The 119,620-nt window shown below is 42.6% G+C and overlaps 3 protein-coding genes across 7 annotated transcripts in view; 2 read left to right on the top strand and 1 right to left on the bottom strand.

Annotated features, from left to right (window-relative positions):
- Positions 1–15,783, bottom strand: part of nav2a (neuron navigator 2a) — a 572,427-nt gene extending 556,644 nt beyond the window's left edge. The window contains 1 exon segment of the mRNA XM_055649181.1: positions 14,670–15,783. Coding sequence (XP_055505156.1) covers positions 14,670–14,741 — 72 coding nt within the window. The 5' untranslated portion in view covers positions 14,742–15,783.
- A 37,606-nt stretch (positions 15,784–53,389) lies between these two features.
- Positions 53,390–78,657, top strand: e2f8 (E2F transcription factor 8). 4 transcript variants are annotated; one of them, XM_055649185.1, is made up of 14 exons: positions 53,547–53,580; positions 57,246–57,353; positions 60,469–60,738; positions 60,828–60,975; positions 61,884–62,192; positions 64,140–64,301; positions 66,581–66,718; positions 66,852–67,064; positions 67,817–67,901; positions 68,081–68,642; positions 73,085–73,375; positions 73,556–73,691; positions 74,201–74,586; positions 77,380–78,657. In XM_055649185.1, exons 2-14 carry the CDS (start codon positions 57,255–57,257, stop codon positions 77,572–77,574), a joined length of 2,994 nt encoding a protein of 997 aa, XP_055505160.1. In that variant the 5' UTR covers positions 53,547–53,580; positions 57,246–57,254; the 3' UTR covers positions 77,575–78,657. The 4 variants fall into 4 exon arrangements, with proteins under 4 accessions (XP_055505159.1, XP_055505160.1, XP_055505157.1 ...); XM_055649182.1 differs by lacking the exon at positions 53,547–53,580 and adding an exon at positions 53,637–53,902; XM_055649183.1 differs by lacking the exon at positions 53,547–53,580 and adding an exon at positions 56,020–56,051.
- Positions 78,658–80,446: 1,789 nt separating this feature from the next.
- Positions 80,447–109,238, top strand: csrp3 (cysteine and glycine-rich protein 3 (cardiac LIM protein)). 2 transcript variants are annotated; one of them, XM_055649186.1, is made up of 6 exons: positions 80,447–80,902; positions 95,435–95,573; positions 98,419–98,581; positions 98,866–98,992; positions 107,176–107,269; positions 108,361–109,238. In XM_055649186.1, the coding sequence occupies exons 1-6, from the start codon at positions 80,714–80,716 to the stop codon at positions 108,435–108,437; spliced, it is 789 nt and encodes a 262-aa protein (XP_055505161.1). In that variant the 5' UTR covers positions 80,447–80,713; the 3' UTR covers positions 108,438–109,238. The 2 variants fall into 2 exon arrangements, with proteins under 2 accessions (XP_055505161.1, XP_055505162.1); XM_055649187.1 differs by lacking the exon at positions 80,447–80,902 and adding an exon at positions 93,563–93,650.
- The last annotated feature ends 10,382 nt before the right edge of the window (positions 109,239–119,620 follow it).

Raw genomic sequence — 119,620 nt, forward strand, 5'->3', positions numbered from 1 at the left:
CAGGCAACACTATCCTTAATGGAGATGAAAATTAGCCACGGGCAGTAAATTCATCAGGTCAAGAGTTCTTCTTGTAAATGTAGCAGAAGGGACAGGTTGCAAAAGACTAATAGGATTAGACAAAAGACAACGTGATCCTCTATTTGCCATGCAAACCTTTATTCTTACTAATGGGCTTGCATCCATATGGAGTTTCAACTTGGTCTGTGTATTTGAGGAAGATTATTTTCTCTCTGGGAAGTAATGAAGCCAACATCATCACCCAATAATAACCTGACTGAGCCCAAAGGGCAATTCACAACAGTTCCTTATTGTGGGGGGAAAACACAAGACTTGTAACAATTCCTGTCATAATTTGTGTAGAATATTAGATACATGGCAGTGATAGCAAAATGGTAATTTGATCGACTAGTTCAGATGATGTTACTGCAACGAGGACAGAAATCAAGCTGTATAAAACCATATTAATCTCACATTTGGATTACACTTTGAAGTCTCTCCCTGCTATCAGTTACCGGGCAAACAATGTTCACAGGGTTCGAATTCTAGACGGGAGTTTCATTCACATTGGTCATTAAAGCATGATTACCACAACCAAGGAAAGACATTGTTCCAACATTACCGTCGACATTAAATTGAGACATAATCTGTATTTAATTGCTGCCAAATTACACAAATTCTGTTGTATTCATTGTGACCAAATAGGATTTAAATGTTGGAGCCAAAAGATTTGGATTCATCCTGTGGTTAAAAAGGCCTTCGTGAAATTCAGTGGATCAGTTTGACGATAATGGCAAAGAACCCAAAAATGTATAAATGGCCCTTAGCTAGATCCCATGTCTTTCATAAAGTCCGTTTTATAATAAAAATTTGCATGAAAGAAAATCAGTAAATATATAAAAATAAGAACACCAAACTCATCTCCTGGCACTCAAAAGGCATTTTGACTACTCAGAGATCAAAGGCTTAAATTATTGAAATATATTCATTTTTTAGATGACTGCAACTCTAAGAAGCAATATCAAATGAAGCTTTGGACTTTAAAAAAATTGTGGAAAGCAAGATTAAGAGAAAATGTCTTTTCTTTTAAACGAACTGCTATATCAGTTTCTTTTAAATAACTTGACTGTCTCTATCCTCCCAAAGGGCTAAAAAAATATGATGTTCTCCAGCAGAATGTAATAACTCATTAATATTTTATCGTGATGGGGGAGACAAAGTGTCTTCAGTTTTATTGATTTTTTGAAATTTAATTTTGTGTATTATTTCTTCAAGCCACAGCCATTGCTGCTGTTCCTTCACAACCGACAACATATTAACGACAGAATCATGAAACGTTTCCACAGGTCATTGATTCTGTCGTTTCAAAAACATTGTTTTATTTCCGCTCCACGATGTCGAGTGGCAAAAGTGACAGGCGATCAGAGGTAAACCACCGTCTTCTAAGATTTCAGGTGTCGTTTACTTGCTGTACCATCACGAAACACCCACGGTACCAGATTTCAGAACTTTGCTCGTCTAATGGCAAGCTAACCTCAGACGAACTTCTCATTCATCGCATTAATGCTTCCCAAATCACCAGGCCAACTAAGACGCAAAACCATTAATTTTCAATTTAGCCCATCCGCCTCAAGTATCACTTTCCGACGTTGTCCTTGAGAACGTGACATTGCATTGTTCCCCCGTGCAACCCAAAACAGCTCTAATGGCTCATCGAGACCGAGAATCCATAGAGGGAACATGAAACCATTTCCTGTGCCTTGCTACTGCTATCACTGTACCTTCAATGTGGCATTCATCTTATCTAACGTCCAAATCAAAGGGTTTAACATGAACCAACCTTCATCTTGTGCATGACTAATCAATGAGAAAATATTTCAGTCACTTAATTTTCTTCGGGAGCCTCAGAGATTATTTAAGATGCAGGGAGACTGCAGTAAAGCATGTGATACTAGAGATCTTTCGCTCTTCACAGCAAAGCATAAACTCTAGCATGGGCGGCACAGTGGCGAAGCCGCCTGCTTTGTTTTAGACGTTCCCGTGTCTCCAGCTCCCCCCCTCCGTGACTCTCAGTCTGACGACGGGTCTCGACTTGAAATATCACCTATTCCTTTTTCTAGAGATGCTGCCTGACCTGCTGAGTTACACCAGCCTTTTGTGTTTATCTTTGGAATCCGAGTGGTACAGCACTAGAGTAGCTGCCTTACAGCACCAGAGAACCAGCTACGATCCTGACTGCGGATGCCATCCAAGTGGAGTTTGCATGTTCATATTTTCCGGGTGCTCCATTTCTTCCCACATTCCAAAGATGTGCAGGTTTGTAGGTTAATTGGCTTCTGCAAATTGTCCCCAGTGTGTAGAAGTAGTGTACAGGTGATTGTTGGTCAGTGCGGACTCGGTGGGCCAAAGGGACTGATTCCACTCTGTCTAAACTAAGCTATACAGAAGGGAAGATGTGACAGATAGCACATTTGCAGTGCACGGAATAGAAACAAATTGTGCAACACACAAAATGTAACAAAGAACTGTGTAAAGTGAGCTGATTAGTTACTGTCCCACACTGGAACACTAATGGGCCTGTCCCACTTACGCAATTTATTCGGCGACTTGCCGGCACCCGTCATAGTTGCAGCAGGTCTCCAAAAATGTTCAACACGTTGAAAATCCAGCGACGACCAGAACTAGGTACGACTCTTTGGGCGACTACTCATGACCATACAGGCTTCACCCCGCCACATGTTGCCTGTACGGTCGTGAGTAGTCTCAAAGTCACTCAAAGAGTCGTAGTATCTTTCTGGTCGCCGCTGAATTTTCAACATGTTGAAAATTTTTGGTGACCTATGACGGGTGCCGGCAGTTGCTGAAAAAGTCGCGTAAGTGGGACAGGGCCCTTTATGTTCCAACAAAAACTCATGCCATTTTTGACGACTTTAGTTTCCACAAAGAGCCACCACGTATGGATGCCGATAAATTTACAAAGGTGTTCATAATAGTCCTGATAGTCCCACAACGTTCTCTCTCTCTCCCCCCCCCCCCCCCCCCCCCCCCCCCCCCCCCCCCTCGTTCCTCTTTGTTCTATAAGCCCCCCCACCACCCCTGGCGGCAGGTCCCTCTTTGTTCCCTTGACGGTGCCCCATGCTGCATCTTGAACACTGCAACGACCAGGTTCAGGAATAGCTACTTCCCCACAGCCATCAGGCTATTAAACCTGGCTCGGACAAAACTCTGAACATCAATAGCCCATTATCTGTTATTTGCACTTTATCAGTTTATTTATTCATGTGTGTATTTACGTATATAATGGTATATGGACACACTGATCTGTTTTGTAGTCAATGCCAACTATGTTCTGTTGTGCTGAAGCAAAGCAAGAATTTCATTGTCCTATCAAGGACACATGACAACAAACTTGACTCTTGACATGCCAGTCTATGTTCCGATAGAATTGATGCTTTAAATGGAAGATGCATTTAAACAGCGTAAAAAGACCAATGTCTTCCACCTCCAGTTCAATGTTCAAAATAAATAATGAACCAGGCTGGTCACTTTCCCATAAAGCGTTTTTTTTTTGTTTTTTTAAAGTTATCTGTGTTTTAATTTGGATTTTATGTCCAGGTCTTAAAAACCTGTTGCGTGTGGGAAGATGTGACAGACAGCACATGGCCAATTCTCTCGTGCGTACGGATCTCCAGATGGCCACGGCAAGCAACAGGCCCAGACACAAAAGTTTACTAAAAGTGTGGTGTGGAAGGAAAATAAGCACAAGGGCCAATAAAGCAGGAAACGGGGGCCAACCACCTGTCACCAAACAACCACACAAGTCAACAGCCCCAGGAGCACGAGCAAGGATTCTGTTCTCTCGCGCTCTCTCTCGCCTTCGCTCTCTTGCTCCATCTCTGGCATTCTGCCACTGGGAAAGCTTGCAAACATAAACAAACATTTTTTGATGATTTATAACTGCAATTTCCTTATTTTCTTTACAAAAACAAGGAGCTGAAAACTCAAACTGAAGAAGTATCAGGTGGTTTTTATTCAGGTGCATGACAGGCACTAATGTATGAACAGAACATGTTCATCATTTCATTTACTTAATTTTCTTCAGGGGCCTCAGAGATTATTTAAGATTCAAGAAGACCACACACACAATAATAGATCTTTTGCTCTTTATAGCACAGCACAACCTCCGGCATGGACATCGCAGAGGTAGAGACACTGCCTTACAGTGCCAGTGACTCGGGTTCAATCCTGACTGCGGGTGCTGTCTGGTTGCTGTTTGAACTTTCTTCCCGTGACCTCGTGGGTTTCCTCCAGGTGCTCCCATTTCCTCCAAAGAAGTGCGGGTTTGTAGGTTAATTGGCCTCTGTAAATTGCCCCAAGCTTGTAGGTACTGGATAGGAAATCAGGATAACATAGAACTACACATTTCCATTTTACTCTGTGGCAGCTTCCCCATAGCCCACAATTTCCTGATCTTTCAAAACATGATCGATGTCCTTTATAGATTGTTTTGTTTGCGTTTGAAAGGAGTCTCAAAAAGGGAAAATAAAAGGATAACAATTCAAAATATTTAATCAATCAGAATTGGAATCTAATCGACAGGGAAGCCCATGTCGCTGATGGCAAACAAAACTTTGCACACATAATTTCTTGCACGTTTATCGACTACAAAAATAACTGGAAGATAAGGAGGCTCTAATCCAGTCACAATCATATCCATCACCAGAACAGTAAACAGAATTATGAATTAAGACCATTGCAATGAGCTTAAATAGATAAGCTCTTTATTAAATCAAGAGGTCCACAAAATTGCTTTACTTATCCACAATTGTATGTTTTTTGGTCTGCTCATTGTACACTTTTGCAATTTTAAATCGATATGGATATATATATATGTAAATATATACACATGTATAATATATATAATATATGTCTACATATACATACATACACACACACGTATATGCACATACATACACTTGTATATATACACACACACATATCCATACACATGTATATATACACACATACATATCCATACATATGTATATATATATACACACACATATATACACACACACACACATATACATACATATGTATACACATAGATACATGTATATACACGCATACATACATATATACACACACACATATTTAAATATACACATACATACACACACCTATGTAAATATACACATACATACACACACATGCATGCATATACATTATTAAATAACCACATCCTTCCTGCAAGGAATTTAAAGTACTTTCTTTTACATCTATAAACAACTACCTCAATATTTCATTCCAAAGTCGTGCTAATGTACAACAAATATGCAGTTTGAACTTTGTAAAAACATACTTCATAAAATGTTAGCTTTGAAACGGTTGTATATTTGAAATTAAACAATGATTCGTACTCTTCTCATCACAGGCCATTAAAATCCCTCTTTGAAAACCATAAAGACCAATAAATCCACACAGACACAAGAGGTTGCAGATGCTGGAATCTTGAGCAAAACAAAAAAAAAGTGTTGGAGGATTTTAATGTGTCAGGCAGGGTCTGTGGTGGGTGTGGGGGGGTGGACAGACAACATTTTGGGTCGGTACCCGTCTTCAGAGGAAATGTTGTCTATCTATTCCCTTCAAAGACGCTGCCTGACCCACTGAGTTCCTCCAACACTTTCTGTCTTCCCCGATGAATCCATATTGATTTTGATGATTTTGTTGTACTAGTTTGCAATAGTCAAAAATATTCAGTCTGAAGAGTTGTCCCGGCACACAAAGTCACCCATCCACGTTCTATGGAGATGCTACCTGACCTGCCGAGTTATTCCAGCACTTTGTGTCGCTTTTTTTCGTTAATGGAAAATTATTTTGGCCACTGGCTAACTGATATATTTATCCACTGACTATGTAGCAATGCTGGTCTTCATAGATTTAACATTTGAGAGAGCATTTATCAAAGCCCGAGAAAATCAAATGTTAAATTCACACATAAGGCAAGTCAAGCCATCTAACTATTTTAGACAAAAGGACACAAAATGCTGGAGTAACTAACTCACGGGTCAGGCAGCATCTCTGGAGAGTAGGGATGAGTGACATTTCGGGTCGGGACCCTTCTTCTTCTGAAGAGTCTCAACCCAAAATATCACCGATCCATGTTCTCCAGAGATGGCACTTGACTGCTGGGTTACTCCAGCACTTTGTGTCTTCTTGTGTATTAACCAACATCTGCAGTTCTTTATTTCTCCATGAACAACTTGTTAGTTGCTTGGTGTTTTTAGATAAGTATACAGCAACTTTTGTGCGTCGTGGAACAACCAAATGCCAGATACACACTCTTTATTTGATTTTGATGTGCCTGCCACAAAATTCCTTCAGCTCGGCTATTAATAATGAGTCAAGCCGCCTCAATTATGCCACGTGGTTATTTGCATGTCTAACCACAACAATTCCTCTCCCTGAACTGAAGCTTGCTGATTTATGGAAGAATTTTATCACCTGTTGATGTGTTATGCACGGCTCAGTGACAGCCCACCCGGCTCCACGTACATGTTATGGGTTCAAGACATGCTCCAAAATTCTTACGCACAGCTTCGAGGCTAACAGTCACGAGCAAGTGATGAATAGGGCGGCACGGTGTTGCAGCAGTAGAGTTGCTGCCTTATGCCCCTGTCCCACTTAGGAAACCTGAACGGAAACCTCTGGAGACTTTGCGCTCCACCCAAGGTTTCCGTGCGGTTCCCGGAGGTTGCAGGTGGTTGCAGGTAGTGGAAGCAGGTAGGGAGACTGACAAAAACCTCCAGGAACCGCACGGAAACCTTGGGTGGGGCGCAAAGTCTCCAGAGGTTTCCGTTCAGGTTTCCCAAGTGGGACAGGGGCATTACAGCGCTTACAGATTCCCGGGTTCGGTCCTGGCCACTGGTGCTTGTCTCTACGGAGTTTGTACGTTGTCCCCGTGACCTGCGTAGGGTTTTTCCAAAAATTTGGTTTCCTCCCAAACTCCAAGGATGTAAAGATTTGTGAGTTAATTGGCTTGGTGTAAATGCTAATATGCAGGATCGCTGGTTGGTGTGGACTCGGTGGGCCGAAGGGCCTGTTTCCGTGCTGTATCTCTAGACTAAACTAAACTGTCTGGGGCACATGACAATATAACACACTCTACTTTTGACAGTGTTGAACGTGCCATCTTCCACGAGTCAAAAAAATAACACAAAGGGCTGGAGTAACTCAACAGGGTCAGCATCCCGGGAGAACATGGATGGGTGATGTTTCGTGCCTGGACCCTTCATTAGGCTGATCCCGACCCGAAATGTCACTCATCCACGTTCTCCAGGGATGCTTTAGTTTTAGATTTAGTTTAGTTTCAGAAATACAGCGTGGAAATGCTTCATACAGCGATCGCCCCGTCAACTAGTTGCATGCCACACACTAGGGGCATTTTACAGAAGCCAATTCACCCACACATCAGAACATCTTTCGGATGTGGAAGGAAACGGGAGCACCCGTACAAAACCCACTGCGGTCACAGGGAGAACGTGCAAACTCCATACAGACAGCACCTGCAGTCCGGATCAAATCAGTCTCTGGCGCTGTATGGCAGCATTCTACAGCTGCGCCACCGTGCCTCCCTGATGCACAAGATACGACCTGATCTGCCGAGTTACTCCAGCACTTTGTGTCTTTTTTCCCCCCATAAAAGAACAACAGCAGTTCCTTTTTTCTGTGTTTTTACACACGTCAGTTAGCTTTCCATCTCAAGTAGATGTCAAAGATCCTAGTGTTTAAGAAGGAACTGCAGATGCTGGAAAATCGAAGGTAGAAAAAAGTGCTGGAGAAACTCAGCGGGTGCAGCAGCATCTATGAAGCGAAGGAAATAGGCAACGTTTCGTCCCGAAACGTTGTCTATTTCCTTCGCTCCATAGATGCTGCTGCACCCGCTGAGTTTCTCCAGCACTTTTGTCAAAGATCCCATTCGCATTCTTTCATAGAAGACCAAGTGCATTCACGTTAATCTTTCAATCGATATCTTTTGATATCTTTATCTGGTAGTTTATCACAGAGTAGTTTGTGGAATCTGCACTTATTCATGTTGGCAGCCACGCATACTACACCTTAAAACATTTGGCACATCCTTAGGTTTTGAAGAACCTTATATTAAATCTTCTCCGCAGAGTAAAAAAAATCCAACATCACTTTCCAGAAAACATACATAGTGCTTGCCATCAACATTATTTTTTTAATGTCAGTGCTTTAAAGAAAAATCTTTTGCAATCACTTCCAAACACTGCACCGTGTGCATATTTGTCCATAACAGAACATATGATGGATATAACTGGGTTAGAAATCTCAGAGCATGCTTAATTGGTTTTAACTATATTAACTCACACACACACACACACACAAAAACAGATGACATTGCATATATCAAATTAATCTACATTCCATCTAAGACACGCGTTTAATGTTAATGATTTAAGCAACACAATTTTTAAATGAGTTAAAGCACAGACCACAATACAGGAACAGGCCCATCGACCAACAATGTACATGCTGAACAGGATGGCAAGTTAAACCAATCTCCTCTGCCTGCATGCGATCCATATCCCCCCATTCCTTGCATATCCACGTGCCCATTCAAAAGACTCTTAAACTCCGCTATCATATCTGCCTCCACCACCAATCCTGGCAGCGCATTCCATGCACCCACCACTCTGGAAAAAAAACATGCCCCACACATCTCCTTTCAATTTAGCCCCTCTCAGCTTTAATCTGTGACTAAACTTAATTTGAAATTCTTAAGAGCTGAAAGCACCAATAGCATAAATGTTTACATTGACTTTGTGAAATAGACAGTATTTACATCTACATGAGCGTACAGCCACACAACTTGTAAAGCTGCTGCCTCACAGTGCCAGAATCCCGGGTTCGATCCTGACCTCGGGTGCCGTCTCTGTAGTTTGCACATTCTTCCTATGATCCTCCCGCTGAGTCGCCCCAACTTTTTGTGTCTATCCCAAAGATGTCCATGTTTGTAGGTCAATTAGCCTTCTGTAAATTGCCTCCTAGTGCGTATGGAGTGGGCAACAAAGAGTGCAGGAAGAAACCGGAGCAGTAGGCCGAAACCCACATGGTTTCAGGGAGAACATGCAAACTCCACACAGACAGCAGCGCAGGTCAGTATCGATCCTGGGTTGTTGGTGGTATGAGACAGCAGTTCTATTAGGTGCAGCTGCGCCACTAAGCTGCCTCTCTCACTGTTAACCAAAGCTGTTGGACGAAGATGCAAAACTTAATCATTTACAGATTTTAAATAATCTGGCGAAACCCAGAATAAAGAGTTGTAATTAATGCCAGAGTTTTAATTAATGACAACAGTTAGGAAACCATGGTAATGCCGTGCTGTCTATAATAGACCATCAGGCTGCAATAAAAGATATCATCACTGCAGTTCCAACACCAAAGAAACTAGAGTTTGGTGGTAGTCACACTGGAGTAACTCAGTGGGTCAGGCAGCATCTCTGGAGAACATGGACAGATGATGTTTCAAGTCAGGAACCTTTTTTCAGACCCTTAACTAGTCTGAAGAATCATTTCGGATTCAGAATACAAATACGCATCCTTGTATTATCCCTGACGTCAGCAAATCTTCCCCAGCCAACAATGGACCTTTATGGACTCCACCCTTCCTCTGCTCAGTTCACATTAACCTACATGATCTCCTGGTGGTTCAGCACTTCAACCCCCCCCCCACCCATTCTGAATCCGACCTTTCTATCCTGGGCCTCCTCCATGGCCAGAGCGAGTCCCACTGCAAATTGGAGGAGCAGCACCTCATATTTCGCTTGGGTAGTTTACACCCCAGCGATATAACCATTGACTTCTCCAATTTCAGGAAGTCCCTGCTTTCTCCCTCCTTCCCCTCCCCTTCTCAGCTCTCCCGCAGCCTACTGTTTCCGCTTCTTCCTTTCTTCTTCCCGCTCCTCCCCCCCCCCCCCACCACATTAGTCAGAAGAAGGGTCTCAACCTGAAACGTCACCTATTCCTTTGCTCCATAGATGCAGCCTCACCCGCTGAGTTTCTCCAGCATTTTTTGTCTACCACCCTTCTTAAGGTCATCTGTCGCCAGTCATGTTTTGTTCTGGCCTTCTCTATCTTTCAGTCTGAAAGTAGGTTTCCATCCCAAAACATCACCTACCTATCCATGTTTTTTTTCCAGAAATGCCACCTCACCTGCTGAGTTACTCCAGCATTGTATCTATCTTTGGTATAAACCAGCATCTGCAATTCCTTATTAGCACGAGGGTTTGGTGGTAATGGATTTTGTAGTGTGCTTAATCTTTAGATGTTGACAAAACATTTCTTCATCACTGTTCCTCCCATTCAATAGAAAAAAGCTTTCAATCTAATTGTCAATACTGTCCAGTCAATTAAGTTAATAAAAGGTTATTGGTCACACCAGATGCCACTTTGAAAAACACAATATTAGACCTGTCACGTAACACTCTATCCAGCAGGGCAGGTTATTAGAATAGGGATTTAAATTCACAGCCTTTGCTCAAGAAGGTATATCTGTCCATTATTCCAGCAGTCCTTTCACATTTGGCGCCAAAACGAAAAAAAATATTTTCTTTAATGGATTTTCACAGATTAACAAGGATGATTCCAGAACTCGAGGGCCTGAGTTATAGGGAGAGGTTGAGCAGGCCAAGACTCTATTCCTTGGAGTGCAGGAGGATGAGGGGTGATCCTATAGAGGTGTACAAAATCATGAGAGGAATAGATCGGGTAGATACACAGATTATTTTGCCCAGAGTAGGGGAATCGAGAACCAGAGGACATAGGTTTGAGGCAAGGGGGGAAAGTGAGGGGTAACTTTTTCACGCAAAGGGTGGTGGGTGTATGGAACGAGCTGCTGGTAGTTGTGGCTAGTATAATCGCAGCATTTAAGAATCATTTAGACGGGTACATGGATTGGACAGGTTTGGAGGGATACGAGACAAACGCAAGCAGGTGGGACTAGTGTAGATGGGACATGTTGGCCAGTGTGGGCAAGTTAGGTCAAAGGGCTTGTTTCCACGCTGAATCACTGAGACCCAAAGCACAATCCAAGGTTTGATGGTTTTCTCAGCTTTACACATTATCTGTTATTTGTTTCCAACTCTACCATTCTTAAGCAATTAGTGGGAATCAATAACCGTCCCTGAATTTATTATCCATCTTCTCAAGGGATACATGGTCACCATTACAAGCCACGCAGGTAACAAATACCTTAGAACCAACCCGAGATCTGCCACAGTGCCACAATGCCGTTCTCAAGTGTTGTATGAAGCAGGCCACCAATCTAACAGAGTAATAGGGTGATACAGCATGGATACAAGACCTTTGGCCCAACTCAGCCATGCCGACCAAGTTGCCTAATCTAAGCTGGTCCCATTTGCCCACGTTTAGCTCACATCCCTCTGAATTTCCTATCCAAGTACCCAGGTGTGTATCCATCCGATCATTCAATATCAAAGTTACTTTTAAACACTGTTATTATACCTGCCTCCACACCACTACTCCTTTTCTCCAGAGATGCTGACTGACCCGCTGTGTTACTCCAGCAGTTTGTGTCTATCTACGGTGTAAACCGAATCTGCAGTTCCTCCCTACACATTTTGTCTGCTCCACTGCGAAATCTCTGCAAGGTATGCCTGCCCTGAAGTTCTCCTCCTCCTTCAGACAGGAGGTCTGCAACACCCTCTCTCTCCCCCCCCCCCCCCCCCCCCCCCCCCCCCCCCCCCCCCCCCCCCCCCCCCCCCCCCCCCCCCCCCCCCCCCCCCCATTCCATGTTTTAACCCAGTCTCACTACCACAACCAGAGTATGAAGAAGAGCCCCAATCCAAAACATCACCTATTCCTGCCTGACTCTGAGTTACTCCAGCTTTCTGTGTCTACCCCCTCTGGCAGTTTGTTCCATATACCCACCACCCTCTGAGTGAAAGGGTTGCCCCTGGGGTTCCCATTAAATCTCACCCCTCTCTCCTTAAACCTATATTCTCAATCTCATGTTTGAGATTAATCAGATTAACCAGGTCATGGTGGCGCAGCGGTAGAGTTGCTGCCTTACAGCGAATGCAGCACCGGAGACCCGGGTTCGATCCCAACTATGGGCGCTGTCTGTACAGAGTTTGTACGTTCTCCCCATGACTGCAGTTTTCGCCGAGATCTTCGTTTTCTTCCCACATTCCAAAGACGTACAGGTTTATAGGTTAATTGGCTTGGGTATAAATGTAAAAATTGTCCCTAGTGGGTGTAGGATGGTGTTGATGTGCGGGGATCTCTAGTCCGAGCGGACCCGGTGGGCCGAAGGGCCTGTTTCCGTGCTGTGACTCTAAACTAAACTAAAGTATATACGTCTGAAGAAGGGTTTTGGCCCGAAACGTTGCCTATTTCCTTCACTCCATAGATGCTGCTGCACCCACTGAGTTTCTCCAGCTTTTTTGTGTACCTAAAGTATATACTCGATAGACACAAAATGCTGGAGTAACTCAGCGGGACGGGCAGCATCTCTGGAGAGAAGGAATGGGTGACATTTTGGGTCGCGACCCTTCTTCAGAGTGAGAGTCAGGGGAGAGGGAGTCTGGAGATATGGAAGGACAAAGTGTGAAAAGGACAGATCAAAGCAGATAAGGAAATGTAGAATGGTTCATTGTTAGCCAAGGGGAAGGTGAAAACGTGGCATACAACCAGTAATATTACATCAGGAGAACAATGCTTGATTTGTGCTCTCAATAACTTTATTTGATTATCTCACCAAGCATATACTTTACAATTCCCCAGGTCACTCTCACAATCCACCTTCACAACACTGAATATCAGAAATGTCAGTATTAAACTGCCTGCACCACAATCATTCAGTTGAGAGAAGAATTGAAGCTGCTTATGTAATCCTACTGCCTAGGGCACCCATCCTGTTACTTCCATTCAAATCAGTGGTACAGCCCTGCACATTTTGCCCTGTTTCAACCAGAGCCTGGGTGTTCACTCTTCTTTAGCCAGAGCTGCCGGAGGCAAGTACAATCGCAACGTTTAAGAAACAGTTAAACAGGTAGATGGATAGGACAGGTTTAGAGGGATACGGGCCAAAAGCAGGCAGGTGGGACTAGTGTGGATGGGGCATGTTGGTCGGCCTGGGCACACTGGGTATAGGGACCCGTTTCCACGCTGTATCACTCTATGACTCATCGTAGAAGGATGATAATAAACATTTAATGAAGTCTGACTTTAAAAACAAGCATCTGTATTATATTAAAAAATGACAGAAAGTGTTGGAGTAACTCAGCGGATCAGAGAACATGGATAGGTGATGTTTCAGACCGGGACATTTCTTCAGACTGACCTGATCCATAACATCACCAATCCATGTTCTCCAAAGATGCTGCCCAAATAAGGGTCCCAACCCAAAACATCATATTTTTTCTCCAGAGATGCTGCCTGACCCGCTGAGTTACTCCAACACTTTGTCTATCTTCAGTATAAACCAGTATCTGCAGTTCCTCCCTATTACATTAAGTTGTCTGACCCACTGTTACTCCAGCACTTTGTGCCTTTCTTTTGTAAACCAGAATTTGCAGTTCCTCGTTTCCACATCTTTATTATAACCTCATGTGTAATCTTTCCAATCTGGATTGAGCTAGGGTGTATCTATTTGCATTAAAACAAAAACCTAAGTGCCAGTTTGGGTAAGGGGTACATCGGTATGATGTCATTTGAACAACAATCTGCCCAGATTAAATTTGTGGTTTAAAAATGTACAATCTAATATATTATATAACATGACATTTACTCAAGACATAGGCATAAGGCACTGCCAGCAAATTACATGAGAACAGCGTCCACAAGATATTTAGCTTTTGCACAACATAACACTCGTAAAAAGTACAAGTCCAAAACCATGTAATCACACTGTACACCATTTTTGTTGGAACAGATTTAGAGTGAGTGAGAAGGAAAAAGCACACTGGCGACTCTCCATGAATAAGAGGAAAGAATAAACCCCGACTCCAAGCAGCCATCGAGTGTAATGCTCCATATAACATTATGAAATTAAATAATCGCCGTGACGATTGGGGTAAAGTTAAAATGAACATCGCTAAGCCGTGACCAATTGATGTTATCACAGCTGCCACTTCAGCCTGACTTGGGTTATATTACACGGAGTCACAGAATCCAAATGCACTGTGCGGTCAGTGCCAATAGCAGATGGCCAATGTACAACCCCATCAACACAGCACTGCGGCCCCTAATTACACATTAATTTTATGACCAATATGACATTTAATGGCTCCCAGAATCGCTAAATTGCGTTTAATCCGCTGGCCAATATGCACAGCCTTTGCACAAGCGCCTTAAAATTAAAACAAACGAGACTTCATTGCCACGAAGCTGGCAACACAATGTTGTCAACGTGCATAAGATACACAATAACATTCCACGACACGGAACGCGAGGCAATGATGTTTGTTTCCAAGTGATATTGATACACAATACTAGTTTGTTTCGCTTAACAGCAACAATGTATGCAACTTTCACTGTGAACCGCATTTGAAACATTGCACTGTAAATGCTACATTGTTTCGTAAATGCTACATTGTTTCGTAAATCTCCATCTGATCACTTACCCTTTTCTGGTCTTCAAGTCCGTGCGTTACAAGCTTTCTCTGGTGTCGGGCCGACTCTGAACCAGTTTCCATTTCCAATATCAGAACTCCCCGCTAATCAGCTCCGAGTCGACAGCTCGTACACCTCTCGAGAGAAACCAAAAACCCACCCAAAATAAGCCCCGGTGGGGCGAAATATATATAAATCCTCTCAATTCGGCAAAGCACCCTTGTATCTTGATCTGGTACCATCCATCACAGGCGACGTTGGACAAAAACTTTCCCCAGGCTTAAAGTCATTTTCTCCCTCCTCACCCCCCCACCCAATGTCCTGCACTCCTTACAAAAGAACTATTTCAGTTTCAATCTAGAATGTCTTGTGCATACATTGCCGTCACATTTCCATGTCGAATTCAGCGCGAATGCCCCCCGACACATTACTGCTTCTGCATCCTCTCCGTTTTATCCAGAAACGTGCAAATGTTCTGCCGATTGAAGCTGTAAATGTTGCCCGCCGCGTCGAGGTGCCCGGCATCACTTCCCAGGCCGATTATGATATGCGATGATCAATTCCATCCGTCTCTTCTTCTCCACTTTCCTACAGAATAAAAGCACTTGCAAAGATTTTCTTTATTTTTTTCTCGTTCGCCAGTAAGTGGAGCACTATAAGTTTACCAAGAGCAACAAAAAAAAAACACACAAACAAATCTGCGTTCTCCTTATGCATTTAGAAAGTATCCCAAAAGGAACAGCTGTTTTGGTTTTCAAAAAATAAATAAAAGAATCCCGTATTCCTCTCGGTAAAGAAAACGTCAAACCAGCAGTGGAGGATGAATGATGCCTTTGCAAACCTTGCAGAAATCAAGAGACTCTTTTTTTAAAAAGTCATTCTGTCACCAGGATTTATTGCACCTTCAGCAAACACAAGGCACAATATTTTTGCATCCAAAAAAAAGCCGGGTTTCCCCCCCTCGGCTGGCGATTGCATCTATATTTTAACGTGCATGTTTATTTATCAATGGTGGTTGTTTGTTATTGCTAGTTAATTTCAAAGGCGAGAGCATTCGAGTTACCTACCCCGCAAGAAGAGCGCTGTGCAAAGACATGTTCCTATCTCAGGCGGTGCAAGAGGAGGGGAGGGAGGGGAGGGGAGGGGTAGGCAGCGCGGACTGCTCAGGGCCAACGTGACGCCGCCGCTTCGCGCCTCTTCCTCGCCAGCACAACGTTCCAAAGTGATCCGTTTCCGTGGCAACCGCGGACGGCGTGCACGTGGCCCCTCGTTGCTGCTGCTGCTGCTGCTGCTGCTGTACGCGATCAAAGGGGAGGGGGGGGGGGGGTGTTGATGCACGATGGAAAACGAAAGTGAAGACATTGCAAAGCATTGCAGGTGCAAGGCAAAACACTGAATGAATGTTACTTTATTGTCACATTTTTTTTTTTTAATTTCAAAATATACTTTATTCAATTGATCAATGGCTATATTTAAGAGGGAGTTAGATGTGGCCCTTGTGGCTAAGGGGATCAAGGGGTATGGAGAGAAGGCAGGTACGGGATACTGAGTTGGATGATCAGCCATGATCATATTGAATGGCGGTGCAGGCTCGAAGGGCCGAATGGCCTACTCCTGCACCTAATTTCTATGTTTCTATGTTTCTAAATATATACAATTCCTGAACCATTCAAACAAACAAAATGCATCCGACATTTTCGGAGACTATACAAGTTTTTTCCAGTACAATTTTTTTACATTTGTCAAATTTCACCAAACAGTCCCCCACCCGTGCCACTCTGTGGCCCCTGTCCAAGTAATAAATATATACCATGTTTACACAGTGCGGAAATTCCATCTGACATTTTCATTTCCACAAATGTCCCCCACCCGTGCCAATACCTTCCCTTAATTTAATTGTCCGCATGTGACATGTCACGGCGGTATGCAAAGAGTCGCCCAAAGTTGCATGAGTATTTACTGCAAACCACTGTAAAGTGCCGACAAGGGTGCGAAATTATTTTAAAAGAAGCAACCTGCTCTTCGTTTCAGCACTCCCAAAAGGTTTATCCCGCATTTGCGACATCTGGAATGTGCCACTTGCTGCAATTTTACTTGCCTATTATTAATTGCTCTGAACAAAAAATGCTGGAAGAACTCAGTGGGTCAGGCAGCATCTGTGGAGGAATTTCTTTAGTCAGAGGGTGGCGAATCTGTGGAATTCATTGCCGCAAACAGCTGTGGAGGCCGCCATGGGGTATTTTTAAAGCTGAGATATTTTATCGATATATACCAGCATCTGCAGTTTTTTCCTACACATTGATAGGATTTTGATTAGTAATGCCCCAGTCCCACTTAGGAAACATGAACGGAAACCTCTGCAGACTTTGCGCCCCACCCAAGGTTTCCGTGCGGTTCCCGGAAGGTTGCCGGTGGTTGCCGGAGGTTGCAGGTAGTGGAAGCAGGTAGGGAGACTATCAAATACCTCCCGGAACCGCACGGAAACCTTGGGTGGGGCGCAAAGTCTCCAGAGGTTTCCGTTCAGGTTTCCCAAGTGAGACAGGGGTATAAGAGTGTCATATGTTACGGGGAGAAGGCAGGAGAACGGGGATGAGAGGGGAAAACAGATCAGTCATGATCGAATTACGGAGCAAACTCAACTGGCCAAATTGCCTAATTCTGCCCCTATGCCTTATACATCAATGTATCAATGACATTGCTGGTCGGGACATTTCTTCAAACAGGGCCCTCATTAATTGCCCTCATTTTTACTGCTGAGTTTTAACTTAGTTTAGAGAAACAGCAAGGAAACAGGCCTTTCTACCCATCGTGTCCACGCTGACCACTGATTGGCTGTTCACAATGGTTCTATGCTATCCCACTCTCTCCTCCGCTCCCTACACACTAGGCCTAGGGGCAATTTTACACAGACCAATTAACCTACAAACATGCACATCTTTGGAATGTGGGAGGAAACTGGAGCACCTGGAGAGAGAAGTTACAAACTCTGCACAGTCAGCACCCGAGGTCAGGATCGAACCCGCTGAGGGACAGCAGCTCTACCTGCTGCACCATTGTGCCACCCTCACTGCTCTCATCATCAACATGGAGGAAACTGTTCCTCTTCAACACATCCCGTTTGATCTGCACCACTCTGCAGATGCAAAAATCTTGAAATGCTCCGTGTATTAATTTTGTACATTCAAAGGTTTTAGAGATAAATTTGCATCTGCTTATGGACATAGTGCATTGTCACGAATGGTGATATTGTTAGTGCTGTAGCCATTCCAAATGATGGTTATTTGCTGTGTAGTATTGACAGATGTTAGTTAGCAAACTGTGAAGTTGTACATCAGACACATCAACACAAAAGCACCAATGTGAACGTTGCACAAATGGTTGTGTCTCCTGTCAGATGAGATGTTAAACTGAGGAGCCCAAAATCCTTGCCCTTTCGGTGTAACGGGTATAGCTAGGACCCAATAGCAGCACAGAGTAGTAACACAGGAATGGTTACACCGTACTCACAGAGGCTCAGGATTGAGCAAGGGTTCCGAAGAGGGGCAGGCAGGAGACGTAGTTGGGGTAGCGGAAGGTCCGGTAACCAGGAGATCCAACACACGATGCAAACAAACCAGCGAGGGACAGACGAAAGGAGAGTCAAAACCAGGCAGGAAGTCGAGGAGCCGTTGCAGGGATACACCAAACAGCCCAGGAGAGAGGCAGACAGAAACCAGGAGGTACGGGACGAAGGCCGTGGTCGGGGACAGAAGGCTGAGGTGCTATCCGGGAAGATGACAGGACGGAATGGTCAGGGGCAGGCAGGTTCAAATCCGTGTAGGTAGTCAGGAAATCGCTGGAGAGTCTTGCATGAATGCTGAGAACAATCTGGCACTGTGTGAACGGTGAGGAGAGTCTATATACCGGGTTAATAGGTGATCAGAGGCAACTGAGTGCAACAGGTGAGGAGAGTTGGGCTGATGAGAGGGGAGTGGCAGGCAGGTGAGGAGAAGGAGGGACCGGTGGAAAAGTACAGGGAGGTGAAGTGGATGAGAATGAGGAGAGGGCAGACTGTGACATTCGGGTACATATCCCAAAGTGACATAGTGGTGCAGCAGGTAGAGCTCCTGCCTCATAGCATCTGAGAGCTGGGTTCAATCCTGACCTCGGGTGCTGTCTGTGAGGAGTTTGCACTTTCTTCCTGTGACCACGTGGGTTTCTTCTGGGTGCTCCGGTTTCCTTCCACGTCCCAAGGACGTGCAGGCTTGCAGATTAATAGGTCTCTGTAAATTGCCCCTAGTGTGTAAGGAGTGGATGAGGAAGTGAGATGACATAGACCAAGTGAACGGGTGATCGATGGTCAGCATGGACTCGGTAAGCAGAAGAGTCTGTTTCCATGTTGTATCTTTTAATCAATCAAAAGGTCTTTAGCTCTGGCCGATATTATATCCCTCAATCAGTATCTGTTAGATAATTTAGTCATTGCTAGGTGGTTATTAACAAGGACTTACTGTGCATGAACGGAATGTTTTGCTTCCTACATTACAACAGTGAGTACACTTTAAAATGTATTTAATTGGCTGTAAAGTGCTATGGGACATCCTGAGGTCACGAAAGGTGCAATATAAAGTCTTTATTTTTAATAATTAATGTAAAACTTTATTACTCCAGTGTCAATTGTCAATTAGAACACACTAAAAGCATTCCAGCTAAATTTGCAAATAATGATTAATTGATTAATTAAGTGATAAAATTTTAGAAATGTTCATTTTTTTCAAAAAGGCAATGGGAGAAGATGAGCCAGATGAATCTTAACAAACGTTAGTAGTTCTTATGTTTGTGTGTTTTGCAAGCAAAATAGTTTCCAAAGAGTCAGGAAGTCATGTTGCAGCCTAATGCCCCTGTCCCACTTAGGAAACCTGAACCGAAACCTCAGGAGACTTTGCGCCCCACCCAAGGTTCCCGTGCGGTTCCCGGAGGTTGCAGGTGGTTGCCGGAGGTTGCAGGTAGTGGAAGCAGGTTGGGAGACTGACAAAAACCTCCGGGAACCGCACGGAAACCTTGGGTGGGGCGCAAAGTCTCCAGAGGTTTCCGTTCTGGTTTCCTAAGTGGGACAGGGGTATTGTAAGACTTTGGTTAGACCACATTTGGAGTATTGCGTGCAGTTCTGGTCATCCCATTATAGGAAGGGTCTGGAGACTGTGGAGAGGGTGCAGTTGAAGTTTACCAGAATTAGAGGGCATTAGTGATAAGGAGAGGATGAATAAACTTGTATTATTTTCGCTGCAGCATCAGAGGCTGAAGGGAGACTTGATAGAATCATATAATATGATGAGAGGCAAAACTAAGGAAGATAGTGAGAACCTTTTTCCCCATCGTTGAAATGTCATAAACGGGAGGGCATAGCTTTAAGAGATGAGAGGGGCAAAGTTTAAAGGAGATATGCATATACTGTAGGTTATACAGCGATGAAAATGGACCTTCGACCCAACCTATCCATGCAAGGCATGTTTTTCTACTCCAAAAGTTGTGGGTGTCTAGAATGCACTGCCAGGAGTGGTGGTCCAGGCATACACGATAGTGGGATTTAAGAGGCTTTTGGAAAGGCATGTGGATATGCAGGGAATGGTGGGATAACAATCTCATGCAGGAGGAGGAGATTACTTTATCTTGGCATCCTGTTTGGCCTGGACATTGTGGCCTGAAGGGCCTGTTCCTGTTCTGTACCAGTCTCTGTTCTGTGTTAAATAGTGACAATCACAATACTTGTCATCATTTTTATAGGGTTGAGACAAAATAAAATGTACGCAACTTCTGAAGATTCTGTCACCGCGTTACATCAATGCTCGTACTCTCCCAGAACTTCAATTTGTGTAACGACTTCCATGATCTAGTGGCAATGAAAATCAGTGAAGTATATTTCCATGTATTGGAATAATTTCCAATCAGCCAGCTCGCATGAACTGCAAGGAGTAAGTGATGACAAAATCCGTTCTGAAGAGAGTCGTTGAGGATGGAATAAAAACAGAGATATTGAAGGGCATTTATTTTCCATTTCCCTTTCAAGCATAGATTAAATTGGATCTTCTAAATTCACCTGGGAGTAATACCATACTCCATTTAATGGCAATGCAGCGCTCTCAGTTCCAAAGCGTCAATCAAGATGTGGAACTACGATTCCCTGACTGAAATGAGAGTGTTACCATTGTGATAAAGGCTAATTAGACCATGCAATCATACAGCCACATCACTCATGAAAGCAAATAATGACTCTTGAAATCCTTTGGTTTTTTTTATCAATGAAATCTGTTCAATTTTCAGTTGTCACACCACACAATGCTGCTCCAGCCAATTGGTTTGAAGTTCTTGTGCTAAAAGCAGCAGCATGGTTTTATTCTCGGGCCAATTTCCTTAGAAATCAAGAAGCAGCAAGCCAGATTCCACTATAGATAGACACAAAAGGTTGGAGTAATGCAACGGGACAGGCAGCATTTTTGGAGAAAATTAATAGTTGATTCCACCATGTTTCCCCCATAGCAGCTGAAACATTTAGAACCATTAATTAAGTAAATATGAAATAATAATCTAAAAAGAAGTGATTATAAAATTGCTGGATTGTTGTAAATATCCATCTGGTACATTAATATAATTTGAGCAAAGAAACTTGTCATTCTTACTTAACCCCAGACCCACATTCGTAATGATGATTCTTAAATTCTCTGCCTCAGAGGGCGGTGGAGGCCGGTTCACTGGATACTTACAAGAGAGAGCTAGATAGGGCTCTTAAAGATAGTGGAGACAGGGGATATGGGGAGAAGGCAGGAACGGGGTACTGATTGGGGATGATCAGCCATGATCACATTGAATGGCAGTGCTGGCTCGAAGGGCCGAATGACCTACTCCTACACCTATTGTCTATTGTTTATTTACTTCCCTCTGTGATGGTGGAGTAACCCACTGTTTAGTTTAGTCGTAGTTTAGTTTAGTTTCGTTTAGCTTAGTTTATTGTCACGTGCACCGAGGTACATTATAAATCTTTGTGTCGCACGCTATCCAAACAAATAAGATAACATCATACATAAATACTATCAAGTCAAACTCAAGTCCAATAGATAGAGCAATGGGGAGTTACAGAATGCAGAATATAGTTCTCAGCATTGCAGCATAAGTTCCAGAGACAAAGTCCAATGTCCACAATGGGGTAAAGATACATCAGACAGTATCCTAGATTATAGGGAGAAAATGGATAAAACATGGCTAAAGCGATCATTTTTTTCATTTGGTTTGAGGTGCAAGAACAGAAAATAATATATTTTGGGATTTTTATTTTGCAATTTAACCTGAAATCTTGCAGTATGAAACATAATTTATATCATGTGGGGGACTTTCAACTGTAAATCTGATTTGTTCTTAACAGTAAGCACAGTTCTGCAGCATAAAGAATAAATGCAAGGTAGACACAAAGTGCTGGAGTAACTCAGAGGGACAGGCAGCATCTTTGGAGAGAAGGAATGGGTGACGTTTTTGGTGGAGACCCTTCTTCAGACTAAATTCTAAAGAATAAATGCAAATAGTTTAACTAACGTATTTGGTTGAATATTATAACCAAATATATTTTTTTAATATATATTTTTTAAATCTGCAGCCTTTCAAGTCAAGTCAAGTCAAGTTTATTTGTCACATACACATACGAGATATGCAGTGAAATGAAAGTGTCAATGCTCGCGGACTTTTGTGCAAAAAGACAAACAACCAAACAACCAAACAAACTATAAACACAATCATAACACACATATACCTTTACATAATAAATAATGGAAGGAAAAACATTCAATAGAGTTAGTCCCTGGTTAGTCATGGCTTGTTCTTCCCATGAAATATGTGTTACTTCTAATTCAGTCAAGGTAACAAACGGATGTTGGAAAGCATGCCATTATTTCCCTAATGCTGAGTGATGTGAAACAGCTCATGGTAAAGGATTTCTTCTAAATACTGAAACCCCTCATTCGATTTAGACAGTATAAATGGGATATAAATGTATTCAATCTCCTTGCAATGTAAAAAAAAATATTTTGTGTGCTTTTTAAAGCTAAATAAAACCATGACACAATGTACTCTTGCAAAAAATATTACAAGTAATCCTTGATGTGTGACCTTTCACTAATTTTCACCATATCACAGCTGATTCTTCAGTGTATATGCCCACAATTTATTAAGCTTTTCCACCCCATAATAAACAATCTTTAACAACGAGGAGCAGGGAGAGATTATATAATAGTTGTTGGCTACAGTTAATAGGAACATTAATAATGATAAACAAGTACCAGCCAAAACCTATAAATATTCTTTCTTCATAGTCATAGAGTAATACAGCCTGGAAACGGGCCCTTGTGCCCCATTTGCCCAGACCCATCCACATGCCCCCATCGACACTAGTCCTACCTGCTTATGTTTGACCTATATCCCTCCACACCTATCCTATCCATGTACCTGTCTAAATGTTTCTAAAAAATCATGATAGTACCAGCCTCGACTGCCTCCTCCAGCAACTCGTTCCATACACCTACCGCCCTTTATGTAAAAAGAAGGAGCCCCTCAGGATCCTATTAAATCTTCCCCTCCATCTCACCTTAAGCATTGGTTCTCAATTCCCCTACCCTGGGTAAAATACTTTATCTATTTCTCTCATGAGGAATTCTTATATTGACATTGTAAGGGATTTCAGCCCACCTCCAGTAATATTATGTCATAAGCTGCAGATGAAATCAGAGGTGCATTTAGGTCAATTGCACTACTTACTTAAGATAAGAATGAGGAGTAAGAGTTGACCACACAGCCTCTTCAACCTATTTAAATATTCAACAAAATCAGGCCTGATCTTATTGCAAGCTCAGTTGTGCATTCTTACCAGCTTGCAGAGACCTTTCACCTCCTTGTTTATAGAGAAGCAACCTCAACAAAGATGTTGAGCTAGCAGTCTTTCAGGAAGAGAGATCCAAGGACCAATGATCCTCTGAGATAAAACACAGCATTTCCTCTCTACATTGAAGAGCTGAGCTCTTGACAGTGATCCCGACATACCTATTCCAACAAGAAGATGTGTCCACCTGTCAAGATCACCAGAATCCTCTATATTTCACTTAATCAGAACGCTGGAAAAAATTGTATTATTTAGTTTTAGTGTGGAAACAGGCCCTTCGGCCCACCGAGTCCTGACCAACCAGCGATCCCCACACATGAACATTACCCTACACACACTAGTTACAAATTGTAATTATGTCTGCTCTTATTATTCTAATGCAAGACACAATTGATAAAAAAAAAAAAAAATTCATTATTTCAGATACTCTTTCTGTTGGGCCATTCTTTGGACAGTGAACCAAAATGTCACATACGTTACCAAATTACATCACATAAAGTAATACATAAAAAAATTATTGAAAGAGATTAATCTTATTCATTGCTATTTTCCTACTTTAATGCATGCCTGCTGAAGATATGAACATTCTAGCTTTTTAAAAAATTACAAGTGTTTTTAAGATAAAATTGAGATGAAAAAAAAATTCTGTGTGAGGCCACACACGTGACAAGACATATTTGACCTCTGACCTTAAACAAACATTGTCAGCATAACATAAATATTTCACTTGATGAACTTCAAAAAAAAACCAATCATATAGACAGTACAAAACATTATACCTGTAATGCTTTCAGAATTAGAAGAGATGCATTCCACAAGTTTTCATACTTTTGGTCACACACGCAACTAATAATGGGACAATAGGTTCAGGAGTCGGCCATTTGGCCCTTCAAGCCAGCACCGCCATTCAATGTGATCATGGCTGATCATCCCCAATCAGTACCCCATTCCTGCCTTCTCCCCATATCCCCTGACTCCGCTATCTTTAAGAGCCCTATCTAGCTCTCTCTTGAAAGTATCCAGAGAACCGGCCTCCACCGCCCTCTGAGGCACAGAATTCCACAGACTCACCACTCGCTGTGTGAAAAAGTGTTTCCTCGTCTCCGTTCTAAATGGCTTACCCCTTATTCTTAAACTGTGGCCCCTGGTTCAGGACTCCCCCAACATCGGGCCTGATGTGTTTTAAATGCTTAGGATTTTTGACTGAGGTTCATGACCTCAAGAATGCAACCAGAAACTGCTGGGAAATATTTATCCATTTTTGCTGAATGCAATGTTTTTTTTCCAGAATATGACCCCTTCATAAAACAAGGAATACTTATAAATTAATGTTAGGTAGATTTAAGTAGACTTTTACAGTAAAATTATCCAAATCAGTTGATAATCTTAATCAAAAAGTAAAAATAAAACCCATGCTGAAAAACAGCTGCTGGAAATTTAAGAAAAGAACCAAAAAACACTGGGAATAACTAGCAGGACAAGCGGTACCAATGGAGGGGAAACAATTAGGCTGAAGGGCCTGTCCCACTTTCACGACCTAATTCACAACCTTTTTTACTTGTGGACATTTTTCATCAGGCTAGAAAAACGGCCCGACCTACTTGATGCCAGGAGTACCTACGACTAGTATCACGACCTACCTACGACCTCCTACGACCTCGTGACGACCATGCTGCGAGTATGAGTCAAGGGCAAACTCGGCAGAGGTCGTGAATTAGGTCGTGAAAGTGGGACAGGCCCTTAACATTGCGAGTCCATAATCTTTCATCAGGTGTACAGTAAAGAGCACACAGCCTGGTTTGGCAACTCAAAACCCCAGGAACATAGGAGGTGACAGAGACTGGTGGACACTGACCTTCCCACCATCAAATAGAAGGCTCTGCCTCAAAAAGGCAACCAATATCTTCAAAGACCCACATCAACCTAGCCACTCTCCCAGTTGTGCATTCCTACTTGCTGCACCATTTTGTCTCTTTGTTGGTCACAAATAGAGGTCCAGGAACTAACAAAAGGGAGGTACTTGAAAACCATTCGGGTCGAGAAGGACGTTTCAGTCCGGAGAAGGGTCTCGACCCAAAACGTCGCCTTTTTCCTTCGCTCCATAGATGCTGCCTCACCCGCTGAGTTTCTCCAGCATTTTTGTTCACCAAGTTCAATAATAGCTTCTTCCCAAAAACCATCAGGTACTTGAACACTAAGCTCCACAAATATGAACTTCTAGGGGCTGTCTTTGCTTGCACTAAGGACTTTGGGTTTGCAATAGTATCACAATTTAATTTACTGAATTAAAAAATTAAGCATTATATATGTGCATTCTATTTTTAAATATTCCTCTCTCCCTCTAGTTTTACCTAAGGCAAAAGACTGACTGTTCACTTTATCTGTTTATTTATTTCCCCTCATCATTTTACATATCTCCATAAGGTCATCTCCAATTATCCAGGGTAAAAAGATCCAGCCAACCCAGCCTCTCCTTATAACGTAGACTTTCCAGACTCAATAACAACCTCTTTGACACCCTTTCTAGTTTAATTCCATCCTTCCTTTGCAGGATGGCCAGAAGTGTACAGGACTCCAAATGTGGCTTTACCAATGTCTAATGCATTTCGTTGTCTCTGTACTGTACACTGACAATGACAATTAAAATAATCTGAATCTGCAAATGACATCCCAACTCCTGCATTCTATAACCTGACTGAAGGCAAGCATGTTAAATGCCTTCTTCATCACCTTGTTCACCTGTCTTTATACTTACTATGTACCTAAATCCTGAGATCTCTCCATTAGTCATGTAGTCATACAGCGTGGAAAAATGCCCCGAGGCCCAACATGTCCATACCGGACAAGATTCTTGGACTTGCACCTCTCAGTCTGTCTGTTCTGCACCTGCATCCCAAGTTTCTCTGTTTTTGAATTAGGAATAGGGATAGGAATACTTTATTGTCACATGTGACTAGGCACAGTGACATTCTTTGCTTGCATACACAATGTATACAAATAACAGCCACCTACGGCGCTGATTAGGATGTATAAAGGTGACAACAGAATATACTGTTACTGTACTGTTCGGGGTTTTAAAATATTTTATTTTATTAGAAGTAAGCACAGTCATATGGCACCAAAGTGCCTAATATATATTTTCATAATACATTTTATGTACAACTTCTTTTTTTTTTGTTACATTGAAAAAAGATGAGAATAAGAAAAAGAGGTTAGATAGTAAAGGATAGAAAAATGTGAAATATATAGTGTGTGAAGAAAGAAAACGAGTAAATGAAGAAAGTTGAGAGAGAAAATAGTGAAAAGAAAAGGAGATCATTATTTATAGTCTTGACCAACCCTCGTCCAGTCCTGAAACAGTTATTTTTTACAATTGTGTTGCACCATATGATTCCAAACAAACGACGAATGGAGACCAACTCGTTATGAATTGGTCTGATTTATCCATTAGGAGGAATCGCATTTCCTCAAGATGAGCGGTGTCCAACATACTTGCAATCCACATTTTAAGCGTTGGTATTGATGTACCCTTCCAAAATTTAAATATTAATTTTTTTGCTATTATTAAACCATAATTAAGGAATAGATTTTGAGATGTGTTCAATTTATTCCCATCTTCCATTACACCAAATATAATCATTTCAGTATTAGGTTCCATTCTGTCTTGAATAATTTTGTAAGTATTTCAAAAATATCATTCCAAAATCTATAAAGTTTTTATGCAGGAAACTAAGGAGTGTGTTTATAGTTGCCTTTTGGGCTAGACATTTATCACAAGTGGCGGATATATTTGGATAAAATTTGTTCAATCTTGTTTTTGAATAATATAATCTATGTACAATTTTAAATTGTATTAGATTATGTCTTACATTAATTGAACATTTGTGAATATATATCAGGTATTTTTCCCATTTAACCTTCGTAATTTTTATCATTAATTCCCATTCCCACTCTTCTCTAAGTACCTCTGTCGATGGTAGGTCTATATTTAGAATACTATTATATAAATAGGATATTAATTTTTGTGAGTCAGCTTCAATATTCATTGCTTCTTCCAATAAGTCAGGAGTTACTTTTTGATATCCTTGTATATATTTTTTCACAAAGTCGCAAATCTGAAGATATTTAAAATATTGGTTGTTTTTCAATTTAAATTTTAATTGTAGTTGTTGGAAAGATAGTAGGTTTCCTGTTTCGTACATATCCCTGATCCTTCTAATTCCGAGACTTTCCCATTGGTTATATGTCTTATCAATAAGAGATGGTTTAAATAAAGGGTTATTTGCAATTGGCATTAACAGTGATAGATTTCTTAATTTTAAAGATAATTTTATTTGTTTCCAAATTCTTATTGTACCATATATAATTGGGTTCTTCTTATATATTGTGTTATTCAGTTTTTTGGGGGAAAAGAGGATCGTTCCTATATTACAAGGATGACAATCCTCCTTCTCCATTTTTATCCATTCTGTCTGTTGTGTAGAACTATCCAACCAATAAATCATATTCTTAATATGCACTGCCCAGTAATAATACATAAAATTCGGAAGTGAAAGTCCCCCGACCTCTTTTGGTTTACATAAGTGTTTTTTTGTGATTCTATGTGATTTATAGTCCCAAATATAATTTGTAATGTTAGAGTCTAATTTTCTTTTTAAATATTTTGGTATATATACTGGTATAGACTGAAATAGGTATAGTAATTGTGGTAGGAAGATCATTTTTATTGCATTTATTCTACCTAATAATGATAAGGGAAGTGTTTTCCAAAATTTAATCCGTGTATTAAGTTTATTTAATAAAGGTATGAAATTAGCATTGAATAATGCTTTATATTTTCTAGTAATCTGAATACCCAAATATTTAAATTTTTCTGTTGCGATTTTAAAGGGGAACTTCAGTAAGTGTGTAGGTTCTTGAGGTTTTTAATGTCATGATTTCGCTTTTGTTCCAGTTTATTCTATATCCAGAAAAAGACCCAAATTCCTCTATTAAGTTTAATAAATTTGGTATGCTCGTTTGTGACTTTGTAATATATAAAAGTATATCGTCTGCATATAATGAGATTTTATTCTTTGAGTCCCTGGTATTATAGCCCTGAATATTCGGATGAATTCTTATACTTTCAGCCAGGGGTTCTATCATAAGGGCAAATAGCAGGGGTGATAGTGATAGTGCACATCCCTGCCTATTACCCCTTGATAGTTGAAATTTTTGAGATAACATGTTATTAGTTAAAATTCTTGCCATCGGTTTATCATATAATAATTTTACCCATGTTATAAAATTCTCTCCCATGTTAAATTTTTGTAGTACTTTATATAAGTATTGCCACTCTACCTGATCAAATGCTTTCTCTGCATCCAAAGAAATAATTGATATATCTTCTTCCTCTACTTTATGCGAGTACATTATATTAAACAGGCGTCTCAGATTATTAAATGAGTATCTTTTAGGTATAAACCCCGTTTGATCAGGGTTTATCAGTTTACTAATATATTTGCTTAATCTACTTGCTAAAATCTTTGCTAAAATTTTTCTGATCTGTATTTAAAAGTGATATAGCTCTGTACGAGCCCGGATCTTCTAAATCTTTATCTTTTTTTGGAATAAGCGTAATAGTTGATTCTGTTAGTGTTTCAGGTAGTTTGTTTTCTTTAAAAGCATGGGAGTATAAATTAAATAAATAAGGGGCCGTTATCTCCTGAAATTTTTTATAAAATTCATTATTAAAACCATCTGGTCCCGGTGTCTTACCATTTTTCAACGATTTTATTGTTTCACTTATTTCTTTGATTGTAATTTGAGCTCCTAGTTCCTCTTGTTCCAAAGGGTCCAGTATTGGAAGATTACAGTTATCTAGAAATGTTTTTATTTTACTATCTTCTATTTTAATTTTAGATGTTCGGGGTTTAATAAGAATCATTGCACTATCCACAATGCATCACCATAATGCTTCCTCAATAAAATAATAACTTATTATAGAATCTAAACGAAATAACCTAATATCAGGACATTGTTTTGCTCATCAAATTATCATAGTTAAGCCACATGGGGTTCGGTAGAGAAAGGGAAACTTGGGTACAGGGTTTTACAGAGTAGCAGAGATGGCTCACATAGCCTTAGAGCCTCGGAAGGAACTTCAGATGATGGTTTAAACCAAAGATAAACACACAAAAAACTGGAGTAACTCAGCGAGTCAGACAGTTTCTCTGGAGAAAAGGAATAGGTGACGTTTCAGGTTGAGACCCTTCTTCAGACCTTAGGCCCTAATTGTGCTTTTATTTCTTCAGTCCTGAGCTTCATGCACGATACAGAGAATATGTCACATTGAGGATTGTATTAACGTTGCCACACTATCTTTTCAAAAAGCCCAGACAACACTTCTGATATTCTTTTTTAGCAACCAATTCCACACTGTCTATCTCATTACTTTGCTCTCATTATAATCACAAAATCCAGACCACAATGTTTAGAATATGAGGTTTTGGAGAGAACACGTTACAAGCCTGCGATTTAATCCCAGTCTTATCAACGTTTCGCTTGCTTGTGGCTGTTTGCTCGCTTTCAAGTGTGCTACTGTTCCAGTTCATATTGTTATTTATTTTCACTTGCTTTGTCCTTCGAATTTCAACATTACATTTTCATCAAATGGATTTCTTTTCAATAAACAAGTTATCTGTTTTGGCATATAATTTCTCAGCCATACCTGCCAGATGATTATACTTCAGGATCAAAAATCAAATTGATTAAACCTGTTCTGCTGTATTAAAATGCCTGTACATTTTTTTGATTGGATTTTAATCAGAAAATCAAATTCTCAAATACCATTTTTATTACATTCTATTACCTATCTTCAACTCATTCATAGCATCTTTGTTAGCCTTAACAATGAGTACACATTTTAAAATATGTTTTTGCTTCTGAAATTCTACCAGCTCCTAAAACCTTTACACAGCCAATTTCCTAACCTGTATAAACCATTATATATGCTTTATATAAAATATCTGAAAGCAAAATGACAGTATTTCTGTCAGTCTCTGACTGCAAGACCTATTAAACTCATGAATTCACTTGGACCAGCATTAATGAACAGTAAACCAGGATATGTTGTTGCATGCTGTTGTGTGTGGCTGTTGACAGCTTAAGCAAGCCAATTTGTATCACAACCATCTGACATTTAATGATCCAATGAATAAATACATTATCCAGTATGACATTGAACCACATGGTAGATTTCTGTAGGAGCTGCTGAATCTCCGAATAGTGCAAGCTTTTGTTAAGAACGTGCAGGAAGGAACTACAGATGCTGGTTTATACCGAAGATAGACACAAAATGCTGGAGTAGCTGGTCAGGCAGCATCTCTGGAGAAAAGGGATAGGTGACGTTTTGGTGTTGGAACCCTTCTTCAGACTGAAAGATAGAGAAGGCCAGAACAAAACAAGAGGTGGCAACAGATGACCTCAGGAAGGGTGGGGGAGGCTGGGGAAGATGACAGGGATGACAGGGATAAGGATGCAAACAGTGGAACTAGTAGGACAACGAGTGGTGGGGAATGCAGGAATTGCAAGTTACGAGGAGATGCGAGTTTTTATTATACCAATATAGAGAGAATATGTGTATGTGTTTGTAAGAAGCCTATAGACCTCATAAGCCAAAGTAAAAACCTATTGTGATCCTCACTGCTTGACTCATATGAAGACTGGCAATTTCAGCACATAACTGGAGAGCTATGAAATTAACATAACTGATGTAGTGCCATCAGGAAGAGATGGATAGTTTTACTGACAAATATTCTATTATAAGGGACCGCTATACAATTCTGATTTTCTATTCATTACTTTGCTGGTTTGTAAAGACAATGTTTGGATTACAGCAGTGCATTTAAACAAAAGTTACAAATTTTCCTGTACATTAAAGAATATACATTTTTTTTTTAAGGCAGTAAGTAAAAAAAAGTTTTAAAATTCAGTATTCTATGAATTATTTAACAGCTGACGAAAATATACTTCAAATCATTTCCTTCAAATTATCTTGGGAATAATATTAAATTACATTGAAAAATCAATGAGAGATTGGCATGGTTTTATTAAGTGCAGAGCAACCTGGGGCAAATCGTATTTCCAACATGTTGGAAATACGATTTGCCCCAGGTTGCTGTTGCATTAGTGTAATTCACAGTCATTTTGGCCTATTTGTGATAAATTAATTTCTTAAATCATTTCTCATTAACTTATCCAGAAATGAATTATAAAAAAAGTAATTAAACATTGTACCAACCCTGTCAAGAATACTCTAAAGAGTTACCAAATGTAAAAACAATATTTTTAGGAGGGGTTCCAATGTCAATCCAAATGTATTTTTCTCTGACAATGGCTTTTTTAGTCAATTCCACACTTTAAAATGTAAGAGCCAACCTTAGTGCAATGGGTTAATTATCAATACAAGGAAACGTTGGAATTAGTGAGGGGTGAACAGATTCAAGATCGTGATTTAAGTTTGTAATTTGCTGGGAAGACAATAAGAGAAGGCACAAGCACCTCTTCACATCATAAATAATGAAGCTGTTACATTTGTAATAAAATATTTCTGAATTCAGCAGCTCAACTGCAGACTGAAGAAGGGTCCTGACCCGAAATGTCATCTGTCCATTCCCTCCACAGATACTGCCTGACCGACGGAGTTCCTCTGGCAATTTGTCTTTTGCTCAAGTTTCCAGCATCAGCAGTTTCTTGTGTCTCCATCTCAAAGTGCTCCTGTCTTAAATGAATGCACAATTTAGAGTGGGATTAATTGATTGATAGATTGAAAGGTAAAAGCATGGAAACAGGCCCTTCGGCATACCGAGTCCATGTTGACCATCACACACCCTTTCACACTAGTTCAATGTTCTCCAAATGTCCAGTCAATTGGCTTATATCACTGAAGATACCTCTTAATGATCTGTTGATTTTTCCCTTCTTTGTGGAAAAATACCTGATTTATCTTATAAAATGCTGAAAATTGGGGGAACAATATGTTTATCTGCTTCATACAATGATATTTAGGTATGGAATTAAATACCTTTAGATATCAGATAAGCATAAGATTGATCACAAATCCTCTGCCCCATCCCTCCATCATTAAATATATTTTGATAGTTATTGTGCAACACAAGAAGGATAACAATATTTAGCACTAGACACACCAGTGAGGAATTCATATTCTAGAAAGAGAAGGGAAAGGAAAACCATGTGTAGAAAAAGAGAAGAGAAAAAAAAATCAAACTCATCAACCCAATTTGTATATGACACTTTAAGGCAAATTATTTTTCATTTGCAAATCTAAGACAGCAGGAGATATGTTTTAACTCCATATCTTCATCGGGCTCAGTCCGTCTTGACCTACCTGATCTCCCGGTGGCTCAGCACTTCAACTCCCCCTCCCATTCCCAATCTGACCTTTCTGTCCTGGGCCTCCTCCATTGTCAGAGTGAGGCCCACCGCAAATCGGAGGAACAGCACCTCATATTGCGTTTGGGTAGCCCACACCCCAGCGGTATGAACATTGACTTCTCCAACTTCAGATAGCCCTTGCTTTCTCTCTCCATCCCCTTCCCCATCCCAGTTCTCCCACTAGTCTTATTGTCTCCGCCCACTTTCTATCTTTGTCCCGCCCACTCCCCTGACATCATTCTGAAGAAGGTTCTCGACCCGAAACGTCGCCCATCCCATCTCTCCAGAGATGCTGCTTCACCCACTGAGTTATTCCAGATTTTGTGTCTATCTTCATCAGTAATCCCAGTGTAATTATATATCAAGTAAAACCCTTAGCTGGATATGCAGCAACTCATTATACCAGAGACACAGGGAACTGAAATCTTGTGCAAAACGCACAGTTTTTGGAGGAACTCAGCCGGTCAGGCCGCATCTCTGGAGGGAATGGGCAGGTGTTGTTTTGGGTCTGGACCATTCTTTAGACTTATTACTGAAGAAGGGTCCCGATCCTATGTGTCGCTTGTCCATTCCCTCCAGAGATGCTGCCTGACCCTGTGAGTTCCTCCAGCACTTTGAGTTTAATTAATTATATGAAATTATTTGACGCAACCCTTTAAAAATCTGTTAATTTACGTGGAGTGTTTTTTTGAACAGCTGATTGATAATATATAGTTTGTTGGAGTTTGCTATGTGCAAATCAGTGCTGTGTTTTCTATATTACAACAGTGGGACCATAACATTTGCTTAATTGCGTGTAAAATACTTTGGAATATAGAAACATAGAAAATAGGTGCAGGAGTAGGCCATTCGGCCCTTCGAGCCTGCACCGTCATTCAATATGATCATGGCTGATCATCCAACTCGGTATCCTGTACCTGCCTTCTCTCCATACCCCCTGATACCTGTGATATTCTGTAGAAATTGAAAGAGTTGCTGTATAAATGAGATAGTCATAGTTATAGAGTGATACAGCGTGGAAACAGGCCCTTCGGTCCAACTTGCCCACACTGGCCAACATGTCCCACCTGCCTGCGCCTGGTCCATATCATGTACCTGTCCAACTGTTTCTTAAACAATGGGATAGTCCCAGCCTCAACTACCTCCTCTGGCAGCTTGTTCCATACACCCACCACCCTCTGTGTGAAAAAGTTACCCCTCGGATTCCTACTAAATCTTTTCCCCTCCACCTTGAACCTATGTCCTCTGGTCCTGGATTCCCCTATTCTGGGCAAGGGACTCTGTGCATCTCTGTGCAGAGAAAATTTCTTCCTTGAAATACTGATAATCAAGATCTGAGATAGCTCCTCCCTGTTCATTCAAAAGGCAATTGATCCTGGAGTTGAATTATTTTCCATATGTGCAGGTTTAAATCTGCAAGAACACTCCAGTATTTGTTCAATCAACCCCAGTGATGCCTCCACTTTTAAATACCCATAAATACTCATTTGCATAACAAATTTAAGACAATTTCGGTTATTCAAAACATCTGAGTTAAATTTTATACTGTATGTGAAATGTTGGTTACTCCAAACCATGCAGATTGACCCAAATTGCCCTTTGAAGTATAACCAAGGAACTGCAGATGCTGGATTATACATGCTGTCCAGAGATGCTTCCTGACCCACTGAGTTACTCCAGCACTTTGCGTCCTTTTGCCCTTTGACAGACATTTTGGTTATTTTCACCTTGGTCAAGACAACCAGCAATGGAGACTTCAAGGGATATGGGGAGAAGGCAGGAACGGGGTACTGATTGTGGATGATCAGCAATGATCACATTGAATGGCGGTGCTGGCTCGAAGGGCCGAATGGCCTAAACCTGCACCTATTGTCTATTATATTGTCAAATATTCACAGCACAAATTTTAATTGGTAATCTGCGTATAATGCATAGAACATTGAGAAATGATTTTGAAGGACAGATTACTAACTCTGAATAAGATATCTTTATTTGTTTAATAATCTAAATCAGTTCCTAAAGGCATACTTCAGCAGAACAAGGGTAAACTGAAACCATGTGAATTTGTGCCTTATCTCCACAGAAGGGGTGCATTCAGTGCACAGGATGACTGGCAAGTACCTATCTATACACACCCATTTACCATTCACTTGGCCCATACCCAAGGTTGGTATAGACAGGTACTCATCCTTCTACCCTCCCCAATCAAAAGCATTCCCATTTCCTAACCAATGTTTCACAGGGTGGGAACATACTGCAAGTATTAATAGAAGTATCACGTTTTCATAATTCCAGACATGACTTACCCCAATTCGCATAAGAATTCTAACATTTGGATTAAAAATCCTAAAACTGACTGGGAGCCTGAAATGGGAAAGAGGAAAAGCTCCCATTTCTGCAATAATACTCGCTTTTCTGAGATTGGGCAGAAAATTAATTTTAAGGCAGAGTGAACAAAATCAATCAGCGACCAACCTACTTTGATCTGGAAGTGCTGAATGCTGAGGTTCAAAATGGGTGGATTTCCCAAAATGATACTTTAAAGCGAAAAAGTATGGAACTATGAATCCCCTGACCAAAAAGCAGCAAATTAGAATTAAAATCAAAGATACCGTCCATGGGGAAAATGACAAGAAAAGCAGCAAAAAGAGGTATTTTGTTTTGTTGTGTTGAGGACTGCAGTGGGTCAGACACAAAAGCACTGTGTAGTTATCCAAAGGAAAATTGGGGTCAAAACCTTTGAAAGTGTGCTTATGTTATGCTCTAAAGGGAAAGCACAACCAACAACAATGACTTCAGTTTTGCCCATCAATCCCCTGATTGTTATGAAGTACGTGAGAGGCTGTCAGTGTCCATATATAATAGGTGGACAGATAAAACAATATTCCTTAACCTTACCAATATTTATAGATTTCTGCAGCTGATGTGGTTTTCTTGTATATATTGAATAATGGAGAGAATAAGCGAATTAAAGGGCAGTTACCCTTCTGTGAGGAGCTTAGGGCATGGAGAATTTGAACCTGAGCTGTTAATGAATGTCCAGGCCCAGAGGTTAAAATTACAGGCTTGTATTTAATTTGTTCACTTGTTAACATTCATCACAGATGCTGGTTAGAGCTATCTAAATATTGTTCCATTCATTGCAGCTGTTTGTTTCTTTAAAGCAATTTTCTCAATATCAGATGAAAAGCAAGGCAATGATTTTAAATTAAATGTGTTGTCAGTTTTAAAATGTGGGGCTGGGAACTCCCCTCTGGCCCTTTGATAAATACAACAGCTAATGGGATAGTGAACCATAATGATGATGCAGATCCCTGGTTCAATCCTTGGCCAGTGTCAATTCAGCTTATCTTGGCCATACAATTTGCGCCTTCAAATTGAACCTGTGTACCAAAGGATTAAATGGGAAGCAATAATGATGTTAGCTTTTGGCTCTCGTTATAAGGGTGCCTGGAAGGTTCTCATCGTATATATATATATATATATAACTGCCATTTATAAAATTGGATTGCACTTGGTGTTTGAAGAGTACAAGGAAAATGTATCAGACATAGATCCCGATGGCTAATAGTAAACTGGGAAGCAAGATCATTTAAAAGTAAGGTCAACTTGGCTGTGATGCGTCTATATTGTCAGTTAGTCTTTTGACACATGCTGTCTAAGTTCACACAAGGATAGTTCTTCTTGGGTGGATTGTTGGAACAATCCACCAGCATGAATCACTGTCTTAAAGGAAGCAGCAGTGAAAACCATATGGAAAAACTATGAGCATAAAAAACATTTCATCATTTGCTTGGTTTAATTTTCCCCCTCCATTCTTTAGGATACAATATCTCATCTCATTTGCAATGACGTTGATATTACCTTTAAAAATTGCAATGATTTAAATCTTGTAGGTGTGCATTGACTGACCGTGTGGAACATGTAGATAATCTCTAATTCCAACTAGGGTTTCCTGAAGAAGGTACTTCCATTAAGAGAGAAAACCCAGGCAGTTTGCCATGCTCTAATGCAACTTTTAACATGATGAAGTGGTCAGGGAAACATTAATTTTCTTTGCTCTATTACAAGTTACATCAAATAGATGATGTACAAGAAAATTCAGGTTAAAATTGTCAACAAAAGAAAACACCTGTTTGTTTATATTTAAGCATAAAGTGAACTCACCGCTCTAGACCCAGGTTCGATGCTGACTTTGGATGCTGTCTTTGTGGAGTTTGCATATTCCCACTGTGATCGCGTGGGTTTCCTCTGGGTACACCAGTTTCCTCCCACATTCCAAAGACGTGCAAGTTTGCAGATTAATTGGCTTCTGTAAATTTCCTCCAGTGCGTAAGGAGTGGATGAGAAAATGGTATTACATAGAACTAATGTGAATGGATGATTGATGGGTGCCGTGGACTCGGTGGACTGAAGGGCTCGCTTCCATGCTGTATTTCTAAATACTAAACTCTAACTGTTTTATTAATTCCTCATGAATTTATTGTTTTAAAATAGTTAAATATATTTTTTCTTGAATGTAAATCTGACAAATTATTTGGCACTTAAATATCGGGTTGGGTTTTTGAATTCTTGCTGAAATTAATACTTGAGATAGCTTCCATTCATTCCAGATTTTGGCTGGGTTACTATCATGGAACACAGTGAATTGTCCATCCCTGGAGCAGAACGATCCAGCTACACATTTCTAGCTTCTCCCACCAAACCTTCAATATGCCAACCACACAAACATTCTGTTTTTGCAGAGAACATGTTATCTGATTGGCAAGTGCAGTTAAAATGATTTTAAAAATAAAGTGCTCTAAATTGTATCTGTAATTATATACAACACAGTTGTATATGCTGTAAAAGCCACATAGTTAGATTTCCAATTCAAACAAATTATTCCTTTCCTCTCTACTTTATAGTTTATCTTGTACAGTCCATTTTCAAACTCAGAGGAAAACAGGTGGTCTTTTCTAAATGAGCAGTCAAACATCTCCCATATGAGTATTCCATTACTTGACTAAACTCTGATCATAAAATCTGATTGACATAGCTAGAGGGGAAAAGTTTAAAGATGTGTGAGGCGACTTTATTTACACCGAAGATTGACACAAAATGCTGGAGTAACTCAGCGGGTCAGGCAGCATCTCTGGAGAAAAGGAATAGGTGACGTTTCGGGTCGAGACCCTTCTTGATTGTTGATTTCCAATGTTATTTACCTTTCAACATACCTTAGACTTATCAAGTTAAATTTTACCCATGCAGTTACCATCTCCAACCCAGACCACCCACCTTCCATCAGTTCACAATTTATGCAATGTCGAACCATCAATATTTGAAATCGATCTGGTTTTGCACAACCTTATGCTCACAGATTATTTAGGTTTCAATTTCATCAATGGTGGAACTTTAAATCCTCATCCTTGTCATTAAGGATATATCACATCTTCACTTTTTTATATCCCTTGCTTCTCTGCTTCTCGTCTTTTTGCATTACCTTCTCCTTGCCTCGCCAATTTTGGCAGAAATATCAATTTCTCTGGCCAAATTGAAATATTCTCCATTCTACTGCTTCACTTCCCACTTCCCTTTGGAAAACTATCTTTAAGCCTACCTTTTCAATCAAACTTTAAGTACAATTGAAACTTTGAGCTCTTGCTCTGCCTTGAGGTTCATTTATAATAATAATAATAAAGTTTATTATGGACTCAAGGTCCAGACAAGGGGCAATATTACATAAAAAATGCATTGCATATTAAATATCATAAAATACATATAAATCTTAGTATATCACTTATAAAAGCATCATAAATTATATATTTTTTAAAACACAATACATGTTAAAATTCCAGATTAAAAGAATGATCAATGTCCTACAACGAGACAACGATACCAGTGTCTCCACAGCTGGGATTCGTAGCGTGTAGTGCTAACCCTTATGTTTGACAAGGCCACAATAATCACATTTTTAGAGTAATTTATCCTGCAAATGAATTCCTGCAGCCACAAACATATTACTGGCACTCCACCATCTAGGTTTCCTTAGCAGTGTTCTCATGGCATCGTTATATGCCACCTTTAGTCTCTGAATACTTGTCTTTCCATAGTTCGACCACAGGTGCGCAGTGTAGAGTGGTGTGCAGTATGCTCTAAATAGCGACATCTTCACCACATCTGCACACGCACCAAATTAACGCAAGAGAATATTCGCCTGTACATACAGCATGCGTCGTTGCCGATAAATATCCTCATCATCTGTCATTTGTTCTGTAATAAGATGCCCTAGATATTTTACCTTATTACAGACACTAACATTATTGTCAGACAATTTAAAATCAGGAAATTTTAGACATTTATCCTCTTTGGTTCTACAGATCATAACAGCACTCTTACTAGCATTATATTTAATGTCATGTTCCACACCATACACAGAACATATAGTAAGGAGCTGCTGGAGACCAGCGCTAGATGGACTAAAGACCACAAGATCATCTGCATACATAATATGGTTCACTAAAATATTACCAATCACGCACCCAGTATTACAGGCTTTCAATTGTTTAGACAGATCATCAATATACAGATTAAAAAGGACTGGGGACAAAATTCCCCCTTGTCTAACACCATTGCTGACCCCAAATGGGGCTGAGACCCTATTGCCCCATTTTATTTGCATAGTCTGGTGGGCATACCAGTAGGCCAGAATTCTAACAATGTATTTAGGCATCCCTCTTTGACTCATTTTACCAAACAGCTTTCTGTGATTAACACGGTCAAAGGCTTTGGAAGCATCAATAAAGCACATAAGGATTGAAGAGTTTTTGCCTCTATATTTGTTTACAATCTCCTTTAGGGCATATATGCATAAGTCAGTGCCATGTTTAGCTTTAAAGCCAAACTGGTTATCTGTGGAGTTAACAAACTCATTTATTCTATCCAGCAGAACTCTTTCTAAAACTTTTGACAATATGCTGGCTAAAGCTATGGGCCTGTAATTATTTAGGCTGCCTACTTTACCAGCTTTGTCCTTAATGACCGGCACTAACAGGACAGACAACATTGAGTCTGGTAACAAGCCATGAATCATAAAGCCAGTAAAACAAATAGCAAGGAGAGGAGCTATCCTCATACTCGCATACTTAAGATGTTCAGCAGAAATATGATCTAAGCCACTCGCTTTGTTGTTGGACAGCTTATTCATGGCATGATACACCTCATGTGACATAATCGCCATCGAGTCATTACTCTCAATATTGTCCACCCTATACAAGTCACCTTGGACACAGTTGAATAAAGTACTATAATGTTGTCGCCATAACTCTGCGATATTAGCTGTTCCGGAGATTCCATCTACAGTGCATGGTAGAGATGTTTTGCAACTGCTAAGAGCTCTCACTTCCTTCCAAAAATCTGTAGCATTGTTTATACCCGCTTTATCTATGTTCTTGTTTTTAATCCTTCCCTTGACGTACCATGAGACATGGTTTATTTCATGACTAAGACAACATATGAGCACAAACTTGAACTGTTGAACCAGGACCGCACAAGAACACACAACCAAAAAAAATAATTTTGCTCTAATATAATTGCATTTATCTTATTAAAAAATAACCTTTTAAAATGCTATTACAAAATAGTAGTAGTTATTATTTTCTAATAAAGATTCTCGTTTAAGTGGTGTTTATGTTAGTAAAGAATTTGTGGTTATATCACCGGTGTATATGATTCAATTCTGCCACCCTCAGGTAGTTTTCTGAAATGCAGAACAGTGGCGTTAAGTAGTCATTTGTAACAAGATGCCTTACAAAAAATATTGTTGACATAAACATGTAAAGATATTTCTGCATGATTGACATTTGCAATTGATTCGAAAAAAGGTTCAATTTTTTCTGTTTCAAACGAGTTGCAAAAAAAAGCAAAGAAACGATGGGAAAGTGGACTAACACAGAACTACTGTGAACGGGTGATTGATTGTTGGCATGGACTTGGTGGGCCGAAGGGCCTGTTTCCATGCTGTATCTGTAAACAAAACTAAACCAATCATAGAATATAGAACAGAACATCACTTGGACCAACAATGTACTTATCTAAAAGTCTGTTTAATGCCACCATCATATCTGCTTACACCATCATCCCTTACAGCGTGTTCTAGACACCCACCACTCTGTGTATAAAAAACAAGTCCCACAAATCTCCTTTAAACTTTCCCCTCACTTTAGTTATGCCTTCTCATTTTTAATATTTCTCCCTAGGAAAATGATTCTGATCATATTACCCTAACTATGCTTGTCATCATTTTATATACTTCTATCAGGATTACCCTCAACCTCTGAAGTTCCAAAGAAAACAATTCATGTTATTTGATGATTATCAGAAAGATGTTTTTGTTCATTTTGTAGCTAATAGCCTCTAATCTAGGCAGCATTCTGGTGAACCTCATCTGCGCCCACTCCAAAGCCTTCTTGTAATCTGGTGACCGGAACTGCACATAATACTACAAATGTGGCATAACCAAAGTTGTATATAAAGCAATTAACTTCCTGATTTTTATATCAATGCTTCGACTGATGAAGGAGAGTATACTATATCCCTTTGTTCCCACTCTTTCTACATCTTTTGCCAACTTCAGGAAGCCTTGGCATTTGGATCAAATGTGTTTGACTTACACGTCTATTTTTCACTACAATAAATATTACTTTCTACCAATAAAGCCCGTCCCACTTTCACGACCTAATTGGCGACCTCTGCCAAGTTTGCCCTTGACTCATACTCGCAGCATGGTCACCACGAGGTCCTCTGCTCGTGAGTGGTCTCCGCATACTCGTAGCCTCAAGTAGGTAGCGCCGTTTTGTCCAGCCTGATAAAAAATGTCCACGAGTAAAGAAAAGGTCGGCATGGAAAAAAGCGATTATTTTTACTCGTCGTAGTAGGTCGTGAAGGTAGTCGTAGATAGTCGTAGGTTGTTAACTGGCCCGACAAAAAAAATGCAAACATTACATCATTTTATCATGTGATCATTTTCCACTCATAGCGAGTCGTAGTTGGTCTTAGGTGTGGAAGACCAAGTTCGAGGAGGGTCATAGGAGATCGTAGACATAGTCGTTGAAGGTCGTAGACATAGTCGTAGGAGGTCTTTTACTTCGGCGAGTCAACACGACCTTGACATTTTTATCAACTCGTCTAGGGTCTTCTAAACTCATAGATTAGGTCGTCCAAGTGGGACAGGCCCTTAAGAATACATTGTACCAAAGTATCCATAATGTGTTTCACCTAGCCTATTCATCTTACAAAATTGCATTTCACAAAATATTTTTCAGGAACGCATGAATCTCTATTGTAAACTGAGGAATGACTGTAATTATACAAGCTATTTGTTCATCACCAGTGTTAGACAAGTATCTTCTGGTTGAGAGCATTAAGTGATAAAATAACTGCAATTCAAATCATCTATCCATGACAACTTAAGTTTATTCACCATATTTAGCAAGGCAAAACATCCCCAAATGCTTCACAAGGTGGTGATGAGGGGTGAATACAAAGCAGGAAGCGGGTGAACTGATGAAAAATGAGATTAAAGTGGTTGATTTTGATAGCTCACTGTGAATAAGCAAAGCAATTAAAAATAATAATGCGGATCAGTGGGGAATTAACAACTTTCCCACCTTAATCTGCTAACTGCAACTTCTAATACACAATGAAGTAATTGAAGCTGACTCCTAATTTTATATCAGGGGTTAAGTGTGTAGCTAAAACTGCCAGGATATATATCTTGAGACATACATTCTCAGGTCAGAGACCATTTTTTTGAGATTGTTTACAGATCAAGCAGCAGGAGTATGTGTTGTGTTAACACAAAAAAAACTTGAATTTCTGAGAGTGTTGAGGTGACAATAGGTAAAGATTATGATCAGTTGAGATGTGGCAAATGCCAACAATATTGAAAAGTGTTAGAAGGCAGTATTTATAATGGACTGGGTGTGTGTTTTGAAACTCATTAAGGGCCTGTCCCACTTTGCGATTTTATGGGCGACGACAGCCGTCAGTGACTGATGCCCGATGTCGCCTGAAAACTGTCAAGTAGTACGACACGGCTGCGTCAAGGTAGGTCACGCCGCGTCACCAATTTCCACGCGTCACCATGGGACAGGGCACGCGTCACCGTGCATCACCATAGGACAGCATACGGCAGCATAGGACAGTGCCTGTGACGTCACAGACGTCAAGCAGCGTCAATGTATGACCACCCGCGACACGATAGGGCAAGATACGACAGGTTGGGTCATCTGGGGCGCGTGACGTCATTTGATTGACAAGATTTCCTATAAAAGGGGACGCACCTTGACGTATCTTGACGCACGACGACGTAAGGGTGACGCGTGGTAATGCAAAATAAATTAGCATAGGCAATGACCGAGCATCACCATGCGTCACCCGTACGTCATCGTGCGAAAGGGCGCACGACATGATAAGACATGCAGATGAACATTCCAAAATCCTGGGGCGGCAGGGAGACACCGCGCGTTATCGCACGTCATTAAATGCATCACCACACGTCCGACCGCGTCACGACCCGACCACGACGCGACAACCTGTTCTCAGGCTGTCGCCTAAAATGCCGCCCAAGTGGGACAGGCCCTATACTGGTGCAGTCCTAATAGGGCATTGAGACTGCTGTTTGATAGATTTAAATTGGACAAGCAGGCAGCAAAGAAATTGAATCAGAAGTTAAATGGCATAATTTCTGGTCATACGCATAAAACATAGAACAATACACACAGGAACAGGTCCTTCAGTCACAATGTCTGTGCTGAACATGATGCCAAGTTAAAATAATCTCCTGTGCCAGTACATGATTCATAACCCTTCTTTCCCAGCATATCCATCTGCCGATCCAAAAGCCTCTTAAATGCCACTATCATATCTGGCTCCACTGGCCTCTTAAATGCCACTATCGTATTTGGCAGCACGTTCCAGGCACTCACCACCCTCTGTTTAAACTTTGCCCCTCACATCTTAAAGCTGTGCCCACTAGTCTTTGACATTTCCACCCTGGTGAAAAGGTTCTGACCATCTACTCTGTCTATTCCTCTCATCATTTCATATACTTCTCGCCGGTCTCCCCTCAAGCTTCCAACTCTCCAGAGAAAATAATCCGTTTGAAAGCCATCTTGAACTGTTTTGTTTTCAGACATTAGTCTAGTCACCACCATCCTCTGCTTTTGAATACTGTCCTGCTCTCATATGAGGAAAAGTAAAGCCACCTCTATTTGAGCCAAGAATCTATTTGAGGCCAAAAAGGAAATGCACGAAGCATGTTTGCGTTAATGCTTAGCTAAAATAGAGCACTTAGGATAAATAGATCTAAAAAGATAAATTGATATGGTTTATTATTGTTATATGGTATAATACCAAATATCATAGTATAATACCAAGAAACAATGAAATATGAAGTTTTGCAGACAATCCAGGCACATCACACATCAGTACAATGAAACCAAACAAGTTTCACAGGAAGTGTATTAAAAAAGATGCAGAATTTTGAACAAATTGCAGAGTATAGTATAACAGCTACAGAGAAAATGTTGATAAAAAAAAAGTGCAAGAGCCGTAATGTGGTAGATTGGGAGATCAGGAATTTGGGTTCTGTTGCAGAGTCCGGTACATGCAAGGATGAAACTGTTCTTGAATCAGGTGGTACGTGCTTTCAAGGTTTGTATCTTCTGTCCAACAGGGAATAGATGCTTTAGGATGCTTTCTATGATGCATCTGTAGAAAGGTTGTCTTGACAGCTTGTTATTTTGCTCTTTTATGTGTACATTTATTATTAGAGCAAAGGATCTTAAAAATGTCATTCATGGCAGCTGGGTCATGAAACACTTTGGTTTCAAGCCAACTGGTCATTTCAATATATACTTGTGTGATTCACGCTAACAATAAGAGAGGGAAGAGAGAAAGGAAAGAAAAGAGATAAAGGAATAGGGGAAAAAGAGAAACTAGGAATTAATGATAGGGTGGAACTTCTTGTGCATTACTGCATGAATTATATACTGTGGAACCTAAATCAGGAAATAGACCCAACAAATGCATAGCTGAAGACACAAAACACTGGAGTAATCCAGTGGGTCAGGCAGCATTGCTGGAGAACATGGACAGGTGTTCTGTTTTTGGTCGGGATCCTTTGAGTTCTGAGTTGATCCACCTCTGAGTTGCAGCCATTGCTCTTTTATCCAGAGATGTCTGAAAATAATGCTAGTTTGTATGGCAGTGCTACAGAAATCTTTGGTATATTTGACAATGTACACCACATCAAATTGAGATAACAATGCATTCAATTATGATACAAAGCGTGAACACATGCAATTCAATTTTTTTAAAGATTAAAAATTAATCAGTTCAATTTTCAGTTGATGATAAAAAAATAATGGGCACCAGCTTAAAGGCATAGATAAGCAGACAATAAATATTAATAGTGTTCCAGGATACCTTGGACGTGGTCCCATCTGGATTCACTCTAGCAACAATACGCTTCCTCCCACATACTACAGCAGGCCAGCATTGCTTCAACAATGAACACAGAATAATGCAACATTACTGACACCTCACAACCATTTAGCTGGTCAACATTTTGTCCTATTTATTAGTTTACACAGGCACTTGACATGTGCTGAAAACTGAAAGTGCATACAGGGATATATTTTCTCCATTTATATGGCACTACGATGCAGTGAAAGACCCTAAATCTGAAATCATCTCATAGAGTGGCAGTTAAAAGATGAAGGGTTCTCTTAGTAAGTGGCAGCAAGAAATGGAAAAGCTATCTTGAAGATAAAGTATTGCAGAACTCCTGGATTTATCTATATATCACCCATGTAGTGCAGTCTATTAACAGCCCATATTTTGCTCAGAAGACACTTTTTTTCAAAAATGCTATAATTTCTATGCCTGTCTTGACAGTGTGCATGCCAGTTTGTTTCACTCTCAGGCAGATACTAATGTGTTCAATCGCCATGCAGACTTTGAATCTATGATATTGAATAGAACTAGTGAAGAGAATAGTGTAATAGTTAAGTTGTTGGATCTATGATCTAGAGTATTTGAATCCCACCATAATATCTGGTGCATATTGGCCTCTAGACTCACTAATGTACTTGCCTCTTAACTGCCTATTCAGTTCAGCAACAATCGGGGATGGTCAGTGAAGTTTTAGAATCTAGAACAGTACAGCACAAGAATAGGCCGTTCGGCCCACAATACTTGTGCCGAACATGATGCCAGGACCAATTCTTATCTGCCTGCACATAATCCATATCCATGTCTATCCAAGTCTCTTAAATGCCACTATCATATCTACCTCAACTACCACCCCTGGCAGCACATTCTGTACACTTGCCACACTGTGTGTAAAATAACTTGCCCTTCAAACCTCTAGCATTTGATTCTTCCATCCAGGGAAAAGGGTTGTCTGTCTGTCTACCCTATCTATGCCTCTCATAATTGTATATACTTGATAGGTCTCCCTGCAACTTCCGGTGTTCCAGAGAAACCAATCCAATCTGCCCCTGTAGCTAATACCGCCTAATCCAAGCATCATTCTGTAAACCTCCTCTGCACCCTTTCCAAAACATGCACATCCTTCATGTAATGGGGCAGCCAGAGCTGCACACAATAATCCAAATACAGTTTTGGCAACACTCACATGCTGAAGAGTTTTTTGAAAATCACAAATCCAAAAAAGTTGGCTGACTTATCCCTTCTCTTCAGCTTAAATAATTTCTGTCCTCTCAATGAATAAGCAGGTTGAGCATTTCATTGAGTCCTAAATTATGTAAATCCTTCTCTTTACCATACCCTTTGACTTACACACCACCTTCTGTTAAATACTACCAGGAAAAGCTAATTACATTAATTAAGAAATGACAAATCACTTATTCAGATTTTTTCCAAATGTGGTAATTTTGCATGTGTTCTTATGGATAAATTAAATAACCAAACACAGTAAATGACCTTGCTAAAATGGTGATGCTTGTTGTTCAGAGATAAATATCATAATGTGTTTATACTTACTGTAAAAATATAATGCAGTTGGAAAATAAACATAAGGAGGCAGTATAATTCATGTTTGTTCTTTATGACTCATAATCAAGTTGAAATTATAGGTTCATCTTGCTGGTGAAGCTGTGTGCACAACCATTTTAGTCTTGGCATATTACAGAATCCTTTCTACCTTTGGAGAATTATGAAAAATAGAATACAATGAAAGGCCAATTCTTTTTTATAATAACAGACAAGATGATAAACCTTTTTATAGTTCTCAAAGTGTACACGGAAAAGCATGTTTATGAATATTATCCATTTTTAGTTGCCCAGCAGTGCTGAAGATTAGATAGAGACACAAAGTGTTGGCGTAACTCATCAGGACACATCTCTGGGGAACATGGACAGCACATGGTTTTGGGTCACCCTTCTTCGGGCTGAAGATCGGCTGCCTTCTTGAGCAGTTGACATTAAATTGTATTAGTTTTATTGAGTTCCCAAAGTTGAAGGGGGAGATGTAATGTAAATGGCAGCGCTCCTTGAGGCCAGGAGAACAAGCTGGCGAGTTGGCCATTGCCTCGTGACTGAGGTCAAGTGACCCTCTAGAAGTTTCTGCAGGGGCTGAGTTATTATGCAGGAAACAAGAGTAAAAACATTGCTTTGAAAGTCAAGTTGGATGAAGTACATGCCAGCAACAGAAATCGAAAGAGCGCCAATTTTTTTTTTTTGAAGGGGAATCCGTCTCCCAGATGGAGCAGGTCTCCAAGACGAGGCGGAGATTCAACCCAGGATAGAGCCCTGTGGCCCAGAATGGAGCCCTGTACTGCGGGATGGAGTCCTGTACTCCGGGATGGAGCACTGTAGCCCAAGATAGAGACCCGTAGCCCAGGATAGAGCCCTGTAGTCGTGGATAGACCCCTGTAGCCAGGAATAGGCTACCTGCAGCCGGGGATAGGCCACCTCTAGTCAGACGTGGCGAGAAACCTAGATGGAGGAGCCAGTCTTCCTGAAGCAAGAAATCATCTCCCAGACGGGGCCAGTCCCCCAGACGACGCGATGCGCTGAGACGCAGCGAGAGGCAGGAGCCAGTCTCCCAGACGCAGCAAGAGGCAACGAGACAAAACCCTGGAGTTTGTAGGTTTTGAGGAAAACAGCAACACTCTTAATTGATTCTAATGTAAAACTTTATGTGGATATTATAGTTCATAAGCAGAATTTAAATTGAATGCAAAAGAGTATTGAAGGAAAATATATGGGAAATGTACAAATGTTCTGCTGAATTAAATGAAGTCAGCACTAAGTAGCTTTAATGGTACTTTATTGTCATTTATATGCCCTGGACACACGTAAATTAAACCCCAAAGTTGAAGGGGGAAATGCAATGTAAATAAAGTTGAAGGGGGAGATGTAATGTAAATGCTAACACCCCTTGAGGCCAGGAGTACAAGCTGGTGAGTTGGCAGTGCCTCGTGACCAAAGTCAAGTGACCTTCTAGAAGTTTCTGTTAGATGTTGGAAATAAACTCTTCTTACAAGATGTCATAGATGTCGGACGTGTATTCATTGTGCTAGCCACAACAGGGTTATATATGGACATTACACCCAGCATCGACATCCAGGGAATTGCCATTGATCAGAAACTCAAGTGGACCAGCTGGATAAGTATTATAGCTACACAGGAGGTCAGAAACTGGGTTTCCTGTGGCAACTGGATAAACATCTTACATCCAAAATTAGTCCACAAGGCAGGACTGTAATGGACTATTGTCCACATGGCCGATGGAGCACAGCTCCAACAACATTTAAGACACTCGGCATCATCCAGAACAAAGCAGTCCTGCAACCAGCCTGGGCATTCATTCACTCCACCAGTGGCAGACACTTTCTCCAGTGTTTTATCCATTTCAACCGCACCTTCAACCCCATTACCTGAACCGCCCAGAAGGAAAAGGACACGGAAATACCATCTGTATGTTCCCCTCAAGAGCCACACCATTCTGATTCAGAAAATGTTGGGTCTACACCCTGGAGCTTTCTACTCAACATCAAAAATGAACTTCACCAAAAGATGGTTCAATAATCTTCCTAGAGGTAGGCAGTAAATTCTGGCTTTGTGAGTGATTGAATTTAGGAATGGTGGAAAGACTGAGGCAAATAGGTTGCAGTGGGAGAAACTCGATGACATTCACTTCATAAGCACATTCAATAGTTGGGGAAGTCTCCAAAGTATTCCTTCAAGCAGGCATTGACTGCCTCGCTGTCTGTGTGATAAATTCACTTCCTTTCTTGGTTATGACTATCAATGAACTACCAGCTTCCTGCACTTTTTCCATCCATCATCTATTATGTAGACCATTGGTATTTTACAGGATTTCAATCTTCAAGTACCTGTAGAGATAATTTTTTTTACCATGAGGCCATTCTTATCATTACCAATCTTTTACCATATTTTAATTAGATCATAGATTTCTTAGTCATCCTTATCAAACTAACATACGAGTCAAGAGTGTTTTATTGTCATATGTATTGAAAATGGAACAATTGAATTATTACTTGCAGCAGCTTAAGTCTGTAAACATAGTAATCATAGATAACACAATAAACAAAAGTTCAATATTTGCATTAATGCACTACAAAAGCCCAAAGTCCCTTGTGCAACCAAGCCAGTTCATAGTTTAGTTGTCGTGTTCAAGAGCCTGATGGCTTTTGACAAGCAATTCTTGATCCTGGAGGTCATGGTTTTCAGGCTCCTCTTCCTACTTCCCGATTGCAGCAGCGAAATGAGAGCCCAGCTAGGGTGGTGAGGGTCCTTGATGACGTTGACTATCTTTTTGAGGTCTCCTATAGTATCATAATATGCACATATAGTATCATAATATGATGCATATAGTATCATAAGATGTCACAGTCCAAGACCCATCATCAGAACTGAAAAGGAGACAATAAAAGCTTGCAATGTGAATGTGGAATAAAGTGACAATTTTTCCAATCTAATGTGATGTGCACAATGTGCTCATCTCTACATTTAGTGTACACAATGAGGTTTCCTTTACATTTGGTGTTCACAATGAGGTCTCCGCCACATCAGAGAAACCAAGCATAGATTGGGTACATGGATAGACAATCTGAAGAAGGGATCCAACCTAAAACATCACCTATCCAGGTTCTAAAGAAGTGCTGCCTGACCCATGAGATGCTCCAGCACTTTGTGTTTTCTTTTGTAAACCAGCAACTGCAGTTCCATGTTTCTACATTCTTCTATAGATTGGACAATTGTTTTGTGGAACATCTGTGTTCATCATTCCAAGGGTCATATAAATTTGCAAATCTCTCTGCCCTTCAGGACTAAGCAGCTTGGTGAGCAACGGTTCTACCAAGCCACGGTTAATAGCTTATGCAGAATTCTCTACCCAGAGTATATTCTGTGCCTCTGCTCTCCTCAGAGTTTCTTTCAGGCGTTGATTAATATGTAGGAGCGATGATGATCAGTCCATTTCCTTGATTATTACTGACATGAAGCAATGGCTTCTATACGTGAAGACGACTTACAGAAGAGGAAGTAGATAATAGTGGCAATAGGCATGAGCATACTCTGTAACAGTTGATTTATAACTGTTACATGAGAAAAAATAACAGGATCTGAGAATAAGGAAGTTTAGCTTCATCTTATGGTGCTTTTAACATTTTTTTTAAAAACATTTTTAATATTTAATATAATCTTTAAACATCTCCTTCACCATTTTGCCTTTATAGATATGTATATAGCGCCGCAGAATTGTGCACCTATCCCCCCCCCCTTCTCCCTTTTGTTTTTGTTTTCTGTTTCTTGTTTTTTGTACTAAATTATATGTATGCACTGAGTACGAGCAGCTTTTAATTTCATTGTACATGTATAGTGACAATAAATGGCATATCTATCTATCTAAGCAGAGCTAAGCTAAACTGTCACACCACTATTTGTTATAGTTATTAACAATTTGGACGTAACCGTGGAAAGTGTGATTAGTAATATTGAAGACAACACAAAGGTTGTTGGTGGAGTTGATGCTGAGGAACAGTCTTCGAATGCAGAGCAATATCGATCACTTGTTCAAAGAAATGGTAGACAAATTTAACGTTAAAAAATGAGTGGTTTCGAGGGGGCTCATGAAGTGAGGATATACAGACTGTGGTACAGGTACTGAGGAAGTATTGAGGAACAGAAGGACCTTGGCATATGTTCAAGGAATCCTGAAGGCAGCAACACAAGTAAATATGGTGGTTAAGAAGCCATTTGGATTTATGCCTTCATTAGCCAGGGCCTGGAAAGTAAGAGCTGGAGAATGAAATCACACACAAATTGGAGGAACAGCACCTATTTTGCTTGGGCAGCTTACAACCCAGCGGTATGAATTGATTTCTCAATTTTCAAGTAACCCTTGCATTCTCTCTCACCGTCCCACCTCCACCCAAGTCGCCCTGCTAGTTTCAGTTTGTATCCGTTCGTTATCACGTCTTCCACAGCCAATAATGGACCATTGTGGGCTCCTGGTCCTTGGTCAACGGTGCCGGCTCAGATTTGTTCTGTACCTTTTCATACCTCTAGGTTCCCTCTCCCCTGATACTGTAGAAAGGTCTCAACCCGAAACATCATCGATTCCTTTTCTCGAGAGATGCTGCCTGGCCCGCTGAGTTACTCCAGAATTTTGTATCTTTCTTCGAGGTTATTATATAGTTATATAAAATGCTAGATAGATCACAGAGAAAGTACTGGGTAATTTTGCTCTCCACGCTGTCAGAAGAACATGATTACAATGGAGGGAATGCAGTGGAGATTCCCAGGGATGTTGCCAGGAATAGTTCATTTAACTATAAGGAGGGATAGGATGGGCTGAGTTTGAGGGGGGACCTGATAGAATTGTACAAAATTAAGAGGGCATAGACTAGACAGAAAGAGAGAATTTTTTCCCTTTAGCAGGATTTAATGGGAGGAGATCTAAAGGGCATTTGTGGGAGTTTTATTTTTCACCTGGAAACGCTAAAATCTAGAAAGCCTTGCTTCAAAGAATAGTGAAGGCTGGTAGTGTCACAATATCTTCAAAGGATTTTAAACAGCATTTGGTATGCAATGGCATCGAACAGGAGGGACAGGTTGCTGGAATGTGGGCTTAATATAGATAGGGACATATCACCAGCACGGATCCAGTGGGTTGAGGGGCCTGTTGTCATGCAGTATGACTCTAATGAGATGTGTCTGTCGTGAAATGCACGTTGACCCTCTCTAATACCGTCATACGTCACGCTGAGTGAATTATTACAGAAGTGAACCAAAGCCAAGGCTAACGAACAGGAATCAGCATTTGATTGCACAATTAAACGTCGTCCATTAAAGTTTACAGAGAACGAATCCGTGTCTGCTTAACGATCTTTACTACTCTCAACGGTATTTTGACAGAATGAATGGTTGGTTAGCTGTGAAATTTAGAGAAGGACGGTATGGTTTATTCACTTTTGTTGACATGCACAGATGATTGACATTTGAAGAAGTATCGCTCCATCTCGAATCTTATAATTACAGAGAAACAATCTGCCGTACTCAGAGATGTAAAGTGCACTGCTCTCTCTTTATTTCCTACGACTCCGAAAATTATTTCCTATGCTTTATGTGGCTCCTATCTGTAAGCGTCTGGCCAAAATAAGAAGAAAAATGAAAGCGCGCAGTTTAAATTGTTTGTTCCTTTCTGCTTAACTAACGAGACGAGTCGTCCGTCCGATTGCATTGTCAAACTACTTAAATCAAGCAGATGCCTTCAAGAATCACAGCGCCATTCATTTCCTTCATTTTTATTTAGTTTAAATTTAAAGTTTAATTAAATTTAATTAAAGTTAAATTTATGTTTAAAGCACCGAAGAAAACAAGTTACTATGCGCTAATAAGAACTTTAAAATACTTTTTTCTCGATATTTTTCTCAAGGACTACAACTCTTTCCAGGGAATCATCTGCTATTGACGTGTCTTGTCAGCGTTCACCAGGGACATGTTACTTGAGCGATGTGGAATGGAAGTGATGGAACTTAATTCCGTCCAAAATCTCCTTTTCCGGAATATTTATCTTGTAATTAAAACAAACGTGTCAACAGTCGCGCCCAAAATACATACACACGGCACAATATAAGTGGAAATAGACACGAGTTAGCAATAGGGAGGATGTTGCAGGTTAACATGATTTTTAAATCGCAGGCAATTTGTTTTTGCGCGCACTTTCCCCCGCCAATTTTACTTTCGTGTCTGAAACTTGCCTGCGCTCTGGCATTGGCCAGGAAGGGTTGTGTAGGTGGCCTGGTTGGCCGAGAAGTTTTGGAGGGGGCGGGATTGCGGCAAATGGCAGCGGCGGTACAAAGGACAAGTTTCCACTTCTCTCCAGCGCTGCAAATGAATGGAGCCCAGCGCCTGGTTGTATTATCCGTCTTAAAACAGGGCCGTGTAATGACAACGGAAATTACAACAGTTCAATGGAGCTACTACAACTTGAGTAACTTGTGTTCCTCCTCCACGCTGCAGTGAGCGATTACAAGGGAAAGCCTGATCGGGTAAGTGTTTTTGTGAAGAAGTAAAATAAAACGTATTTGATGAATGTTGGTGGTTAGATTGTTATTAAGGGGTGGATTGCTTCTGTGTGTCTATGGAGCAAGGTGAACACAAGAATGGGGGTGGTGTCGGTGTATGATCGGAGTGATCCCGCCGGCAGAGGAACATGGAGCTACTGTGGCGCCCAAAGCCATTGCTGATAGAGGTTTCAGCTTGAAAGCTCTGAGCAAGGTTACAGAAGCAGATGAAGTGGTAGTCAGTGGATTCATGCAGAACAACCGGTGACTGTTCAGGGAGGAGGCACTGGTGCGTGACCGGGTTAGGGTAAGTTGTCCCTGCGGGGTCACATTCCCCCGATCGGGAGGCATTTATATTCACTTGCATTAGATGGATAGATATATCCCCAGGATTGGAGGAACGCCCATCCAAAGGAAGGGGTTTGCGGTCCAAGCTGTGCCCCATTCCGCCCTCTGTTCAGGGCAAGCCTAGTGATCGATACATCTCCTACCGGGGGGGGGGGGGGGGGGGGGGGGGGGGAGGTGAGTGTCACTGGCACTCTAGATGGAGAGTCTCCCCCCCCCCCCCCCCCCCCCAAGCTCCAGGACGGTCATTGCATCCTTGTACACTGCAGGGCCAGGATCTCCCTGCATCCCCCCCCCCCCCCCCCCCCCCCCCCCCCCCCCACCCCAACCCTCCTCCTCCAGGGCAGACCCTTCACCCCCCCCCCTCAATATCTCTACACAGGATCAGGGACTCCTCCACCCCCCCCCCCCCCCCCCCCCCCCCCCCCAGGCAGACCCTTCACCCTGACCTAGAGCTTCCTTCCCCCCACCTCCAGAACCAGACACACCTCCTCAAAGTTAGCCCTTGACCTTGTACTCCAGATCAAGCCTGGGATCTGACCTTCCTCTCCCATTCCAACACTCCCACCACCACCCCCCCCCCCCCCCCTATCTCGCCTACACCCTCACCCCCCCCCCCCAACACAACCATTCTCACACACCCCTACATCCCCCCCTACATCCCCCCCACCCCCATTCGTCCCACAGCTGCAACATCCCCCCCAAATCCCCATGACCCTCAATATTCCCCAAAAATCCTATAGACCATCAATATTCCCCCTGTGCCTGCCCCCAATACCTGCAACCACCCCCCACCATTCATTTCCCATACACCCCATACATCCCAATTCTCCCTTATACACTCCCCTCCCCCACCATTCTTATACCCTTACTTCCACCTTTATACCCCTTTTTTTTCCCCATCATCCTTGTTCCCCATTTTCCCCTCCACTCACCCTTATACCCCCTTTCCCCCCTCACATTCACCTATACCCCCGTCCCCCTCACTCCCCTCCCATTCCCCTTATACTCCCGCTCCTCTCCCATCCAATTCTCCCATATACCCCCCATCCTTATTCTCCCTCCCATCCCATTCACCGTTATAGCCCCCCCCTCTCCTCCACCCATATACCCCCCCACTCCCATCCCATTCACCCTTATACCCCCCCCCCCCCCCATTCCCCCACTCCCCCCTCCATCCTTATACCCCCTCACTCCCTTCCCATTCACTGGTATACCCCTTCCCCCATTATACCCCCTCATTCCCCTCCTATTCATTCTCATACCCCTTTCTCCCTCACTCCCCTCCATCCTTATTCTCCCTTCCCCTCCCCCCCCCACTCCCATTCACCCCATACCCCCTCACATTCACTCTTGTACCCCCCCCCCCCCCACTGTCCTCTCCCATTCCCACACTCCCCTCCATCCTTATACCCCCCTTCTTCCCCCCCACTCCCCTACATCCTTATATATATATATATTATACTCCTCCCCCCCCCCCCCACTCCCATCCCATTCACATTTATACCCCCTTCTCCCTCCCACTTATACATCCCCATTCACATTTATACCCCCCCTTCTTCCCCCATTCACTGTTATACAACTTCCCATTCACCCCCTATACCCCACTTCATCGTTATACCCCCTTTCCCCCACATTCACCTATACCCCTTCCCCATCACTCCCCCCCAATTCCCCCTTCCCATTCACCATTATACCCCCTCACTCCCCTCCCATTCCCCCACTACCCCCATCCTTATACCCCCTCATACCCCCCCCCCCCCCCCCCCCCCCCCCCCCCCCCCCCCAGGGGGCAACCACCCCCCGCGCGCTCCGCCTTCAAACCCAACGGGCTCGGGGCTCGCGCTGTGGAGCCCGCGCGGGAAAAGCCTCCCAACCGCCCGCCAACCGCCCACCCGCCACCTCCTCCTCCTCCCCCCTCAGTGCCGGGGTACAACTGTTCACTCTCTTGTCACCCGGAGAATAAAACAAGAACCCACCATCGCTGACGGAGACGGGACGAGAAGCAGAGAGGAGATTACCGGGACTTCCCCCTCCCTCCAGATCATAAACCGACGGACCGGGCCGTGCCATTTCCTCGCGGGTTAAGACCCCTCGCATGTACTTTGCCGGTGAGACCGCCAACTCGGGCGAGTTCCCCCCCCCCCCCCCCCCCCCCCACCAGCGCGGGAGCTTTTCGTTTTACGCGCCAATTTTTTTTTTTTAAATATAAAAAAAACCTCTCCCTCCCTCCCACCTTCTTCCTCTGGGCCGCAACGCAACTTGCTGCCCTGGCGACAACGCAACTTGCTGACCGGGCGACAAGGTCCCGCCTCCCCGCCGCGCCGATTCGCTCCCGCCACCCACCGTTTGGCCCGTTGCCCGGGGTGACGGGGCCACGATTGGCCGTCCGTTCTGCCTGTCGCGCCCCTCCCTCCCGAGGGGCGGGGTCGCAGTGGGGTTTGCCCGCAATTCACCTGGTCCGTCAGTCCGGCTCCAGCAGCCGGGGAAGGTGGAGGGAGAGTTACGTCGCCCTGCTCTAGCACCGGGGGTGGGGGGGCTTCATTAGGGTTAGAGAAATCTCCCCCTAATCTTGCCACGTTGTCACCTTTCCCTCGGCTGACATTGAACCATTCTACATTTCCTTAGTTCCATCTGCTTTGATCTGTTGTCTTTACCCTTGAATATATCTGGACACCCCTGACTCCCAGTCTGAATAAGGGTCTCGACCAGAAACATCACCCATTCCTTCTATTCAGAGATACTGTCTGTTTGGCTGAGTTACTCCAGCATTTTGTGTCTATCCGCCCCCCCCCCCCCCCCCCCCCCCCCGTATTATTTTTCTCCTCACTATTACATGGAGACATTTACCCACTTTACTTTAGAAATTGATCTGATCCACCAGAATTTGACTCTCCAAGCAATTTTGCCCATGATTTATCTTGATTAGGATTTTCCAACGGCCAAACTGACTCAGCAAACCAATGCTGCTTGCTGTCCATGATTTAGCTTGATTGGTATTTCCCAACAGTTCAACTAGAACAACACTTCAAATGTACACAATTGGCTAAAAAAGATTTAGGACTATCAAAAGTTGATGTCTTCTCAAGCACCATACTGCAAGTCTTTATCTTTATATATTTCATAACAATACAAAATGTACCTACATTTTTCTTCACAGTCATATTTTTTCTATTGTATCTTCTATTGGTCTTTTTTTGATCTCTTTTTAAAATTTTATAAATTACATTTATATTTGATATGGTATGGGATGCATGGCGATGCATTCTGCTTTCCCAATTCTATGTTCAGTGTTTGATTTTCAGGTAAGCAAGATGACAAGTTTTTGTTCAAAGATGCAAGATCTGAGTGAAAGTTTGAATACGGCTGACAGGAATGGAAAATGTGAAGACGATGCAGATTTCGACCAAAAAGTGAGTTTCTTGCTGTTGTTCAATAGTTGTTTTGCAAAGATATTCAGTTTTGCAAGTTTGTACTTTAGCTGCCTTCTGTCATGGTGAGAGATGATCACACGAGGCAAGAGCTAAAGTGACAGATGGAAGAACTGGTTTATCTGTCTCTGACATTGCACAGTCAAGCAAGAGCAAAACTTGATCTTGGGAATGGTATGTGCAGTGCCCTCCATAATGTTTGGGACAAAGACCCATCATTTATTTATTTGCCTCTGTACTCCACAATTTGAGATTTGTAATAGAAAAAAATTGCATGTGGCTAAAGTGTACATTGTCAGATTTTAATAAGGGCCATTTTTATACGTTTTGATTTCACCATGTAGAAATTACAGCAGTATTTATACATAGTCCCCCATTTCAGGGCACCATAATGTTTGGGACACAGCAATGTAATGTAAATTAAAGTAGTCATGTTTAGTATTTTGTTGCATATCCTTTGTATGCAATGACTGCCTGAACCATAATGTTTGGGACACATGGCTTCACATGTGTTTGTAATTGCTCAGGTGTATTTAATTGCCTCCTTAATGCAGGTATAAGAGAGCTCTCAGCACCTAGTCATTCCTCCAGTCTTTCCATCACCTTTGGAAACTTTTATTGCTGTTTATCAACATGAGGACCAAAGTTGTGCCAATGAAAGTGAAAGAAGCCATTATGAGACCGAGAAACACGAATAAAACGGTTAGAGACATCAGCCAAACCTAAGGCTTACCAAAATCAACTGTTTGGAACATCATTAAGAAGAAAGAGAGCACTGGTGAGCTTACTAATCGCAAAGGGATGGCAGGCCAAGGAAGACCTCCACAGCGGATGACAAAAGAATTCTCTCTATAATAAAGAAAAATCCCCAAACACATATCTGACAGATCAAAAACACTCTTCAGGTGTGAATTTGTCAATGACCATTGTCTGCAAAAGACCTCTTGAACAGAAATACAGAAGCTACACTGCAAGATGCAAACAACTTGTTAGCTGCAAAAATAGGATGACCAGGTTACAGTTTGCCAAGAAGTACTTAAAAGAGTAACCACAGTCTGGAAAAGGGTCTTGTGGACAGATGAGCTGAAGAATAACTTGCATCAGAATGATGGCAACAGCAAAGTATGGAGGAGAGAAGGAACTGCCCAAGTTTCAAAGCATACCACCTCATCTGCAAAATACGGTGGTGGGGGTGTTATGGCCTGGGCATGTATGGCTGCTGAAGGTACTGGCTCACTTATCGTCATTGATGATACAACTGCTGATGGTAGTAGCATAATGAATTCTGAAGTGCATAGACACATCCTGTCTGCTCAAGTTCAAACAATGGCTCAAAACTCATTGGCTGGCGGTTCATTCTACAGCAAGACAATGATCCCAAACATACTGCTAAAGCAACAAAGGAGTTTTTCAAAGCTAGAAATTTGTCAATTCTTGAGTGGCCCAGTCAATCACCTGATCTGAACCCAATTGAGCATGTCTTTTATATGCCGAACAGAAAACTGAAGGGGACTAGCCCCCACACCAAGCATAAGCTAAAGATGGCTGCAATACAGGCCTTGCAGAGCATCACCAGAGAAGACACCCAGCAACTGGTTATGTCCATGAATTGTAGATTTCAAGTAGTCATTGCATGCAAAGGATATACAACAAAATACTAAACATGACTACTTCCATTTACATGACATTGCTGTGTCCCAATCATTATGATGCCCTGAAATGGGGGGGGGGGGGACTATGTATAAACACTGCTGTAATTTCTACATAGTGAAACCAAAATATATTAAAATGGCCTTTATTAAAATCTGACAATGTGCACTTTAACCACATGTGATTGTTTTGTTTTTTTTCTATTACAAATCTCAAATTGTGGAGAACAGAGGCAAATAAATAAATGATGGGTCTTTGTCCCAAACATTATGGAGGGCACTGAAGGTCAAAGTGACTCAATTTTTACCTGACCTCTCGTTCTATATTTGTAGAGTTTGCATACGATACGATAGAACTTTTTTTTATCTCGGGATGGGAAATGATCTGCCTACAGTCATAAAACACAAAATACATGGAACATGAAATTAAAGTATTAAATTGACGAATGGAAAGGATTGAGGAGGGCGGGGGTTGTCAGTCTAGCCCACAACAGAAGTGGGAGGAGTTGTGCAGTTTGATAGCCACAGGGAAGAAGAATCTCCCATGGCGTTCTGTACTGCATTTTGGTGCAATGAGTCTGTTGCTCCTTAGGTTGACTAGTGTGTCGTGGAGGGGATGAGCCGTATTGTCCAAGATGCTCCACTGTTTGAGATGCATTCTCCCCTCCAAGACCACCTCGCATGAATCCAACTCCGCCCGCAGGACAAGCCAGCCTTCTGGATGAGTTTGTTAATCCTATTGGCGCTCACGGCCTTCGCCCTGCTGCCCCAGCACATGGCAGCGAAGAAGAAGGCACTGGCTACCAATGATTGGTAGAACATCTGCAACATCTTACTGCAGATGTTGAAGGAGCTGAGGCTTCTCAAAAAGTACAGCTGGGTCTAACCCTTCCTGGACCAGTCCAGTTTACTGTCCAGGTACACTCCAAGGTATTTATACTCCCTGGTAAACAGCATTGATGGACAGGGGTGTTCCGATCCTCCTAAAGTCTACCACTAACTCCTTAGTCTTGTCTGTAACAGCATGGGTTTCCAATATATGCTCTGGTTTTCTCCCAAAGACTGGCACTTTGGTCAGTTAATTGGCCACTATAAATTGCCTTCATTGCAAAATTTGGGAGAAGTTGATTGGTGAATAAAATAAGATTAGTGTAAATGGTTACTTGATAGTCAGCACAGACTTGATGTGCCTATGCTTGTGTTTCGTGCTATTTGACAAATATCCCAAAAAGGTTGCAAGGGTGAACCTTCTGTGCCTTTGATTTGGTGGTGCCAAATGTACTAATAATTTTGATTTTAAGGATTTAAGATGGAGCACTTTTTGACAAATCCCATTTAGTTAAACATTGTAGATAGGTATGAATCAACGTCACATTATGATGGAATTAAATCAATGCAATGTAAATAAGCAACAAATGGCCCTATGTCTTTTCTATCTTTCAAAACAGGAAAATACATTTTTGGAACCACATAAAAAAGCAATAAAAACTCCGCTGAAGCAACAATCCTCTACCTCACATTCATTATTGGGAGGGATCAGGCCAGACATGGGTGCCATGACCACTCCAACAAAGCTTCATGAAATCCCTGTTGGAGAGCCATGGACCCCCACTGCTAATTTGAAAATGTTAATCAGTGCTGCTAGTCCCGAGATTAGGAGCAGGGAAAAGAAGAGGGAGGACGAAGACCATACTTCAGAGGCAGTTGAGAATTTACAGGTATCTTGACATCATAAAATTAAAAAAAATACTGTTATCACCAGATCTTAATGTGAACAAAATAAGGCAAAATATCTTGTGAATTTCAGAATCCGTTATCTGGAGAAGAATTTCATCCGAGTCGTAAAGAGAAGAGCCTGGGATTGTTGTGCTATAGGTTCTTGGCACGATATCCTGACTATCCAAATTCTGCCGTGAACAATGACATTTGTTTGGATGAAGTTGCAGCAGAACTGAGTAAGTTCACATGAGCATTATAAAATGCATACTTGTAACACAGTGTATATGATAAGGGGGAGGGGGGTGGGGGGACTTTGATAAGAAAAAAATATTGTTTGAATAAAACGCACTCGCGTTTTGTGACACAGATGCCCTTTTGAGGCTGGTTTTGGACTAGGTTGAGAGGGAAGAGAGTCGTATTGGATAGGAATGGTTGAGGGTATTTGTCAAACGTGAAAATATGGGACTTTGATGGGCATCTTGGTTAGCATGGACGTTTAGCCGAAGGGCCTGCTTCCCTGCTATATTACTCCATGATGGAGTAAAACCCTGGTACACAAATCTGACTGCCCTGGTACACTCATTGTTTCTGCCTACTCCTGCCCCATGGAACCTTTTTTGTTGCCCTGATGCAGGGTCTCAACCCAAAACGTCAACTTTCCCATTGCCTCCACAGACACTGCTCGACCCGCAGAGTTCTTCTCGCAGTTTGTTTCTGCTTCAAAATTACTCGATTTCTGTTGCTGTGTTCGTTTTATTCAAGTTTCGTTCAGCAGTATGATTATTTTGAGCTAGAAACGGGCATAGACTAACCATCAGCCAGATTGTTTGGGTATTATGCAACACAATGACTTGATTAGATTCTAGTTAATGAATAACCAATACTCCTGGGAGTTGCTCATAAAAGAATAATCACTTTGTATTGTAACAGAATCATGTATCTTGAGAGGGAGTGAAATATTATCAAAAAACTCATCAAAGGGGAGGTCAGAAGCTGAGAAATTTTGAGTTAAACTGTAACAGTAAGAAATAATTGTTTGTGAACCTTTTTAATGTAAACCCGTAATGTAGATGGATCAAAGTATAAATAGTCTCAAAATGATACACCTATTTTATTAACAGAATTTAACTTCCACCTTCAATAGATGTTGAACGTCGGCGTATTTATGATATTGTAAATGTTCTGGAAAGCTTGCATATGGTCAGTCGCCTTGCCAAGAACCGATACACGTGGCATGGTCGCCATAACCTCGCTCACACACTGGGAACTTTGAAAACTGTTGGCGAAGATCAAAAATATGCAGAACAAATGTTGCACATTAAGAAGAAAGGATATGAACTGCATGAGGCTTATGTGAAAGAGCCACTCCGTGAACAAAATTCAGATAGCACAAGTGACGTGAAGCAGAAAGAGATGTACTTTGTGGAACTACCTGGAATGGAGTTTAGAGCAGGTATTTATGTAGTCTGGGTTATGAATCTGTTTGCACCAAAATAATGAAGTTAGAATTATACAGCATGGAGACAAGCCATTCGCCCCAACTTATCCATACCGACCAAGATGACCATTTCCCGAGTTTGACCCTTATGCCACTGAAAATTTCCTGTCCATAAATATTGCTATTGTACCTTACTCGTTACAAATGATTGTATATATTATCCCTCTGAAACCCCTCCAGTAACTTTCCTATCGCAGATGTTGGGCTTACTGCTCTTTTCTTTGCAGTCTTTTCTTTGCAGTCCTCCTTAAACAAGAGCATAATGTTAGCCACCCTCCAGTTTTCCAGTTCCTCGCCTACAGCTAACGATGATGCATATATCTCAAGCAGGGAGAGATATCCCCAATATCTTCTCTACCTTCCCATAGTGTACTTGGATATATCTAACCAGGCTCCGGAGATTTATCTATCTTCACAAGCTTTTCAATCTTCCATAGTGAAAGCAGGAGAAACATTGAGGCCCTCCGTTCCACGCATTGACATCCATTTTGATCTGTGAAGGTCTCTACTCTTTTCCAAGTTACTTTTTTTTCCCCCTTAATATATTTATAAAATCTCTTTGGCCTCTCCTTGATCTTCTCTGTCAAAACTATATCGTGTCCCCTTCTGCCCACCTGATTTTATTCTTAAGTATACTCTATTGTATCCTGAGAATTCATTTGTGATCCCAGTAGCCTGTACTTCTGACCAATTGGTGTCATCCAGGATTCCTTGCTCCTGCCAGCCTTGCCCCTCAATCTAATGAACTCTTGCGATCTTGCTTTTAAAAGCCCCCCCCCCCCCCCCCACACATTGGAAGACATCCTTTTGCTTGCAGCAGCTGACCGATTCCAAGCAAAACCTCTGTCTAATACTGTAAAATACTGTAGCCCCAGTTTAGAACTTATTGACCGGGTCTGTGCTGTCCCATAACTATCTTTCCCAAAACTACCACAAATCCAGTGCTGCGTCACTATGCCACCCAAATGTATTGGCCTAGAATGGCCTGAGTTGGATGATCAGCCATGATCATATTGAATGGCGGTGCAGGCTCGAAGGGCCGAATGGCCTACTCCTGCACCTAATTTCTATGTTTCTATATGTGTGCCAATCTTGAAGTGTAACTTGCATTCTCTGTCTTTACTTTGTGTACTGGTCATGTCTCTACTATTTATTTCATTCCCCTTACATGTTTTTCCTCTACCTGCTAAATTTTTGTAAGGTGTCCTTGAGACTCTTGAAAGGCGCCCATAAATAAAATTTATTATTATTATTCTACAATATGCGTTTTTTTTTTCAAAGCAAAGCCCCTCTTTTGTTTTTTCAACCTTTTGGAAACCAGTTTTTCCTACAGTTATTATCTCCTCTCTAAGATGTATTTTATAATCTTCTTTTGCAACATGGTTGTTATGGCAAGTTCTCATTTAGAAACTGGTTAATGTGGCAATGTTAACAGTAGTTCAAATAAAGATCCTTTTTTTGCATTTATTTTAGTACAGGACTTCACTGGCAGGGGAGTAGTGAGTAACCACAGGACAACAATTGGAGATAATTGGTCAAAGGAGAGATAAGAATTTATGTAGTGAAAGAGATTGATTTGAATACTTTGCCTCGTGGTGGAAAATCTCGATGCAATGTTCAAAAGAGTATTGGATAGTGCAAGGATTCAGGGGAGCAGCAGTAATTGGATAACTCGGGTAAAGTGGCCTTGCGTATATAATTAAACTTTTGCATTGTTATGGGGATTACATGAAAAATTATGAAATGGTATCTTGGATGACTAGAATTTGCTTACTGTGATTCAGAAATGAAGTACCAAGTCAAGATTGTAGAATTAAGGGATATGCATGCATTGCCGAAGAAAGGGTTTTTTTTTTTTTTAATCAATTTTGCAATTTTATATTATTATTGTTCCATTTGCAGCTTCAGTAAATGGGCGCAAGGACAAATCCCTGAGAGTTATGAGTCAGAAATTTGTCATGTTGTTCCTGGTATCAAAGCCCCGCGTGGTCAGTCTTGACACTGCTGCAAAAATCCTAATTGGTGATGACCAGAAGGTGGATTTGGATCATAGCAAATTTAAGAGTAAGTAGATCAATAATTTAAAAGAATATTCAGTTACTATAACGAATTAGCAAATGCTAACCATTAAAACTTTTACACATATAAGTATAAATTCTTCACCTATTAGTCTTGTAATTTCCATATTTAAATTTTAATGAATACTAGACCAAATACAGACCCAATGGGTCTGTTCCCCCAACGTGCAGTTGCCTGAGGCGTCACACACACACTAACCAACCTCTCTCTCTCACACACACACTAACCACCCCTCACAGACACTACCCACCCTCATTGATATTATATTAATATTATTAATTCACTCCTTTTACCCCATGCCCTGCCCTATCCACTCACACATAGCCCCCAATTTGCAGGCACAGAGGGGGAGACGGGGGCACAGAAAGGGAGACACGAGGGCACAGAGCGGGAGACACAGGGGCACAGAGAGGGAGACACGGGGGCACACAGAGAGGGAAACACAGGCAGGGGAGCTTCCTGCCTTTTGGAGCGGACGATCAAAAGCAGCAGAGGGCCGGCCGATATATATAGAGAGAGGTGGGAGAAGGGAGGGAGGAGAGGGGTAGGGCCGCCCAGCAGCCGTCGGCCTCAGAGTGAGCCTCAGCTCCATGACCTCGCATCCTCGGCGCTTCAGACCCCGAGTACGGGGGGAGGGGAGGGTGGAGTGGGCGGGCGTGATCCCGAGTGAGCCTGCGGGTCGCCAGCGAGGACGGTGAAAAGCAGCGTGGGAACCAAAGATCTTATAGCAGAGCAGCCGTTTAGAGGGGGGGGAAAGGAGAGCCGGGCGGCAGTTTTGTTCGAGCTTTTGTGATCAATTTTGCTCTGCAAATCTGTGGAAAGATAATTGACCGCTATAGAGTCTTGGGTTATGTGCGCAATGTGAACGTAAAAGCGTGCGGGCGAAATGCAGATGTAAAAGGCTCTGCGTTTTTACTTGGATCTGGTTTGCGCAGGGGGGGGGGGGGGGATGGATGAGAGCGAATGCAAATGCAAGAAAGCGGCTTACATTGGTCGGCATGTGGGCATTGCGACGTAAGCAGCTGGTAAGAGCCGTTTAGATCTTAAAAATTTAGTTTTGTTCAAGTTTTGTGATCAATTTTGCTCAAAATCTGTGGAAATAATTGACCAAGGAGTGGATGTGCGAATGTAAAAGTAAAATCGCTAGCGAAATGGTAAAAATCTCTGCGTTTTTGCATCTGGTTTGCGCAGAGTAACGAATCAAATGCAAAACGCCTTACACCCACAAACACAGAGTTTTAAAAGTATACAGATACAGGACCAAAACAAATCAACTGGTCCATGGTGGTATTTATCTTCCATGTATCTCCTTTAACCAACTCAGCATAATGCTGTATTCCATTTCCCTGTGCTTATCTAATTACCTTTTGAATGTTATAAGACATGAGACTATTTATATGACTGATTGTTGTGCAGTGTTCTGACATTTAGGCTAATGGTTTCTTGATGTATATCTGTGTTGATCTTAGCTTTTGTAAATTTTTCTCACTCAGGAACTTGGAAAAAGTGATTGAGAGGGAATAAGTATAAGGATATACTAAGGATATTATTTTGCATATGAGTAGCTGCCTCCAAAACTGCCGCATCCTTGAGTGGCTGAAGAGACCGTTACTTCAGCTCAACTACCTGCAATTTTTTCCTTAGAAAAGGCTCCTTTCTCCTTGCACCACAGACGATGCTTGGATGTTATTTATAATCCACATGCATAACCATGGCTGTTCTTTTCAAATGCCACTGTTTCCTCTCCAAGGCCTTACAATTTTGATTGATGCTATGTATTTGATTACTGTTTTCCCCATTCACTGTTTGAATTACTTGGCCTGTTTATTCTCTTCCCTAACAAGAATATGATTAAAAGAGTCAACAACATATCTTGTAATGTAACAATGCGACAATGTTGCTTATTACAACGTGAGATAAATCGATTATTCATTGTTTTGTTTTTACAGACCAAATCACAATGAACAGATTTTATGTACTTCATGGTCCATGACCCATTATTATCGTTTCAATGCTTGCGATAGCTTTGTGATCACATCTCCTATCTATGTGTAGGTCTTTCCTTTGTTCTGAGATCTTTCAAATAACCTCCTGCTTTGGGATGTTGGGAGGCAGCTATTGAATGTTTTGTATCCATTGATTATGTGGATGAAAGCAAAAGACAATAAATGTAGATAGAATAAGGGTTTCATCCTTGAAACTTTTAGGAAATTCTGAAATTAATAGTTTCACCATATGGTAATGAGTTCATATTTTACTTGCAGCTAAAATAAGACGACTCTACGATATAGCCAATGTCCTCACCAGCCTTGAACTGATAAAGAAGGTGCACATAACAGAGGTGAGAGGACGGAAGCCAGCGTTTAAATGGATTGGACCAGAGGCATTTCCAGATCTAAATGGTACTTGGTTATTTTGATAACGATTGTGCATTTTTCTCATTCTTAAAACTTTCGATTTTTTTTTTCTGCATGAAATCAGTTGATTTCACAATAAAGGAATTGGCCTTTGATATTGAATCTACTATTGTTTCAGATGTAAAGCCTATTACACCGACTACCTCCGCTGAAAATAATACTTCGTTACCTAAGATTTCAAAAGAAACCTTTGCCAAGAATCTTTTCCCTGCCTCCACCACCAAGCAGAGTTTCACTCGACATGCTTCCTTAAACCACATAATGCCAAACATGGAGAATGATCAGAGGAGGATCAACTCTGCACCCAGCAGTCCCATTGGAAAAGTCTACGGTACATATTTCAGAATAACTAATTTAATCCATAATTGTACAGGGATATATTTTGAAATTCTTAAAATGTAATTCTGATTAGGAGCCAATAGCTTTGTCACTACTGGCTCTGTTGGTTTGCTAAAAATCATTATTGTAAAATGGTTAACCAAGACCAAATTAAAACTAAATGGGGGGAAAAAAGCCACTGGAGCTCAATTACTGTTATTCGCGACCAAATCTGTTTCTAAAATGTTACTGAATATTAAAAATCATGTTTTGATGAATCGGCGTTGGTTTGCTTATCCAAAAATAATTATATATGTGGATAGAAGGTTCATCTAAGTGACACTACAGCATTGGAAAATAAATACAGAATTGTCAATGAAAGTAGGTGAATTCAAAATAAATCACAATATTTTGGGAGTTGCATTTTTGAGAACTATTTTAGCGGTTTCTCATGTTTAAATTACAGCACAATTGCATCATTCTACTTAGCAAAAATATTGGTTATTAATAATTTAGATGCATGATGCTCAGGATTTCTTGTCCAAGTGCCAAGCTTTTTTTGTGTGACTGTTAATCGTGTTTTTTTAACAGTGGAAGATTAGTTTAGGTAACATTTTTGTCGACAGAAAAGCAACCTTTTGTAGGATGTTGTAGTGGGTCACTTTCTGTTATTCCATAACAATGTTTCTAGCAAAATCGCATATTGTCATTGTACTGTACATTAAAAGAATTTGCCAATTGTTAATTTTGTTTTCTTCCGTAAAGGTAATTGGGAGAAACCTGGAATATATCCCAGTAAAATGGACCAACTTGCCACAATCTGTAAACTACAGTTGGAGGCACAATCCAAGTGAGTTCATTATCCCCCAAATAGATATTCAAATTTTCTACACAAAGAACATTGTGCTCCATTTTAAATGTCTTAACATAAATTTGTAAACAATTTAAATTTAAATTGTGGACATTTTTAAATCACCAATAGCGTTTTCAGTTTATCGGAATTAAGTTTTTATTTCTCTTCCCCCTCAGCAAGAACGCCGCTCAATCCACAACCTCGCCAACAAAACCAACTTCATCGCAAGAGAAGACAAAACCTGAGAAGCCCCCTGGACTAGTAGATCCAACTCTATGTTCTGGAGTTAATTCTGTATTCCCTCGGGTTAAACCAACGTTTCAGCCTCTCGGAGTCTTCCCTTTGATGCACAGACAGTATTCTTCGGTTTTACCCGTGATGATACCTCAATGCCACTCCGGTGGATCTTACACAATTTATTTCCACCCTCCCCCGCCAAGGAACCCGGCCGCACCTTCTGGCTTCACGGTATCCCTCGCCGCTGACAAACAAATTTCAAGTCCAAGTGATTCACAGCCAAGAATGCACGCCAGTAAAAGGACTGCTGAGATGTGTACAACTGCATCAGCCACAGATTACAAGGACCAAAGTAGCAAAGCAGCCAAACATGATCCTGTCCCTGACCAGTGCCTGAAACAATTTACCACACACGACCTTAGCGAAGTTTGGAATTTTAAACATTTCAAGGAAGCGCCTAGTAAAGAGAGCCAGCCAGCAAAGGAAACTGTTTCATTGAGGGTAAATGAATGAAAATCTCGTAAATATCAATATCTCGACTGGTGTAAAAACAGAAAACACGGCTTACTCAGCAGATCAGGCACAATAGAGAGAAACAAGATTAATGTTTGGGTCAATGACACATGGACTGAACTTCGAAAAATGAGACGAGAAGTTTGTTTTTAGTTGCAGAGTTGAGGCGAGATAGTAACCACAAATAGATTGCCTGTGATAGGCTGGAGACCAAGCTTGTTAGGCTGACGCAATTGCTTTCAATGATCTTAACTGCCCTGCTGAGAATGCCCAGTATTTACTGTTTTCATTCCATATTTTTTGCATTTTTGTGTGTTTCAACAATTCTAATGGATTGTTTGTGCTTTGTTTTGAAGTTACTGAAAATAATGGTGATCGTTTAACTGTTTGTTTCTATCTGTTGTATGGTATTTCTCCAAAGACGTACTGAGTGTTACATGACGTAACTAAATTACGGTAACACATTCTCTGACTGCCGTGATTGCCAGGTAGTATTGAGACATGTGAAATAGTCTCAAGATATGCAGGACTTAGTTTGAGTTTACTTTATTGCTGCCTGTACCGAGGTACAGTGAAAAGCTTTTATTGTGTGCTAACCAGTCAGCAGAAAGACAATACATGATTACAATCGAGCCACCCCATGTACAGATACATGAAGAAGGGAACAACGTGAATAATGTTTAGTGCAAGATAAAGTCCGATCAAAGATAGTCCGGGGGTTTCCAATGATAGTAGATAGTAGCTCAGGACTGCTCTCTAGTTGTTGGTAGGATGATTCAGTTGCCTGATAACATTTGTGATTGTTCTGCCATAATTAGTTAAAAATGTAACGGTACTTGGCAGAGGATATTCCTCCACATCAACTAAAGAGTTTGTGTGAATAATGGTCATTTGTGTTTGGTATTAGAGGATCTCTTGCTTTCAAGAGAGCTAGATAGGGCTCTTAAAGATAGTGGAGTCAGGGGGTATGGGGAGAAGGCAGGAACGGGGTACTGATTATGGATGATCAGCCATGATCACATTGAATGGCGGTGCTGGCTCGAGTCAAATGGCCTACTCCTGCACCTATTGTCGATTGTCATAGTCTATTGCATTGTGCGATCACCATAACCAAGCCCAGTTCTGATTCAGATGCAGATTCACATTCACATTTATTGTCACGTGCACCAATTAAGGTACGGTGATATTTGAGTTTCTTTTTCTTGCTTTCCCATTACATCGCATGATTATGACCTATACATGATTTAAACTTGAATCAAATATTACTCTTAATTTATATATTGGGAATAATGAACTGATTTGGTTTGGTTATTCCAGGAACTTGGTTCTTGTCAATTATGAAAATCTTCTCTGCACCAGGCAATTTGCATCCTGTAGAAGGCAAACAAAGACTATTATCTGTAGTTTAGAAGATTAAGCTTCCCATGTTCAGACGCCTTGCTGACCATAGTGGTTGGTGTAGCAAATGTCATATATTCCTATAAAATTGCTCGATTTGGTTTTATTTTTCAAGAAGTTCAGCTTAGATTTTTGCTTTGTAGGAATCTTGGATTATCATTTGGCAGAAAGATAAATGTAAAATAAGATGAAATTTGTTATAAATAATGACCACGTGCTGTTTTAAGGCAATTGATCTCTCAATAGGTCGGCCAAACCACTAGATAATTAAAGGTAGACAAAATTGCTGGAGAAACTCAGCGGGTGCGGCAGCATCTATGGAGCGAAGGAAATGGGCAACGTTTTGTCTACCTTCAATTCTCCAGCATCGGCAGTTCCTTCTTGAACATACTAAATAATTAAAAGTTATTGTAGTGGAACAGTGCAGAAGCAGACCATTCAGCAAACCCAGTCTTTGCCAGCTCTCTACTTATCTACACCAATCCCATTTACAAGCGATTAGTTCATGGCCTGCTGCACCTTGGTGATTCAACTGCCTGTCCAGATGTTTCTTAAATGTTGTAAGAGTACCCGCTACCACTATCTTCTTGGGCTATATGTTCTCGGGTATTTCCCCCTCCCCCCCCACCCCAAACTGTTTGTCCCGTATCCTAAACCTGTGCCTCAGTAGAAGTTGCGATCACTGTTGTACATAGCATTGTAAGGACGTTCCCATCGGAAACCAGCACCATTGCGTCGTCGCTAATGTTTTCAATTATGATGATGAATCTAGTATCCGAATTTGGCACAATTTGGGTCCAAAAATTAGCTTGGTGGAGCAGACGAAGGGGGGGGGGGGGTTGATGCTTAAGGATTGTTTTTGTGATTGGAAACCTGTGATCAGTGGTGTGCCGCTGATATTAGTCCAGGTACCATTTGGCATGTATATTAATCATTTGGGTATGAATGTAGGAGGTATGACTAGTAAGTTTATAGGTGAAACACAAATTGTTGGTGTTGTTGAAAAGTGGCTTGGGTTGCAGGAAGATATTGATCCGTTGGTAAAAATGGGCTGAATGATGGCAGATGGAATCTTATTCTAATGAGCAAGATTGAGCACTTTGCGAGAACTAATAAGCTGAAGACATTGTGGAAGGCCCCAAGGCCCTATTGGGGATCTGGAGAAACCTTGTGATACAAGTCCAAGTATCCCTGAAGGTGGATGCACAGGTAGATAAGGCTGGGAAAGATGTAAAGTGCTGGATTAACTCAGCGGGTCAGTCTGCACTGCTGGAGAAAGTGGGTGGGCGACATTTTAGGTTGAGACCCTCCTGGACAAATGTCATCTATCTATGTCCTCCAGCGATACTACCTAACCCACTGAGTTAATCCAGCACTCTATTTTTTGTTTGTGAACTAGCATCTGCAGTTCCTTGTTTTGAAATCAGGCCATGAGGAAACCTTACAGAAAACGGGCTTTAATTAGTCTGGGGATCAATTGTAAGAACAGGGAAGTGGTTGGTGGTACAGCTTTATCTAAAATGTGTGCAGTTCTGGTCACCACTCTAGGAAGGACATGATTGTATTGGAGAGAGTGCAGAGGAAATTCATCAGGAGGTTGCCCGGAGTGAAACACTTAGAATGAGAAGAGACTGGACAGACTGTTTTTCTTTCTCTCACCCACCACCGCCACCACCTCCTGAAGCAGAGGAGGCTGACAGGGGGCAGCTAACGGAGGTATATAATAGTCAATGGACACGGATGGGCTAGAGGTGGGATAACAGGTGTCAAAAACCTGAGGACTGAGTTTTAAGGGAAAATAAATTTATAAGGATCTGGGGCTGATTTTTATTTTCACCAGATTGTGATTGGATTCTGAAACACACTGGTGGTTGGGTTTATGTAGCAGCAGGCACTTGCTACATTCCAAAATTATCTGAAGGGGCACTTGAACTGGCATAGAAGGCCAGACTAAGCACTAGTACTGGGATTTGTGTAGATGGCTAATTAAGGTTGGCATATACATGGGTAGTTGGAGGGTGTGTTGTATAACTCCAGGACCTGATTCTGCCTTTTAATCTGCTTCGTCGGTTTTTATTTTGGCTGTGATCAGATTTCTATGAATATTGTTATAGATGACCTTTACAAATTGTATTTAGCAGTTTATATGATAACCTAACAGCAGATTTGTTATTCACACATGATTAATTTAATATGCTCTTCTGTTATCTAGTGCCATAAAATTAAAAGCTTGTCTCAAAGAACACCTCCGTCATTCTGGTATTAACGGCAAACACAAATTGCCTCATTTGGAGCATACTGCTAATATACCAGGAAATGATTTGGGATCAAAGTCTGCTTTTAGAGCTACTAAAATATGATATGTATAGATACTGTTTTTTTAATGTTGTTTGTTGCATCCCATGCATACATACCAAAAAGTCCTGTGAAAAATCTTATTTTAGATTATTTTTAATTTATTTAGGAAGGAACTGCAGATGCTGGAAAATCAAAGGTAGACAAAATGCTGGAGAAACTCAGCGGGTGCAGCCGAAACGTTGCCTATTTCCTTCGCTCCATAGATGCTGCTGCACCCGCTGAGTTTCTCCAGCATTTTTGTCTATTTTTAATTTATGTTGTGAAAGTGATAGCAATATTTAAATTTATCTTGCATGCTCATGCAATCCGTACTGTGCGTTAATTAATATTCCTAATATTTATTTAAAATGTTACAGAAATCTTACGGTACTGAAATGTCCATTTGAACCACTCGTGCAGAACAAGCGGAAAATTTATATTATTGAATGTAGTTTGTAACCATTTGCATTAGCAATCTGATGGTCAGTCGACAGTAACTTTAATTCTCCAAACGGTTCCTGCTCTGATCTCCCTTTGATTACAATGAGATCCAATGTAGATTCGCAAAACAACACATAGTTAAATTCAATACCAAGTCTGCAAGATGGCAATCTCGGGTAACTCTATTTGTATTAGAACTGATCTCCTCTGATAATGATAACGATAGACATATTCCCCTTTATTTTTCCTTAAAGGATCATTCAGCGAATAAAGATCATCTTTTTGAGATTCATCAAGCAAGGCTGAAGGCGCGCAGAGCTTTGATGGCAAACAGGGCATCACCAAGGGCCCTCCATCTTGACCCAGAGTTCATCAATGCTCCAGAGGACAAGACTCTGGGTTCGGAAAAACTCGAGCACAGTGTTGAATGCTTCCTTGAGAATGAAGAGCAGTGTCGGATTGTATTATCAGAAGGACAAACCACCACGGTCAAAAGTGTTCCAGTAGCAATTTCCTTTCCTGCACATCTCCGTTCAGTGCCTGAGGTAGGTTCTGGGCTTTGTAAAATGGTCAATGTGATTAACAGAATGGGCCTGAAGCCTACAACTGAAATTGCTGCTTCTGGGATTCATTCTAACGTCAAAAGAATCTGTTCCTTTTAGCACATCATTTGCATTTTAATTCGTCTTGATTGTCATAGTTGATTTTGTTTTATTTTGCCTCAGACTGTAATGTCAACAGGATATCTCATCCCATTGCCACAGCAATCATCGTACAGTAATTCAAGTGACAGATCTCCTGAAATGAAAGACAATTCTGTGGCCTCACCAGAACATCAGCTTTATCATTCTCCATTATCAGGTATCTACAGAAAATCACTCCTCGAATCTGTGTAACATCTTCCTTTGAAGGAAGAGATGCTGTGGCAGTCCTTGCGTTTTTAAAACTTCAACTAATTTCTGAAATCCTCATCACATCTCTTGCTCTTCAGGTCTGATAATTCTGTTTGATATTGTTGTTTTAATCCTTTCTCACTTTGATTATCATCTTTCACTCAATTTTGTTTTGCTCACTTCACATCTACTCTCTTGAATGTCTGCTTTGTGTCACTTCTTTGACACCAAGTCTAAAGATGAAAATGCATATGCTGCATAGTGCATTGTTTGCTGATTCCAGTATCGTCGATATCTATCGGATTAAATTGCATTGCAAGGTCTGAGAAAATGTATAGGGTACATTGTTTTGCTGCTGCTTGTGCCTTTAAGATGCAGTTAGTATCTGGTTAAAGTCTTGACTATATTACAATGTCTTAAAACATATTAATTCTAGATTTGGCAATAAGTATTCAAAATGCTCTTTTTCTTTTCTAGGGATTGCACCAATAATGACTTCGGACTTCTCTCCAGCTGCCACTCATATCACCCCTTTGAAAGTGCCTTATGCCGTGGCTGTTCCTTCTTCAGTAGCCTCCCTTCCTGTCGTGAGCCAAGCTAACATATCATCATTTGTTTCTTCAAGTCATCGTTTCCCGAGTCACAGCCCCAGCCCGGGAATCTTGAATTTCACACTGCAGAATCTGGGTTTAATCAATCCAGGAATGCACTTTTCAGTGAGTCGGGGACCGTCGATGATGACTGCCTCGCCAGAGCAAGCGGCTTCCCTCGCAGTACGCACAAATCTTCAACAAGGAAAGATGATCTTTGTTAAACCAGTGTCTCCTCATCACCATCCCATAGCATTGTTCAGTTTACCACAGGTGAGCTCTCATTCCAATGCACAAGGCTACAGCTAATATATTAAAATATATTTAACGTTTCTTTTGATTCAAGTAGTCACATGCCAAAGCGTTCAAATTTTCTTAAAGAAAACCTTATTAAAACAACAATTTTATTAATGAATAATTATTCGATTTCTTACATGAGATAAGTCTTCACTTGAAGTTGTCAGCAGGGTGGCAATAGTTTCCATTGTATGAATAGAGATGGGTTGATGATGGAATCGGAATAGAGATAAGCAGTATGCTTTGTGCTTGAGAAATCGTGATCAGCAAGTTTGAGTTTTTTGAAGAAATGACCAAGAAGATTGGCAGAGGCAGAGCAGTAGACATTATCTACATACACTTTAATGAATAAATGAATGAATACGTTTGTTGGCCAAGTATTCACATACAAGGAATTAGCAAGGTGTTTGACAAGGGGCAGCACAGTGGGCTGGTCTGGAAGGTTAGATCACAGGGCGAGCTGACCAACTGGAAAATTGACTTGAAGGTAGGAGATGTAGGTGTAATGTAGGAGAGGAGGTGGGGTACCACAGGGTTCGATGCTGGGCCTTTTATTTTAGGTCCTTTCGAGATTACGGACGCCCAATATCTGTATAGCTTGCCCATCCATCAGGATTTACTGGCTGCGGTGGAGTTGCAGGCATCTTTTGCATGTGGAAACTCAATGTTGCAATATTATTGCACCTTGCAGTGAAATCTGGACGAGTAGAAAGCCCTGGTTTAACTACACTTTGCTCATGGTTGGTCTATCTTTTTACTTGAATATATTGATGGGCAGCCTCATTCCTGACTTGGAAACGGTTCACGTAATGAACGGTTCTCGAGAGCAGAACCTTGTCATAACCTGGGGAGATGCATTGTCTGTGTTAACGATTTAGATGTGAGGGGGAACTGGCATGGTTAGCAGATTTGTGAATCGCACTAAGTGGTGGTATGGTAGACAGTGAAGTGGGTTAGCTCGGATTGTAATGGGATATTGACCAACAGGCTTGTTTGTCTGAGGAATGGCAGATGGTGTTCAATTTGGATAAATGTGAGGTATTGCATTTGGTAAGACAAACTAGGGCAGGGCTTGTACAGTAAATGGTAAGGCTCTGGGGAGTGTTGTAAATCAGAAGTAGGCAGCTTCATAGTTCCCAAAAATTGGTGACACAGATACAGAATGGTGAAGAAAGTATTTGGCACACGTGCCTTCATTGGCCAGGGTATTGAGTACAGAGGTTGGGATATCATGCTACATCTGCACAAGATGTTGGTGAGACCACACTTGAGTATTTTGCACAGTTGACTGCCTGCTGGAAGCATGATGTTGTCGAACTGAAAAGGATACAAAAAAGATTTGAAGATGTTACTGAATTAGGAAGGTTTGAGTTTCAAGGGATGGCTGGATAGACTGAATGAATGAATAAATGTTATTAGCCAAGTGTATATACATACAAGGAATTTGCCTTGGTGCTTTGCTCGCAAGTAACAACACAATATACAGTAGAAAATTAAAAATAAAACATAATTTAAACGTGTGAAGAACGAAACAAAATACCAGAGCAAAAGCAAGCTAGTTTTTTGATTATTGAGTAGAGCTACTGCTCATGGGGGAAAAAAAGCTATTTTCATGTCTGGCTGTGGCGGCTTTGACAGTCCGGAGTCGCCTTCCAGAGGGAAGTGATTCAAAGACTTTGTGGCCAGGGTGAGAGGGGTCAGACTGTCGTTTTACTCTCGGGTGTAGGATACTGAGGTGTGACCTTAGAGGTTTACAAAAGCATGCATGGCATAGATGGGGTGAATAGTCACTTACCCAGTGTAGGGGAGTCTAAAAGGTCCCACATAGGAGATTAGTGGGCAAAATTAGGGCACATGGTATTGGGGGTAGAGTGCTGACATGGATATAAAATTGGTTGGCAGACAGGAAACAAAGAGTAGGGATTAATGGGTCACTTTCAGAATGGCATGTAAGGTGCCGCACGGCTCGGTGCTGGGACCGCAGCTGTTTACAATATACATCAAGGATTTAGATGAAGGGATTCAAAGTAACATTAGCAAATTTGCAGATGACGCTTCTCTTCACCTTGTACATTAATGATTTGGTTAAGGGGATTGAAGGCTGTGGCAAAGTTTGCAGATGTTGCTAAAATAGGTGGAGGGGCAGGCAGTGTAGAGGAAGCAAGGACTGCAGAAGAACTTGGACAGGTTAGGAAAGTAGGCAGAGAAGTGGCAGATGCAATTCAGTATAGCAAAGTGCAGAGTTGTGCATTTTGGTAATAAGAATAAAGGCGTAGATTATTTTCCAAATGGAGAATCCAGAAATTGGAAGTGCAAAGGGACTTGGGAGTGCTGGTGCAGTTAATTTGCAAGTCGATTTGGTAGTAAGGAAGACAATGTTAGCATTTATATCAATAGGACTGGAATACAAAAACAGATGTAATGCTGAGGTGCTGGTAAGGTCACATTTGGTGTACTGTGAGCAGATTTGGGCCCCATATCTGAGGAAGGGGATGTGCTGGCTCTGGAGTGGGTCCAGAAGAGGTTTACAAGAATGATTCCAGGAATGAATGGGTTAGCATATGGTGAGCATTTGATAGCACTGGGCCTGTACTCGCTGGGGTTTAGAAGGGTTGCTTGTTTCTACATGAATAGGATAAGATTTGGAAGTACATGAGCCAGGCACAAACATGTGGTTAGCTGGGTTGGGAGACTGCTGTAATTTAATTAATAAAGCAATTCCAAACTCTTTATTAAAACGTAATAATTAAGAATCTCTCAATTCTGCAGCCTGGTGTGCCAGCCACTGCTGAAGATGCTCAATCCATCAGTCGGGAGAACTTTTTCCGTACTCCAGGACGTCCATCAGCTTCTATCCTGTCGTCATTATCTACTGTTGTCTCTAATGGTAGCAGCAACCGCCCTCAAGGGAGCGTGCATCTTCCTCAACGGAAGCTCAAAGTCTGCACTGAAGATTTCCAATGACTTTGAAGCATCCGCTATATTCAAAACAGTCTGTGAAATTCTCACTGCATTACTAGGTTCAGAAAAAAATCTGAGTAGATTCTAAATGTGTAACGCATAATTTGCGTTTAATTCTATTTTTTTATACACGTGTTACCTGCCAGTGCATATTGCTCTAAAGAATTGTATTTGAAGAGAAGTTTACATTGTACCAATGTGACTGTTAACAAATGCCATAGTTAACAAAACTGATCTTCTGCCTACGCAGAATAAAACCTCAGTGATAGAGTGATATGTTTAAACATGGCAAAAAAATTACAAGGACCATTCACTTTGCACACAAGGCATGAGAGATGTATTAGGATGAATACAATCCTACCTTGAAATTGGCTGATTGTGCCAGAATCTAAGTGGTATAACCATTTGCACACATGAGCTGTAAACTTAGTGGATTCCATATACGTCAACCATTGGTTTCGATGTGTGTGTGTGTGTGTGTATATATAGTACTGAGCCACCTCCTCCATTGAGAACACTAGCCGTTCATTGTTACTACACAAAGCTGTCGGGAGAAAACAAGACGACACAGAACATCCATTTGGAGGAGAAAAAATTGTATGGCTGTATTTGACAAAATGTGATCATTCATAGGAGAAAAGACACAAGTACTGTAACCTGTACATAGCGCTATATTTATATTACATTGAAGCATTAATTTTAAATGGAATTAAATTTCAAATTGGTATACTTATACAATTGTCTCTTGTAAAACCAGTCTGAGCAGGTACTGTGAACTGTAGTTTGTAACGATTGTCACGAATAACAATTAAATCTTAAAATGTAGAACTCCAAGAAGACGACAAGTAATCTTTGTGTTAGTTCAATCAAGATTCTGTCTTAATTATTTGAAATTTATTTATATTCTTGTATGCTGTTCTGTACTGTGACAGTTTCAGAATAAATCTGTACAGTTTTTAATAACTTTTAGCCCATAAGTGATTCTTTCTATTCGTCTAATTTTTACAAGAAATTAAAGGATGAAAAATGTGCCCATCTTAAAAAAAATTGCTAGCAACACTGTGACAATTTTTTTTTGAGACTGTAGTTCAACATAATTGTTATCAAATGGTAAATAATCACAAAACAAACCTTACCTTTTTGTCAAATCAAGAGATGTGTTAATAATGATATTTAAATTGAGTTATATGAATCTCCAAGCTGTGGGTTGTAGTTTGCATTACAAACTTCCTCATTTATTCTCAGCTGAAGAAGGGTCTACATCAGTGGTTCCCAACGTGGGGTGTACGCCCCACAGGGGGGCAATTTGATTTTTAAGGGGGGCAATTGAGCGCGACTGAGGAGGTCTGGGTCCAAATTTTCGATTTTTCGTATGAGACAATCCACAAATATTTCAATATTCTAATATAGAAATTTTCTCTCTCTATATTACCTGTGAATACTCTTTTATTATCATATTTATCATTATTATTATTTTAATACCACCTAATGTTTTTTCTTTTTTTTAACAATTTTTTAGTAATTTCTTGCTCAGAACTTTAACTGTCTTTTGTTTATTTCATTTTTCTTTTTCATGGATGCCATGTTCTTTTGAAGCTTGTTTAAACCAAGGTATTGGCGTTTTAAGCTTCATCAGCTGAAACCGAGTTCACTTTTTAAATGATAAGATTTATATATCACCACATGGGGGGGGGGCATCAGGATTCTAGAGGTGATTAGGTGGGGCATGGCCAAGAAAAGGTTGGGAACCACTGGTCTACATAGTTTGAATCTCATTTATCAGAAGTGATAAATAGATTTGAATCAGATCGCATCATTATTGACCAAGCCAAGTCCCCATGAAGGGACTGGATTATAAAGTCTCATGGTCTGTACTCACCCAGCAAACAGTGGCCTTTTTCCTTTATTGTCATTACTGTTTTGCATATCTTTCATTCATTTGTTCTATATCTCTCAAAAGATTGAAGACTAGGCTTGTATTCACTGGAGTTTAGATGGATGAGCGGGAATCTTATAGAAACATATACAATTATAAAAGGACTGGACAAGCTAGATACAGGAAAAATGTTCCCAATGTTGGGCGAGTCCAGAACCAGAGGTCACAGCCTTAGAATAAAGGGGAAGTCATTTAGGACCAAGAAAAACTTTTTCACCCAGAGAGTTGTGAATTTATGGAATTCCCTGCCACAGAGGCAGTGGAGGCCAAGTCACTGGATGGATTTAAGAGAGAATTAGATAGAGCTCTAGGGGCTAGTGGAATCGAGGGATATGGGGAGAAGGCAGGCACGGGTTATTGATAGGGGACGATCCGCCATGATCACAATGAATGGCGGTGCTGGCTCGAAGGGCCGAATGGCCTCCTCCTGCACCTATTTACTATGTTTCTACATCACCGTCTAACTCTTGTTTCCCTTTCCCCTGACTCTCAGTCTGAAGAAGGGTCTCGACCTGAAATGTCACCTATTCCTTTCCTCCAGATATGCTGCCTGACCTGCTGAAACTAGAGATATGATCCTCTCCCCTGACTCTCAGTCTGAAGAAACACTGTACAGACAGTGCCCATAATCTGGATCGAACCCGGGTCTGTGGCGCTGTTACACAGCAGCTCTACTGCTGTGCCAATGTAACGTCCTAATTTATCTGTTTGATTTCAGTGCCATAGGACAGTAGTCATTAAGGCACATTACCTTGCTTTTCTTTGATGCCAGCATAGTGTTCATTTTGAAGCAGGTGACAACCTCCGAATGGAGTTGGGAGAGGTTAAAGATGCCCACAACTGCTCATGTTAGCTGGCCCACACGGTGTTCTGAGGATACAACTGGGGACTCGACATGTACCAATTGCCTCACTCTTGGATAGGCCGATCTGACACAACCGTGACTGTTGTTACTTGCTGCAGTTTTACACTAACGCTTCAACAAATACAAATCACTCTCTCTGGACAATTCAAGTTAGAACATCTCGTTGGGCCCAGAAACTTAAAATAGATTTAAAAATGTCCCTCAATGAATCCCAAGGGAAATGGAGGACTTTATAAATCACTTTCTAAAAATAACCATGCCCTCAGCCTGCACTTATTTTCTCTTTGTAGGTCACTTCTATCCTTTGCTTGGCTCATTTATAATTTCTGACACATGGATTCATGCTGGGCTTTGTCAGGAGCTATTTTAAGTTCAAAGTTTGTCACATCACAGGATGCCTGACCCAGAGACCTCCCAGTCAGTCCGAGCGAAGGTATTTAAAGTGGGACCCTGTCACATATGTGGGAAAACGCCAGACGATACAATTACTCCAGCAGTGCTCACGGGGACTAGATCCTGTTCCGTCTCCGGTAAGGCAAATCAATGTTACTGCTGGGTCATTTTTCTCACAGTCAATGGTAATGACTAATTTGATCTAAACTTCTTTTAAATTAGTTTGGTTCCGTTTATTATTGTCACGTGTACCGAAGTAAGAATTTCATTGTTCTATCTGGAACACATGACAATAAAACTCAAACTCAAGGGAGTGCAGAGACGGTTCACCAGACTGATTCCTGGGATGTCAGGACTGTCTTATGAAGAAAGACTGGATAGACTTGGTTTATACTCGCTAGAATTTAGGAGATTGAGAGGGGATCTTATAGAAACTTACAAAATTCTTAAGGGGTTGGACAGGCTAGATGCAGGAAGATTGTTCCCGATGTTAGGGAAGTCCAGGACAAGGGGTCACAGCTTAAGGATAAGGGGGAAATCCTTTAAAACCGAGATGAGAAGAACTTTTTTTCACACAGAGTGGTGAATCTCTGGAACTCTCTGCCACAGAGGGTAGTTGAGGCCAGTTCATTGGCTATATTTAAGAGGGAGTTAGATGTGGCCCTTGTGGCTAAGGGGATCAGGGGGTATGGAGAGAAGGCAGGTACGGGATACTGAGTTGGATGATCAGCCATGATCATATTGAATGGCGGTGCAGGCTCGAAGGGCCGAATGGCCTACTCCAGCACCTAATTTCTATGTTTCTATACCTCATGAAAAGCTTTTTTTTGTTGCTATCCAGTCAGTGGAAAGACCATGTAATCACATTTTACAATGAAGCCGTCCACAGTGTACAGATGCAGGATAAAGGGCATAACGTTTAGTGCAAGCTAAAGTCCAGAAAAGAATGACTAATGATAGTCCGTGGGTCACCAATGAGGTAGATGGCAGGTCGGAACCGCTCTTTAGTTGGTGATAGGATGGTTCAGTTGTCCGGTAACAGCTGGGAAGAAATTGTCCCAGAATTGAATCTGGAGGTGTGTGTTTTCAAACTTCTGTACCCCTCGCCTGATGGGAGAATGGAGAGTGATCGGGGTGAGACTGGTCCTTGATTATGCAGGTGGCCTTGCCGAGGCAGCGTGAAGTGTACCTCTTTACCTCCTGTGGAATGAATGAGCGCCTAGTTCTACAACTTGCTAGTCCAATGCTTTAATTGCCTATTGTTCTGTTGCGCTATACTGGGTTTTTTTAATTGAAAACCAGTCACGGCAACACATTGTTCATTCCGAACTTTGACTAATCACGGGTTGTTGGCTTACATTAACTTTAACAGCATATAATTTAAAACCAGATTGTTCTGAAATTGGCAGTAGCTGCCAGTCACGAATTATGCTGCCAATTTGTACCCAAATACCCTCCCATTATGAGCACTTTTTACTGTTGGGTTTTTTTTTCTTTGGTGTTGTGTTCCCAGCTGTAGCCCTGGGAGAGAACGGGAATGCAAACAGTTTCATTTTGTGGGACAATTTTGTGTGTTTTCTCTGAGGACGTGGAAGTCGTTGATGCATTAAAGTGCTATGACAACATTTAAAAGACATTTGGACAGGTGCATGGATAAGAACGGTTTCTTGGGATATGGGACCAACGCAGACAGCTGGGACTAGCTTTGTCGCATGGTATCTTGGTCGGCATGGATGAGTTGGGACAAAGGGCCTGTTTCCATGATGTATGATGGAACAAGGGGTCACACACACAGTTTAAGGGTAAGGGGGAAGTCTTTTAGGACCGAGATGAGAAAAACATTTTTTTTCACACACAGAGAGTGGTGAATCTGTGGAATTCTCTGCCACAGAAGGTAGTTGAGGCCACACAGTTCATTGGCTATATTTAAGAGGGAGTTAGATGTGGCCTTGTGGCTAAAGGGATCAGGGGGTATGGAGAGAAGGCAGGTACAGGATACTGAGTTGGATGATCAGCCATGATCATATTGAATGGCGAATGATGCAGGCTCGAAGGGCCGAATGGCCTCTACTCCTGCACCTGTTGTCTATGTTTCTATGAGAGGTGGGGGGAGGGGGTTTTGAGGGAGGGTGATTGCAGTTGGGGGGGGGGGGGGGGGGGGGGGGGGCAGAGACAGAGGCACCACTGCTGTGTGTAGGCAGTCTGTCGGCTTTTTAAAAAAATCTTGAACAGGGCATTGGCAGATTGTTCTCACTGTTCATGGTTTGTTATATGATTCTATAACTCTGGCGTATAGAGAGACTTTAACACGCGCACCCTACATTTCACCCCCTAGCAAGGAGAAGTAGACTTTAGACTTGTGCCCACTGAGTCCGCACCGACAAGCAGTTACTCCATACACAATCCTACACACACTCGGGACAATTTTACCACTTACCAAAACCAATGAACCTACAAACCTGTACGTCTGGGATGTGGGAGGAAACCGGAGCACCCGGAGAAAACCCACGCGGTCACAGGGAGAACGTGCAGACCCTGTACAGAAGGGATCAAACCTGGGTCTCTGGTGCTGTAATGGGCTTGTCCCACTTAGGCGATTTTGTTCAACGACTGTCAAAGTCGTAGCAGGTCGCTGAAAAACCGGTGACTGGACTTCCCTACGACAATGTCTATGACAATGTCTAAGTCGACATCAAGCTACAGCAAGCTGCCGACAACCGGTGACCCATTAGGACGTCCACCTACGACAAGCTACAACAAGGCAAGACAATTCAGTGGCCGGTACCTGTCACCGGGTGACGGACGTAGGTAGTCGCCAATGTAATTCACAGGTCAGTACCGGCGACAACCTACGACAAGCCGACTGTCGGCGAAAGGTTTTGAACATTTCCAAATCCAGCGGCAACCAGAAAAACGCTACGATTCTTTGGGCGACTGAGGAGACGACTAACGACCACAGAGGCCACACCCCGGCGACCATGTGGCAACAGCCTAGTCGCCTAAAAAATCACCTAAGTGGGACAGGGGCATAAGGCAGAAACTCAACTGTTGCGCTGCCCGTAAGCAAAAGTAATCGGTAAACTTAATTGGGAAAGCTTTGAATGGCTTTGTTCGTGAATATTTCTTTACACGGCTGAAACCTGGCCAGCGTTCCTCCTCCTCCTCCTCCTCTAAATTACATTACAGCAATAACTGATGAAAGAACTTGTTTGTAATTGGAAACATAAACGGATCACGTTTTGTTGTGATGCTCCTGATATTGGATGGTTTTCCAACGGTCATTATCAGAAACGTACAAAATTCTTAAGGGGTTGGACAGGCTAGATGCAGGAAGATTGTTCCTGATGTTGGGGAAGTCCAGGACAAGGGGTCACAGTTTAAGGATAAGGGGGAAGTCTTTTAGGACCGAGATGAGAAAAACATTTTTCACACAGAGAGTGGTGAATCTGTGGAATTCTCTGCCACGGAAGGTGGTTGAGGCCACAGTTCATTGGCTATATTTATGGCGGATATTGACTATATCTGAAGAAAGGTCTCGACCCGAAACATCTCCTATTCCTTCGCTCCATCGATGCTGCCTCACCCGCTGAGTTTCTCCAGCATTGTTGTGTACCTTCAAAGTTCCGTTAATTTGTACCACCTATTGGAACTGCGCATATATGGCCTGAAGAAAGGTCTCAACCCGAAACGTTACCTATTCATTTTCTCCAGAGATGCTGCCAGACCTGCTGAGTTACGCCAGCTTTTTGTGTCTACCTTCAGTGTAAACCAGCATCTGCAGTTCCTTCCCACAAACAGGGTCACTCACGTGGATTGGAGCAAGGCTCGGGCATAACTCGGAGCTTCAGTGTAATAACACTGAGCCTGCAGTGCGAACAAATGATTGAGATGAGCTGAATTACACACAGACGTGTATTCACTGCAGCTAATCACATCTTGGCGAAAATCAAATGTATTTCTCACTCACGAGAGACATTGTTGAGCCGCAGTCCTGCAGCTTTGCCAGTCTTACTTGGCTCCGATTATCCCCTTTGCATAACTGGTGAATGTTGCCAGGATACATAATCTAGCTGGTCATCTTGTTCTTAGTTGACCCAGTGGAACATAGAACAGCACAGGTGGTTTGGCCCACAATGTCGCTGTCGAACATGATGCCAACTTCAACTAATCTCCTCTGCCTACACATGATACATACCGCTCCATTCCCTGCATGTTCATGCGTCCAGCTCAAAGCCCCTTGAATGCCACCGTCGAACCTGCTTCCACCACCACCCACTGCAGTGCGTTCTAGGCATTCACCAGCCTCTGAGTAAAAACACTCGCCCAGCACATCCCCTTTAAACCTTGCCCCAATTTCAATTTCGGGACAAAACGTCGCCTATTTCGCTCCATAGATGCTGCCTCACCCGCTGAGTTTCTCCAGCATTTTTGTCTACCTTCGATTTTCCAGCAGCTGCAGTTCCTTCTTAAACAAAGGAACTTTGAATCTTTGATTTTGTTGCCTGGGTTACCTTAACCCTAGCAGCCTTACAACCATTAGACATAGGAGCAGAATGAGGCCATTCGGCCCATCGAGTCTGCTCCAACATTTGCTCTTGACCGATCTATTTTTTTTTCATTCTCAACCCCATTCTCCTGCCTTCTCCCCGTAACCCCTTGACAAACTTACCAATCAAGAACCTATCAATCTACACTTTAAAAACACCCAATGACTTGGCCTCCACAGCTGTCTGTGGCAATGAATTCCACAGATTCACCAGGTTCAAGTGAGCTTATTGTCATGTGTCCCTGTATAGGACAATGAAATTCTTGCTTTGCTTCAGCACACAGAACATGGTAGGCATTTACTACAAAACAGATCAGTGTGTCCACACACCATGATATAAATATATGCACGCATGAATAAATAAACTGATAAAGTGCAAATAACAGAAAATGGGTTCATAATAATCAAAGGAACACCACCATCTAACTAAAGGAAATTCCTCCTCATCTCCATTCTAATGGTACCATATAACCATATAACAAATTATTACAGCACGGAAACAGGCCATCTCGGCCCTACAAGTCCGTGCCGACACAACTTTTTTTCCCTTAGTCCCACCTGCCTGCACTCATACCATAACCCTCCATTCCCTTCTCATCCATATGCCTATCCAATTTATTTTTAAATGTAGGTCCTTTTATTCTGAGGCTACGCCCGCTGATCCTACACTCTCCCATTAAACATCCTCTCCACATCCACTCTATCCAGGCCTTTCGTTATAAGGTCGGTTTCAATGAGATTCCTCGCTCATCTTTCAAAACTCCAATGAGTACAGGGCCAGAGCGTTAAAACGCTCCTCGTACATGAACCCAATTGTCCTCGGAATCATTTTCGTAAACCTCCTCTGGATCCTCTCCAATGCCAGCACATCAGTTTATGTGGCCCAAAGCAATGTTACATCATTCCCGTGCAAGATTGACTGGGTGGAGAACACACGGAGGTTATAGAGGTTGATATTTTAAATATTACTTATCGACTCTGAGCTATGTAAGAAAGTGTAAATGCTTGTCAACTTTCTCAAAGTCCATCTGAATCGGACAACTTGCCAACAAAATTTAGAAACAAGGAACTGCAGACGCTGGTTTACAAAATAAAATACAAAGAAACATTGAAAATAGGTGCAGGAGTAGGCCATTCGGCCCTTCGAGCCTGCACTGCCATTCAATATGATCATGGCTGATCATCCAACTCAGTATCCTGTACCTGCCTTCTCTCCATACTCCCCTGATCCCTTTAGCCGCAAGGGCCACATCTAACTCCCTCTTAAATATAGCCAATGAACTGTGCCTCAACTACCTTCTGTGGCAGAGAATTCCACAGATTCACCACTCTCTGTGTGAAAAATGTTTTCCTCATCTCGGTCCTAAAAGATTTCCCACTTATCCTTAAACTGTGTGACCCCTTGTTCTGGAGTTCCCCAACATCGGGAAAAATCTTCCTGCAACTAGCCTGTCCAACCCCTTAAGAATTTTGTACGTTTCTATAAGTTTCAAAGAAGGGACTGGCCCGACCCAAAATGCCACAGTTTTATGTTCTCTTGAGATGTTTCCTGACCTGCTGAGTTACTCCTGCACTCTGCATCTTTTTCTTTTCACTAACAAAATCTGCTCCAAAATCAAACAGGTTTGGAGGTTAATTGGCTTCTGTAAAACTGTAAATCGTCCCTAGTGTGTGTAGGATACTGTTAGTGTGTGGGGATCGCTGGTCGGCGCAGAATCGGTGGGCTGAAGGGTCTGTTTCCGTGCTGTATCTCTAAACAATACTCAAAATTTCATTTTCAGAAGTTGTACATCTCATATTCTTATTTCCCTTTGATTTTTGTTCTTATATTAATCCATCCATCTGTACTCAATCAAGAAAAAAAATGTTTTTATTCAACTTAAATTGGAGCTCATTTTATGCAGCAGTTTCGGACTTTGAAATGTTTCTGGAAATTCACTACAACATTTAAGAGGCGTTCGGTCAGAGAGACCGAACGTTAAATAGAGACAAAACAAACTGCAGATGCTAGTTTACAAAAAAAAGACACAAAGTGCTGGAGTAACTGCAGTTCAGGCAGCACCTCTTTAGACCATGAATCGGTGACGTTTTGGGTTGGGTCACTTCTTTAGACTTAAATAGGGCATGGAGGAACTACAGTCCTAATTTGGATTACAGTCCTGGTATAGATGGGCAGAAAGGTCTGTCTAGACATGGTTGGCCTGATTCTGTACTGTACAACTCTATGGAGACCCAAGCCTGTAGTTAAAACCTCAATGGGTCATAGCCTCAGAATTAAAGGACGCTCCTTTGGGAAGGAGATGAGGACGAATTTCATTACTCAGAGGGTGGCGAATCTGTGGAATTCATTGCCACAGAGGGCTTTGGAAGCCAAGTCAGTGGATATTTATAAGGCCGAGATAGATAGATCCTGGATTAGTATGGGTGTCAGGGGTTATGGGGAGAAGGCAGGGGAATGGGGTTAGGAGGGAAGGAAAGATAGATCAGCCATGGAGTAGACACGATGGGCCAAATGGCCTAATTCTACACCGATCACATGAACTTTTATATTCCTCTTTGCTGTATTCCTTCATTAACAGCTTGCAGCCAACAAATGTTGAAACTCCCTGCACAACATTAAATATGTGTGCTGTCTGTCTTTGGCATTCAGGGAAAGTTCTAGAATCCTGAAGTGCCTTCCAGCTCTTTGAAGTTTGCACTTGACACCTTGAATAAATTAAGAACTGCCGTTATTTCCTTTACAGAGCCAAATGGAAAAATACATTTACAGAAGAAATATTTAGAGGATTGAAGTACTGCAATTAAATTTGAGAAGGCCAGATTATTAATAGGGAAAGGAATATATTTTTGCAGCCTGGTGTATTTATAATGGGTGAATAATATTGTCACCAGAGCTCTTTATTAACCTCCGCATACCTTTATTTAGAATGTGTTTTAACATTTATCATCAGATTGTCTTCTTGTTAAGTCAGAGATGCTATTTTATGTGTGTCGGAAGGAACTGCAGATGCTGGTTTCAACTGAAGATCGACATAAAAAGCTGGAGTAACTCAGCGGGACAGGCAGCTATTTCACATTCTGTTCTAAGCTACCAAGATCCAGTATTGTCATGAGCGCTGCAGATAATGTATCTGATTTGAGGTTTTGGTATGAAATTTATACTCCTGATGCACTCCGCTTTACTGGAAAGAATGCTTGTCACATGAGCTGGTTGTTATCTTAGCTGTTAAATGCCTTGGGCCAAATCCTATTGAAATGCTTGCTGTTTCAGTTTACACAGGCCGGTTGCTGGGTGCTGTGCTGCAACAGTGCTTGTGTCTTTGGAAGCCTCTACTTCCTTAGAAGGCTCAGGAAGTTTGGCATGTTCCCTGCAACTCTCATCAACTTCTACAGCTGCACCATAGAACTAATTTTTATCAGGATGCATCACAGCTCAGTTCAGGGAACAGCTCCATCCAGGACCGCAAGAAATTGCAGCGAATTGTGTACGCAGCCCAGACCATCACGCAAACCAACCTCCCTTCCATTGACTCCATTTGCACCTCACGCTGCCTCGGCAAGGCCAGCAGCATCATCAAGGACCAGTCGCACCCTGGCCACTCCCTCTTCTCCCCTCTCCCATCAGGCAAGAGGCACAGAAGTGTGAAAACGCACACCTCCAGATTCAGGGACAGTTTCTTCCCAGCTGTTATCAGGCAACTGAATCATCCTACCACAACTAGAGAGCGGTCCTGAACTACTATCTACCTCATGGGTGACCCTCGGACTATCCTTGATGGGACTTTGCTGACTTTACCTTGCACTAAACGTTATTCCCCTATCGTTCCCTTATTCCCTTTTCTCACAAGTCTGTGGAATTCTCTGCCTCAGAGGAGGGTGGAGGCAGGTTCTCTGGATATTTTCAAGAGTGGAGTCAGGGAATATGGGGAGAAGGCAGGAACGGGGTACTGATTGGGGATGATCAGCCATGATCACATGAATGGCGGCGCTGGCTCGAAGGGCCGAATGGCCTACTCCTGCACCTATTGTCTATCATATATCTATACACTGTAATCAACTCTATCTTGCACCAATCCAATTTCAGGGATATTGGTATGAATCTATGTACAAGAAGGAACTGCAGATGCTGGTTTATAGTGAAGATAGACACAAAATGCTGGAGGAACTCGGCGGGTCAAGCAGCATCGCTGGAGAAAAAGTACATTTGGGATCCGAACACTTTATCAGTCGAGACCCTAGTCTTTTGCTGACTTCATAGCCATGAATAGAGGTGTATCAGTATCACGAGTGGAATAAATAAACAGGTAGTGTACCACACATTCAGCTGCTCTGTTGCCCAGGATAACTGTGACTGTGTTGGCTAGAACAACAACTAACCGTGAGGTGGGGGGGGGGGGGGGGGGGGGGGGCACTGGTAATGATTGGGGATGATCAGGAACCTCCTGCACCTATTGTCTATTGTCTGTTGTCTATTTTATCCACAAATCCAATTGGGATTTGGTATGGAACAAGCTGCCGGAGGAAATGGTTGATGCTGGTTTACTATCACGAAGATAGACACAAAATGCTGGGTCGTCAGTCTTCTTGTGCATCGCTGTGAACAGACTAAAGTTGCGGATCCGAACTCTTTCTCATTTAATCTTATGCTCATTGTGCTTCAGGCCATGAATAGTGAAAGTTTGCGAGTGGAATAGATCCATTTATACAGGTACAGGGGAGAATAGGGAGAGGGATACAGAAGCCAAATGCAGGCAAGTGGGACTATAATAATAATAATAATCTTATTTATATAGCACATTTTCAGTCAACTTGCATTGACCCCAAAGTGCTTCACTTAATTACATTACATTCACACACAGGCAAAGGTGGGTGAAGTGTCTTGCCCCAAGGACACAACGACAGTATGCACTCCAAGCGGGATTCGAACCGGCTACCTTCCGGTCGCCAGCCGAACACTTAGCCCATTGTGCCATCTGTCGTCCTGCAGGGACTAGTGTAGATGGGGCACGTTGGTCGGCATGGGCAGGTCGGGCTGAAGGGCATGTTTCCACAATGTGTACCTCTATGGAAGGAGTGACTCATTTATGTGTAACGTAATCAGCATCAGTTCCACAGCAGCCTTCTGTGGCCGAGTGTTTTTAGGGGGACAAACGTCATTAGCACCATGTCACTGGGGCTTTTGACCCAGCTATTCCTGATCCCTTATCAAGGTATTCCAGATATCGCCCTTTCTTCTTTCACAGATAGTGCATGGGGATCGGGCACGATGACAGGCTCAATCCCCGCAGCCCGGCTCTCAACGTTATCTTATCACCGCTATGAGATATCGACTTTCTTTTCTCTGTGAAAGAAAGCAGCAGCTGTGCCCCTGAAAATGAATGTTCCCTGAAGGTTCACAACGTTTTACAGGAAAATCAATCAAACCACATCGTACAAAGTCCCAGACTACGTCATATAACCATATAACAATTACAGCACAGAAACAGGCCATCTCGACCCTTCTAGTCCGTGCCGAACACATATTCTCCCCTAGTCCCATACACCTGCGCTCAGACCATAACCTTCCATTCCCTTCCCGTCCATATAACTATCCAATTTATTTTTAAATGATAAAAACGAACCTGCCTCCACCACCTTCACTGGAAGCTCATTCCACACAGCCATCACTCTCTGAGTAAAGAAGTTCCCCCTCATGTTACCCCTAAACTTCAGTCCCTTAATTCTCATGTCATGTCCCCTTGTTTGAATCTTCCCTACTCTCAGTGGGAAAAGCTTTTCCACGTCAACTCTGTCTATCCCTCTCATCATTTTAAAAACCTCTATCAAGTCCCCCCTTAACCTTCTGCACTCCAAAGAATAAAGCCCTAACTTGTTCAACCTTTCTCTGTAACTTAGTTGCTGAAACCCAGGCAACATTCTAGTAAATCTAAATCATTGGCTTAAAGCAAATATTTTGCTACGGTTAATAGTTTAGTTTAGAGATACAGCGAGAAAACAGGCCCCGAGATCCACCGAGACCGCATTGACCAGCGATCACCCCGCACACTAACACTATCCAACACACACACACACACTAGGGACAATTGACTATTTTCACCGAAGCCAAATTAACCTACAAACCTGTGCGTCTTTGGAGTGTGGGAGGAAACCGGAGCACCCGGAGAAAACCTGCACGGGTCACGGGCAGAACGTACAAATTCCACACAGACGGCACCCGTGGTCAGGATTGAACCCGGGTCTCTGGCGTTGTACGGCAGAAACTCTACTGCTGCGCCACCGTGCCGCCTCTGAGGATTTGTAGAGATGGCTTTTTTTGGTCCACGACTTAATTCTCAAGCAAATCCGTTTTGAAAATGCGCGAGTATCTGGAATACGTTTAAGACAAAGACAGACACAAAGTGCTGGAGTAACTCAGCGAGTCAGACAGCATCTCTGGAGGAAAGAAGATGGGTGACGTTTCTGGTCGGGACCCTCATTTTGACTGATAGTATGGGGCTGGAGGGGGGGAGGTGAAGAGCTGGAGGCGAGAAAGGTGAGTCTGAAGATGGGTCCCGACACAAAACGTCACCCATCCTTCTTCACCAGAGATGCTGCCTGACCGGCATAGTGGGACGAAGAGCCTCTATCCACGCCGTATCTTTAATGTCTAAAGTCTAAGCTCAGTGGGTCAGGCAGTATCTCTGGAGGACACCCATAGCTCTTAGGGCTAACGGAATCAAGGAATATTGCGGGAAAGCAGGAACGGGGTACTGATTTTGGATGATCAGCCATGATCATATTGAATGGCGGTGCTGGCACAAAGGGCCTGAATGGCTGACTTCTGCAGCTATTTTCTATGTTTCTATAACATGGATAGGTAACGTTTTGGGTCAAGACCCTTCTTCAGACTGTCATATAAAACAACTTGCCATTAGATTAAATTTAAGAAGGAACTGCAGATGCTGGAAAATTGAAGGTAGACAAAAATGCTGGAGAAACTTAGCGGGTGAGGCAGCATCTATGGAGCGAAGGAATAGGTGACGTTTCAGTCTGAAGAAGGGTCTCGACACGTAACGTTGCCTATTCCTTCACTCCATAGACGCTGCCTCACCTGCTGAGTTTCTCCAGCATTTTTGTCTACCTGCCATTAGATTAAAGTGTACATCAGAAGCCTTTACAAAAAGGGTTTACTGTTGTAATTGAATCTTTACTTTTGTCAAAGTTTTCCACATTTTCATAAAGATTCCCTTTAATTGTATTTTAATGGAGAGAATTCTTGCAGCAAGTTATAAAATATTCACTGGTTTATTTCTGGAACTCTGAACTAATCTTGAGCTCTCCTGAGCTTGTGATTTCATTTGTCCTCCCCTCCCCCCCCCCCCCCCCCCCCCCCCCCCCCCCCAATTCATAAAATACCATTAAAATAGCACAGTTATCCTAAGATACTGTACAAATTCTAATTCTGGACTATAATGGGATAGGAACGGTGAGAGAGAAACACAAAAGACTGCGGACAACAGGAAGCTGATGATGAATTGATGGACAATATCAGTTTGACAGACTGATTATTTACGGCATTCACAGAGCCAGTGATGGAAAAAGGACAGAGAATGTGGGAATAAAATATTTGTATTGTTGCCATGTGTGGCGACATGCAAAATAAAGCTGAACCAATTGTCCAGGGAATTGGACGATACTGATAATTGCCACAGGACTGAAATTATGATGAGTTTTTTTTTTGCAGTAACGTATGTCACAAGTAAATTCAAACAGATCATGTTTGGATAGAAAATGGCTTGGAACACAATACAATAACTGGTGGCCATCACACACACACCAACCTCCCTTCCATTGACTCCATCTACACCTCACGCTGCCTCGGCAAGGCCAGCAGCATCATCAAGGACCAGTCGCACCCTGGCCACTCCCTCTTCTCCCTTCTCTCATCAGGTACAGAAGTGTGAAAACGCACACCTCCAGATTCAGGGACAGTTTCATCCCAGCTGTTATCAGGCAACTGAACCATCCTACCACAACCAGAGAGCGGTCCTGAACTACTATCTACCTCATCGGGGACCGCTGGACTGTCTTATGATCAGACTTTACTGGCTTTAAGGGCCTGTTCCACTTTCATGACCTAATTCACGACCTTTTTGACAACCCAAATTTCCACCGACCCTGGTTGTGTGGCAATAAATTATATCTATCTATCTATAAATTATATCTATCTATCTATCTTTTTACTCATGGACATTTTTCATCAGGCTAGAAAAACACCCCGACCTGCTTGATACCATGAGTACCTATGACTAGCATCATGACCTACCTACGACCTTCTACGATCTTGTGACGACCATGCTGTGAGTATGGGTCAAGGGCAAACTTGGCAGAGGTTGTGAATTAGGTTGTGAAAGGGTGACAGGCACTTTACATAGAAACATAGAAAATAGGTGCAGGAGTAGGCCGTTCGGCCCTTCGAGCCTGCACCGCCATTCGATATGATCATGGCTGATCATCCAACTCAGTATCCCATCCCTGCCTTCTCTCCATACCCCCTGATCCCTTTAGTCACAAGGGCCACATCTAACTCTCTCTTAAATATAGCCAATGAACTGACCTCAACTACCTTCTGTGGCAGAGAATTCCACAGATTCACCATTCTCTGTGTAAAAAATGATTTTCTCATCCCAGTCCTAAAAGACTTCCCCCTTATCCTTAAACTGTGACCCCTAGTTCTGGACTTCCCCAACATCGGGAATAATCATCCTGCATCTAGCCTGTCCAACCCCTTAAGAATTTTGTACGTTTCTATAAGATCCCCCCTCAATCTTCTGAATTCTAGCGTGTACAAGCCTTTCAAGAGTCTATCCAGTCTTTCTTCATATGAAAGTCCTGCCATCCCAGGAATCGGTCTGGTGAACCTTCTCTGTACTCCCTTCTATGGCAAGAATGTCTTTCCTCAGATTAGGAGACCAAAACTGTACGCAATACTCCAGGTGTGGTCTCACCAAGACCCTGTACAACTGCAGTAGAACCTCCCTGCTCTTATACTCAAATCCTTTTGCTATGAATGCTAACATACCATTTGCTTTCTTCACTGCCTGCTGCACACCTGCATTCCTACTTTCAATGACTGGTGTACCATGACACACAGGTAACTACCTTGCAATAAACATTATTCCCTTTATCATGTATCTGTCCAATGTTAATAGCTCGTTAAAGGACAATCCCCTCGCACCCATTCCCACCTTCCTCGAATCCCCGAGATATTCCTAAGTCTCCTGTATTCATAGTTCATAAGTTCATAAAAACCTCCATGACACACTGGTCAACCTGAGGAGCACCTTCAGCAACAGACTGGTTCCACCAAGATGCAGCACAGAACGCCACAGGAGATCCTTTCCCCCTGTGGCTGTCAAACTGTACAACTCCTCCTCCTTCTGTCTTGGGGTAGACTGACTCCCCTCCCCCCCTCCCTGAATCTTTGCACATCCCCGATCCTTTCCGCTTGTCACTTTAATTCCACGTTTCATGTATCTTGTTAACAACTATGACTCTTGGCAGACCAATGTCCCTCCTGGGATAAATAGAGTTCTATCGTATCATATCATATAAGTTACAGTCACGGTGGCGCAGCGGTAGAATTGTTGACTTACAGCGAATGCAGCGCCGGAGACCCGGGTTCGATCCCGACTACGGGCGCTGTCTGTACGGAGTTTGCATGTTCTCCCCGTGACCTGCCTGGCTTTTCTCCGAGATCTTTGCTTTCCTCCCACACTCCAAAGATGTACAGGTTTGTAGGTTAATTGGCTCGGTGAATGTAAAAATTGTCTCTAGCAGGTGTAGGATGGTGTTACTGTGCGGGGATCGCTGTTTGGCGCGGACTCAGTGGGCCTAAGGGCCTGTTTCCACGCTGTATCTCTAAACTAATCTAAACTAAAGTTCTTGGAGCAGGTTTAGACCATTCAGCCCATCAAGTCTACTCAACCATTCAATCATGGCTGATCTATCTTGATGGTAACTTTTTAAAACAGCGGCCTCTACTGAAATTGGTGGAAAGTGCCTCAAGCATTTCTCCACACCTGAGAATTTCGCTGAAGAATAACTTAAGACTGATGCTCCTGTGATTCTTCTTCAATTGCAGTTTGTCCTTGAGATCCTTACTGGTGCAATGCCGCAGTGGGGTGGCGGAGCCAAGTGCGCTGCCTGTGACAAGACAGTCTACCACGCAGAGGAGATACAATGCAACGGCAGGAGTTTCCACAAGACCTGCTTCCTTTGCAGTAAGTTCATAGTTCAGAGTTTAGTCACAGCTGTGACCAATATGCGATCAGCTAAAGAAAGAACTGCAGATGCTGGTAAAATTTGAGGTAGACACAAAATGCTGGAGAAACTCAGCAGGTGAGGCAGCATCTATGGAGAGAAGGAATTGGCAACGTTTCGGGTCGAGACGTCACCAATTCCTTCTCTCCATAGATGCTGCCTCACCCGCTGAGTTTCTCCAGCATTTTGTGTGACCAGCTTGCTGCTTACCAAAGTACTGGGACCCATCATTACTCCTGTGACTCCAGTACTAACTTGAAACTTCCCACTAAAATTAGAACTTCTTTACCAGAGATCTACTTTCATTTTAATGCATAAGAGAAACATAGAAAAATAGAAATGCTTAAAATAGGTGTGGGAGTAGGCCATTCGGCCCTTCACTGCCATTCAATATGATCATGCCTGATCATCCAAAATCCGTACTGCTTTCTCCCCATATCCCTTGATTCCGTTAGCCCCAAGAACTATATCTAACTCTCTCTTGAAAACATCCAGTGAATTGGCTTCCACTGTCTTCTGAGGCAGAGAATTCCACAGATTCACAACTCTCTGGGTGAAAAAGTTTTTCCTCATCTCGGTCCTAAATGACCTACCCTTTATTCTTAAACTGTGACCCCTGGTTCTGGACTCCCCCAACATCTGAAATATTTTTCCTGCATCTCGCCTGTCCAATCCCTTAAGAATGTTACATGTTTCTATAAGATCCCCTCTCATCGTTCTAAATTCCAGTGAATACAAGGCCAGTCGATCTTCAGTATCCCTCTGTATTCTAGCTAGACTTGCTGCATTGTTTAACAATTGATCACATTTTTCACTAGAAGAAGCATTAAATGTTACTTTGTGGAGAGTATGAACATATTGTACATTTGGATGCATAGATTTTTTTCTGATAAATGATTTCAAAATATAAACTGCTCTGACATGCTCCCTTATTGTATGACGGGGTTGTGAACTAGTAGATCAGCTCATATTTGTAGGGGTTAGTACACAATACCTCGATAAGGATCAAAGTCTATATCTATGAAACTGTGATCACTGTTCACACAGGAAAGGTTGTAGGGTGGGAGGGGGTCCATAGAGTCGTAGAAAGTCACAGAGTGATACAGCATGGAAACAGGCCCTTTGGCCCAACTTGCCCATGTCCAGGCTACATTTGTCCCACCTGCCTGCGTTTTGTCCATATCCCTCCAAACCCGTCCTATCTATGTACCAGTCTAACTGTTTCTTACACTTTGCGATAGCCCCAGCCACAACTACCTCCTCTGGCAGCTTGTTCCATGCACCCACCACCCTCTGTGTGAAATGACTCTTTGGGTCATGTCATGGCGTGGCTGTGAGATAAGGAGAGAAGGGGCTAGAAGTGTGAAGCCAGAGGAAGGGGTGTAGGGGATAGACGTGGGAAAGGGGAAAGTGGGGGCAGGTAGAGGGAGAAATGGGTGAAGAGTTAGTCTAGTTTCGTTTAGTTTATTGTCACGTGTACCGAGGTACAGTGAAAAGCTTTTGGTGCTGTTATATTCCGGACGGCAGAATGAATAACAACTTACACGCAGGCTGCCTGGATCATGAGTGAGCTTTATTACCCGACATCCCTTACTTATATACAACACCAACTCATTAACATATACATGAATATGCATGAATACATTACAGGTGCTTGCCAACCAGTCAGCAGAAAGACAATTACAATCGAGCCTTTCACGATATATCCCCTTGATCCTGTATCTGTCCACTGTGGACGGCTCGATTGTAATCATGTATTGTCTTTCCGCTGACTGGTTAGCACGCAACAAAAAGGCTTTTCACTGTACCTCGGTACACATGACAATAAACCAAAATATTTTATCTTTGCTTACTGCTGATCTAATGGTCGGAATTTATTTGAACATAGATTTGGATCTCAAGTCAAGTCAAGTCAAGTCAAGTTTATTTGTCACATACACATACGAGATGTGCAGTGAAATGAAAGTGGCAATGCTCGCGGAACAACAAAACATCCAAACAAATTATAAACACAATCATAACACACATATTATTTTACATAATAAATAATAGAAGGAAAAACGTTCTGTACAGTTGGTCCCTGGTGAGAAAGGCGTTTACAGTCCGAATTGCCTCTGGGAAGAAACTCCTTCTCAACCTCTCCGTTCTCACCGCATGGCAACGGAGGCGTTTGCCTGACCGTAGCGGCTGGAACAGTCCGTTGCAGGGGTGGAAGAGGTCTCCCATGATTTTGTTTGCTCTGGAGTTGCACCTCCTGTTGTATAGTTCCTGCAGGGGGGTGAGTGAAGTTCCCATAGTACGTTCGGCCGAACGCACTACTCTCTGCAGAGCCTTCTTGTCCTTGGCAGAGCAATTCCCGAACCAGATGGTAATGTTCCCGGACAAGATGCTTTCCACCGCCGCTGCGTAGAAGCACTGGAGGATCCTCGGAGACACTGAATTTCCTCAGTTGCTCTATGCTGCTTTATACAATTTAAGATGTGGAGATTTGTTTTTGCAAAAGTCTTGGTTTGCCAACCAGATTTCTCATTCAGTCACGGCTGTTTCACAAGTTCTAGGAACAGAATAAGGCCATTCAGCCCATCAAGTCCACTCCGCCATTGAATCATGGCTGATCTATCTTTCCCTCTCAACCCCATTCTCCTGCCTTTGCTCCATAATTCCTTACTAATCAAGAATCTGTCAATCTTAAAAACATCCATTGACTTGGCCTCCACAGCAGCATATGGCAATGAATTCGACAGATTTGCCACCCTCTAGAGGACTAGAGAAGCTCCTTTCTCCCTCCCGCTCTCTCTTTTCTAGTGACCTGCAGGAAAGCCCTCGATAGCACGACCGTTGCTGCCCATGAAGCGGAGATCTACTGCAAGTCTTGCTACGGCAAGAAGTACGGTCCCAAGGGCTACGGCCATGGTGCTGGAATGCTGAGTTCGGACGCCAGCGAGGATCAGTCCACCCAGCACCTGGAGTAAGTGTTATAGTGTGTTTGTGAGTGTTGGATATATGTTAATCAAATTTGCCGTGACTACTTGCATCAGAAGCTGCGGCAAAGTTGCTGCCTCACAGCGCCAGAGACCCAGGTACGATCCTAACTAAAAGTGCTGTCTCTACAGAATTTGCACGCTCTCCCCGTGACCGCGTGGGTTTTCTCCGGGCGCTCACGTTTCACCCCTCGTTCCAAAGGTGTGCAGGTTTGTAGGTTAATTGGCTCCTGTAACTTCTTGTGTTTAACTACTTGTTTCTTCTCCCAAGGGTTAAACCTCGGCAGTCACCAAACCCCAGCTCCTCCAAACATGCCCAGAAGTTCGGTGGTGCAGATAAGTGTCCGCGATGCACTCAGTCAGTGTACGCAGCTGAGAAGGTGATCGGAGGAGGGAAGGTATGGAAAATATCACTAACTTATTACCTCAATCCTGTAAATACTCAAGCAACAGATAACATGAAACAGAGTGACTAGATGGAGGATGCCCAGATAGCTGGTATACCTCGTTCAAATATTCAATGACTGGTAGGGGCGGGGGACGGGGGGGACACATCCCCTCCATGTTTTGAGAGGTGGGGGACAATCCCCCCCCCCCCCCATGTTTTGTAATCCGGATTTTAAAACTTGGTGAAAAAAAATCTATTAAAATCTCCGCTTTCCGCGAGACAGTGGGGGTGTCACCATTAAAGGCTTGTTAAATGTCTCTATTAACATCGTATTAACACGATGTGTCACCATTTGTGTTTTGACCTTCAAGTATTACTGAAGGTATTCACAGAGAATTTCTTAAAGCTGTCCGATGCGGGTACAGTTACCATTTGAACAAATTGGATGTATTGGTGGATGGGAAAGATTTAAACAATTATCGGATTTAAACGGGGCAGGTCATTAAGGGTTCCGGTCAAACGGGTTTCCTGGCTGGTTTGCAGGTAAGTCCCTCATTCAAGTCACTCACGTTATTTAGTATGTTTTTCCCATCTCTCACCCCCCTCTGGTTTGCCTTTAGTTGCTACAGTTTTATTTGTTTGTGTTATTTATCACATTGTAGCTTTTGAAAGATTCAAGCAGGTATCAGACGCTTTCTAAGGGGTGAATCAGCCCGTTCGCGGGGCCTTTCATCGCCCGGGGCGGTTTAAAATCAAAGTGCTGCATCAAGGCGATCGAGTCTCCCGATGTTGAAGCCCCCAGCGGTCGATTTTAGGCCGCGCCGGGCGATGAAAGGCCCCGCAAACTGGCCGATTCAACCCCCACGATTCGGGGCAGACGAAGCTGCTGTTGCTGGAGTTCGGAGTCGGTCACCAACCAGGTCAGCTCCCGAAGGTAGACAAAAATGCTGGAGAAATGTGGCGAAGGATTAGGTAACGTTTCGGGTCGAGACCCTTCCTCAGATCTGGTCTGAGGAAGGGTCTTGACCCGAAACATCACCTATTCCTTTGCTCCATAGATGCTGCCTCACCCGCTGAGTTCCTCCAGCATTTTTGTCTACCTTCGATTTTTCCAGCATCTGCAGTTCTTTCTTAAACAGGTCAGCTCCTGTTGTTACCGTCCACCGGGCCCACGGCTGAAGCCTCCAAATACTCGCGTACGTGCGTGCGTGTGTGTTTACACGGGGTCACCAAGGAATTGCGTCTCCCCCATGTTTTGATAGTGATTTCGGCCCCTGGGGGCGGCACTGTAGTAGAGTTGCTGCCTCACAGGGCCAGAGACCCGGGTTCTATCCACTATGGATGCTGTCTGTACAGTGTTTGTACATTCTCCCTGTGACCACGTGGGTTTTCTCCAGGTGCTCCAGTTTCCTCAGACACTCCAAAGACTTGCAGGTTTGTAGGTTAATTGGCTTCTGTAAATTGTCCCTAGTGTGTAGGAGGATAGTGTTAGCCTCCGGGGTGATCGCAGGTCGGCGTGGATCGGTGGCAACTCTAACATTGAGCCACCTTGCCCCATTAAATGGCATGCAATGGTAACTCTGCTCTTTTCACAGATGCTGTCTGACGTTCTGAGTGTTTCCAGCATTTCTTGTCTTTATTTCAGACATCTAGAATCTGCTGTTCTTTATTTCCATTTGTCTGCCACCACTGCATCTCCCGCCTTCGACATTTTCTCATTGATTCACAGCGGCCTTGTCCCAGTTGTCAAATTTAAAAAGAATGTAACATTTGTTCTACAGGTCTGCAGCAGCGTGTGTCCATAGTGTTCGAGGATTTAATGAGCTGCTAGTAACAGGCTCAACATCTGCTTTGGTGCCTGATCCAGGCCAGGCATTGTCTTAAGGGGGGAAAAAAAAGTCAGACTGCCTCCCTCCTTCCTGCCTTTGGAGGTCCTGGCTGGAACTGTTTGCTTGAGCGTTTATTGGTCTGGGATTAGTCACCTGCAGGAGAGATGGTCTGAAGAAGGGTCTCGTAGTATATCTGGAGAAAAGGAATAGGTGGGGGCCCTTCATCTGACTGAGTGTAAGGGGAGAGGGAACTAGAGGTTTGAAAAGCCAGACTCTCAGTCTGAAGGGTCTCGACCCGAAACATCTCCCATTCCTTTTCTCTGGAGATGCTGCCTGACCTGCTGAGTTACTCCAACACATTGTGTCTAGTCAGCTAGTCTTGTTACCTCTACTCCTGCAAATCCTTTCCTCACTATTAATCCAACTAAATTTGATACCTCATTCCTTTCAAGAAGTGTATTCATGTTCCTGTATTTACAAAAAACCTTTTCCTTGTGTTTTTGTTTATTCTTTTGCTGATTGTGATTTACTTTCTGACATAGTGTTTAATATCCTGAGAAAATTCAACCTATTTCCTCTTATAAGACAGTGCAAGCAGCAAATATTAACCCATGCTATCCAACCCAGCCTCTATTATAGCATGGGCTGTTGGTAAATTTCGAGTTGAGAGATATAGCATGGAAACAGGCCACACGTCCGAGTCCATGCCGACCATCGATCACCCGTACACTAGTTCTATGTTATCCCACTTTCCTATCTTAAACAGTAGGGGCATTTTCTTTACTGAAGCCAATTAAAGGGCCTGTCCCACTTGCATGCGATTGCATGCGTTTGGCGCGACCAAACGGAAGCGGAGTTCACGCGAAGTTCGCGCTAAGTTCGTGCGTGACGTCATTTACGTCATGCTTACCAATCAGCTGGGCAGGAGGCGGGCCAACTGAATTTGGGCGTCGCACGGCGTCGGGCGATGACGTCATCACGCAACCCCACGCTGGGCGGTGACGTCATCGCGCTACACCACGCACTAGGTGTACGCCGTCAAGACGCTGCGTACGACCGCAATGCGCCTGCGTGCCGACAGGCCATTGGCGCGCGAAGATTTCGGACACTGAGTTTTTCAGAGCCCCGCGCGACGTCGGGACCAGCCCCGCACAACTCCGCGCTTCTAAGTGGGACTGGCCCTGCGCGGCCATACGGTGCCCGTACGCCTCAAGCGACCACGTTTGGTCGCGCCAAACGCATGCAATCGCATGCAAGTGGGACAGGCCCTTAACCTACAAACCTGCACGTCTTTGGCGTGTGGGAGGAAACCAGAGCACCCACGCGGTCACGGGGAGAACGTACAAACTCCACACAGGCAGCAGCATCCACAGACAGAATTGAACCCGGGTTCCGGCGCTGTGAGGCGGCAACTTATCGCTGTGCCCCTGTGCCGTCAATAAATAAATCAGTTAATAAAGATAGACATAACTCAGCGGGTCAGGCAGCAACTCTGGATTACAAGAAATGACACAAAGTGCTGGACCAACTCAGTGGGTCAGGCAGCAAGGATGGGTGACATTTCGGGTCGGGATCCTGCTTCAGACTGGCAGTCTTGAGAAGGGCCCCCACACAAATCGCCACCTATCCATGTTCTCCAGAGATGCTGCCTGAGCCAATGAATTTTGTGTCTATATTTGGTACAAACCATCATCTACAGTTCTTTGTTTTTCTGCATAATGAATGAGTTGATGTCTGATCTCCTGTCATGAAGAGTTGTGTGTCAGTGGAGCAGTAGCCCAACAAGCCACGATTGATCACCGGCACTTTGAGAGACAGAGGGGAGGAAAGCAGGGCACTGCGTAGGATTGTTAACAATTCACATCCAGATAAGAAGTTTACAGGGTCTGTAAAAACAAAATGCTCCTTCAGTCCTATTGGAAAAAAAATCCAAGCCTTCTGGTTTATGTTAAGCACACTCACCAAACATATTTAGTTTGGTTCAGTTTAGTTTAGAGATACAGCATGGAGCCACGCCGACCAGCGATCCCTGCACACTAACATTATTCTACACACACTAGGGACAATTTACAATTTTACTGAAGCCAATGAACCTTAAAACCTGCACGTCTTTGGACGGCTGAAGCATGAAATGAAGAAGTCTCCCATTTAAAACTTCATCTGGTCTCCACCTGAATCCACTTGCTTCAGACAAGTTGCTCTGCGCACGTGGTTTCTTTTTGGCACGTCGTTCTAATCTCATCCCAAGAGGTCTCTGAACCAGGGTTGGCTTATTTCTTTACTGGGGCTGCAAATTGACTTGCTGGAGCCAACATGACCAACTCTTGGAAATCGTGGAACACAAATTTCTAACAGAATGGAAAGAGGCCATTCAGCCTTCCGAGTCTGTTCTGAGACTTTGCAAGAGCAAACCCAATTCATAGCCCTGCAGTCTTTTATCCTTCAATTAGATATTTTGAACAAATCTGTATAGTTATGATAGAACCTGGGTCTCTAGCGCTGTAAGGCAGCAACTCTGTGGCTGTGTAACCGCACCACCCTCTGTTCCCAAACATCACCTATTCCTTTTCTCCAGAAATGCTGACTGACCTGCTGAGTTATTCTAGGTTTTTTGTGTTTATCCATGTACCTTCTAATTGCTTCCTAAACACATTTTAGGCCAATTCCCTGGATGCTTTCAAGAGAGAGTTAGATAGGGCTCTTAAAGATAGCGGAGTCAAGGGATAGGGGGAGAAGGCAGGAACGGGGTACTGATTGTCGATGATCAGCCATGATCACGATAAATGGCGGTGCTGGCTCGAAGGGCCGAATGGCCAACTCCTGCACCTATTGTCTATTGAGGCAAATCAGAAACAACCAGTCACTCACCAGGGTCTTTGACTTGTCACAGTAACTCGGTTTGTCTTTCCACAGATGCTGTCTGACTTGCTGAGTATTTCCAGTTTGTATTTCAGACGGCCAGAATCCGCTGTTCATCTGCTCAGCACAATCATTTTACGCCTTCATTACATCAACTTCAGTGGATAGATTCTGGATTAGTACAGGTGTCAGGGGTTATGGGGCGAAGGCAGGAGAATAGGGTTAGGAGGGAGAGATAGATCAGCAATGATTGAATGGTGGAGTAGACTTGATGGGTCGAATGGCCTAATTTGACTCCTAATCCTTATGACCTTATGAAATGTAAAAACTCACACCTCAAAAGGGCTTCCCCACATTGGGACTGCGCATGAACAGATCGAGTAATGTTAGGGGGTTGTCCCACTTGGGCGACCTAATCCGCAAGTCCAACATGTTGAAAAATGCACGCAAGTAAGAAAAGGTCGCCATGAAAAAATCGGTACTTTTTTTACTCATAGGTTTAGTCGTAGTAGGTCGGCATGTTAGTCGTAGGTAATCGAGGGTAGTCGAAGATAGTCTTCATCATAGTCAAAGGAGGTCGAAGGAGGTCGTATTCATTCTCCACTATTCGGCGTCCAATTTTCCCGAAGTTAGTCGTAGTCGAAGGAGGTCTTCAACATGACAATTTTTCAAACTCTCCGAAGCTCTTCTAAACTCGCCAATTAGGTCGCCCAAGTGGGACAGCCCCTTTAGGCAATTAACATCACCTATTCCTTCTCTCCAGAGATGCTGCCTGTCCCACTGAATTACTCCAGCATTTTGTGTCTATTTTCGGTGTAAAACAGCATCGACAGTTCCTTCCTACACAACAATGTTGTGCTTTGTTTTGAAAGCACTTGGTTAAAGGTATCTCATAAAACATTAGGCCAGCGACATAGGTCCACTTTATTCGACACAAACACTTTTAGCCTTTTCAGAACCAAATTAACCTGATTTTCTTCCTCATAAAATAGGCCAGTTGTCCTGAGAGATGAGAAACTAAACTTGTGCCACTGTGATTTCTCAGTCAGACTATTAAATCAGCATGTATTGAGTGCAACACAAAGAAAGATAAATTCTGCCTTCTCGCTCGAATCTTGCATTGTAATTAGGTTTCATTCATTTGGAATTTCACGCAGCCTGTAAATTAAATTGCTGTACAACGCCAACAAGATTATCTGCAAATTCAATTCCCAAAAGCCTTGGAGATACCATAGTTCTGACGTGCCTGCCTGTGGCAAGGACACAGAACACATCACTTCAATTGTACTCTGCCTTTGGACCTACATTTACAGCTTAGATCAGTGTCCATCATTGTTTTCATCCCCTGCCTGACATCGACTCTCGTCTCCCCCCCCCCCCCCCCCCCCCTCCCATCGGGCAGCAGGTACAAAGGCTCGAAGGCGCCAGACTCAGGTACAGCTTCTCCCCCTCTGTTACCAGAGCAGTCCTTCCATACGTTCGATGATGATGATGATGATGCTTCAGTGTCACATAGAAAATAGGTGCAGGAGGAGGCCATTCGGCCCTTCGAGCCAGCACCGCCATTCATTGTGATTCACATGTATGAACCAAGGTTGGGGGGCAGTGAAATTCTTTGCTTTTGCAAACAAAGTACACAAGAGTCACCACAAAGGCAGCAACGTTACACAAAGTACTCAAGTAGTGTTGGTCCCTTCCAATCAGTGTGCCCCTTTTGTTCTTGGTGCCCCCCCCCCCCACGTCCCATTATTCTCAATGCATCACCCCCCCCCCCCCCACCCACCGGGTCCCCCTTTATTCTCAACGGCCCCCCCCTCCACGCTGGGTCCCTCTTTGTTGACGCGGCCTGTCCACTCGGCCCGGCTAGGGTGTAGCCCCAATCTTCCAACCTACCTAGTCGTTGGAATGTACTCTGCGGTTTAGAAGGATGATAGGATATCTCATTGAAACATACAAGATTATTAAGGGTTTGGACACGCTAGAGACAGGAAACATGTTCCCAATGTTAGGGGAGTCCAGAACCAGGGGCCACAGTTTAAGAATAAGGAGTAAGCCATTTAGAACAGACATGAGGAAACACTTTTACACACAGTTGTGAGTGTGGAATTCTCTGCCTCCGAGGGCGGTGGAGGCCGATTCTCTGGAGGCTTTCAAGATCACAGTGAATGGCGTGTTGGCTCGATGGGCCGAATGGCCTATTCCTGCACCTATTGTTTATTGTCTATTGCAGACATTGGACAATTATAAACCAATACCAATATCAATGTGGATTCATGGTTAGCAGGGCAACCAATATCCTAACTTAGACCATATCACATTCAGTTTGCTTGCTCTCCAGTACTAGGCAGCATCTCTATTCAAATTCCCGACCTCTAAACCCGTGGTCCACAACTCATTGCCTGACGGCTCACTTCAGTCCCGTCTGCCCAGTCTGACACTGTATAACACTGAGGTACAGTACCGGTGGGGACAGATCTGACATTTGGGGGAACTTCTTTACTCAGAGAGTGGTAGCTGTGTGGAATGAGCTTCCAGTGAAGGTGGTGGAGGCAGGTTCGTTTTTATCATTTAAAAATAAATTGGATAGGTATATGGATGGGAAGGGAATGGAGGGTTATGGTCTGAGCGCAGGTATATGGGACTAGGGGAGATTATGTGTTCGGCACGGACTAGAAGGGTCGAGATGGCCTGTTTCCGTGCTGTAATTGTTATATGGTTATATGGTTACTGTATTACACTGGGGTTCAGTACCCATGGGATATACAGAATGTCACTGGGGGGGGGGGGGGGGGGGGGGAAGATTGATGGGGGGGGAGCACTAGCACCAGCCTAGACCGTGGTGAATGCTGAGCTTCAATGTAATTAAAGGGCCTGTCCCACTTGGGCGTCATTTGCGCGTCATCATTTATGTGTCACGATGCACGACGCGCGCATCGTGACACGTGCGTGATTGGTGACGTGGACAGTGACGCACGGTCGCGCGCGGTGCCCAAGTATTTTGGGATTCACAAAATCTTCGCGTGACACCCATGTGGGACAGGCCCTTAACTCAATTTTTCCTCAACATGGAGTGACCAAAGAGCCCTTGAATTGCAAGCAAATCCAAATTAAAATAATCACTGGCATCAGGGAGATCAACAGCAAGTTTATGCCGCAACACACTGCCATACAGAATGAAGAGCTTCACACAAACCACTTGTCGTGCATCACTATGGAAACAACAGAATAGAAGCAGGTCCTTTAACATGGGAAGGAGGAGACAAATATAATTGTATGTTTCCATGAAGGAAACAAACTGCATCGTGCGAACTGGTGATCGATGTTTGGGCGTGCTCTCAGTGGGCCGAAGGGTGCGTTTCCACGTTGAATGCCAGGGGTTGTGGGGAGAAGGCAGGAGAAATTATAGATTGATTCAGACACGATTGAATGGCAGAGTAGACCTGATGGGCCGAATGGCCTATTGCTGCTCCTGGAACTTATGAACCTATCTCTAAACCTTCCACAGGCCTGGCACAAAACCTGCTTCCGCTGTGCGCTCTGCGGCAAGAGTCTGGAATCAACCACCGTGACAGACAAAGACGGAGAGATCTACTGCAAGGGTAAGGCCCAACATTGCATTTGATGCTGCTGCTTATAATGGAGAACAGTGAGCAGCTTAGTTTATTGTCACGTGGTACAGTGAGGTACAGTGAAAAGCTTTTGTTGCGTGCTATCCATGGTTACAATCGAGCCATTTAAAGTGTACATATACATAAGGGAAGGGGATAATGTACATAAGAATCATGAGAAGGTGATCCTTGCATGCGGCAGCACCAATGGCACACAAAGATTCTTGCTGTAAGCCCTGCTGTCCGTGGTGAGCTGGTAATCAAGGCGGCCTGTAGCAAAACTGCAGTAATCTGCATTCCCACCATTCTGCACCAGGCTGACTAACCTCTGCAGCACTGCCTCTTCATTCACCCGGCACTGGCCCCTCTGCACCACTGCCCACCCAAATTACCGATCCACATGTCTTTGGCATGTGGGATGAAATTTATAGCGCTCAAGAGAAAACCTTTGCAGTCACAGGGAGAACATGCAAACTCCACACAGACAGCACCCGAGGTTAGGATTGAAACTTGGTCTTTGGTGCAGCGAGCCAGCAGGTGTCCCACTCAAACTTATTCAGTTTTCGAGTCAAATCGGAGAATTTATTCCGAATTGGAGAATGGAGGTCGGCACGGTGGCGCAGCGGTAGAGTTGCTGCTTTACAGCGCCAGAGACCCGAGCTCGATCCAGACAGGTGCCGTCTGTACGGAGCTTGTACGTTCTCCCCGTGACTTGAGTGGGCTTTCTCCGAGATCTTCAGTTTCCTCCCACACTCCAAAGACGTACAGGTTTGTAGGTTAATTGGCTTCGGTGTAATTGTAAATTGTCCCTAGAGCGTGTGGAATAGTGTTAGTGTGCGGGGATCGCTGGTCGGTACGGACTCGGTGGGCCGAAGGGCCTGTTTCCGTGCTGTATCTCTAAACTGTACTAATTCAACATTCACACCGATAGGTTGTAAGCTCCCCAAGGGGAATACGAGGTGCTTTTCCTCCAGTTAGCATGCTTGTATCTCCTTCATAACTTGTATCAATTCTAGCAAATCCCCTCTCAATCAGCCTTGTCAAAAATCCAAAACAAATGACAACTTTTCTTACCATTGCAGCTTGTTATGCAAGGAACTTTGGACCGAAAGGGATTGGCCATGGACAGTCTGGTGGAGCATTACCCAGCGCAGATTAAAAACCCTCCAACCACAGTGGATGTCCTACCATCCTTTGGTGTACACCCAGTTCCATCACCTCGAACTGATCACCTAGAGATGCCCCCTCAACAGATACTGTTCATTGTTATGTGTAGGAAGGAACTGCAGATGCTGGTTTAAACTGAAGATAGACACAAAAACTCAGCAGGACGGGTAGCTTCTCTGGAGAGAAGGAATGGGTGATGTTTCGGGTCAAGACCCTTCTTCGGACTCTGTGACGTTTCGGGTTGCCACGTTGTCATCTTCCCCTCGGCTATGAATGAACCGTTCTACATCCCCTTATCATCTGCTTTGATCTGTCATTTTCACACTTCGTCCTTCCATATCTCTAGGCTCCCTCTCCCCCGACTCTCACTGTTAAGGATCAAGACCTGAAACGTCAGCCATTCCTTCTCTCCAGAGGTGCTGCCTGTCCCGCCGAGTTACTCCAGCTTTGTGTCTATATACGGGTTCATTGAAATGCTGGATAGACATGTTTAATGTGCATCTATTTCAAAACCATCTTCATCAGATGAATTTGTTATTAAGATCTTCAACTCTTTGACTATCCAAGATTTAAGAAATGCTGTAAACAACTCATTCCAGGCTATTTTTAAAGGCACTATTGGAACTCAATGATAGATTGTTCACGAGTTTATTTTGACACTGAATGGAATTGAGTACTGTATGATAGAATGCCGTATCAAGTTTCATTCTTTTACCAGTGCCAGCTTACAAATGTACCTATTCATCAATGCTCTTGTGACTTTAAATAAAGAGTTATTGGCACCTGAATGAAATGGTGTTCAGGACACGCTTTATTTGGTGCAGAAACTCATCAATTTTTCCTGAGGATTCATTCTCTCCTTGCGGTTCTTAAGACAAAATGATTTGCCGTCCAAGGATGGGTTGGGAGCCCTGAGATCCAAACGGTGCAAGCTTTTGGTGGAGGAGGTATAGGTTTCTGTGGACTGGGTGGGGAAGCGGTGCAGGGAGGAAGGCACCAAGCCCAGCCCCTGCTCATCCCCCAAAGACCAGAAAACCGGAGATAATGATCGCCAGGAGCAAGTGAACTGGGGTCTTACCTTCCGCGCCATCAAGGTCAGCCCGTAGGGCACCAAGGTGGACGGGCGGAGAGAGGGATGTCAGTTTGTTGAACGTTCCAGATGGCTGGAGGCCCTGCAGCAGCATAGGGCTCGTCTGGATCAGGTGCTACTCCAGAAGACCTAGTGGGCGGACCACACTTTACCGATGGCGCCAACTCTGACGATTTTGAAAATAATTTCACTGTGTTTTGCACGTGCGATGATAAATCACCTGGGTCTGCAGGTGGGTGGTGGACAGGTGTTGGCGAGGCTTGTTGGATTGAGGGCATGTGGTCAGAGTGGCAAGGATTCGAATCAAGTCAGAGGGGTTGAAAGGAGAATGTGCCTCGAGTGGGAGGATCAGTGGCGCTGATTGCAGTGCCGCTGCCTCACAGCACCAGAGGCAAGGGTTCGATCCTGACCTTGGGTACCCTCCGTGTGTGGAGTTTGCACATTCTCCCTGTGACCTCGTGGGTTTCCTCCCACATGCCAAAGTAAGTAAGTTTATTGGCCAAGTATTCACACACAAGGAATTTGCCTTGGTGCTCCGCCCACTAGTAACAACATGACATACAGTGACAGTTACGAATGACTCCGAAAACACTAGACATTAATAATAACAAAACATTAATGACAAAACACCATTGATCAAGCATGTGAACCAACAAAATACCAGATCGAAGGGAGGCTACAAATTTTTGGCTGTTGAGTAGAGCAACTACTCGTGGATAAAAACTGTTTTTATGTCTGGCTGTGGCAGCTTTGACAGTCCGGAGTCGCCTTCCAGAGGGAAGACATGGAATTTTATCGGTTAATTGGCATCTGTCAAATCTCCAATAATATATAGGAAATGGATGCGAAAATGGGATAACGAAGAACTAGGGTGAATGGGTGCTATTGAAGGGCCACTGCTATATTTCATGTTATATCTCTCTCTAAAGTACATTAGGAATTTTGGTGTTGAAAACTGCTGGTGAAACAGGCAGTTTCAAATATCAGGCATCTCTGAAATCAGGGCTTTCTGCAGTATTATCTAGCCGTATGCCTTCCAGTAATCTCGATCAGCGTTCATTCACAATAGCTGACCTGTTGACGGGTCAAAGGGACGAGGCATTTGTGGACATTTAAAGTTGAGTTTTGTTTGTATTCCCCAATACAATTGTTTCAGGTCTTTTAGAATTAACCATGGGAGAAAATATTGAAGCACAATGATTCTTCCTGATAGCATTCATTACTCTATCACTAGATTCAGTGATTGATTTTCAGTGGACTATCTCTTAAGCCCTCAGTAGTTTAACATCAGGTGCTCAGTCCCACCAAGTCACTGGTATCATTCACGCTGCTGAGAGAACAAAGAAAACAGCTCATTCTTTCTAACGTACAAATAAACATTACCAACCTGCAGGAGATACCACTAACTTCAATAAAATGATGATCTACCACTTCACGTTTCTTATTCTAACCCTCCTTTTTTGTGTCTCATTAGTTCTTCTCACGCGAGTTGCTGACAAAAGATTTTGTTGAACTGAATACCGTTTACCATCCAGTCCATCACTCACAGTATCTCGCCAACAGCTTCATTTTTCTATTCAGATCTCAACAACTCTGCCACAAGGCAAGGCACGTTATTTGAAAATAGATCGTAAAACTCATATAAACTGCAACCTCGCGACTTTGGTTACGTCAGGCTAGCAGTTTCTGGATTATTGTATGTTAAGAACTACAGGACACAGGTTTAAGGTGAGGGGGGGGGGGGGGGGGGGGGGGGGGGAGATTTATTAGGAACCTGAGGGGCAACTGTTTGCACACAGAGGCTGGTGGGTGTATGGAATGAGCTGCCAGAGGGTAAAAAACATAGAAACATAGAAAATAGGTGCAGGAGTAGGCCATTTGGCCCTTCGAGCCAGCACCGCCATTCAATATGATCATGGCTGATCATCCAACTCAGTATCCTGTACCTGCCTTCTCTCCATACCCCCTGATCCCTTTAGCCACAAGGGCCACATCTAACTCCCTTTTAAATATAGCCAATGAACTGGCCTCAACTACCTTTTGTGGCAGAGAATTCCAGAGATTCACCACTCTCTGTGTGAAAAATGTTTTTCTCATCTCGGTCCTAAAAGATTTCCCCCTTATGCTTAAACTGTGACCCCTTGTTCTGGACTTCCCCAACATCGGGAACAATCTTCCTGCATCTAGGATGTAGTTGAGGCAGGGACTATAATGCAGCTTTCAAAAGACACTTGGACAGGTGGATGGATTGGAAAATTTAGAGGGATATGGGCCAAATGCAGGCAGGTGGGACGAGTGTCGATTGGTGATCTTGGTCGACAGGGACAAGATGGGCCAAAGGGCCTGTTTCTGTGCTGGGTCACTATTCTTATTAGTCCAATGTACTTCTAGTGGACATTTTCTTTGCAATGTTACGCAATGGGATGACACACTTTCCAGTGAGTTTACAAAGTATGCAGGAAATCAGTCCCTGAAGGGTTCAAAGAAAACTGAGCTAATGAGTTTAATGGGAGCATGGAAGACTGGGCAGCAGAAAGTTTAAGAGAGCATGGAGACAGGCACCAGTCAGTTTGAAGGGTTTGTGGCAAAAACAACCTCCTCAGCCATTCACCAAGCCATTAGGATTTGTGAATTATGGGGTTGTTGATATGAAGCAATAATATCAATTGTTTAATCAAAGGTTCAAAGGTTCTTTATTAGTCACATTGGTGTAGTGAAATGCGGATTGCCATTGCAGCACATAAAAAAGAATACAACATACCAATAATAAAGAAATTTAAAACATAGAAACATCCCCCCCACAATGGTTCCCATTATGAGGTAAGGCACAAAGTCCAGGCCCCATCTCCATGTCCACCCATAGTTGAGCCTATTGAGGCCTCCGCAGTCACCGCTATGGAGGCCCGACGTTCCAGGACCTACTCACCGGATGATGGTGCTCCAGCGTCGGGAGAATCCTCACAGCGGCTTGGGAAACCTGGAACGGCCGCTTCCTTACCGGAGACCGCGGCTTCTGAAGCCGACAGGCCGCGCTGGACGGAGCTCCACCACTGGCGATGGTGGCACTGTGAAGCAGCAGTAAAGTTGCTGCCTTACAGCACTTGTAGCTCCGGAGATCCGGGTTCGACCCCGACTATGGGTTCTGTCTGTACGGACTTTGTACGTTCTCCCCGCGGGTTTTCTTAGAGATCTTCAGTTTCCTCCCACACTCCCAAAGACGTCCAGGTTTGTAGGTTAATTGGTTTTGTTTAAGTGTAAATTGTTGCTAGTGTGTAGAAGTGTCAATGTACAGGGATCGCTGGTTGGCACGGTCTCAGTGGGCTGAATGAAGGGCCTGTTTCCGCGCTGTTTCTAAGCAGAATACACTGTAACGCACACACCAACATCATACAATTTGAATTTACACAGCATGGTTTATTCTTATTGCCTTTGTTGGTTTTGCTTCGAAAGTTTCCCAACAAACCCTCCTCGCCGGGACTGAACGTCACTCTCATTAGATAACTGTAAGCACCTGCCTCTGGGATGTGAGGGTAGTACAACTTTGCCTTGCTTCAGGGTGGCCAGGTTGGTGAGGTACCATGGCAACCATCTCCTGTGGAGTGGACTCCTGGGGCTCTCACATACACTCTGTGTTCCAGAGATAGAAACGGCATCAGTGTCGACTGACAGCACGAGGAGCTGGGCCATGAACCCAAACCCCTCGTGCACTTGTTCTTTAGTTGCAGTACTGCAGGCAGATGCACAACTCAAACCAATATAATGACACTATGCTGAACAAGAGCTTCATGAAGGAACCGCAGATGCTGGAATCTTGCATGGAACACAGAGTGCTGGAGTAACACAACAGGTCAGGCTGCATCTCTGGAGGACAAGGTTGAGCAACATTTAGGGTTGGGACCTTTCTACCGTCTGAAGAAGGTAACGCCACCTACCCACATTCTCCAGAGATGCTGCCTTCAGTTATTCCAGCACTTTGTGAAGCTTCACCATTGACAGAGAGTTACTTTGCATTTGATACCAATTACCAATTAAAAACTCGTCCCTTCCCACCCCAACCACATCCCCCCTAGGTACTTTCCCCTTTTATAATGAACTTCTAAGTACTGGGTAACCTCATTGATTCCAAAATCTTCCCAACCATCAAAGTCAGCCTAAAGTTTGCACTCTTCTGCTTTGATTTGTTGGCATTGCTGGCTTCCCTGAAAGTAGCATTGATTGCACTCACATGCCCGTAAGGGAGCCTAGTAACATAACCCAGCCCATTTCAAAGGGAATAATTCCAATATCTCAATACGCAGGTGTTACAGAGTATTTCCTCATGGCTAATGCCACTTCAACTGGTCACATTTGACACCACAGTCAACTGTCGGACTGCCCAGGGGGCTGAATCCTTGTGAAACAAACACTGCCTCTCTACGCAAGATAGACACAAAGTGCTGGAGTAACTCAACAAATTAGGCAGCATCTCTGGAGAAAATGGATAGGCGATGTTTCGGGTCGGGACCCTTCTGCTGCCAGACCCACTGTTACTCCAGCATTTTGTGTCTATTTCTGGTATAAACCAGCACCGCAGTTCATGTTTTATTACATTATTACTGCCCTTTAATTTCTCACTTTGCAATAATCTCCATTGGATCTTTATACACTGCACTGTGATAAATGAATCCCATACAATTTCAACTCCTACCACCGCAGCCAAGTGCCAAAATAACAAGGGCCGCAAATGTACGGAATCGTCATGGAAAGCTCCAATGTTTGCTTAAAAATGAGATTTAATTGGTGACATTGTTCGGGGACATCTTGCAGTTTACACCAGTAGAGTGCAAAAATGTCACCACAGTTTGCTGCACTATGGACAACCTTGTACTGAAGTGAGATCCAGAGGAACACGAGGACCAGGTGCCGAGCCTGGAATTGGACATGACCAACTCACAAATGTCCCCGATTAGGAACCAATGTGATCTGCCGGCTGACCAGTTAGGGTAAAATTTGTCCATCCTTATCCCCTCATCTCACTTTCTGTCCGTTCATCTCTGAACCTTTGTACAACCATCTTCCAACCAAAAACCCTCCTCACCTGTACCCACCTATCACTTGCCAGACATTGTTTGCCCCCCCCTTCCAGCTTTATCCCTCCTACCGTTCCATACATGCACTAAAACCTGCCCCTAGCTTTCCCTTTAAATCTTTGCCCTCTCACCTTAAACATGCAGCCTTTAGTTTCTTCATTGCTGCCTGCAAACATTACATTGACTGTGGTCTGAGGAGGTGTCCCGATCCAAAACGTCACATATCCACGTTCTCCAGAGATGCTGCCTGACCCGCTGAGTTTCTCCAGCACTTTGCATCTTTTTTTAAGGGCACCTTGGTACTCCTCATAAGTAGACTACAAGATAATCGTTCCAAACCAAACAAGTGGTCCTCTCTGCACTCTGATGATTGCTAACTACACAGTGCACCAACCATCAGGTGGTGAGGGGGAGACTATAACAATCCATCACTAATTATATAGTAAATGAAATTGGAAACAACTGGTTTTTAATCGTTAGTGCAATGCCCAATTGATTGGAAGTGTCAAGTGGAGCAACTGGCCCCCAAATTCTTAACGAACCCACCTGAAGCATGATTTCAATTGTATGTAAATTGCCTAAACATTGTCCTATTGAGTGGGAGATTGCAACGTGGTCTGCCCAGTTTCAACGAATGCAATCAATCTGACGTGCACAATCAAAAAAGATCAAATAGAACAAGTTGTCCTCCAACTTTAGGCAGTGCATGCCATATGCAAGAAGAAGATACTCTTCCACAGATAGGTAGATAATGATCGTGGCCACCAAAAGTCTTGAAACAATGTGAACTGTTTCACACACCTGGGCTATTCTAAATCACCCGAATGGCAGCAAAAAAATGTTTTACAGCTATTGCAACACAAAATGCATCACAATCTTGTGGATATTCATGTTCCTGATAATCTGGGATTGCTAGATTTCTTAACCATGATCTGTTCCAGATTAATCAATAATTTCTTGGCTTCTTGGAAACCTCTTTAATCAACTGTGGCTTCTCCAAATCCTCAAGTCACAGTCAGGCATGATCCCAGAATGAAAATTTCATTTTCAATGATCTCAGCTAATAAGGGAGGAAGAGTTTGGTTTGACGGGGATGTTTGCTCATATTAGATTGATGATTCATGTCACAGCAGGCAGTAAATGTATTTTAGTGTGATCAATGATTTAGCTCAATCAAAGAGCAGGCTTTGGGACAAAGGACCAAATGCTCTTGTGTTACATCATTATGTGAATGTGACACACAGCCAATTTCAACACAATTGCACATCTGATGTAATATAACTTGAGGAGCCATGTTCAAATTGGTGAAAATGACCCTGCAGAATTTTCTTTGAAGAATATAATATTTTTCCAAGTGTCCAAGTTTCTCTGCCACATAAGGTAGTTGAGGCCAGTTCATTGGCCATATTTAAGAGGGAGTTAGATGTGGCCCTTGTGGCTAAAGTGATCAGGGGGTATGGAGAGAAGGCAGGTACAAGGTATTGAGTTGGATGATCAGTCATGATCATATTGAATGGCGGTGCAGGCTCGAAGGACCGAATGACGTACTCCTGCACCTATTTTCCATGTTTCTATGTCCCCATCAATATTAATCCATCTTGTGGGCCCGATGTGTATAAATTGGCTGATAGATTGACCACATAACAAAGGAATGTATTGGCTTGCAAAGCACGGGGACATCATGTGGATTTAATGTGAAATCCTCTAGGTAAATGCAAAGATAGACACAAAATGCTGGAGTAACTCAGCGGGACAGGCAGCATCTCTGAAGAGAAGGAATGGGTGACGTTTCGGGTCGAGACCCTTCTTCAGACTGTCCTACTGAAATAATTTCCACATGCCTCGACTCCATCCCATCTCCCCTGGTCCAATCTCTCCTGACCTATGACCAAGATACCTCACATGCCGTTGGTCTCTTTAATGACTTCCGCTTTACGAGCTCCCACTCCCTCATCTTTACTGCAGTCTGTAAGAAGGGTCTCGACCCGAAACGTCACCTATTCCTTCTCTCCAGAGATGCTATCTGTCCTGCTGAGTTACTCCAGCTTTTTGTGCCTATCTTAGGTTTAAACCAGCATCTGCAGTTCCTTCTTGCACATTAACTAAATGCAAAGATTCTTTCTCTCACATCTGATGCCATTAATTCTGGGTTGTGGGAGCCGTGGTGGAGATAGGTATTATTAGTGAACGGCCAGAGATTTATTCTCCGTCTCAAAGGGACCCTTTCAATTTGCTTAGCTGTTTAATCATTTTCAATCACTTGTTTAATGTATGTGGATCTCTGTGGCTTGAGATGTGTGCAACTGCAGATAGTTGTCAAGGACTTGGGCCAAGTTAACGCTTTTGTCATGAATGCTCAGTCCAAAATGTATGTTTGCATAATTCCATGATCTATCAGTTTGGAGGTACTATTCATTTTAAACTTCAGCCTTTTCATCAGCAGCTGGCTTTGTGTTGATAGATTTATTTGCTTGCGTTATAAGTACGGTACGTAATGTGTGAAGGATGCATGAGGCAAATGTACCCATTATAAATGGAAAGCCTTATCCATTTCAGTGATTGCCTGTAAATGTCACATCACAGCTTTTAGATGCGTGCGTATTATCTGATTAATTTAGCAGACTGCAAGAAATATCCTGGCATCACACAATAGAACACACTCATACCGCAATGACTGACCTTTCACAAACTGTGCCTGTATTTAATCAGAAATTGCATCCTTACTCACGTTTCCTATGGTGTCTAACCAGGATGATAAACAGCACTGGGTAAGTGCTCAGTAATCTTCTGACCAAAAGGGCTTCCGAGTCCAGTCACTTGAAAGTCTATTAAAGCAAATGCCATTAATTTTGTAAAGCTAATTATTCATCGCCACTGGCTGAAGGTTAAAGTTTTGCCGTTCATTACTTCAAAGGGCTTTGACTTAATCAAGAAAAATTATGTAATTACAATAATAGTACAGCAAGTGTAATGTTGCTGCAGTAAAAAGCACAAATTGATGACCTTCTCTTGCCATTTTTTTGGCCCACTAATGATATTTATTACATACATTCCTTTGCCCACTGCGACGTTTATTGAATTACTCCATCACAATATGGTCTGACATATTAATAGGTGAGCACATCTGGATGTTTGTCAGACACTAAAAAACACCTCCCAGTGCATTGCTGCATGGATTTCTCAGGTCAATACCAACTCCTTCCACTTTCAATTGCTCCACGATAACCCTTCCCCCATCAGGTGGTCAGATGTGGGGATGTTTACCAGAGAGTCAGACAGTGTGTATACAGGCCCTTCGGTCCAATTTGCCCACACCGACCAACATTTCCCATCTACACTAGTACTACCTGCCTTTGTTTGGCCTATATATCCCTCTAACCCTGTCCTACCTATGAACCTGTCTAATTGTTTCTTAAATGTTGCAACAGCCCTCAACTACCTCCTCCAGCAGCTTATTTGGGGGGGAGATTGCAACCTGCATGTGGTCTGCCCTGTATCGACGAATGCAATCAACCTGGCGTGCACAATCAAATAAGATCAAATAGAACAAGTTGTCCTACAACTCTAGGCTGTGCACGCCATATGCAAGAAGAAGCAGCTTATTTCAGACACCCACCATCCTTTGTGTGAACCCCTCTGATTCCTATTAAATCTTATCCTCGTCACCGTAAACCTATGTCCTCTGGTTCTCGATTCCGCTGCTCTGGGCAAGAGACTGTGCATCTACCCGATCTATTCCTCTCATGGTTTTATACGCCTCTTAAGATCACCACTTATCAGTGGAGTTGTATTTGAGTTAGCCACAGACTGAAGTTTCTGGCCATAAAACACTGATAATATTCATAATGAGCCGATTAATTGAGAAATAACGCGTTTCATATGTTACAAGGTATTGACCGAGTCTAAATGTGTAATCAATTCCCCTTGACAAAAATAGCTTCACATATTATCAAACTCTCCAATAACATCCTGGGATTCATCACCGACAAAGAAGTACTTTTACAACAAGTAAATTAATGTAAGCACCATAATAGGGTAGCACGGTGCCACAGAGTTAGATCCACTGCCTTACAGCGCTAGAGACACGGGTTAGATCCTGACTACGGGTTAACAGGCCGGACGTTTGGGAGAACTGGGGTTGCGGACTGGACTTTGTGCCTTCCCCCACAGTGGTAACCACTGTGGGTGGATGATTTTTCTGTGTGTAGTTACTATGTTAGTTTGTGTCCAAGATGGCTGTCGGAAGGGAGAGTGGACGCTGGCGCGCTTTAGCTGCCGCTGCTCTCTCTTCACATTGTGTTTTTTGATTTTTTGATTTTGTGTCTTTGGAGCGATTTCTATCTTTAATTTGTGTATTGATGATGTCCTTATTATTTATTTTTCTCCGACCATGTTTTTTTTCTCTTCTGTTAATCTTTGTAAGGTGTCCTCGAGATTTGAAAGGCGCCCAAAAATAAAATTCATTATTATTATTATTATTATTATTACGGGTGCTTCCGTCTGTACAGAGTTTGTACGTTCTCCCTGTGACTTGCCTGGGATTTCCCCGAGATCTTCGGTTTCCTCCCACACTCCAAAGACATACAGGTTTATAGGTTAATTGGCTGGGTATAAATGTAAATTATCCCCAGTGTGTGTAGGATAGTGTTAGTGTGCGGGGATCGCTGGTTGGTGCAGACTCGGTGGGCTGAAGAGCCTGTTTCCATGCTGTATTTCTAAACAACTGAAAAGGTTGAAGGCTGAACATTCCACTGGGTGAGTGACTTGCCCATCTTCTTTCTACGACCTTCAAGATAGATTATTCGGATACATATTTCTGTCACATGTTCACGTTGACAAAGTTAACTTTTGTGACCAAAGCTACAGATAGAGGAATATCCAAGGATATCATCTATCAAATGCTATCCGGAAATTCAGCAACAGCCTCTCATAAGACTATTAGCTAAATATGAAGTTCACGGATTTAACGGCAAAATATTGACTCAATTAGGATAATGAGAAATCAACAGCAGAAAC

Source organism: Leucoraja erinacea, chromosome 18 (assembly GCF_028641065.1).
Source record: "Leucoraja erinacea ecotype New England chromosome 18, Leri_hhj_1, whole genome shotgun sequence".
Taxonomy (NCBI): domain Eukaryota; kingdom Metazoa; phylum Chordata; class Chondrichthyes; order Rajiformes; family Rajidae; genus Leucoraja; species Leucoraja erinaceus.

Bases quoted from the DNA above. Each gene is read 5' to 3' on its own strand.
- e2f8 (XM_055649185.1), top strand. From the start codon at position 57,255: ATGACAAGTTTTTGTTCAAAGATGCAAGATCTGAGTGAAAGTTTGAAT. The intron at 64,302-66,580 runs GTAAGTAGATCA...TTTTACTTGCAG, and splicing joins GGATCATAGCAAATTTAAGA to CTAAAATAAGACGACTCTAC. The intron at 67,902-68,080 runs GTGAGTTCATTA...CTTCCCCCTCAG, and splicing joins CAGTTGGAGGCACAATCCAA to CAAGAACGCCGCTCAATCCA.
- csrp3 (XM_055649186.1), top strand. From the start codon at position 80,714: ATGCTGGGCTTTGTCAGGAGCTATTTTAAGTTCAAAGTTTGTCACATC. The intron at 95,574-98,418 runs GTAAGTTCATAG...TCTCTTTTCTAG, and splicing joins CAAGACCTGCTTCCTTTGCA to TGACCTGCAGGAAAGCCCTC. The intron at 98,993-107,175 runs GTATGGAAAATA...AACCTTCCACAG, and splicing joins AGGTGATCGGAGGAGGGAAG to GCCTGGCACAAAACCTGCTT.